Genomic DNA, 144179 nt, shown 5'->3' with positions numbered 1-144179 from the left:
ACGGTCTCAGGCAGAAGGTGTCTGTTGCGGTTCAAAATGCCAGTAATTGAGCTCAACCTTTTCAATAGATAATTTAATTGGTCATCCCAGTGCATGGTTGCCGTGAAATAAACACCGAGTATTTTATCCGAACTTACTACTTCTAATTTTGATGACCTGAACAAGACTTCACACTTAAGGAACACTTCTTTTCCTTTAGAATGATAGACAATTGCTTTGTTTTTTGTGGGATTGATATTTATTGATTTTTGGTTGTCGAAATGTCCAGTTTTAACAAAATATTATTAGCTCAAGACCCAATTTTATTACTAGAAAACGCTGAAACAAATATTGTGGTGTAATCTGTGTAGATACTAAATTTTTTCTCATTTGAGATCTGTAAAATATTATTATATAGAGAATAAACAACGGTGGTCTGAATACACTTCCCTGTGGAACCCCTGATATTAGTTTTTTCATGTCTGAATTAAAATATTCATTGAAACCAACTGGTATCTGTGAGACAAACACCTTTGCAACAATTCCAGAGGTATCCCACGAATACCAAAGTGATGAAGTTTTTTTGGAGTATTTATTGATTAATGTACCCAAAAGCCTGGGTAAAATCGACATAAATTCCCATTGTTACCTGCCTCTTTTCAATCTTCCGGAGTATATATTCTTTTTGGTCCAACAACGGCAATTCCGTCGACCTATGTTTTTGAAAACCGTAGTGGGAGGGAGCTACGATATTAGTATTCTTGCAGAAATCGGGTATTCTTTTTAAAATATTCTTTTCTAACCCTTTGGAGAATACAGGAAGGATGTGCCAAGATTAGGGAAGAGGCATGGCTACACGATACCATGTTTCAACTAGGAAAGGGATATGTGGTATAGCGGACCTTGCAGTGAGAATAAATTACAGCCAGTGGAACACTAGAGTAAACTGTGTAAATAAATATATTTAATATAGTACATTGTATATATAAATATAATAAAAATTTGTGTACCTATTATATAATATGGGTGGGAGTACATGGAAGTACACACCGTTAACCCAATAAAGAAATAAATGAACAAAACATGCAATGAAGTGACATCACTCGCGGAGGATAAGCCGCTAAGTCTTCTATTTCTGCGAAGCTTCCAGGAAAAAAATGTTTTAACAACCAACCACTTTTAGAAGCCAAAACGCTCTCACGCCACGTTAACGACAATAGCATGCGATAACTTCACGAGGGAGATTATTCTCCCACAGGGGCATATGTAGATTCTAGAAATGACATTCACAGACAACCGTACACTGAAACTGGGCACTTTATTGGGGCACAAAAATAATTATCGATTTAAGGCACTGACAACCACCAAAAAATGTAGACCCATTTGTATTAGGGACACTAAGCTGATGGCGTAATTACTACCCTCGCGCTGCATTGCAGCTGCCTCGGCAATCTCCCACATGTAGTGCTTGCTGTGCCGAAATACCACATTGCATTCGAGAAACAGCTGCGTGTACTCGACCTCGTGACAACGAATGACTAATTTTCCACGTAGGAACGAGGATATTTCCCCGTGTAATAGGTATAGGACTCCCCGCTTTGCCCCCGTGGGCGTTCACTCTGAACTAGGTTTATTTTGACAAAAAATAAAGAATACATTCGTGGTTGACTCGCACGTGCTTTTTTCCGGATCGACAGACGCACATCAATCTATTTCTGAGATAGCGGGAACAGCCGGCACAGTAAAATGAATGTAAGTGGATCTCATTTCAATGTCGAGTTGCAGGAGTTGCACAGCACACGTGGCGAGGCTGCAATTGAGGAAATATATTATTAATAGCATACAGGCGCACTAAATTAAAAAAAAAAAGTCCTCGAATACTTTTAGGTGCGTTCCGAGTGGCCATCAAACTCCCGCTTATGAAATGGCGCAGCCAGTGTTGCCATGGCTGGGCGTCAGACATCCGCTAAAAAACAATGAGAAATCCGCCAGATGCCGCTAGATTCTAAAACATATCCGCTAAATTTCCCGCTAGGGCCTATTTTATTTAAAAAAAACAGTACAATTTTGTATGACAAATACCTTTATTATTCTTAAAAGCTCCCCAAAACTACGAGAGCTGAAATAACATATAAAAGAGTCTCACCAAGGAGTCTAACTAAAACACTCGAGGCCTCAGTGCTGTGGTGGTCGTCATTTGTCAACCTCATCACAGATGAGGTTTAACGTTATAATTGTTCACGCTGATGAAAAAAAAAGAACTCACAGTTCAACGAAAAACACATCGAGTTCTTCATCACCGCTGTCATCGTCTCACACCCTCTCCATAGGCCCGCTGATACTTGTTGAGGAACCAGAAAGGTGACTTGGTTGCACATACGTTGCAGATATCCCGATTGCACTAACAACAGCCGCGGGAAGTTCGTAATGAAAACAACGTTTCTGGTGTTATTTAAGTCCCGCTCTTACGACGAGGATGGTGTTTGTTGTTTCAGGCTTCAGCTTGTTCCTCAGCTTGGATTTTACTATGTTAAGCTGACTATACGTCATCTCTACTTCGGCATTTGAATACGGCAGCACAAGCATCGACATGGCAAATCCGGCCAGCTCGGCGAACGGGCTTTCGCCGCAGGCGTCCTTATAGGAGTGAGCTTCACACCAGAACGACTGCGTGGACGATATTTGCTTGCAGTCCAGGAGGGTGATTTTGCTCCACTGGTTTTGAATTTTGTTCGATTGCCTCAGAGCCGTTTTTAAACCTCACGGATTTGTTTGTCTGAGATAGGCGGAGCAAGTGAACAGGAGCCCTCCTACCCTCTGAAGTTAAGCAATTTCTGCATTTTTAAAGGACACGCAAATGGTTTCTTGCACGGCGATTTTGAATCGGTGGACTGCGTGAGGTATCCGCCAGAAATCCGCTATGTATGAAAATGGCCCGTCAAAAAATCAACCCATTAACCGCTAGAGTAACTTCTCCCCCGTCAGAATAAAATGAAATTCGGCAGATTTAGCGGAAAATCCGCTAAATTGGCATCCCCGGGCGCAGCAACGTACAAATGTCTGCTGGAAAAACCCTGGAAAAACACTGGAAGGACATATGGGCTGTACGCGTTGCCATTGTTAAGCCAAAAATTTTTTAGTATGACCGATAGGGCTCTCTCAAATAAAAAACGTGCATTTCCACGTAGACTGGTTGGTCGAACGAAAATTTCTGATAACATACATGGGCACACGGCGCGTCCGTCATACTGGGCTTTCCTTCTGTCAAAGCGGTTACTTGAGATTGCGAAAAAACACTTCTAGATTAGACGATACACGCATCCACAATGATGAGAGAGTATAATAGAACAGCTTAATGTAATAAACCACTGTTACGAATCGGCCAGCGCTGCAGTACTTCCCCGCATCACTCCTCGGCTGTGCGGCGAAGCCACTACGTGCCCCTTTGAAAACAGGCGCCACCATGTCGGTGACAAGTTGCGACAAGCCGCGTCAGACGCTTCGCTTTCAGCGCATTTCAAAACTTCGGCGGCTGCCAGCGATGCTCGTCTCCACGCTCTTCAAGGACACAGAGGCCCAGCGAACTCAGCGGAGTCCTCCTCTCTCCCCTCTCTCGGACTCAACGTGCGCCGAGGCTACGAGCTCTGGAAAGAGCGTTGTGTGTGTCGGTGACGTTCGTGGCGTGTTCCAGCTTGTTGGCGTTTTGACCGTTACCGCTTTTGGGTATAAATAGACCCCCGCAAGCGTTGTAAACCATTCCTGTTTGAGCAGCGAATCGATGCTGTCGCTCTGCTCGAGTCCTGTATTGTAACCTCGCCCGTCGGGGCATTGTTCTTTGGCTTCGGCTCACCTCTCGCTATGAAGTAAACAGTTACGTTGGCCTCTCAGCTCTGGACCTCTTCCCGGCTGCAGTCGGCTTCCCGGTTGCAACAACTGGTTGGCAGCGTTGGGATGGCAACTTCGTAACACCTGGAGCCAGCGGTGCGAGATCCAACACCAAGGACGTCAAGGCGGCTTCGGACTTCGCAGAATTCACCGCGGTCAAGGATGAGTGCGGCACTTTTCTTCACTGAGTTTTACAAGGCTTCTGAGGATAGCTGGTAGGGCGTGTATTTTTGTCGCGTGGGTTATTCGCGCAAAACATTGTTGGAGCAGTGGGAAAGCAGTACTCTAGACCGGCCATGAATTTGATGGCGTTGAAAAAACGCAGTTGTTGGAGCTTGCAAAAGAGTTACGCTTGGATGTTACGGACGTGCTGAGAAAGCCAGAGCTGATACAGGCTATACTCGCTGTTGGGGCTGACGATGAGGAGCTGTCGGAATGCATTGAGCTGATCAATGGCAGCGGGACCGCGAAACGTCAGGCTGCTGAGGCAGAGGCTGAGCGCCAGCGTGAGGAACGCGAGAAAAGAAAGCGAGAACAAGAGCTCGAAAGGCAGAAACAAGAACAGAAACGCGAGGAAAGAAAGCGCAAAGAGGAACGCGAGGAAAGAAAGCGAGAAGAGGAACGCGAGGAAAGAAAATGACAGCACGAGGCAAAGATGCGATGGTACGACCTCGAACTCGAGCGCCTCGAACAGGAAAGAAAGAGGCTCGACTGAGAGAGACTCCAACGGGAGAACAAGAAGCGAGAGCACGAAATTCAACTCGAGCAGGAAGAAGTGAAGCCCAAGTTAGAATTGTTGCTCGAAAAAGACCTCGTTGTCGAGGAAAGCACCGTGCCAGCGGTTCCAGTAGCAGACGCTCGGGAGCGCGAGTCGGAGGCGACGGTTGCGGCCCAACAGCGCGGGAAGGTTGCTGAGAGAGATAACGACAGCGCATTAGCTCAGACTGTCTGCAGAGGCGGCAGAGGGCAGTGCGTGTCCACTGAGTGCGATAATGTGCCGGCGTTTGTTTTGGAGATCTCGGCGGAGTGTTTAGATGGTTCAAATTCGCGGGAGCCCTTGAAAGCGGCTACCGGTCAGAACATGAACATTTCGCGAGATAGCGACGTTTCGCTAGAGTGCGTAAACCATGAGGTAACCGAGAGGCCGCACGAGTCCGCTGAAACGGAGGTTCCTTCGGACGGTAGTGCAGAAAAGAGCGACGTGGTGGGTAAGCCTGCAGTCGAGGCAGGAAACGGTTTGCAGGGTTCATTTGGGAGTCGTGACGATCTCGGCACTGAGCAAGCCGATTCCGCCCTGCCACGAGCTCAGGTAGCAGACCTCGAGCAACGGCCAGTCGAGCTCGTAGAGATTCAGGTGTCTGGGGCGGCTGAGCCGTCTTTTGAGACAGGGCAGCCTGGATGTAGTGTAGTCTTGGCAGTGAGAAAAGAGAACGGGGACGCGCTTCGGTGTTCGCGTGCTGAGGCTGTCGCCGAAAGCGCGAGGGGCGATGAGGTGGTGACTGTTCGAAGCTACCAGGTGTCTAATGAGCACGTCGTGCCCTTGTCACTCCCAGCTGATGCTCCCGACGATGGGCCAACATCGGCTGAGCTGGTTGAGAATTCGGTGTCGCCTGTGGCTGAGCCAAAGTCGGGAACCGACCAGCCTAGAGAAGAGAACATGAACGCGTTTCGATGTTCGCTTGCCGAACGCATTCGCGAAAAGGCGAGCAACGAGGAGAGAGAAAAAAATTCCGCGCGTACTTGTGGCGCGTGTTTCAGTGCGGGCACGCGAAGGGGCAAAGTCGTGAGCTCGCATCGTGCCAAGGGAACGCCGCCTCCAAGAAGGAGTGCGCGCCTCTCGTTTGAACACTGGAAAATGTCGCTCGCTCATTCGCGCGCTCGACATTTGTCGAAAAGAACGGCCGGTGTCCTTTCACGCGGTCGCACCAGTCGCTTTAAGGAAGCAGGCGCACCTAAAGTGCGGTACAAATTGGGGAAAGCTCGGAGCAATGACGAGAGCTCAAATCGCAGCTCTCTGCGCGAGAAGTGGCCTGTAGACGCCTGACTTTCTCAATTTCATTATTTTTCCTGGCGCAGGTTTCGCCCTTTATGATTACATTTCTTTTTGTGTGGGTCATTTCCAATCACGCGAAATGTCAGCTTTCACGTTTTTCACTTGTTTAAGTACTGCTGGGCAAAAATATAACCAGAGTAGTTAGTTATTCGCGTACTTTTTCGCAACTAAAAGACTGGTAAAGCTTCAGTGTGGACTTGTCTTCGCACTTGCCGGCGATGCGGTTGTATCTTCCTGTGTTGTTCTGTTGCTTGCCTGACCAAGCCAGGGACGTTTTTGGGGCGCCACTACTCGTCCAGTGACCCGCCTGTTGAAGCTCCAGCAGGGTGTCATACAGCCCAGGCCTGGAGTCGAGCGTCTGCCGAGAACTTCACTTCGACAGCATCCCTCCGGACAACGGTTGAAGACCCTTATCCATCGGGATCTCGGACCCCCGGCGGAGAAGCTGTTACGATCGGACAGCGCCACAGTACTTCCCCGCATCACTCCTCGGCTGTGCGGCGAAGCCACTACGTGTGCCTTTGAAAACAGGCGCCATCATGTCGGTGACAAGTTGCGACAAGCCGCGTCAGACGCTTCGCTTTCAGCGCATTTGAAAACTTCGGCGGCTGCCGGCAATGCTCGTCTCCACGCTCTTCAAGGACACAGAGGTCCCGCGAACTCAGCGGAATCCTCCTCTCTCCCCTCTCTCGGACTCAACGTGCGCCGAGGCTACGAACTCTGGAAAGAGCGTTGTGTGTGTCGGTGACGTTCGTGGCGTGTTCCAGCTTGTTGGCGTTTTGACCGTTACCGCTTTTGGGTATAAATAGACCCCCACAAGCGTTGTAAACCATTCCTGTTTGAGCAGAGAATCGATGCTGTCGCTCTGCTCGAGTCCTGTATAGTAACCTCGCCCGTCGGGGCATTTGTTCTTTGGCTTCGGCTCACCTCTCGCTATGAAGTAAACAGTTGCGTCAGCCTACGGCTTCTGGACTTCTTCACGGCTGCAACAGCGGCTGGCCGCTCGCATAATACACGCTGCCACTCATATGTCGGGGGCCACGGAGCTCGGATCGGGTGCCCCCACTCGGTTGCAACACCACCTATGGGTATACAGTTCGTCCTTTTGTAGAAGCATTAGCGTAGCGAGCGAAAAATCGTAGTATGGATTCGGTTTTTGTTTGTGATTTGCGACTTCGAAAGTGGGACGGTAACTCGACGCAACTTCAGTGAAAGATGAACGGAATTTTAGCTTTCGCGCTTCTTTCAACTTTCTTTTCGAAGGGCTGGTAATGTATACCTTCTATCAAGCAAGGACATATTATTTTTAGCAAAGGCTGAGTTGTATTATTTCTGGCGCGCAATGAGCACGAATTGACCCTTTTTGCTGTAAATAAAGAGACTGGCACTGACTAGAGCAATCCGATGTTTTTATAGAAGTAAGCGAAATACTATAATATTATACATGAACAAGGCCAGACAGTACTGCACTACATCAAAAGACAAATTTGGGTGAATTTAAGCTATTCCATGGTGCAAATAAATACTATCGAACTTACAAATTTTTACGCGAAGGTTTTAAGCTTTGTGATAGAATTTTATTTTTGAATTCTTGAAGAAAATTAAGATCAGGAGCGCATTGGAAAGAAAACGTGCAATGTTCTTCAGTATTGTTACGAATCAGCCTGCCGTAGTGCTTTGTGCAGCAGTCCTCGGCTGTGTGGCAAAACCTCCATAACGTGCGCCTTGCGAGCAGGGCTCCCTGTCGAAGACTCACGCCTGCAGCCGACGGATCCAAACAAGACGTTACATGTGTGGGATCACTGGCTCCTGCTGGATCGCTAGCCGACGCAACACGCTGAGACTTGTCCGAAGAACGCGGAAGCCGTTGCGGAGACGTCCTCTCGCCCCTCTCCCGGACTCAGCGCGCGCCGTGACTACCGGCCACTCACGAATTCTGGAAAGAGTGTTGTGTATGTCTGTGCCGTTCGTGTGGTGTGCAAAATCTAGAGAACGCTTGTTTGACTGTTGGCACTTTGGGTGTAAATACCACCCCTCCAAGCGCGGTAGTTCATTCCTGTTTGAGCAGTGAATCAATGGTGTCACTCCGCTGGAGTCCTGTACTGTAAGCTCGCCCATCGGGGATTGTTCTTTGGCTTCGGCGCATATCTCGCCATGCAGTAAACAAGTTACGTTTGCCTTTGGCTTCTGGTCTTCTACAAAGCAGCAACATTGGCTGGCCGCTCGCTTCACCACGCTACCTCACGCATGTCGGAGGCGACGGAGCTCTGCTCGGGTACGCTCTGCCGTATGGAACAACTGGTTGGCAGTGATCGGATGGCAACTTCACAACACCTGAAGCCAGTGGGGCGAAAGCCAACACCACGGACATCAAGGCGGCTTCGTACTTCGCAGAATTCACGGTGGTTGGGCGTGGGTTATTCGCGCAAAACATTTTTGAGCATTGGGAAAGCAGCACTCTAGACCGGCCATGAATTTGAAGGAGTTGAAAAAACCGCAGTTGTTGGAGCCTGCTAAAGTTTTGCGCTTGGATGTTTCGGACGCGCTGAGAAAGCCAGAGCTAATGCAGGCCATACTCACTGTTGGGGCTGACGATGATGAGCTGTCAGAGTGCATTGAGCTGTTCAACGACAGGGTGACCGCTAAACGTCAGCGTGCAGTGACTGAGAGCCAGCGTGAGGAACGCTAGGACAGAAAACGAGAACAGGAACAAATGGAAAAGAGACGAGAGCATGAGAAACTTCTACTCAAGCAGGAGGAAAGAAAGCGACTGCATGAGCTGGAAATGAAGCGTCTAGAGGTGGAGGCGTGTCGACCTAGGCGTTAGAGTGACAGCAGCGCTGAGTTTGTGGCGACTGAGTGACTTACGTTGTGAATGAGTCACCTAATGCGACTCTACAAGGTAGGACTTTTTTGGTCAATTTTGAGAGTACGTGTGAGAGGGCCCAGTTCAGCCGAGACTTATGGCCGCGAAAGCTGCTTATGCTTTTGCCAGGTGAGGCATCTGACGTGATGGCGCGCTTGCAGAAGGAGGAGCTTGAGGACTACGAGAAAGTCAAGTCGAGACTCCTGCGTAAGTATAGGCTGTCGGCAGAGGCGTTTCGCCAGAAATTCCACGAAGCCGAGAAAGTTAAGGGTGAGTCGTATTCGGAGATCGCCTATAATCTGAGGGCTAACGTGAAAGAGGGGCTCACAGCTCAAAGAAGCAAAGGGTTTCGTAGAGCACGACAAGGTAGTTGAGTGCTTCGGTCTCGAACAGTTTTACCGCCGACTACCGGAGAACCTGTGGCTTTGGGAGCAAGAGAGGCCAGGGGTAAATACTGTGGATCATGCAGCTCAAGTAGCCGACGAGTTCGTCGCACGTCGAGGTGTGCAGGGGCCGAATGACGGCCAAAAAGAGTTCAGGCTGAAGCCTGATAAGTCAGGGCCAAAAGGCAAAATTCCCCAGGAAGACGGTGGAGCTAGCAAAGTTGTTTTCTCGGATAGTGAAACTGACCGAGAAAATGAAAAGAGCGCAGACGCAGAGGAGCAGCGCCGAAAGAAAGGTTTTGAAGCGCGCAAACAGGCTGCGTGTTACAACTGCGGCGAGACAGGGCATTTCTCTGCGAGTTGAAAGACGGGCAAATTTTTCTTTCACGTGCTAGTCCAGAGTGAGGACAGCAGGCAATTTTTGGAGCCGTACGTATGTGAGCCCGTGGTCAACGGTAAACTGTGCCGAGTTCTGCGCAACTCCGCGGCGACGGTAGACATGGCCCAGCCTTCCAATGTTGAACCAGATCAGCTGACGGGACAGAGTGTTTGGTTGAAGTAGGCCGTAGCAGCACGAAACGTGTGCCTGCCGATGACTAAAGTCAGCATCGCGAGTCCACTGGGTGAACTTGTCATGCAGGTAACGGTATACACACAACTTCTTCCAGATTACAGGTACCGTCAGGTCTCTTTAATATGGACGCCTCCGTTATCCCCAAAAATCATTCATAATGTGAATCGTTCATACTAACGAATTAAGGTCAAGAACACAAACATTAAGGAATAATCATTCAAGGAAATACCATGGTTTATTCAGCCAAAAAACGAGGAGATGTGGTTTTGCACTAATGCCTTCGATCCTACTGTAGTGTCTAGAAAGTGCACCACGTCCGCTTCTTAAAGTGCGCGTTCTGCGTGTCCCTCCTGTTCAATGTATGCAATACCGTCTCCAAGCCACGGCGACCTCCACGTCGAGTGGCGGTCAGTCTGTCTTCTTCATCCGCTGCGTATGTCGGCGAAAAGGTCTCGATCCGGCGACAAGCTCCTTTTTCAGTTGAGCGGAAAGCTCAGTTCGTTTACGTTTAACCCCAGCCATTGCCGCCGCCGAAACGACCACATGTGGTGTTGGTTGTGTGGTGGTAGCGTTGCGTCCGTGTCGGCATTCCCTTCGGTGTTTCCGAAAGAGGTCACCGACGGCAGAAAACAATCCGATGCGATGGGATACCCGCTTGATCCCGGAACCGAAGACGCGCGACAGCATCACGTGAGAGACTGCGAGCACACGAGGGGCGCAAAAGGTCCCTTCCGCATCGAAAAAGAACAGTAGTCGTACGTCGCTTAAAGGGGAACAAATGCATCGATGTTTGTCCACATCAGTCATTTTTCTATTTTGTTCTTTTTACACCCGCGTCCATAATAACTAGACAGAAAGGCCTGTAACTACCCGTTTCGTACCCAAAATAGCCGTCCTTATTCCGGACTGCGGGTTTCCATGTTAAAGTGCAGAATTGCGACGTGAGAGACCAGTCGCCGGAAATTTCGTCCATATTGCGGGGTATCCCTAGTAACGTGTCTATATTAACGAGACATGACGGTACCTATTCTCGAACAGGTGTGATCATCATTGTCGCGAACAGGGTCAGATTTTCGAAGCGGTTCCACGCAAACTATCAGCGGAGCTCGCTGCGAAAGGCTCAAGTAAGGGCAGTGTCGCCACCTGTGCGAGGAACGGCGAGACTCAGGCAGATAGCAAAGATGGGACATTACCGGGATCCCACGACAGAGGACAGCGTACGTCCACTGAGAGCGGAGATGTGTCAGCGTCGTGTTAGGAGTGATCTGCTTCACGGGTGGCCTTGAAAACAGCTTCCGACCCGAAAGCGCGCAGTTCGCAAGCTAACGACGTTCCACGGGAAAGCCTAAACCGTGACGTTAGCTAAAGGAGGCAACATGAGTACGTTGAAACGATCGGTGTTTCTCCGGACGCGAGTTCAGAACCAAGCAACGCTGTGGCAGAGCCGTCAGTCGAGACACTGAACGATTTTCTCGGTGCAGCTACACGTTAGGACCGTGCCACAACTGAACGAGCCGTTAGCGTTCCACTTTCAACTCAGACACTCGATGACGAGCAACGGCCACCCGAGCTAGTAGCGATTCCGATGTCGCCTGGTGTTGAGCTGTCTTCAGAGATCGGGCAGTTTGTACCTAGTGTAGCCTTGGCAGCCGGAAAAGAGAACAAAAACACCCTTCAGTGTTCACTTACCGACGGTGTCAGAAAAATGTGCCGCAAGCATTCTAGTGTGCGCCTGCCGTGTGCCAGCGCCGCAAGCCCGTTTTGCGCCGGGTCTCAGTGTTCCTCGGAGCATCCGAGAACTAAAGCGCACGCCTTGCTCGAGCGGTGGAAATTAGAGAAGTTCTTTCTGCGCGCTCGAGATAAGTCCCTAAAGAAGGCTGATGTCCTCTCGACCGGTCGCAGCAGCTTTCAGAGAACGGGCGCACCTAAAGTGCGATTCCAAAAAAGGAAAGCTCAGGGATATGATGAGAGCTCAAATCGCAGCTCTCAGCGCGAGAAATAGCTTGTAGACACCTCACTTCTTCAATTTCATTGTTTTTCCTGGAGCAGGTTTCGCACTTTACGACTACATGTTTTTGTGTGGGACATTCACCTTTCATGTTTGTGTGCTTGTCTAAAGTACTTCTGTGCTTAAACAATACTAGTGCAGGGACTTAGAGTATTTTATCGCAATAAAAGCCTGGATGAGCTTCAGTGTGGATTTGTCTTCGCACTTGCCGGTGATGCAGTTGTGTCTTTCTGTGTTGTTCTGTTGCTTGCCTGACCAATCCAGATACGTTCTTGGTTGGTCACTATTCATCCAGTGACCGGCCCGATGAAGCTCCAGCATGGCGTCGTACAGCCTAGGCCTGAAGTCGAGCCTCTGGTGAGCACTTTGGTTGGAAAGCATCCGTTCGGACAACGGTTGCAGACCCTTATTAATCGAGATCTCGGAGCCCCGGCGGAGAAGCTGTTACGAATCAGCCTACCGCCTTGCTTTGTGCAACACTCCTCAGCTGTGTGGCGAAGCCTCTACTACGTGCGCCTTTCGAGAAGGCCTCCCTGTCGGTGACACTACGCTTGCAGCTGACGGATCCAAACAAGGCAATACATTATGAGACCTTTGGAAAGCGCAACCCTGAAAAAATGCGAGACGAAGAAAGGAAATACAGGACGAGCGCTTACTCCCAACTAAATTTTAATCAGAAAAGACAGAACATAGACCCTCGCTGTCGTCACACCGCGCATGCGTCACCTATATTGAGATGGGAACAACCCAAAAACCACAAACAATCGTAAGACCAACAAAAAAAACAAACACCTACCTCATCAACTGCCACAGGGTGTACAACTCAATGACAACCAAGATACGCAATCTCTTTATATGTAGTCTAAAGCAACAGATGCCTGACTAACAGAATCATCCCCTCTCCGGGTTATCTGGAACGCTTCAGCTACTTCTCTCGTCAACTGCCGAATATGCCTGAACACTGTCTTGGTATCGCAGAAAAGTGGCCTGCAACCACCACGATGCCTTTTCTGATTAACTTTAGTTGTTAGTAAGTACTCGTCCTGTGTTCCCTTTCTTCGTCTCGCGTTTTTCCAGTGTTGCACTTTCCGAAGGTTTAATATTGCAATTTCACCAACCAGCCCAACTCGCTATTCTGCTGAAGACGTTACATGTCTGGAATCGCAGGTTCCTCGCTACCGGCGTGGTTCAAACTTCGGCGGCAGCCGACGCAACACGCTGAGACTAGTCCGAACGACGCGGAAGCCGTTGTGGAGACGCCCTCTCGCCCTTCTCCCGGACTCAGCGCGCGCCGTTACTACCGGCAGCTCACGAATTCTGGAAAGAAGGTTGTGTGTGTCTGTGCCGTTCGAGTGGTGTGCACAATCTAGAGAACGCTTCTTTGACCGTTGGCACTTTGGGTATAAATACGACCCCTCCAAGCGCTGTAGTTCATTCCTGTTTGAGCAGTGAATCAATGCTGTCACTCTGCTGGAGTCCTGTACTGTGAGCTCGCCCGTCGGGGCATTGTTCTTTGGCTTCGGCTCATCTCTAGTCATGCAGTGAACAAGTTACGTTTGCTTTCGGCTTCTGGTCTTCTTCAAGGCAGCAAAATTGGCTGGCCGCTCGCTTCACCACGCTTCCTCACGCATGTCGGAGGCTAATGAGCTCGGCTCGGGTACGCCTTGCCTTATGCACCAGTACCAAGAGCGCTCTTATGAAGAACTAACTTCATGCATCGTTGTTCTCAGCTGAGATTCATCTTTGAAGCGAACATTTTCATGTTCAGCTCACCACCTTTCTTCATCATCATTAATCATGCCCTTTCAGCCATGCTCCCCGGAAAAGGAAACAGCCTAAAATAGAGAGAACATAGGCACAAAGATGCGCACCCTCTGCGAAGGCTCACAGAAGCACAAATGTGTCTGAGCAATTAGCGCTGGCGCCTTTCTGATTGTCGGCTTTGTAAACCTAAGACGTGGCGTGTTTTTGATGTTCACGCATACCAAGTTGTTCACAATATTTTAGTTGTCAATGCAAAGCAATAAACAAAGTACGTCCTCCTCGCAGCGTCCGTAGGTTTGTTTGTATGACATGAAAATGGCTTGTGCTGCAAGAGTAGGTAAACTTGCGACGTTGACCCTTGTATTTATTAATTACTTTGAACAACGTTTGCTGCAATAATTTAAACGGGACGTCATCCCACCTACATTTCATAAACTGAGCGTTTGAACAATATATAAAGATCTTGTGGCACACGGCACATTATAGTTTATATCTTGGCTCTTGTCTTCCTAACTATAATAATTTATTTGCTAGCCTTTCACTTTTCGCCACCTGGATCTGACACTTCTTTTAATCCAACTCCCTCAAACTTCTTTTAATGAAACATCTTATATTAAAGCTTCGCTTGAGAAATTGGTTTAGCTTGCAGTGATGGCATAACGCTCGAGAAAAAGCAGAGCTTGCGGCCCCTCTTCCTCCATCGGAGTCCCGGCTGTTGCACATCACATAGATTCCCGAACGTGGCTGTCAAAGTTGTTTATGACTGCCAGTTTCAAGTATGTTGTTCGCAGAACTTACCGCTATCGCAGAATGAACCTTGTTTGCATGCGGTAGAACTCGCAGCCATCGCCTTCGCGAGCTCGGCGTTTCTTGCGCGAACTCTGAGGTTGCGTTCCCTACTTTAGGCGAGAGGTTAAGGTGCCACAAGGTTACACGACTAGTTGATTGCACCTCACTACGGCTGCATCGATTACGGTGTTTTCCAGCGGTTCTGTGGGCCCGGGGCTCACAACTCCGGTCTGTACTGGGCCATCTAAGATCATGCACCAACTCGGAACTTCGTTAAATGACCCAGCCTCGGAGGATATACATTTATAGCCTTTCGTATAATCCGCAAGCTAGGACGCTTCACTAGGCCTACCCAGGAGTAGGGCACTTACAGCATTGCCGAACTCGGTGCCGCTGCGGACGCTGCTGCTACCTCACAACAATCCCTTCGGGCCCCTGGCGGACCTTGAACAACCAGATGTGGAAGGCAAATGCAACTCCTTTGCTACATCTCCCGTGCGCGTGATACCGACTGCCAAGCAAGGCCAGAAGCGAGCGGTGGGGCCGCACCAACCTCACACAGCGTCGCCTTACGCCGGGCTAGGCCTAACTACGCAGGCATTCGCACCGAGGCACCGTAAGCCAAACAAAACAGCCGCAAGAGTGGCTTTGAGGGAAGGCGTCAGCGCCCAAGACATGGTCGAAAAGGTAGCGAAGATCTTCTCGCAGACGTGCACCACGAATGCCGACACTACTAACGACATAGGCAATGAACCTCCGGATGCTGAGGCTATTAATAGTCTATTCACGATGAATGAACTGTAGCGTGCGATTCAGCAGGCGGACGTGCGCAGTGCCGCAGGATCCGACGGCGTCAGTGTAGCGCATGTTGAAAATCTTCCCACCTCGTACAAAGCAGCGCTGCTCCAAGAGTTTGACCGACAGTGGATGCTTGAAACGCTGTCAGACAAATAGCTACATTCTATTGTGAGGCCTATTCCGAAGCCGGCAAAGGCTCCGAACATTCTTGCAAACCTTAGGCCGGTGTCTCTCACGTCATGCCTGTGAAGCTCAGGAAAAACATGGTGAATGCCCGCCTGATTTGGTGGCTAGAAAGCAACCAAAAATTGGCCCTCACTCATTATTGCTTCGAACTTGGTTTAACAACCCAGGACACCAAGCTTCGCTGAAAAAACGACGTTCTAAACCCCACGTCTCAATTTCCGCTCATTGTAGCAGGAGTCGATGTGAGGAAAGCAATTGTTGCCACACCTAACACCTCCATCATACAAGCGATGAAGGAATTGGGAATCAGAGGGCGCATGCATAACTTCGTTGCCGCCTTCCTACAAGATCGGAGCTTTCAGGTTCAAATCGAAACAGAGCTTAGCACCAACAAATAAATCCGGGTGGGAGTTACCCAAGGCTCCCTCATATCCGCAACTCTAATGTTCTGATGGCAGGCATCCCACAACAACTAGCATGCATACTCGGTACTGAACATGCAATCTGCTTGGACGACGTCACATTATGGACAAAAACTGGATCTCTCGGAGAACACGGAACAGCCCTTCAAGCCATTCTAGATGCCATTGATGCCTCAACAAAGTCGGCCTGTCAACAGCCGCCGAAAAGTAAGAATTTGTCGTTATACACGGAGGCAGGCATTCTCAATCGAAGACTGCGGGGGAAGAGGCTCTCAAGCTAGAACTTCGAGAGAGTTCAGCACATCGGAAAGCCGTAATCCGCATTCTCGGAATTTTTTTAGACGAGGCATGCACATCTAACACGTGGAATTAACGTGTAATGAGAACAATGAAACAGTACACGCACATTTTCTGCCGGATTAGAAATCTAACGCAGGGAGTAAAATAACGAGAACTGCGCCCCTTCATCCAAGCATTCATACACTCGCGCATGCAGTACGGGGCACCATATCGTTCCCTCACGAAAACGCTACTACTGACCCTAGAGCGCCTCATCAGCGAAACTCGAAGGATTGCAACCAGCCTTCCGGGATGCACTCTCATAAATGCTCTCAACAGCTACAGCGTGATAAATTCTGTTTCAGATCTCATCGAGGTACAAATGCCCATTCAAGTCGCACGCTTACAGTCTACAGCAGCGGGTAGGGACACACTGGCGAAACTTAAGCACAATGTCAGCGTACTTCGACGACTACCTCAACAGTCACCGCCATGGGAATGCCTTTCTCTAACAGATTTAAAGCCGTTACGAGGCAAAATGGCAAAGGATCAAGTAGCCAGAAGACGGGCACACACAAAACGTCACTGGAAGTGGCTTCATTGTCTAAAAGACCACTCCTCTGGAGGCGAAAAAAGTCACGTCTCCTGTACCAATGCTGCATGTATCATGCACGTTCCCAACTTCACTACAGCGTGGGTTAATAAGGACCGCACATCACAAGAACGCAAAATGTACACCACAAAAGAACGAGGACACAGGACCGGGGCAAAACTTCGCGCCATATGAGATTTAATCAAGCACCTGAGCTTTCAGCGCAGTTAGGAAGACCGTTGTCTGAAGCACATGTATCATGTCTTTACGGAGTCGCAAGAAGCGTACAGGGCCTGTGACTACGCTCGGCACAAGTCTACTGCAGTCAGCCGCCTTCGCCAGTACATCAGCGGGCGCAGCTCCTTGGGCCACTACATCACAGTTCACTGGATATCTGGCCACTCGGATATACAAGGTAACGAAAAGGCAAACCGACTAGCGTGCGCTCTACTCTAATCCGCGGAATCGGGTCGCCCTAGTTCGGAGGACGACATCGAGCACGAAACAGAGACGCGACACACAAGTTACGACCCAAGAGAAACCATCGTTCAAGCTACGAAGTACCGCCGGAAATACTTAACGAGCGTCTACAGCCCCTTGGGTGTCCCTCCTTTTCTGGCCATGTCTTCATTCGTCGGCAGCAAGTCGCTATCCAACAAGTCCCGTCTGGCACACTCTTAACCCCCTTTCTGCTGCAGCGTTTCCGTAGGCCCCAAAACACAGGTTGATCCCTTCACAGCTTAGGCTCGTGTGACCTGCGCCGAGTTCGAGTGAACCTGGAGCATTTGCTTTGGGCCTTTCCGCTCTACTCACTGCCCCGCACTCGAGCCCTGGCCACTCTGTGGTCCGAGGTACGCTCGACCTCCCTGCGAGCTTGGGCCTGCCCGGACTCATCTACCCCAACTGCGACCGCCATCGAGCTCTGGCGGGCGCTTAACGAGTTGCTTCTGGATCCAGCTGCTCCTCCCACTAGCGCCAGGCTCCATGCCCTCGGGCATATCGACTGAGGGACACACCGGAATACCTCCGCAATAGACAATGGCGCCGTGGGCCCCCGATCCGCAACTGCCCAGGACCTGGTTTCTTCCTTTTTGATCCACTTTAGGTTTTTTTTCATTTCACAGCAGCCCCCAGGGGCAATTCTAGTGAAGTAAAGACGTGAAACAACTACAGCAACCACTTTAGGCGCAAACGCTAGTGAACAAGCCAGTATAACAGCACGCGAAAGATCACGCGACCAACACAATCATATAGAAGCAGGTTTCATAACTCTAGTGCACACCAGGTTCTCATCGCTGGGCGCAGAAACGAGCTAGAAATCAATGAGAAATCCGCTAGATACCGCTAGATTCTAAAACAAATACGCTAAATTTCCAGCTAAGGCCCATTTTTTTACAAAGCATTGAAAATTTGAAGGCTGAAACCTATTATTATCGCTCTAAAAGCTCCCCAAAAGTATGAGAGTTGAAATAACATGAGTGTAGCTAGGATACTAGAGGCTTAAGTGCTGCGGTTGTCGTCATTGGTCAACCTTATCACAGATAAAGGTAAAAATTATAAATGTTTGGTCTGATGAAAACAAAAATCACACAGGTTACCGAAACACACATCCATGTCGCCGTCACCGCTGTCGTCGCCTGACACCACATAAACAGCGCCGCTGGTGATTGTTGAGAGGCACGAAATGTTACTTGGTTGCACATACGTTGTGGATGTCCAGATAGTAGAACAACTGCGACATTAAGTTCGTATTAAAAACAACTGTTCTTCCGCAACTTGAGCCCCGCTCTTACGAAGAGGATGGCGTTTGTTGTTTCAGGCTGCAGCTTGTTCCTCACCTTTGATTTGAATATGTTAAGCAGACAATTGTCCTCTATTAGGCATTTTAGTACGGCAGCACCATCATCGAGATGGCCAATCCGCCAAGTTGACGAATGGGTTTTTTTTTCACATGCGTCCTTTTAGTAGTGAAGTTCTCACCAGAATGACTGCGTAGACAGTATTTGCTCCGAAATGTCTTCAATTGTGTCAGGAGGCAATGTCATTGCTTCCAGAAGAGGAATCAATGGCTGCTTCATTAAGCACAAAGTGTTTTCTACCGAAAAAACGGATGTCTTCTGGAAAGCGGTGATGCTGTCCGGAAGTCGCTGTCTGATTTGACCTACTACCATGGTATTAAACTTTAAGGAGCTTTCACGCACCGCAGCTTTGTCTGCTAGAGAAAACCCATCAGTCTTCTCAAGAAGCCTTCATGTTGTCAACGTAAGTCTCAAACAGGACCCCCAGGTATTGCTCGGGGTTCAAGTGGTCCTCATGTCTAGAGGGAAGAGCGTCCATCTGTTTTGTTGGAATTACGACTTTTTGAACAAGCTTGAAGGCAGTCTTGAGATCTTGTAGCACGTCTGTTTTATTCTATCTTCTTCCTCGAATGCCTTGTTAACCTTCGTAACACCTGTCAGAATCGGTCTCAAAAAAAAGAAGTACCCCCGATTTATCTGGTTTTCGTACATACTATACAGCCACAACTGCCGCTAGCCCTTTTCATTTCGCCTCGCCATCTCGAAATCCGTCTTCAACTGGATCCACTGGTAAACCATCCCTGATACAGTTCATTCAAGGGATAGCCACCGCGTCCTGCTTGCTTCCACAATCTTCAGTGGTTTTTTGCCGTCAATCATCAGGCTGTAGAGCTTCTTGTGGGCAATTTACCGGATAGGCGATATTGCGAACCAGTTATACGTTTCACTTATAAGGTATTCCCACTTCTTTGGCAATGCTTCCGCTGTAGCAGCCGACGTGGTTAGCTGCTAGGAGTGGCAGTCGCAGAGGATCAGTGCGAGGTGGGGAGCCTGAGCTTCCAACTTTCGATGGGCGCCAGTATTGATCCATGTAATAATTCTCCTGTTGTCTGTCCCGATACCTCTCATCCTTGCCAGTTAAAGACAGTATTCCACGAGAGTGGATTTCATGGCCGTGATCATTCCATCCGCCGTACGCACTACGAAGGTGCACAAGTAAAGGAATGTGGTTACAATAGTTGACTTGGTGACATTGTCATCGATGATAGAAATAGCAAGAAAATTGTGGGTCACTGACCTTGGGGGACTCATCAATAAGGAAGCTGTAACAGCGCCCCCTAATTTCGTGCTCTCTGTCGGCCTTGTAGTGTGGGCCACAAACGTTCTTAATCGTGAAGGCGCACTTGGAGCGGTGCATTTCGTAAGGTTTTGCAGATTAGCGGTCAGAAAACGCTTTGTTATACAGTAGGAACAACTGATTGACCATCCTAATTGAACAATTTTCGGCGATAAACAGAGCAGGTAATCTTTCAGCGGCATTTACTGGTTCGACTTGCCATTTTGTAGTGAAGCCCAGTTGTTTCTGCATAGAAGAACTGCCAGCCGGTTCCACATGCTTCCTTGTGTTCGCATGACCTTCAGATCCGAATTTGTGCTGCGAAGTTGACTGCCGTAGTTCTTGTTCACCGCAGCTTGTTTACGGACACCAGTCGCTTTAAATTGCACCTATTTGCTGAGCAAGGCATCCTTCAACGACTCCGTCGTGAACGTCTGCGAATATACCACTTGCGGCATAACTCAAGAGGAAAGAGAGTCAGTCTACACGGAGAATAAACAGAACCGTTTATTGACACAAAACAGTCCTGGTCCTTCCTTTCTTCTGTGCAACTTAGAACGCAAAAAATCAAAACTAAAACAGGACGGCTGCTTCGCCAATCGCCTCGTTTGTCGGCGGGACTCGAGGCGCCCTGGCCACTAACGGTGCAAACAACGAGCCCACTCCTGGCCCTGCAGCGGGCTGACTGTTTGCAAAGCAAGCCGCAGAGGCGCGGCGAGTTCGCGGCTTGGCTGCATCGCCGCTCGTTTGTTTTGTCTTTCCAAGAAGGCAATCGTGGCTTTAAAGCCTCAGGGTTGCTTTTGTCTCAGACTAGCGTAGCAAATAACCAGGAGCCCTCTTACCAATGCTGAAACAATCAATTTCTGCATTTTTAAATGACACGGAAATTTTTTTTTTGCGGGACGATTTAAATCGGTGCACTGCGTGACAGAGTTACTGGATATACACAGTTGCGAAACTCCCCAAAGGCCCTATGTATCAAAATCCGGTCTTCGGTTGCCCCCCTGCGCCGGGGCAAGCACGGGGAACTTGCAAGTTGACTAGCCCGTCGTCTGTAGACAGGACGTTGAAGTAGTACTCAAGTGCATGTGGCTGCTTCCGCAAGTCATAAAAAGAAATGCCGCGAAAACACAACTAAATTTCACGGAATTAATGTATTTTGGTTTAAAAACCAACCTTTATTTTACAAAAAAATTTGAATAATACTAGTTTAGAAAAAGTTCAGTTTTCATCTCCTAGGTGCCGCGCGCGTCGACTTGCGCCTCAGCTTCCACGAAGCAGGGACGCTAGCGCCGCCTGGATTCTGGAGCGGAGTTTCTCAACTGTATACACTGAATAACTCTGCGGCGTGAGTCATCCGCCAGGAATCAACCATGTACGAAAATGACCCGTAAAACATTCGCTCGCCGCCAGACTGATTTTTCCTCTTATAAAAAACAAAATCCGGCCAGATCTATCAGAAAATCCGCTAAATTGGTGTTGTATCGGCAAGCCACAGTGCCAGCGGCAGCAGCGTGGCGCAGGCCCACGGGCGCGCTCACCCGCCAGAGGGCTCGCCCGCCACTGGCGTCGAGCGCTTTCACCGCCAACTTAAGGCCGCGCTCACAGTACACGACTGCCCAACACACTGGGTCCAGCGCTTGCCCCTCACACTTCTGAGCATACGCCCCGCCTTAAAAACTGACCTGACGTGTTCTTCGGCTGAACTCGTTTTTCGAACCAAGCTTCAACTACCAGCCGACCTGTTCGAGGCACCGTCTCAAGCGTCTTCTGCCGCGGACTACGTGAGATCGCTGAGATCGATCCTCGCTGACCTTCGACCGCAGCCCACACGGGAACGAAAACCCAGAGGGCCTGATGTGCTTCCGGACCTTGAACAGGCAACACATGTGTTTGTGCGGTACGGACCCGTGCGCCGCCAATTGCAACCACAGTAGGTTGGCCGTTTCCCTGAGGTAGAACGACACTCGTCAACATATGTCATCGACATCAAAGGCTCTCACGACAACATAGCCCTAGAGCGCCTGAAGCCGGCATACGCCACCGCCGCCGACATCAACCCTACGAGTCTTCCCACTGTGGCTGCACACCACCGGGACCATCATGTACGTTGGGTTCATCCGAGCGTCACACCAGCTCCTCTCTTAGGGGGGGAGCCCTGTAGCGGCAAGCCACAGTACCAGGGGCAGCAGCGTGACGCAGGCCCACGGGCGCGGAGGCCATACCGGCCGTGGTACACGTGCTGAACCACCTGTAGTGAGCAGCCATAACTTCGAGCCTGAAGCTATCGCCTCACCTGCAGCACCCGTGCACTGAGTAACCGGCGGGCCTCGACAGGCGGCAGCCATTTGAGCAGGCAGTAAACGAGCAGTCCCAGGTAATTCACGGTCAGGTGCCAGGAAAGAGCCCCCGTTGATTGTGATAGGCCGTGTTCCCCGGCTAGAACTGCAGCCTCCCGGGTGTACCAAAAATGCCTGCATGGTGGTGTAAAAGAACTCTAGGCCACTGCTCTCGAGGAAAGCTGCAGCTGCTCCCAGAGCCTCCTGGAGACACGCTTTAACTGTGTGGCAGTCTGCGCTGGGGCCGTGTGTCCACAGCACCACGTCTTCGATGTACAAAGCAACATACACTGGGTGTCGCAAACCAGATGGGATGCAGTCAGGGAGAGGAGCCAGCACCAACTTGAATAGAAAAGGGCCCAGCACACTCCCCTGGGGCACCCCAGAGTGGATGTCTCTAGGACTGCTGGTCGCCTGGCCGACATTCGCATCCAGGGTCAGGTCACGGAGGACGCTCGGATGTAGCCTCCGAGGCGCCCCACAAGGCGCCCATGCCATCCAGGGCCTCCAGGATGGCACGTGGGCGGGTGTGTCGAAGGCCGACAAAATGTCCAGGAGGAGCAGGAAAGTGATTTTCCTGCTCCTCCTGGACATTTGGTCCTTGTCATGGCGGGCGTGTTCTAGCACGTAAATGATGACCCTCAGGGAGTCAGCCGCGCAGCGGGCCCACCTGAAGCGGCTTTGGTGCTCCTGGAGGACGCTGCTCTGGTCCGTGATCCACTCAACACCGGTCAGGGTGGCAGTGTCTACTATCTGCCCAGTAGCCGACGTCAGGGACACCGCCCGGTAGGGCTCAGGCTCGGTCAGAGGCTTGCCGATTTTGAAAATTGGCGAGATGAGCCCCAGAAGACAGGGTGGCAGGAGACACCAGTTTGCCAGACCCGAATAAACAGACGCAAAAGTGGCTCAGGCTGGGCCACGTCCAGGTTCCACAGCATTAAGTACGTTACCCCGTCGATGCCAGGAGCGCTCCACCGCTTGGGCAGTGATTTAAGGGGCGTGCAGCGCAGAGAGCGTGATGTCCGTGGAGCATCGGGTCACCCCTCTCTGGTCGTGTGGGCCGGCTAGCACCACATCTGGTGAGGCCGCAAGAAATGGAGGCGGGGTTTGAGCAGCCCTAGAAAAGTTGTCGGCAAACGGCTCCACCAGGGCTCGTTCAATAATGCTCAGGGATATGCCAACCATGAGCAGTATTTCCGCTTGTAGTGGTAGGTTCAAGCGTGGCCTTAAAATACGCTAGGCTCTACCCGGGTCCCTTAGAGAGTCCATTGACGAGTAGTTGGGACTATAAGCCCTGCCTGCGACCCTGTGGTTCCCACCGCCGGCATTGGGCGTCTGCCCAACGGTACTCGGCTAGGCCTCTGGGCGCTTGCTTCTCATGGCCTTCCTCTGTAAATGTTTACGCGGGCTTGAAGCCGAAGCAGCTCCATTTCCAGCAGAGGCGTGCAGAGAGGTACGTTTCCCCGTATGATTGCCTTGTGGGGGCTGTACACGACTGTTGCCAGGAAGTCGACTTCTTGATCTCCAGTGCATTTGGTCATTTCCTTGTAAAATTCTGCCCGCCTAGTGACTGCCTAAACCCTGGTGTCGATTTGCTTGCGCTAGTTTCCGGGGGTGACCGTACTGGGTAGTCGTCAGAACCCCAAGTGCTCCGTCTGTCTCCCAGAAGTAGGTGCAGCGATGCGTCAACAGGGTAGGTCCATGCATGACTTCTGAACCATGCTATGACGACGAGAAGGGCGGACAAAAGTGGAGTTGCCAGTGTTGGCCACGTCTGGTACGCATGAGGTGGCGTCGTCCAACAGCTCTCGTCATCTGTGGGTGGCTCGGTTTATCCCCCAGTCCGGCTAATGTGCGTTCAAGTCGCCCCACACTGAAGCGTCCGAGCCAAGATCTGCGCTCAGATGGCACAGGGCCACGGCGTCCAAGGGTTCCTACTGCCGGATGTACACGCTGGCCACTGTGGTGTCCGTTGGGCTCATGCGTACCGACATAAGGGCAGACTCCATGGGGCCGTCAGCAACTGGGGCCAGGTCAACAAGAGCGCGGTTGAGGGTGGCCTCTACTTAGACGGCTGCCCGCGACTTTCCTGGGGGTTGGGCATCGTCGCGGAATGGTCTTCAGCTGCAATACTTCAGGCGGCTGCTGGTGGCGCTCAGATCGCAGACGTAGCCCTGCAGGCGTGGGGTTTTTCCGTAGACTTAACCCCCTGCAGCGCCAGCACGTCGAAGGCGTCCCGGCGTAGGTTCTCAATGATATACAGTCTGAGGCGGCCCAGGTTTTTGCAGTTTCAATGCAGGATGGGTGGCCCTGGGCCATTCTGACAAGGTCTTCTTGTCATGGCGGAGGTGGGCTGGGAGGATCTCAGGAGGGCCAGGGCGTCGTGGCCGCTATCCCTGCATGGTTATCGGTGGGCAGTCCGCCCACCAAGCTGTTTGCCAGGGGCTGGTTCTGGAAACGGAACAACTGGGGTTGCGAGCGGGGCGGGCTGCTCAGCAATGAGGCGGCTGGCTGGTTCCCGCCGGGCAATAGACCGGGGCTGCTGTCGTCCCTAGGGGCAGGCTGCTGCGTCTGTGGGCTGAGCCGTGATTTCTTCTGGGTGCTTGCCGCTTGACCGTCTCGGCGTAGCTGGGCTGCACTGGTCGAACTGATGCCTCGACCTCATCACGCGGAACTGCTTGCAGCTACTGGGCCATGGCCGTGGCACTGTTGAGAGTTGTCTCCGGCCCCAATGCGCACACACCTCCCGGTGATCTTGCAGCCTGCCGTCACATGGTCGAGTATCCCACATCGACCGCCCTGGGCAGGACTTGCGCGGCAGGCTTTTACGAGAAGTAGCAGTTTGTAGACAGCCTCGAAGGGGGATGGGACCGGTCCGACAAAGTGTACCACCACTACACCACCGCGCTTTCGGGACACTTCCCTTATAGGCACAGCTGAGGTATGGTGCGGAACAAGGTGATCGGTATCAACGAGTACACGTTGTAGGGACCAGGGTTCTTACGGCGGCCTAGCTCGATCCTCGAGATTCGGCCGCAAGGCTACCTCCGCTGAACACCGCCGCGGATCGCTAACTTGGCGTAGCGGCAGCGAACAGCAAGGAACACTGCAAACAGAATTCGCCCACTCCGACGTTTATTGCAATGCAAAAAAGCGGACGTCGGGAGCGTCGCTCTACACCGCCAAGACCACCTTAGACAGGACGGGAGAGACAGGCGCGAGGGTGGACAAAGAAAGGCCAAACAGGAGGGAGTCGTACTTACGGCCACTCCCGACAATGGTTCGCATCCAAAGAGGGCCTCCCTCTGTCGTCCGCCTCGAACCAGGCCGCCGGAACTTCCGAGCAAACCTGTCACGTGAGGGGTTCGGCTGCGCCCCCTCGCTCTCACGGGCATCCTCCCGGAGGGGGAAGCGCACCGCCGTGAAGAGAGAGGTACCACCCCTCTCGCTTCCGTCACGGGCCGAGAGAGATAGGAAAGATGGCGGAACTCCGCAATTCCCACATCCCTTCGCCCTTTGACCAAAGCCACTCGACCTCGAGGGCTCTGGCGAACGATGACCTCACCGTTCGTTTCGCTGCCTGGCACACCTACTTGAGCAAGTCCAAGAAAGTCCAATCCCGAACATGCGGAACTGCGCCAACGTCCGCGTTGCACCGCACTGCCACCACATAGTTCGCCACAATCACCCCATAGTTCGCCACAGTCCGCCGGTGGACCTGATTTCGTTAGCCGGCCCAAGGTCCGCAGGCCCCACCGAAGAAATAGGCTGGGCCGGTTGAGCACACGGCTTGGGCAGCAGGCTGCTCCCAGGCGGTCACTTCCCGCAGTGGTTCGCCCCGCGCCGACTGTGCGCTTGTCTGCCGCACCGCCGGCGGCTTCCGCTGCTTACGGGTTCAGCAGTGACGACCTCTGATGCCCGGACCCGGGCTGGAGGCCGCGTTCGTAGTGCTGCCTCCCAGGTGGCTAGTCAGACAAGCGCCGACGATGGCCCTCGCTCGGCGCACCTCGGACGAGCGCCTTCGCCAACGTGGAGGAGGGGGCGCGATCACCTGACCACGGGAGCCGCCCGCCGCGCAGCTCACTCGCTGTACGGGCGGCGGGGGGCTGTTTTGGCATACAGCTGGCTCTCGTTCTCCCCGGGGTGGCGGCTTGCCCTGGTGGCTCGCAGCAGGTCTGGCGGGGCGTGGTGGCGTCGAGGTTGGAGGGTCGCTCGAACCCTGGGCGTGCAGGCTTGAACCCTCCGAAGACGGTGGCCCACCTGGTCAGCGACCTCGCCGATCGCGGGTGTTGGGGCGGTGCGTCAGGAACCTTCCCTCCGCACCTCCTCCCTTGAGCTCGCGAACTCGCGAGCCCGAAGTGGGAGAGTCAGCAGTGGGGTACCCTCGGCAGTGTCTTTCTGCGGGCTGGCGCCCTCTGGAGTCACCCCGCGCAACCCATTGCTGGACATCGTGGCGTAGGCTGCGCGTTTCATTGGTGCGCCTCGAGGAGCTTCCTCTGGCAACCCCTCCTATGCGCAACTTTGCGCGCTGGAGTACGGTGACCCGGTCAGCTATCTCGCTGGTGGCGGGTGTTGTAGCGGTGCGTCGGGAACCTTCCTTCCGCACCTCCCTCTAGCTCGCGACCTCGCGAGTCCGAAGTGTGAGCGTTGACAGTTTCTCCCCTTGGAAAGTACTGCTTCAGCTCGCCCACGTGAATAGGGCCGCTTATTCGACCCGACCTCGGGTCTTTCCGCTTGTAATTCAGCCGCGAGATCTTCTCGGCGACTACGAACGGTCCTACCCACTTGGGTGCGAGACCGGCCGCGAACCCTGCGCTGGCATCGCTGAGCGCGTGGTTACGTTTTAAGACAGTGTCGCCCACTTGGTACGCCACGTCCCGATGAGCTCGGTCATAGGCCGCCTTTTGGTCGACCCTGGCCTTACCGCGGCTGCGGTTCGCCTCGTTGATGGCTTCTGCCAAACGCTCGCGCAAGCGACGCGTGTAAGCGGCATCTGCTGCTTTCGCGAGGACTGCGGTCGACCTCCTGGCCAGAACCGTGTCCGTTGGTGTGCTCAGCTGCCTGCCGAACATCAGGAATGCAGGGGTGAAGCCCGTGCACCGATTCACGCTTGTGCGCAGAGCGAAGGAGATCGATCTCAAGTGCTCATCCCAGTCTTGTTGCCGCTGGGCATTTGCCCCAAGCAGTGGCTTTACGTCTCGATTTCGGCGCTCCGTCACGTTAGTCTGGGGGTGATAGAACACTGTTGTTTGCTGCCGGACACCCATTGCCGCACACGCTTCACGAAACAACTTTGATGTGAAATACGTGGCGTTGTCGGTAATCAGCCGCTCTGGAAATCCATAGCGACAGAACACCTCGGACAGCTTTTGCAGGTCCTCCTGTGCTGTCGCTTTGCGCAGCGGATAGGCTTCAGCGATCCCACTGAAGTGGCATGTCACCAGGAGTACAAAATTGTACCCTCTCTTGCTGCGCGGCAGCGGGCCCATCAGATCGCACGCCAGGACCTCCCATGGCTTCGTGCTCACGATAGGCTGAAGCAAGCCAGGCGCCTTACCGCCTCGCGGGTTGCGCTCTTCGCAGACGTGGCATGTGCGTACGTACCTACATACTTGCGCCTTCATGCCGGGCCAGGTAGCATACCGACGTAGCTTCCGCCATGTTTTTAGCGCGCTACCGTTGCCGTCTGCGTGGTGGTAGTGCTGCAATGCAGCACACCTGAGCTTGCTCGGTATAACGGCTTCAAAACACTCACTTGAGTCTTTATTGCCTGGCACGTATTTCAGCAGAGCTCCATCGGCGTCAAGCAGGTAACTTTCCAGCTCGCTCGCAGCAATACCAGCCGCATTAGAGCCCGCGCCAGCCGCAATACTAGCAGCTTCCCGGCGCCCGTCATTCTCCGGTGTTCGATTTTCCTGAGGGTCCGTCTCTTCACTAAGACTGGCGATTACCTCCCGACAAAACAAGTCCTCCTGCTGAGCCTCGACAAGCTCTTCCCGACTTAACGCAACCTCGAGCGGTAGTCCTCCCTCGACGAGATGCACAAGCGCTGAGCGTACGAAACTTGGGTCCTCCCGCGTTCCGTACTCTCCCCGCGCCGAGAAGATCCGCTGAACTTAAGCGGCCTCCTCGGCCTCTCCGGCCGGTTGGGTGTCGTCCACCGGCGCCCGTGACAGCGCGTACGCGACCACATTCATGGCACCTTTGTGGTAGCGAACTTCGAATTCGAAGCGTTGCAATGTCAGGACCCATCGCGCAAGCCTCCCGTTGGGCTCGCGGAGGCGAAAAAGCCATGTGAGGGCCATGTGATCAGTCTCGATCGTGAATTTGACCCCCTCTACGTACATCTCGAACTTTCGAAGTGCGTAGATTATGGCCAGACACTCGTTCTTGGTGACCGAGTAGTTTCGCTCTGCCGAAGCCACGGGTCGCAGTGGTTCTCCATCCACCTGGAGGAGCACTGCCCCTACGCCGAGGTCACTCGCGTCTGTTTGGATCACGAATGGCCTGTTACGATCTGGCAGTTTCAGCGATGCAGTGTCTGCAACAGCTTTCCCCAGTTGGCGCAGGCTGCTCTCCTGCTCCTCTCCCCACTCCCAAGGGGCGGATTTCCTCAACAACTTTGTCAAGGGTGCTTGCAGGCGCAGGCAAGCGGGGATAAACTGGCGGTAGTAGCCGATCATCCCTAGGAAGCGCCGAACTCCGTCGACATCCTTCGGCGTCGGAAACTCCAAGATCGCCCGGAGTTTCTCGGGATCGGGGGACACCTGTCCGTGTTCGATCCGATAGCCGAGCAGGCTCACCTGAGCGCTGCATATTTGCGCCTTGGCAGGATTGATGGTTATGCCAGCCGCCCTGAGTCTTCCCAGGACGTCTCTCAGGTGGCAGAGGTGCTCCTCGAAGGTGCGGGAGTAGACGACAATGTCGTCCAAGTAGGCGAGGGCATGCTGCCACTTTGCCTCACCGAGCAGCCGGTCGATCAGGCGTTGGAATGTGCTCGCACTTCCACACAAACCGAAAGGCATACCTATCGTACAGCCCCCGATGGCAAGTGAACGCTGTCTTGCCTTCATGGCCGGGACGCCTCTCGACCTGAAGGTATCCCTTCCTGGCGTCCAAAATGGAGAAGTATTTTGCGCAACCGTGATTTGCGACGATTTCATCAACGCTCGGGAAGGGGTACGCATCCTTTTTCGTGACCGCATTCAGCTGCCGATAGTCGACGCATAAACGCCAGCTACCGTCTTTCTTTCGAACGAGCACCACTGGAAACCCCCAAGGGCTCGTCGAGCGGCGGATAATGCCTGCTTTCAGCAGTTCCTCCAACGCCTCATCAGTTGCCTGCAACTTGGCAGGGCTGACAGGCCGGGGATTGCATTTCCATGGTTGAGCATCGCCGGTGTCTATGCAGGGCTGCACCAACCTTGTGCAACCTGCTTGCTCAGTGAATATCTCGCCCAAGTCACCTAACAACGACAAGACGCGGTCACGCTGCACTGCTGTCAGCTCGCTAGCACTTGCTGGGAGCGCGCCCAATTCCTCGCACTGACCTCGTGGTGGAAGGCGCGGAGAGCAGAAGAAATCAGCCGCGGCAGCAGCAACGACCAAGCCGGGAGGTTGTTGCGCGCGCCAGCTATCGGCAGCGCCTGAAGCTTCTGCTTCTCGCGGCACCGGAGACATTTCGGCGGCGCGCCCATGCAGCGACTTCGCTGTGGCCGGCGGATCAGAAAACCGTTTTATCGGCATTAACAAGCCCTCCCGATAGTCTCTGCTGCCGACGTCCATGACGCGGTTACGCTGCGCCGCTGTCAGCTCTCTAGCACCTGCTAGGAGCGCGCCTAACTCCTCGCTCTAATTTTGGGCTCGAGGCACTGGAGGGCTGGCGGCGCAGAAGAAATCCACCGCGCCGGCAGCAGCAACAACCGACCTCGGTGGGTGCTGCGCGCGCCAGCTATCGGCTGCGCCGGAAGCTTTTGCTTCCCTCGGCGCGTGGGACGTTTCGGCGGCGCGCTGACGCAGCGACCTCGCTGCAGGCGGCTGTTCGGCGAGCAGCTTTAGGGGTGTAAACGGGCCCTGCCGATAGCCTTCGTTGCCGATGTCCACAACCAGTCCAACCTTGGGCATAAATTCTCTCCCCAGAATGATTGGGACCGTCAGTCCGCGCAAGTGGACGAAACGCATTCGCCGTACACGCTGACTCCAACGCACGACGAGGCGTACGTCACCGCCTGACGTAACATCACCACACGCAAGCTGGAGCGGCAACTTCCGCGCACGCAGCCGAACAGCTTTGCGCTCGAGATGGGAAATGACCTCGTCCCCTACCAGTGAAGTGCTTGCCCTGGTGTCCAGCAGTGCCCTAAAACTCCGCCCCGCAATTGCGAAGTCGAGAAAGGGCGCAGGCGCGCTTGTCGGAACTCCGAATCTTAATGCAGCGGGCGCGGTGATGTTTTCCTCTCGGGCGCGTTGATCAGCCGCCGGCGACTTCACCGGCGGCCCGCCGCGTTTCCCTGCCCACCTGGGGATATTCGCATTATGCGACCAACTTGGCCGCACTTGAAACAGCGAACAGAATTCCGTTCTGCTTGGTGCGCCGTTCGAGGCTGCTCGTGCTCGTATGCTCCACGGCCAGCTGACCACATCCGGTTCTCCGGGGGCGAGTTGTGAGCGGGAGCAGGCAACTGCGGCAGCGCCGATCCCGGGTAGGGAAGCCCACTTGGGCGTGCGTTCGCCGGCCGATCACCTGACCGGTTTGTTGTGTGCACTGCGCGCGGGGCTGGCAGGACCTCCGGCTGTATCGCGTCCGCGTTGCGCAACCCATACGAGTAGGGGTTTAGGGACCGAGCGTTTCTCGCTGGCTGGGTATCAACGTAGAGCCGTCCTCGACTCGTCCGCTGGCCGTAACGCCGCGCCAAGCACAGCTTGGTTTCAGTGTTTCCACCGGAGGCGGCGGTGGCCGATACGCGCGTGCAGCCGCAATTGCTGCTTGCACGCGGCGAGCTTCGGCCGCCAGCTCGTTTAGATCCCTGCACCTGCAGTTCCTCAAGTACAAGGCAAAGGTGGGGTGGCATTGCCTGATGACCCGATCGACCCGCTCCGAGTTCGGGGCATGTGGGTCGGCGTACTCGTAAAGCTCCTGCATCGCACGGACATACTCGATCATCGATTCGTCCGGAGCTTGGGTGCGCATTTCCAACTCTCTACGCATCCGCGGGAGGTAGTCGACGGGCAGGAATTCTTCCCTGAACATCGTTCGGAAGTCGTCCATCGTGCGCGCCGTATGGCCTATCACTCGATACCACCGGGCGGCATGGTCGACTAGGGCTGCGGGCAGAACTCAGTGCAGCACCTCGCTCTCGCTGATGCCGGTCGCCTGCTCGTAACGGCTCAGAGCCAGCACGAAAGCGTTCGCGCTCACTTGATCGCTGTAACCGCTATACGTCGGCATCGGTAGCTGCACCCTGGAAGCGGGTGAGCGCGCCGCCCGCAACACTTGCTGCATGGCGCTTTTCGAGAGCGTTCGCGATGGAAGCTGCACCCACAGTCATTCCTTCGTTTACGGGCGCCTGCGTGCTCACTTGCACGAGAGGCGCGCCGCATGGGGCTTCAGCATCCGCGTAGGCCCGGCACATGGGGGTTGAAAGCGCGGCGTCACCTGACGTAGAGCGCTCGCGGAATTCGGAACTTTCCGAAATTCTCGTCGGTGGCCAAGCCGCACCCGCGGTTGCGCAGGCGCCGTGGAGAAGGGGGACCCGAGCCGCTCCTGCTGTTGCGGTGGGCGCTGTTGATGCAGAGCATCGCGGGACCTCCGGGGCATGATCACAAAGGTCGGCCAACAGCATGAAATCTGCCAACTCGTAATGCTGTGCCATGTTCCTCGGAGCTAGCGCACCTCGAATTCACTTGAAAACGCGTCCCATGTTCGGGCGCGAAAAATGTGGGGACCAGGGTTTTTACGGCGGCCTAGCTCGATCGTCGAGATTCAGCCGCAAGGCTAGCTCCGCTGAATACCACCACGGATTTCCACCTTGGCGTAGCGGCAGCGAACAGCAAGGAACACAGGACCCATAATTCTCCCACTACGACGTTTATTGCAATGCAATAAAGGGGACGTCGGGCGCGTCGCTCTACACCGCCAAGACCACCTTAGCCAGGACGGGAGAGACAGGTGCGAGGGTGGACAAAGAAAGGCCAAACAGGAGCGAGTCGTACTTACGGCCGCTCCCGACGATGTCTCGCATCCAAAGAGGGCCTCCCTCCGTAGCGCGCGTCGGACCAGGCCGCCGGAACTTCCGGGCAAACCTGTCACGTAAGGGGTTCGGCCGCGCACCCTCGCTCTCACGGGCATCCTCCCGGAGGGGGAAGCGCGCCGCCGCGAAGAGAGAGGTACCACCTTTCTCGCCTCCGCCGCGGGCCGAGAGAGGTAGGAAAGATGGGGGAGATCCGCAATCCCCACAACGTCTTGGTGTTGCGTGCGGCGAGGCAGCTGGAGATTTCAGCAGGCCGCTGGCGAAGCCGGGGAGAAGGAGCAGCCGTAGGGAAACCATGGAGCCCGATCTTCCGGTAGGGGCACCGTCTGTAGACGTGGCCAGGTCTGCCGCCGTGATAGCACTGGGGCTGACAGTCCAGTGGGCGCCACACATCTGTCTTGCCAACCTGGGTAGGTGATAAAGTTGCCGGCGAAACCGGCCATGACTGCATGAGGGAGGTAGGCGGGGTTGGGTAACGGGGTGGGACAGTCGGCCGGTTTTTGGGATTTGCTGCTGCGCATTGCTGCAGCGTAGTTTGCAGGGCTCTCTTGCACGAGATTTTCGGGAGGCGCAAGTGCTTGGTGCAGCTCCTCCCGCACAATCTTTGTCAGAAAGGGTACCGACTGTGCAGTAATTTCAAGCTTGCCAAGCTCTTCGCGCTAAACCGACTTGATAAGTTCTGACAAAGCTGCCGTCGCTCGTCAGGTTGGCAGCGTAGCCATGAGCAATGGTGGACGTTCGAAAATACTTCCGACGTCACTCTTGTATAACCCGCAAGACAGGCGTGGCCTCTTTGACAAATTCTTCCACAGTGCGTCGTGGGTTTTCGACAAGACCGGCAAAGACTGGTCATTGACACCGCGTGCATCAGGTAGCGAAGTTTCTTTGCGTCAGACAAGCCAGGATCAGCGCCGTGAAAAATGCTTCCCATGTCCCCGGCCAGCATGGGGACACCGTGGTTAGGTTTCTGGATTACTGGCTTCAGCAAACGAGCGCGTGGTCACGACTGTCCACGCTGGAAAACGTTTTCTGCAGTGCTGGGGGAAGTTTGCCCAGATCGTAAATGTGGCCTCATCGTTCTCCTACCAAGTACGAGCGCCGTCTTCCAATGTGAAGTAAACGTTCCGCAGTTAGAGCGCATCATCACACTGAATAAAAGTGGCAGCACGCTGGAAGTGTACAACCCAGTCAACAACATCTTGGAAGACATCGCCGCAGAATGTATTCGGGTTCCGAGGCTGGGATGTGCCATTTGCATCCCAGTTAGGGCCACTCGTTATGGTCACCTGGAATGTTGCCATAACGGGAGCTTGGGGGCCCGACTGCTTGGGACGTTGGAAATGCCGGGTCATTCCAGAGAGAGACCATGCCTGCCGACTGCTTCGATGGACCGGTATGTTGGTGAGACTCGACCTTTCTGAGCTGGCACCGGCAAGATATCCAAGTATCAAAAAACCCCGGTCGCTCGCCAGTGTTGCGTCTTAGTAGAACGAGGTGTAGACCACGAAATGGGGATGCATCTGTTTATTAGTTGTAGCGCTGCACCGAAGAGTACGGGTGCCCCAAAAAGTAAACGGAGCACGGGTTAGACATTTTGGGGGGATTTGTAAATGTGCCTAGCCAGAAACCTCTAAGCCGCTTTTCAATATTGTCTTTCTAGAAGAAAGTCGGACCGCACATGCTCTTTTTATGATGACACTCACATGAAAAAAGTTTTCTATTTTCACGAAGCCGTGCTCCATTTTATTTTTGGGGCACCTACAGGCTACTAAGGTATTCTGACAGTGCGATACAGCGAATATGGCAAAAATCAATCTGGAACGCCATCACCGGACCCGCACATTTACGCCGTCGTCTTCAGCCAACTTGCATGTCCGCGAAGCACGGTCCGTATCCTTTACTGGAAATTCTAGGCTGCCCCGCTATCCCACACAGCGGAACCAGTGGAACGTGGCTCTCTCAATATCCACGTGAATAGAGCATGGACCCGCAATACCGCACACGCGCGGTAACTACTCTTTGTGTGTAGGACAGGACCATTACACAAACTGGGTAGGGCTGTTCCCGGTACGTAACAACCATACGCCGAATGTATGCAAGTGTTTATTAGAAGCGTTAGAGCAACTTGGTTCCTCCGCATAACTCCTAACTGATAACTCTGCGTATTTCTCTGGCAATTTATTAGAGGACACTTGTCTACTCGTAGCCATGAGGAACAAGCGTACCACCATATACCACCCTCAGACAAGCATTATTAAAATTGCTCATTGAAATCTCAAGTTAATGGTAATTGCTCATAAAGAGAAACGCAAGGAATAAGTTGCAAAGCTGTGATATATTGCTTTTGCACTCATACCACAGTGAAGCATCCCTTCGGGTTGACGCTGCCTCACTTGAGTTGCGGTCGGAAGATGCAGTTTCACCTTAACAAGCTATTTATTCCATGAGCTTATGTGGGACATGGTCTGCCTCCGCATGCTGCGGGCGTTTGCCAGCGCCTTCACGAGGCGATACAGGCTGTCCGGGAGCATCTGCAGTTACTCGTCCCCAGCAGGCGGACACTTCAAACGTAGCTATTAAGATCTTCAGTTTGCGGTGGGGCACCTAGCCATCCAACGCACCCGTCAGCTAAGCGATGCTTCACGCTAGCTTGCCGGGTCTTTAGCACCTCAATGTTATGACCAATTAACTGTAACACAGAAGGCGTTTTCTCGAACGTCCATTTTCACTAACATTATTACAAGCGAACAAGTTTGCCCGGTGAGAATCTCTGGTTTCACACATCATCACATAGACTGAGTAGTATTTTCCCCGGTCTAGAAGCAGTGTTCTTCCTCAATGGCATTCATTCACAGGGCCCTTAATCTCGCCGGGTGTTTTTATCTGTAATTCTTTTTGCTGCATTCTTTTTTGTATTTTTCACTTTGCAGTATGTCCCGGCATGAGTCCAGTGCGCTGTACTATTTTTTTCTTGTTGCATCCTTGTGACGTTCTCTGCGGTTTCCGGAGCATTAAGTGTATTTTTCGTTGTTTTAGTTCAGCAGCCATGTTTGCGCGCCTGTTACTGCGCCCTGTCCAGCCCCGACGGCACCAACACTGGACGCTCGGTCGGTCATGGTACTCGCATTTCACTTTCAGCACCTACCTAAATTGGTGCATAGTGCTCCTTTTCCACCAATATGTGCCTGATTTGGCATGGCCATTCCGTCTTACGCCTACCTGGATCAAGGCATCATGGTAATGAGCCTTCCTCTATCCAGCCCTCCTTAAGATTGTCTTCACCGTGAGCGGACTGCTGAGTGATTCGGAAACCTTGTGAAGTTGCTATATTTTCAGAACCAATCCGCAATTTTTGTACAGTCATTCCTGGTCTCATACATAATCTGGGGCTGCAGGCAATGTTCTACTCATGCCTTCTAGCGGAGGGCTGCTTGTAGGAAGTAACCGTCTGGGCCGTTATTGTTGCTGCAGCAAGCCCGGTATCTCTTCATCAAGTTCGCTCTGTTTACTAAAACGCTACGCCGGGCCCCTAGTTTTTCTGGAGCAGAGAGAGGAGAAGGAGGAAAAAACTTTATTCAAACGCAACATTAAGCGTCGAGAATGTCCCGGGCCAGGTTCACCAACGCCAACTGGTCCGAGAGCTGGTCCGAGGCTAGCCAAGTCCGCCACGTTGAAGGAGATGGGTGGGGAAAATGTGGGGATTGAATTGCAATGGGGCAGGCGAAAATGCAGTGTTCTAAATTAGCGTATGGTTCGGGACAATTGGGACATGCTGGTGAGTGTCGGATACGGTAGAGGAAGGAACGAGCAGGTGTAAGGATGGTATTTAACTGTACGCGTCGAAGAATGCGTAGTTGCGGGGTTGTTAGAGATTTGTGTGGAACAGGAAGTGTACGAAGAGTTTCTCTGATGTTCTTGAAGTGAAGCTTTATTTCTTGTTTGTAGTGGAGAGTAGTGTCCCACGTCGGTGGATAAGGCCAGGGAATCCCAAGCGCCCGGTGCAGAAGTTCGCGGGCGAGGTTATGCACAACCTCATTGCCTGGGATTCCAGCGTGACCAGGAATCCACCTCAGTGTGACAGTGTGGGTACGTAGCTTTGTTAAGGCTTTGCGTAGATCATACGGCAGTTCTTCAGGAATCCTAACCATGTGAATGGCGCGAATAGCTTGCATTGAATCAGTGTATACGGTATATCCTGAGGGGTTACAGGGCCGTAATGAGAGGTCCTGGATACTGGTGATTATTGGGAGAGTATCTAGAGTCGCTGTAGGTGGGGGATTAGTGAAAGGACCAAGGGTGTGTGTCACTACTTCATTGCCACCTGCGATGGAATATGCGGCTGTGTTAAGAGTGACGGGTGCGGTTGCCCTATGCAACATCGACGACGTACGCCGAGGCCAATTCCCGCACCATGCAGCGGGCAAAGACAATCATAAAGAGGACACAATGCGCGAGACAAGCACAACACGTGACAAAGATTGGGACAGTGGCATGGGATACTCAGTCTGGTAGCCGGGATTCCGGAGCCGAAAGCTAAGAAACCTCGTTGCTTAGGCGGCTGGTTGTCTGTCCTGGTAAACACGATGAGCTGTGAGAATCCTGTAACTACAACGTTAATGCAAAATTCACCGAGTATTTAGTTTGTCTGTTTTATATTGGGCACCTCCATAGTAGTTATTCTGGAAACGCATGCTGTCAGCCTCAATAAACCAACTTTCTGTTATTTACCATTCGGGGTGAAATTAAAAGCTGGACATAATTGGCAGCACGTGTTTCTAAAGAAGAACAGCTGAAAATAGAATCATAGCAATGTGAAGAAATGGAAGGTGTGTTGCCCAGGTGAAACATCTGCAAAGTTTGAAATAGGTTTGAAAAATTTCCGAGAAAAAATTTCCTTACATTACGAACGCGTAAGTATTTCTCCCATTTCTTCACATAATTCTAGCTCTGGCCAAACCACTTGCCTTGATTTGGTTGAAATAGCCCGCCGCAAGGCATTTTCCGCCAGTCTTCGGCGCATTGTAAGATCAACGCATTGCATTTTAAGTTAATTATTGGTTATATCTGCCAATGGCTTTGAGTGCCTTCTCCTCTAATTGTGTTAACGAGTGTCGACTTTGTTGGAAACCTTCTCTTTTAATTCCGCTTTGTGCCTACTCGGCCTGCACTCAATTCACATCTTTAGAGGCTCTTGCGCCGGGCAACTAGCGCATAAGCCGACGTGAATCCGCCCCTGCAGCCGCTTTCGCTCCAATCGGCCGGATGCTGCGCGAAGGTACTTTCTCGCTAACAGACAAGGCTGGCGTCATCTCTATTTAAAGGTGTACCAAAAATGTTTGTTCTCTCGCTCATCGTTCACGGATCTACAGCGCAAATGTTTGCCGCCCTGGCCCCCCTGTTTCTGAAGACATAGTGCGCAGCAAAGGAAAATAGAAATACATACCCATTTATCTGCAACTACATCGCAGTACCATGAAATAAAGAAATTATTTCTTTACAGTAATGGTTCCTTTGGGTACATTTGTTACATGGCATTCATTTTTTATTGGCTCGACTCTCCCATTTGGCGCTGAATTGCACCACTTTCTTTATCCATGTCACGTATTGCCAGACCAGAGTGTGAGCACGGAGTCCATTTGCTTTTGTGCAGAATGTGTACGATGACACTCCCATTTGGACAGCTTTTTGTTTTTTGGACATAATTATCGGTCCTCCGGAAGTCGCCTGAAGCAAACAAGAAAAAGGAAGAATAATCATTGGAATGCATGGCCATAACTTTCACAAAAACATTATGAATCATATGCTTCAGTATCAATACCGGATTCAAGGCTTCGAAAAAACAGGCAGTTGCTAGACATGTAAAAGGCGGTAAATGCATAGTTTTTTCTTAGTATTTTTTTCAGAAAGTAGGGCACACGCACGCAAGAACTGATATTCTTTTTGGTAGAGCCTTAATCTTCTTTCTCAGCTCAGATATCATGAAATCGCTAGATGCTCACCTATCAGCATGAGGTTTATCATTTTCTGAGCTCGAAAAGGCCGAGAACACGGCCAGAATATCATATCTGTGGCAAAAAAATCGCTGCCGCATGGTAATAAAACAACATTTACCTTTTCATAAGATACCTTCTCTTAGAGAAAGGCAGAGAAATAGCCGACATAAAATGATGAAGGACAGAAAGACGGATAGACAACGCTGATTTTCTACGACACAAAAACTTCATTAGGTTTTTTTACATTGTTACCAACATATAGTGACGGGCGGCGAGCAGATGAGGCGATTCATGGTTGATGCAATCGATATGTTTACAGTGTGCGCGCGGTGGCTTTGAGAAAGCTACCGCGCACTGCGCACACGCACAGCTTCTTCATAGGCAGAGGCTGTAGCCAAAGTGCCTTGTTGTGCTGCTAACTTCTTCGGCTTTGTAATGTCATTACTGTGACGGTAGCAAAGCAGTGATCTTATACACTTATTGCAGCTTCAGCATATGACGTGGGTGGACACATTTCTAAGGTTAAAATCAGTTGTCGAAGAGGGGATCATAAAATATTGAGGAATGATATAAAAATAATTGCAAACACAATCAAGGTTCAACACACAGGTCTTTTGAAGTGATTGTACGCTTATGTCCTCGAAAATTTAAATTTCTACAGGTAATAAGCATAATGCGAGTTACAACAGGGCTTTCTAAAAAACTGTTTCCGACAGAGTAAAAGCTTTTTAATTCGAACTCGAATAAAGAGTGAAGTTTTTCGAATTAGGCGGAGTTATATTTAGCGGGCATGCGCTAGAATTAATGGACATCGCGCACAACTACGTCGGCAAAACCCAAAGAAGCCCCCTCTGGATCCGTTATCGCGAATGAGGCGCTACTACATGTTTGTTGCGGACGCCACGTGGTCGCAGGCCCACGTCAGCGACCGCGGCACAAAGACCTGCAACGGCATGCGCCGGAGCACTGACGCCACCATCACCGGCGGCGCGGGAACCGCTGCGGAAGCCGAATAAACTGTCGCAGCAGCGTAGCGCGCGCTGCTGTTGTTTTTGTGTTTTCTCGTTTTGAGTAAATGTGGTTTGGTTTGGATTCGAAACACATTGTAATCACTCTGGGACGTCTTGTTCGACAAGGAGCGGTGGGTACAAGACGATCCCAGTTTGAATTAACCGTTCTGTATACCGACGCATTCTAATTATCGGGAGTTTTCAGGCCATCGAAATATACCGGGCTATGCCGGGACCAGGGCGTGAGTTCAAATTACATGTAAGTTCGAATTAACGAGCATTCACGGAACCAGAATGTACGCCCCAAAACAAAGTAAAGTATAATAACAGCACAGCTGTTTAAGTTCAGTTTTTCCGCCCGTGGCACCGAAAAACCTCGAAGCCTCAAGAAAGGAAAAGTGGTTGAGGAGGTTCCTGGGATCGAACCCTTCACCTTAATGCCCTGAAACCAGCACCCCAATCACTAAACCACCCTGAAGGATCAGAAGTGCGGGGTTAGCACCGGCCGGGGCCACGAACATCTGCAGCAAATTAAAAAAAAGAACGTTCCCCGAGGTCGCAAAGGAACGACGGTCTCTCGCGCTCTAAAGCCCTTGTCTATTCGATTGAACTATCACCGCAATCTGTACGCAAAGCAACTCCTTTGGGTACGTAGGCGGGGGGGGGGGGGGGGGGCGTTGTCTTTGGACTTAGCAGGCGGTTCTAGAGCATGCTAACGCGGTCCACTTTCGGAGAGATTTAAACATCTGCAAAGAAGACGATCCGAGTCAGCCAGTCTAGGAGAGGTTTCAGAGGTACGTTTACAAATAAATACGAGGTCCAACAGCCTGGCCACCGACCAAGTAAGAGGGGCTGCCAGGCCTGCTGTTTATCCAGCTTGCGCCACTAATAAAAGCTGCGAAAATATTTTAAATGCGGAGCATTTCTTAGGCTCGCCTGGTCCTCCTTTGTTAATGGCGGCGCCGTCCACACGCTCACTGTGCATGCGCAACTCTCCTCCTTAGACCCACAGTTCTGCGATACTACACTATAAAAAAAAGAACTAATTTGCGGCGACCGGGTTCGATCCCACGACTCTCTGGCCGCAACGGGAGGTACGCGGTGTTCTTCCGACTTCGCTACAAATCTGGGACAGGAGCAAGTGCTACGAACGCGCCTTATGTCCTTGACTCATTCAAACTACGTCAAGAAGCTACTGATACAACGAAGTCATGCGAAGCTGAACGTCAACGGAAACGACGAACTGAAAACTTTAGAGGAGGATGCTGAATTTCCCGTGGGAAAGCTGTGGCGGGAAGCGCCACGTGCCTTGCAGCTCAACCAGCCCCGTCCGCAGCGCCTCTGATGCTGATTGCGGCAGGATGCCCCTAGGAATTGGCCAAACAAAGAATCCATCACGAGATAGGTTCGCGTTAAACCACCGTCGTCTTCTTCCCGTAGGGGAACCGCCTAAGAAGAAGAACGAGAAGACAAAGCTGCGAAGAGGAGGGCGTGTACATTGCTCTCAGCCGGTGCACCAATGTCAACCTTTACCTCACCAAAGCTGACGGAGACTACCGATTCTACCACAAAGATAACATCTACAAGAACATGATGGACGAGTTTCGGCGCCTCGAGAACCACCGCCTACTCACCGTAACACAACAGCACTTGCGTGCCTTTGTCACCGGTGCGGACCCGGACGCGGAATTCCCTGTGGCGCTACTAAAAACCAGATGACTCAACATAACGGCAACACAATGGAACCACACAGAACCGCCACGATGCTTCGCATCCTCATCAGGGTTCCCCACGGGAAGATGGTGTAATGTTTTTATTAAAATTGTGTGCAACCTGCCACGGGACTAAGCTTCTCTAGATTATTTGTGGCACGGATATCGCTATGGGCTAACACAATACACAATTTGTAAACACAGTTCCGGCCAAGGCAAAATAAATAATTACATCATAGTATGCACGCTTTTTCTCATGTAACTTTGTCTTCGAAATAATCATATAACGTATTTGTACCGTCCTAATTATTCTTTATTTATTTATTCTTTATTGAAAACGCAGGAGATGAGCGTTCAACGTTCTGAAAACTACTAGAACATGCAAATAAAGCTTAGAGGAGCAACAATACCAACGTCACGAAAAGGTTCCTTAAAAGGTTCCTTAAAAGAAAAGGTTCCTTAAAAATGGAGTTTTTGTACCGGTTTTCGACCTTCTACGAACATGACCACAAAAGTTGGGCACGGTAGGCTGGTAAACAATACCAAAATAAGCAAACCGTTGCACTAACCTACACATTTCAAAAAAGCTCAAAAAAGGAGTGTTCGCGAAGCCGGGTTCTATCTTGACACGCCTAATGCTTGATGTCAGTCTACACTCATATAATTCACAATAACCGTAAATAAGTAACCGGATAGGTTCAGCGCCAGTACTCGAAAGGGCGTTTGCCTTTGTACGGTTTGGGTAAATATTTCGACCGAACATTTTATTACACTTTGCCACCTCATCTTCCAAAGCACAGGTATTCGAAAAACTCTTAGTCTGTTTTACAGTGAAGAGGAAATTTATGTGAAACAGTTTTTGCGTGTTTTAGACGGATGGAGACTGTTTTCTCTGCACTGATATCTAAGTACTGCTTCCACCGTCTGTCCTCTTTGGACCAACGGGTTCCGACCTCTAATGGAAAAACCACAAGGCGATACCTTCCATCTTTGCTGAGCGCTTTGGAGGGACGGTAGAGTAGGCATAAAGTTTGTGGCTGCTCATGTGTAAACCTAGAATCTCGAATGATGAATTAGAGGAGGCCTAATTTTTAAAAAGCGGTTAATTGTCTTCGTGTTAGTTTGGCCACGTTCGGTTAAGGATATGCCCCTACGGTGCTTATTGTTCTCTTGTGAACCGACTGTGGGGATCCGAGAGCTTCGTCTCGTCCTCTTTGTGGCCTCTGTCGGGGAGTATTGGTAAGCATCCATCCACTCCTATGGCTCGACTCAGTGTAGCAATGGTAGGCTTCCAAGCCTAAAACCTTCTAGTGGGGAAACTGCGGGCCATTACCGCAAATTCGTCAGCCTCCACTCTATTTTCGTCGGTCCTATTGGATAAGTATTTCAAAACCGGTAATACCAATTGAGGTGCGCTGTGAGAATGCAAGCCTTTATTAGTTTTCTCAGGAAGAATCACCACCTTGATGTTGCCCAATAAGGAACGGGCCAGTTCGCAAGGATTTGCATGGTGTTGTTTAGATGGTTAATTACCGAAATGTCGCAGCTGAAGCTATTGTGAGCATTCTGAAAGCATACGAGCGGCAACACTCGAAACTCAGTGCGGGAAGAAATCCTTGCCTCCAGTGATGCGCCACGGTTGTTAGAGGCAATATTAGTACTAAATCAGATTCCACTGATTATGAAAGGGAAAAGCCCCGACATAAGAAATTAATGTTATATCTTTCAAACTTTTTCTTGCCCTTATTCGTTCAAGCGAGACATTATGAGAGAAGAATAGGATTACGCAAATGGTTGTTTCTTGAAGTTGAGCACTTAAAATTTCATTATTTCCCGAACGTTCTGAACAAATGTAATTTTGCAAGAGCACCATTAAGCGGCTGCGGCTATCTGTCTAAATAAAGGTTTTATCGTCAGTAGCCTAAAATCATGTGCTTCACAGGTTCCTTAGGCCAGCTTTCGAAGCCCGTTATTGAAAGGCGCCCCAAAAACGCGTCCTATGCTCGTAGCCCCAAAGAATGCAAACCAGCGTATTTCTTCCTTTGTCAAGATGAAGCCGTAGACGGAATGCATACGTGAAGCTATCCTCTTCCGCTATGAAGTTCACAACACCTTTATCTATCGCTCTCCGACGGTTTGACGCAGTAAACACGGCATTGTGCCGGTAAGCGTAACAACGCATATTCGATTCATGCACAGGAGGACCCTTTCGAATAAGCGCAAAAGAAAACCACCACCGCGTGTCCGGTTAAGGGCGAGGGCAAGAGATAAAGCAAAATAAATATCCGGCCCAGATATCACTATATCAGGTCACCCTGTCATGTTCTAGCGCGTAATAATATACATTGGTCTTTGCGCGGTGCTGCTACACTGAAACAGCTGAGCGGGCTTTCTTGTTCCTGGAACGGCTTATTTTATCTTTAATCACTTTGCGAGCAATTTTTTCTCCACCATTGTGTTTTGTGAACCAAGCAACATGCATGAAATTTGCGAATACGCCCACACGCAGGCACGCGCACACAACAATGAGCCCGACAGACGCACACGGGGAGGCCTCTTTAAAAGCTGCCTCCAACCAAACAAGCGCTGAAAAGTAACTACAAAAAAAAAACATTGTGGGTCACTTGCTAGACCAACTCAGGGGCCTGAGATAGTGGCGACAATGCCGGTGGGCTTGCGAAGTTAGGAGACGTCATGTGGCCTCCTAACGTTTTCTTCCTCCAGGCTCAGACCTTTGAACCCTCTTGCGCAGGGTACATTGTCGATACTTTGCACTACCAGAAGTTTCATTTGTTATATACTCGAATTACAGAAAAAAACTGTTCCCGAAATATTCCAGCGCAGTTGCGCAGACGCCATCATTGTGATGACGAATATTTTCTCTATTCTTTTTGTTCCTGAGGAGCCCATTATTATGAGCTTGCCCTACGTGCTAAGCAAAAAACGTCAGTCTATATACACTTCGTGTATTTGTCCTCAGAAAAAACGCTGTACAATCCGCATGTCTAGCCACCCATTGAGCTAAACAGGATACTGCGTGAAAAATATTACCTATTTTAGCACATTATCTGTTAACAGTGCACGAACATCTCTGCTATACACGGTGACCCCCATTTTAACTCTATGTAAACATAATTCCCCTTGTACATATCAAGGCACAAAAACGTTATGTGCGCTTTTAAGGACACAGACCCCAACAATTCCATTTTCTTGCTGTTGTGTGCAGAACAGGATGTCTCTCCACTTGTGGCTCTGCTCCTTAGCTATGCCGAGCTTCTTTTCACAGTTGTTGTAAGGCCGAACTTGTCCAGTGCTTGTGTATAAAAACTTTGGCCCGTTGTTACCTGTAACAAACAAAAAAATATGCTATTTTAGTAGAGTGAAAGCTTGTTAACTTGATATTGAATATTTCGAATTTATTGATAATTTGTGTAGGAGATGATCCGGTGGAGTGTCCATAGAAGTCTAGACATAAAAAAGCCCGTTAACACAAACCCGAGTAAGACCTTCCATGGGTAATTTGAACTACGCACCACCACACCGGTAGCTCGGCTCTTGACTATTCCCTCGTCACACGGCCAGATAATTCAATCTAATCTGTGCCTACACGTGAGGATGAATGCAATGGAGGAAGAAAAATAGGGTCATCTAATGTCAATTAAACATCCCGGACGTCACAAAAGACGCATTTTTTGCGAATTCGGTCGCTGAGAGCGGAGTACTGTGCTGTGTGTGGTGCACAGAGAGATGAGGTTACCATCACAAGTCATAAGCGCAGAGCATGACGCTGGCAATGACGAGAAGCACGGATCATGTTACGGCTGTCAGTCACAGCCAGATCATATGCTGCGCGTTTTTTCTTCAGTTTTCAAGAAGGTGGTGATTTGAATTTCCCGCTACATTCATTTGTTAGAACACAATGTGCTGGCGGACACTTTTAGAAACAAGAAGGCAGGGTGCAATCACTGCCTTTTTTCAAGCATTAAATTGTTGACACGCCCAACGGCTTCCCACTTGCAGTGTACTGTTTTTATGGTTTACGTCCACTGGTCCAAACTTTATTTTTGCCGCAAAGTCGTCGCCTTGCGGTTGGAATTGCGAGCTTTTATTGTAATTTAGATTTGGTGTAGTTTACAAAAATGTTGTGGCTTGTGTAATTAGGTATATAAAAAATGTGATACAATGCCTTGTTTTCTAACAAGCAAGCAAGAAAAGATATATGCGTTTTCTCGTAGTTATACAATTTATGAAAACCTAACAGTTTGTATTTGCACATAGCGTTCCTGAAAATTCAAGCCGTCGGAGTTAAATTGCCTCACAAAAGGCCATTTTCCACCGATTTTTTTAACTTCTGTACTTTACGGGTATTTTTTAGCAAAATTTGGGCGTAGTATGCATGAATGAATGATTTTATTTTCTCGTAAAGCTTACAAAAACTGTATGACGGACGATTTGGGAAAACGTTGCTCGCAGGCAACTTGACCAGCCCAAAAGCATGGTAGACACACAGGGCAGCAAGACAGTGGGATGAGAAAAAAAGAAAGGAAAAAAATCAGAAAAGAAAAAGAAAAGAGAAGTAAAAATAAAAATTCAAACAAGGAATCACCAGTAAAATGTAATCAAAACAAATTGGCATCTTTGTCACCACAGAAATAAAATACAAATAAGAATAACCAGTATATTGTGGTTAAAAAAATTACACCTTAGTCACCACATAGCAACAGAAAAAACGGTGGAGAAATAGGATTTCAAAAAAATACCTAGGAAAAAATACAATCAGAGGCAAAGTATACGTACTGCTGAATGTTAAATGCCAGTAGGTTTGATTAGGATCCAGGATTTACGTTTTGATCAATAAGATAATTTAATAAGGTTGGTAATGTGTGGCCTAGCATTTGTACTCCATAGTTAGTTCTTGATTGGGGTATTTGCCAGAAATCAGGAGATCGTGTGTTGTAGCAAACATTATGACGCCCCAGAGAAGCTATATTACAACTATAGTTTAGATTATTATTTTGTTCCCTATTGTACAGTAATGTCAAAGCATAAAAAAATAGGTGTAAAAGTTTTAATAACCTGAGCTCACTGAAAAGCTGTTCCATAGGAAGGTCGTACGGCTTATTGCAAATTATTCGAATTGCTTTTTTCTGAAGTAGGAAGAGACAATTTAATTTCATTACTGATGTTCTGCCCCATACAAGGTTACAGAAACTTAGTGAACTAAAAAATAAGGCATTGTAAATGAGTAATTTGATTTTGCGAGGGAGGTACCTAAGGCGAAAAAGTGTACCTGCGATTTGGGAAAGTCTGCCAGCAAGACAGTGTACGTGATGACTCCAGGTCATATGTTCATCAAACCAAACGCCTGACGTTTTCTTTGAACTCACGATTGCAAATTTTGAGAAGGCCAAAGTTACATATACTTCAATTGTGATGTTTTGTTTATTGCATGGAATAGTAGTGGTTTAGTTTTGCCTGTGTTTATGTTAAGGCCATTTTCTACACACCATTCATGGATGCTTTTTAACACAGATGATGCATTGATGCATTAACACCGATGCATTAACACCGATGCACTAACACCGATGCATTAACACCAATGCATTAACATTGATGCATTGATGATGTCTTGCTTTTCATAGCGCAGCGCTTAGCGCCTGCTCTGTGATTCCCGTCGGCACTCGCCGTTGCAGTAGAAAGAACGAAGAGAACATCGAAGATAGCGCGAGCAAAGAAATGCAGGAGGAGAGTATGGCAGTGGTGTGGGGGAAAGGGCCATATGCCGATGGTGCTTTGGTAGATGGGTTACCGGCGGTCACGCACTACGAGATAGAGAGTTTAAGCTGACCGTGTTTAGACGATCTGCTTCATTCTGATAGCAAGCGGGACTACCAATGCGCATGCGAGGCGCCCTCCGGCGGAGGGGGTGTTACGGGAGCGGGGCCCCACACCGCTCGCCGGGTTGGCTGAGCGGACCGTCAGGGTAGTTGGCGCTTCCGCGCGGGATTTGAACATGTCTGCTCCCCAGCGACGTGAGCGTTCTACTGCCAACTCTGATTCTGCAGTTGAGACATGTGCGACATAACCGCGAAACCACTTCCGAGTACGAAAAGGTGTCACGCACCTCCACAAGGTTTAGAAAAGACGCGAGAAACCTCCACCGAAGCGCGGGCCTACTTCTGTTGAGCGCCCAAAAAGACAGCCTAGTCTTTTCTTTTTGACAGTTGAAAGGCATCTTTTCAATCACTGAGGACCATGTCAGCGACTAAATTATATAAAAAAAGCTTTTATATTTTCTTTAGGAAGAAGTTTTTGTTTACAGACTTACAGGGCACAAACGGTGACACTAATGATTCCCTGTCCAGGGAGATACGGCTATCGGCTTGCTAAAATCCTTCGCGCTGCTTAGGCTGACGTTGAGCTGAGCAGACCGTGAGAAGCGGAGCGGATCGTCAAAAATGGTGAGCAAAAAATCTTATAACAATTACCACGCGCCGTCATTGGTTCGCTGATGACACGATCATTTCCTGAAAGACAGCAGCTCTCCACCGTCGCCGCGAATACTGCCCCTAACGCTGCGCTCATATTGTTTGTTGTGGAGTCTGGTAATGGTCCGTGAATTCGTGTAATGCGTTATCGTGTACAGCCGATCGGAGGCAGCGCGTGGTAGATTCCGGAATGGTGCTACCATTGAACAACAATAAGTCGTTCAGCAATATTAGTACTTTCTCATGCAATATTTGAACGCCTTATTTCTTCGATAAATGCCAACATACGGTACATCACCCAATACTGAAAGGTGATCACGCGAGCAATTGGCCTTCGGTTCAGTGCGCAAAAGCAAACGGGGCATGTTTGAGGCATGCTCAAATTCATATGAGCAGGACAAGCAACCCCGAGGAGAAGCAACCTCGAAAATTTCGACATGCATCGAAGCATGCACCGTTCCCTTTTGCGCACTGAACTGAAGGTCACTCGCTTGCGTGACCACCATTATTTTTGGGCGAATGTACATCTGTGCACGCAGCTACTCCTACTGTCTGGACAACCGGCTTTAAGCAGCGAATTACAAGTCACCAACATTCAACACAGCAGTAAAGGAACATATCTTTTGATATCTTTTCATGGGAGGTCTCCCGGACAGTTCTTTGGAACTTCGGGACCTCCTCCTGTATTGCGTTTGCGTTTGAACAATAAACAATAATCTCGGGGCTCTATTTTAAACTAGTTTTTTCTATAACCCTTAACTCCTTCCCAAAAGTTTAATCTTAATACCAAACCTACAAAACGCATGGAAGTACATAACCATAAAACCTTTGACACAAAAGGTCTCCAGGGATAAACGAGTTATCATCCAGCAAGGAGGAGACGATATCCTAGCGTTTTTCTAACGCAGGAGCGTCACCAGCGAACTCTTGAAATGTGCACTGCTTGTCCTCAAAGCTGGCATAATGGCCCTATATCTCCCTATTCGAGACCCAGGAGTCACTATTTGGGATTACACTTCAATTAACATTGATAAAAAGTGGCGCTTTTGAATAAACTAGAAAAGAACACATATTCTGCGACAAACAACTGTTCAAAACTATGACCTCGAATTGGACACTTACAAAACGGCCCAAGAATAGCAGCTCAGTTGCGTCTCGTACGTCAGACCAAGACCTGGTCTGAAACTTCAAGAGGAGCAAAGGTTTACGGCACGAACCCGCAAAATCTGATCCCATATGGAACGTCGGGCTAACCACCTACTTCTCCAGTGAAAAAAGGATACAGGTGTTATATGTATTATCTATGAATTCGGCGAAGCTTCGCCAATCTCCAAAGTGCCGCGTCACTCTAAACCCAGAAAATGTAAAAGCTCTTCGTAGTGTCGATGAGCCCAGCGCAACCCACGATAAAACTTACCGATGGCTCTAACAACACATGAATTAACAAGTCCAGTCGGACCCAATCACAGAAATAGTCACCCAGTATTCAGAAAATGTGGCATTATTCCCACCTTTGCTATAGCAAGAAGCACTGCTTTAACGGTAGATCATTGACGGCATTCCTGATTATCTTATTCAGTTAGTTACAAAGACAACAAATAGAATTCCTACATTTCTTGGCAATAATAGGGGATCAGAAAGCAAAGAAATGCAAAATTTTCATCTCCCTTATTTCGAGATATTTCATAATTTTAGTGACGTCTTCTTGAAACACATCTTCTTGTGTCGCTGCTCCAATTTTGTTTCTCCCAATGATTTAAAGTGAGCGGCGTCGACTTTTTATAGCGTGTTTTGCTAGGCGCCCTTAATTGTCGGTTGCACGAGTGGTCTAGAAAAGGTGGTACGCACAGTTTTGCAGAAGACACTTATTCACAGAAAATGAGACATTTTGAGAGGGATTTGTAACTTAATTGCCTCATGGTTTGAAAATGTCTCATTTTGTGGTTTTACGGACCCACAATATACTTCACTAAGTGCGGGCACCCCGTTGTGAGGCTACAAAATACTTTCCACCAATTCGATAATTTTACCCTGTATCGATGTGTTAAGAAACGAAAGCTTTAGTTTGTTGCCTCTGCCACAAAAAGGGCAGCGGAGGACCCAACTTATCTGGCGTCCTTGTGGTCACCTGCACAACACCGTGTCGGCAGAGCAACCACCGCAAGAACAAACGTTTAAAATGATTTTTTACACACTGAACAAAATATGTCTCGGTGAAAATAAAATACTGGCAGTAAACTCCTGGAACTGGGCGATATAAATCTCCATTCAAGTGTTAAAACACTTCAAAAATTCAAACACACAACTGCCACTGTGTCCTCTATTTTTTAGAGCTGAGCATTTTAAACAATTTAGGGAACTAAAGGAGCGTGCAAACAGGGCTTACTTTCATTAAAACTGTAGCATACTTACTCTTTTTGCGTCCCCACTTAGGCTCTACGACTTTCATTCTTGAAATATCCATGCGTTTGTTCTCTAGGCACACCGGCCTTACGTATCGGTCAAAGCGCAGTGGTTCTTCTAGCTGGGATATATTGCAACACAAAAGATGCAAGAAGAAAATTCTTTGAACGCATTAAAGCAATAACATTGTTTGGATAAAAATTACGAAAGGACAAAAAACTTAAAATGTTCGAGAAAAATACCATACTCTAGGAGCATTTAAAGGCCTTCATAAGAGCCTCGGAGTTTTGATCCTGTCACCCGTCACATGGTCTTTCACTTTGTCTTTGCCTATTGGTTCCGTGTAGCATCTTTTTACTGGTTTTATTATCAAAAAATATTGACCAACAGGCATTGACCTGCATTAGTTAGACTATTCTTCTGCGTGGGTGTACACTCAAAGCACGATATAACAAAACCCAATTGAACCAAAGTTCCGATTTAACAAAAATATCCTGATCTTACGTCAGACGCCTAGAAAGTACAAAGCTCCGACTGACTACAAGTAACAAGACCATTATTATGATTCATCCTTGTTCATCGAACCTTTGCGAAACAAAGCCACTCAAGAAGTTTTGACTTTTGGCCGCTCGAAATTGTATTATGGCGCGCCAGAGGCAACATCGGGGAGCACATTTGTCCAGTTGTTAAGAAACTGCGCGGCGTAAGACAGGAGTAGTAGTTTTAAGTTGAATTCACCACGTGGCGCAAAGCGGTAAAAAAGTTTTGCTCCCAGGTCATAGATCGCATTGGCGGTTTTTACAACTTTAAATGAACTAAAAAAAACGCCGGGTGAAAGAATACATGCCTTTGATCTGATGCGGATGTCTGCCGGAACACGCGAGGGTACGGAATCCGCAATGAACGCACTACAAAATTACACTAAATTGCGGCGACCATTGCTTAGAGAGCTCACTCTGGCAAACGTCACACACTTCTCTGGTACAAAATAAATTTATAGCCCTCCGGGTGCCGTCGTTGTTCAGGTAGCAATTTTCGTGGACACTTTTCATACGGGCGGGCCGCACTTTTATTTTTCCGGCATTTACGATTCGCAAATACGACGCCGCACAATGTTCTTGGATGCCGCTGCAGTATATATTAAATGCACCCACCTAAGTGAATATGATAGGCCTTAGTAGATTAACAAAGTTCTCAACTTGAGAAAATATTTCTCAAGTTGCCTCAATTTTGTTGCCTCAGCTTGCCTCAGCTTTGCTGCAGTATTTTCCAACAGAACTGCTTTAGGATATTTGTTTTAGCATAATACACTTAGAATAATGTGGGGTATTTATTCGTGGAAAACGTAGTACCAATAAATGCGCTCGGTGTTGCTACGTTATCAGATTTTCAGTAATAAATACAGTGTCGCTCACGATTGCATTTATTAAAAATTCTCAAATTATCTTATTCAAGCTGTACTAAAGCAATGGCTTCCATTTGCGCTACAACAAATAATAATACCAGGCTTGCAAAATTTAACAGGTGAAACTGCCAACAAAATAAAAAACACACTCTACTTACTTTTAAAATTGCTACGTCATGAGCACCATTGTTTTTGTAACCAGGGTGATAAAACACGCTGGTCGCTGACACATAGGGGCCCGTTTTAGCACTCGAGGAGTTGTAAAACACTTTTACAAGCTTAGGAGTACATTTTCTGCAAATATTCAAACGAGGTAAACAGAGAAATCCCATCAATATCCTGCTATCTAGATGTTGCCTTCATATTCTAGCATAAACAGCAGGAAAGATATTTTCTTTCTGGTGTAAAACATTTCTTGGTACGGATATTAGAGGAGAGTATTCGACACTACATGAATGTGTTTGGACATCGTTTCCAAATATTTCTTGAAACGAGAACTATTGCGCTTTAAAATAAGGTGCTCAAAGTATATCTTTGGCGACTCTTTCCACTGTGAGGCTAATGTCTTAAAAAAGCATTTTACTAAACCACGGCACAATGCCCTTCTCGCATTTGTATATTCTCCTTTGTGTTTCAAGATTTTCGTGTAATTGTTAAGACACGGAGGACATATTTCGGGAAGCACAGCTGATCAGCGTTTTTTTACGTTATCACAATTGTGTACCAAAGACCTAACATTTATACTAACAGAGCTGATAACTGGCTAAATGCAACCTCCATTACCTTATTAGTAAAACTGCATAAATTTTGTATTCCCCCCCCCCTAAAAAAACACCCTATCATACTGTTCCAAGAATGCTTGGAAAAGCTCTTTAGCAGGAGCAGAACGCCACTGATCGCCCGAGTGGAATATCGCAATTTGACAGCAAGCGTAATAGGTCGCATCCTTCACGGCGCCTCTTTATGGATCCAGTATTGATCGGACAAAATAGCATGCATTTTTTTGTTTCCTCAATTAGGCTCGTACAGAAAAGGTAGGCACGATCGCCTAGAAAGCGCGACTGAAATCGCAAAGATATATTTTGGGGGAATAGTTCTACGCAGTGTATTTCTCGCATAACAAAGTAGGCAGCCGGGGTAAAGTCTTGCTGATTACTGCCAGAATCAGAGCCTCTGATATATAGTAATGCGCACATAATTATTCTACATGGTAAGGGACATAATGGGCATTCTCTTGACTTAATACGTCAAGTGCTCGGGATATAACCCACTTCTGTCAATTTATGCTCAAGTGCAGTGGGACGTCTTTTCGCAACACTGCCAAAGCGTTAAACGAGTTGTACCGTGAGGCATACACCCTCGAAAGAACTGAATAAGAAGTGTATGCACATCTGGACGCCTGTAATTTATGTCATTAGCGCAGAAGCGATACGTGGGAAGGAGCTGCGTTCGAGGAATTTAGAAGTAGAAAAGGCCTTTATTCGGCCGAAGTTACAGGTCGAGCATGTCGACCGACTGAGCGACCAGTCTGCGCTGTTCTTCATCCCATTCAGAGCCAAGCCATTCAGTCTAGGTGGACTTGGAAAGGTATGGGAAGGGATACGAGTCGGATAGCTCAGCCACCGGGCAGTAGAATAGAAAATTCGGTAAAGCAGCGTAGGCAGAGGGGCAGTTGGGACAGGAAGGGTCAGATCTATAGCGATATAGGAATAGGCGGGATAGAGATGTGCCGAAGGAGTCGAGTCTCCGTTCCGGTGAGAGATGGGTGAAGAGGCGGGTAGAGGCGTTTTTCTGAACGGAGCTGAAAGTAAGCCTCCCTGATGGTACGCTGCAGGGAGAGCCTCCCACCGTCTTCCGAGGGCCCGGGCAGGGATTCAGCAGCGCCGGGTAAAGAGTGTCATGGGTGAGTTGATGCTCCAACTCATTGCCGTCAATCTCGGAATATCCAGGGACCCAACGAAGCAAAAAGATGGATGGCTGTAGAACGGAGATCATTCGTTAGACCTCCTGTTGAAGGGTAGAGGGTTGTGAGCAATTTTGTAGGTGTGTAATACGTGGGTGAGAGTCAGAAAAAACTGTGTATTCGGGGACGGGGCGAAGAGAAGTAAAGGACTGAAGGGCATGTGCACTGGCGAGAACCTCAAGAGACATTGCTTCCGGAGGGTGAAGGTACGGGCCGCTAGTGTGGGTTTCTGCTTCAGCAAGGTGAGGGTGGTACAGACCATAACCGCACGAGCCTCGAGGGGCCACAAAGGAGGCATCTGTGTAAGCAATTCTCTGGGTCGCGAAAAGAGGAGAATGATGCTGCGCGACCGCATGACAGCGACCTGCATAAATGACAGGGGACATGTTTGACGGCCCAGGGAGGATACGAAGGTTGGGTGCCAGAATTGCGTCGGGAGGGGTAATGAGGGAGATGTGAATCGGAGATAAGCCCGCCTGAACCAGTAACCATTGACTCTGACGGGTAAGGGAGAGCCGAGAAAACTGGGAATCACGATGGAAATTGAGGAGAGAGTGAAGAGAGTGAAAGAAACCTGTGGCAAAAAGCCTATCTGTAGAAGTGGTGATAGGGAGGTTCAGTGCTACTTTGTAGAGTCCCACCAGGGCGGTCTCAAGGGTATTGAGTTGAGTGTTGGTGTGAAGGAGATGTAAGGACTAAAGTGCAAGAATTTCTTAAGAGCGAGTGCATGGGCAACCCTGCCGGCATTAGCTTGATGAATACCAGCTCGTCGAGGGACCGCACGACGAAGAAGGTGGGTTCCCGAGTGGCAGGTCCCGACAGCGCTGTGTAGGGCTTGTATGTTCTTGGCTGCGTGCAAAGGAATGCCAACAACCTTGCGTTTGGTGACGACAGGAATGGTAGAACCAGAAATATGGAGAGAGATGAGGGAATTGTGGGTACATTGGTAAAAGAAATGGTTGAGAAGGAGAAGCTCGGACTTTTCCGGACCAGGAGAATATGAAGAATGGGCATAAGGTGCAGTGACGGTAATCAAATCTTTTATTTGAATAAAACTCTATTCAGTGGAGAAAAAACGTATGGTCAGTGGTTCCGACGTTAAGAAATATCTTTTTAGTACGAAGTTGTAATCTCCAAACCAAACAACACCTATATAAAAGGTGTATTTGAACACTTAGGGTTGTTTGTTTATTATGAAACTTTTCTCACTGAAGTACTTATTTTTATCGCTAATTTCAATTGACATTGCGATAAAAAGCAAATTACCAATGTTTTAAGACCATTCAAACTGCCCATTATATCATCTTGGCGTGAACGACGCCTTCTGCTTTGTTTATTTTTGTGTTGTCTTTGGCCCCTGGAAACACCGAGCTGTCTTATCTAAGTTAGAAGTGAAGCACGCGCTTCAATGGGGTTTTTGTATGCCGGGCTGGCTGTGTTATTTGATAGGAACAGTGGATCACCTGTCGTACTACGAACAGACTGTTTTCCTTTGGTTCGGGGGTGCCTGTTTCTTTTCAAAGAAGGTATGACGGCTACTCCTGATTTTGTTTTTACATCCGCTTTGTTGGTGCTAAGAGGTTGCATTCTTTCTTGGATTTCTTGAAATGCGTTAGGAAGACAGAAGTTGAGGACCTATTCATCGTCATTATTACCAACCTCCCATTTAGGACGACTGCCAAGTGAAGGCCTCTCCTACAGACCTTCACCAGCTGCTGTCTTGCGCTGCCCGAGTCCATCCGTTGCTCTGAATACTGTTATTTCATCCCCCCATTGAGTAAATGGGCGCCCACTTCTCCTAGACCCATGTACGCATGTTCAGTCTGGTAGTCCTGTGGCCCAGCCATTGTTATTCATCTCATGGTCAAAACTGAGAGGTTGAGAACTATCTTATACCCTTTTCTAATGATGGTATTGGATCAGACGCTGAGAGGAGCATCTCTTGCCGGCGCCCCTGTCCTGCGTCCGTCGTCGTTGTCGTCCGTGCACCCCTCTCCTCTCTCCTATAGCGAACACTCTCGCCCAACATCTACGGGCGAGTGGCGCAGCGCACTCTCACTCCGCCGGTGGACGGCGCTGCGCGTGGCGCTGCGCGCTGTGCGCATGTGCAGTACTCTCTCTCTCCGCGGTCTCCTCTCCTTCGAGTGTGTGCCGCGCTTCGGCCGGTCTCTCAGTCGGCGGTCGCCCGCGCTTGCGCTTGCGCTTGCTCTCTCGCTGTACCGACGATTGCTTGATGCGACGGTTCCTTTATTAAAGCCTCCATCTAAACGACAAGAACAACAGCGTCTCTGATTATGCTTGAAATTACGCCCCATCCCCTCGCGTAAAACCCAACGATGTGATTGAAACGCAATTCACGTTCACTACGCGTTTCACGCAATTCGACTAATGGACCCAACGGAAACACCCAACGGAGCCCCCTTCAGCGTCGCATCACACCAGGGTTCCCGCGAGGGGAGGTGGGCATAATGTTTTCTTTCGCTTACTTCAGTGCGGGTGAATTTGTGGTATGGCAGGCTCTGCAATATTCTGGTCACGATCAGTGGCTGCAGAAGTTTCAGGGTTTTTTTCTCTTTTTGTTTCTCTTCCTCGACTGGACGTTTTGCTTTCTCTTTTTGATGATTGTGAGAACTTGATGATTGATGATTTTTTATGATTGTGAGAACTTGTCTAGAACCACTCCGAGCATTCTTACATGGCTTTTCTCTGGGAGGATGAGCGTACATATTTTAGGGTGAATTTAACTTGCCGGCGTGGCACCAATTTGTGGGTTATAAAACCGAGCTTTCATTGGAGACATAACCATGGTATATTTAAAAGTATTTTGAAAACGTATGTGATGAGTGCATATAGTGGACTTTATTTTAGCTATTTCCAGTTTAAAATCTATGCCTTCCTTGCATTACGAGATACCGGCGTTAATCCTTTGTACCCTGTTTTAGTTAGGTTGCCTACTCTTGGTGCCAGCATAAGTTGTCCCGGTGGAAAACACAGTGCGGTGGCTAAGCGGGTGAGGCTTTGCTCTTCTGATACCAAGGCCGGTGCTTGAATTCTCAGCCGTGGCGGTCGTTTTTCTAATAGAATCAGACAACTAAAACGCCAGTGTGTTAATATTTTGGCGCATTTTAAAGATCCTAAAGTGATCCCAATCCTTCAGGAGGCTGCACTACGACGAGCTTCGTAGCTTCGGGGCATGAATTACCAGAAATTAATATATTTTCCTTCTGGTGGAAATCCCGCTGTGGTGTGATGACGTAAATTGCGGGTACGGCTAGAGACCGTGTCTGCCGAGCATGCTACCACCGACTGGGCATAGAAAAAACTTCACCGCGCAGGCGCGGCACCTGGCGAAACCGTGTGTCCTTTCTTTCGTATCCGACGTTGTATCATTTTCCTGCTTTCCAAACTTCTGTTGCCGTAGCGCCATATTACAGGTTAAGCGGAGCCCTCAAATCTTGATGCCTCAGTCGTAGCTTCCGGGTAGCAGCGGTGATGTATTTCCGTGGCCGCCTGATGAGCACGGCTGATAGCGGACAGCTAGGAGTCACGGGGTAATCACAAAATGAGCCTAATAACGCTATCGCGTTAAAAATAACTGCTTCTTTCCAATTCACTTAGTGTACACGTGTGGAGAACCATAACCAGGCGTATACTCACACATTTGACTCACCCGTTTGTCAGGCAATGTGCTGCAGTGAGTACGAATCTTGAGGAAATTATACTGCCTGCACAGCTCAGTGAGCTCAGACCATGTTCAGTCAGGTCATACTTGACATCGATGCTTACCTGACGACAAAAATGTATCAATTTGAAGTTCAATGAGCAATCGGACCTTCCAAAAATAAAAAAATACCAGTGCATGGGAACCTAATGTCAGCCGGATTAACAGTCTACAAAAGATGCTTTTATGTAATGTAGTGTAGCACAGCTTCAACCCTCAATCGGCGTGTGTCGCGCGCAGTGTTTCCGACAGTGTAGCAAACTTGAACTCTGTCAATTCCGCAAAAAGCAAACTTTTGCCCCAACGCGAACAGTAACTTTTTACGAATAAAGGACACAGGTGCATCACTTTGGTACCCTGTTGTACTATTTAGTGGGCAATATGGCGCTGCATTTCGGTATGCTGTTCAGAAGGACACTGCTAAGTGATAATTCAGAGAACCCGTCCAGCACTCTGAGCGCAGTGCAAAAATTGTCTTCTATTTAAACGTAATTCCCCATATTCCCTCCGCATTTTTCTATTAAAAAGAAAAATATACTTCTAGGAGGTATTTTATGGTCTTCAGAGGATAGGGAAGAAACCTGACGGAAACAGAGCTAGCACCAGCTATGCCTCGTCTCCAGCACGTTCAATGCACTCGCCAGGTCATGCACGTGCATGTGTGCTTGGGGTTATATATTGCACCTCCAGTTGGAATATCCTCCTTCAAGTTGAAAGCAATGCTTTCTCGATCGCACAAACAGTGAACCTCAACTTTGCACCTTTAGAAATGCTCAGACAGTGCCCTCCATAACATTATTTGTTCCGAAATTTTGCAGCGCGGCGACAAAGCACGTTGGATACCAGGAAGGGGGCGCTATACTAAATTGATGCTGCCACACTCAGTAAGGCTCCCTTGAACACAACCAACTCAAAAAGAATGCGTTTCTGAGTAAAAAAAAAACGTTTGAACTTAAGGAGTGACACAATCTTTGTATAATAGTCATGAGTGTTAGCGGAGGGTTTAAGAACTTCAGCTTTCATACCAATAATACGGCGACCCATGAGCGTAGAAGTTACACACCATCGAGTGACCGGAACAAGTTGCCTAAAGTGATTGCCAACCTATTTTACATCGAGCCCTACTCCCCACGGGCTACGTTGAATTACGAATATGCGAAGTGCCCCTTCCACCTCCCGTTAGAGCTACTCGATATACCCCAGGCAGCCTTAAGTTCTTTTGCTTGTGCCTGCAGTTCAGTAAAGTGAAACGTGACAGTGCAGGTAACACCAAACATTCGTGTACAATACTTCCACGATCCAAGGATGAAGGGGCCGCTCCACTGTCTTCCCGTTTGCGACATTTTGGCGTTCGCTCAAACCACAGCCTTGAAGAAAAAAAGGGTTGAAGTGTGTAAGGTCATTTTTTACACTCATGATAGATTTAAAACACCTGAATCATTAAACTTTGTTCTAGTTCTTCGGCCACGCCGAAGTTTTGTGGCAAGCTTTTTGCTAGCCCGGAAAGTTGAGGCAGGACGCGCTTAGGTATATTCTAGATGCCACCTGTTTGAAAATATCTTTTCTGTGTGTGTGTGTGTGTGTGTGTGTGTGTGTGTGTGTCGATCCTTAAGCGGCTTGTGCAATAAAACGTCAACATACTCACTGGATGCACACTAAATAGTAATGCCGAAATAACAAACCAGTACAATATGCAAGTGATGATGTACGCGTTTTCTGTGCCTCTTATGCCTTGCCTCTAATTTAACATTATAACAAGAAAAACCGTGTGCTCATTCAGTAGTCTTCCTGACAGGTAGTTAAAATTCTGTTTCTTTGTGTAATTGATATCTTGAGTTGCACAGCAATGGGTTCATTGTAAATTTCTAACATGTATAATAAACCCTATTCAAATGTACTAAATAAATAAAATTTTCGGAGTAGTTTTCAGTTCCTCCTCCAATTGCCCAAGCTCCTATTCTTAGGGCACTACTCGTTATTTGGTAATGCATCTCGCCTAATATATCTGAATCGGTTTTAAACGTCCATGACCGTGGCCATTATTATGACTTGCACAGAAACATATATTCTGAGCAGAACAGAGATCGCAGATTTGAGCTTATGGCAGCTTTTTCCGTGCATCTCACTACGGTTGTGCACTGTCAGCGCCACAATGGCCTTCCTTATTCACTGAATTATGGCTCTCCTGGGAGCAACAAAATATTGCTATGAGTTCAGCACAATGAATTTGTAAGTTGTATCTGGCAAGCGCAAGTGTTTCTTTCTTCTACAAAGACACACATTTGTTTTCCCCAGAGGTCAGTTATTACCGCGTTGCCTGTGGCTCAGCAATAGAGTATGAGAAATTGTATTTTTAGTTATATTTTATTTTTTGTTTGTTTGCAATAAACCCTGGAAGAATGTTTTTGAGACTACAGAAGGTGCGCATACACAAGCAAACACGTAAACTAATGGTAAGAATAAGGAAGTGGACGATATCACCTCGCTGGCAACGATGAGGCAATACAAGGGCACGTGGTCAATTTCTCATAGATAAATATTATCGCATGCATGCCTACTGGTAAAAATGACTTGAGGTTTTTTACACTGCTCGGTGTTCACTACCGAGAGGAAATTGAAATATGCGCCAATATTTAATTTCAACAACAATACGACACGGCAGAACCAGGAATTTCCCACATGTGCAAATACAGCATTTTTATGTCTTTGTAACAGAGATCGAAGATGCGCGCAGAGCGAGTGGTACTTAACAAAATGGATACCAAAAATACTGTGTTCAGAAAGCAGAAATAAAGTCAAACGTAGCTGCAAATGCATATAATGCAACTCGCTCTAAAAGAACACTGAATAAATAAAGTGCTGTACATGGTTCAGCCTACGGCAGCGTATTGTTCAATGGTCACTCGCTGAAAAACGTTTCAGTCGTGTGTTTTTTTTTCGGCTCGCGGGTAATATTTGCGATTCCTGATTGGAACTGCGATAATAAACGGACCGACGGGCTTAAGCGAATTTGCTCTAGGAGACCGAGTGAAAAAAATGATTGGTCTATGGCATTGTTGTGAGAAGAATTTCACAGTTACGTTTTGGCCTTTTTGCCATCTTTTGGATTGGTGGACTTAGTTGTATGGGTCAATTTTATATAGATTGTGAAAAAGTGTAAACTACCATTTTAGACGTTCTTGTTGATATCGAAGTTCTTGTTATGAAGGCCACCGTCCGATAACTTATTTTGTGGGTAAGTCGGTATTGCAGATGAATTATGCGTCCTCCTTCTGAACCCATTAAAATTTACGGTGTTTGTAGCACTGTACGCCAGTAACACTGCGTTGGCTAGTTGTAGTACTCGCTTGTAAGTACAGAATTCAGTTGATTCACATTGAAGCCATAAGCATCTTCTAATTCAAAACATGTTGACCAAGGCAGCAGTTTTAATGTTGGGGGTGCCCGATTCCCATTTGAGATCAGATGTACAATCACCAGTAAGTGCTTGTATTCATTTCTGTAGCCATAAATGCGCCAATAATGTTCTAATGTTGTATTGGGGAACTGTAAGAAAAATCCGTTGGCTCTTTTCGACTTCTTAATGTCATACAATCTTTTTATTCAGGTTATTTTTATCGGCCAAATTATACACCGGTTCGTAAGGTAATTTAAAGATTGGGGTGCGCGAGATTGTCCCCAGGGTAGTTTATTTCGTGGTAACTAATCCTATCGTTGTGAAAAGTTTGATGTTACGCGAAATATCTGCGTGGTGTCATAATAAATGCAAGTCAGACTATTGCGCCAAGAACGGAACCTTGAACGAGAGGCTTGATCACCAAGGGCACGTGCTCAAAGATGAGAAACTGCCAATGGCCAAAAAGAAAGTCCTGAATCTAACTTGTCAGCTTTCCTATACCAATTACTTGTCGTAATTTGCTATGGCCTACACTACTGAACGCGTTCGAAAAACCTTGCAGTATTTGGTCTGCTTGCCTAAGGTTGTTGATAGAAAAAGCGAGGTTATATAAAACTTCTGTAAGCACCGTGTGGCTATAGATCACTTATAAAAGTGTGTTGGTTAGTTAATAGGGTACATTTCGCCACAAGGAATAATGTTACATGGTCACATGTTCTGACATTTCGTATGTTGCGCTAGTTAGAGAGTAGGACCTTGAGTTAGTAGGGTCTGCGATATCAAGAGAGTTATTTATATATGCTATGTTTGCAATTTTTCGGTAAAAAGAACTCTTTGACAAAAAGGTGTCTTTACCGTAAACCAATCTTAGATACTTGCTGCACGATTATGCGTAACACCTGAGAAAATTGTTTTCAATGACATCAGGCGAATAAGAATTCCTCAACAGTGATAATTCTTAGCAAATTTTAACTGTCAACAAAAAAAATGTCAAAAACGTTTCAATTACCCATTGTGAAAATTGAAGGAAGAAAGGTTAGTAGTGATTAGCTTTAGCTCTTGTAGCTTCTGGCGGAGACTTGGGGTGTGTGTCTTGAGGGCGGGCGTAAAGGTTTCTAGATCTACCTGGATGATACTTATGAAACAAGCGATCAACTAGAAAAGCCACATCTTGTTTTTTCTTTAAATTTCGGTTTAGGTTTTCAATTCCACGTTCCAATTGAAATAAGTTAGAAGGGCTTCGTCCCTCTTGATTAAACATTTGCGTACTTTTTGCGGTATCTTTTGGAGTGTAGGACTTCTCGTGTATTCCAGTGATTGTTTTGGCGTCGTCAAGTTAGTCTCAAAGAAATAAATCTAAAAATGCAGGGCGACACTATTTGTGAATTGAAGCCAGAGCGTGTGTACATTTGCGACGGACCGGTAAGCCAAATCTGAATTGCGGGAATTCATGAGCTATATAAGTCATATACAACCATCACCCGCGTATAGTATAGGCTACTGCGCTTTTAGAACACTGCATACCAAGTTATTACTAGGGTAATTTGAGAGACGGGCGTTTTCATGTATGAAATTCTTTCTGCAACGTCATCCTGGTCTTATTGTAAATATGGCTGAGGAGAATTAGATAAAGGACACTTGATGTGGTTCCTTTCACACGAGCGGGCTTTTACATCTTTTAAAAGAGGCTGAGATTTAGCATTTATTCTCTAAATGCAATATATCCAGGCCATATGCATCACATGTAACGCTATATTATATGCGAAAGGTTAAAGCCACCCTTAAAATTGTTCTTTTCAGAGCCTTAGCCCTATATACATTTTTCTGAGAGAAAACAGTGCTTACAAACACTAGATTTAAAGTAATTCTTTTTGAGGAAATGCTCGTGTGAAACTATTTATCATTTATTAAGAAATGCCATTAATAAAGTTTGTATTGTCGGACAATGCGCGATCACGTTTCGTCTCCACACGAACTCCTTTTACGTTCGTTATTTTCTACTTTCATTTGCAGGCAATACCAGGTTCTGAGCACCTTCCTAAGGTTATCTTATTTATGCTATAATTTCTGCTACATATAATACGCCGTTCGCACTAAGTGCACCTACAATAATCCATAGCCGCAATGTCCGTTGCTAAACCTTTTAGGTTGCTGGATTGTGCCCCAACCAAGACAACTTGAGCAGTTTTCACTGTATCAGATTTCTACCCTAGCTGCAATGATACTCTTCCATATAGGTGGGTGCATATCACCCATGTCGTATTTACAAGCGCACGTAGTGTGCACAAAACGCCAGGAAGGCTTTTTTATTTGTTGTGACATGTCACTTGTGAAGGTGCCTATTTTTACACTGTAAATCTTAAAATATGACTTTTCCATCGTCAATCTGAGACGTACAACCATTCGGTAAAAAGAACTCTGTGAAACAGACGCTCTTTAACGTTTTTCGTGATGGTACTTCTTACCTTTACTGTTGATAACATCTGCGCCAACCTGCACAAAACGATCGGAAGCAAGAACAGTGTTGTTATATAAATGCGAGCCTATTTTGCCATATTGTCAAGGTAAATAAACAAAACGATATCTTCACCACTCTATGCTCAACCACACTGACTTTGGCGAGAAGAGAGAGCGAAAACGTATGACACGAAATGGTTTTATGGCAAATGGCTGCCAAGAAATCCCCATACTTGTAAACAACTACTCTGTCAACAGTGCTTAAAGATTTGCCTATATATGTTGACAAGATGTGTTTAGGTTTTACGAAATAATTTGAATTCTGCACATAAAAATGTCAATCCGATATGGCAGGCGCAACCGATTGGCAATATACGGGTAAATTGTGGCAATGTAGGCTCAATAAACATGCACGTTTTTTTTCAGCACCAGCGTAAATACTTGCACAAAGGTTTGTGTTAAACGGACATTGAAATTTTTTTGAGCCTTGAGCCTTCAAATAAAAGAAATTCGGAACACCCTGCCTTAAACATTTTTGAAAACCGAAAGAAAACAGCTGTATGACGAGTGTTACTATTTTGCTGAAATTAAGATATCCACTCCATCTGTTCCGGTGTCTGAACCATGAAGCGTAGTTTGATTGACGTGATAAACTTTTTGAATAGCAATTTTTGGTGTAACATTAACGCCTCAACTACCTTTATGTCGAAAGAACCACGTAGCGGGAGTGAAACGCTGTGTTTTAGTGCAGCGGCCACTTTCTCGTTGACTGCAGGTCTCCTCTATCATCGCCATGAGCCGCTGTGCCATGGTCATCAGTGCATGGCCTCGACACACGGGCAGAGCCCCGCGCCACAAAGGTAGAGCACCTAGGCTTCCGCGCTACTTGGCTACGATCTACCGGCGCTTCCCGACTCGCGGGGTTCTGCTGCCAACAAATCTCCTTTGTGAATAAATGTAGGGTCAGCCGCATGATCACATGGGCGCGTACAGTAGGAATGGTTTATGGCACTACCAGTGGTACATCTAGTGCTTTATTGCTACGGGCTTCTATAGCTTTTCCTGAAGTTGAACTCGTCGGCATACACGGGTGGGTTCATTTTCTCTGTACTTTTTTCCCCAAGAGCAACCGGTCTACAACTACAAACTGCTGCGTCCGGTCCTGGATGCCGCACAATAAAGAAAAAGAAGCGCCGCAATGCTGCAATCAAGTAGACTTCTGCTTCGTATTGCGAGGGTGGCACGTTTGATCGCGACCGTGTGAAGCGTTTTAATGTTTCTTCAGTTCAGCCCCGATTATCATCATCACCAGAGAAACTAGGTTTTCTGCAGGCGTTTTTGGTGGACTACAAGCGAAATCATTGAGAGGCTAAAAGCTTCGCTATAAAAATTTAGTGTGTCACTCCCACAAGCTGTTCTCAGCCCGTTTTACAAGAATAAAAACAGCAATATTGGGGTATATAGGCGGAAATCTAAAATACTAGGTCCACAATTCAGATGTAGTTTTGTGAAGTAATCCTTGCAGTAATTGTTTATCTCAAAAACACACTTCACTTTATCCAAGTGTTTTGCTCGCCATTATTTCAGGTAAGAGCCAACGAGAAGTGTAAGGGCAAAAACTTTGGAAGGTGATTATGGAACAGGAGAAGAAAAGTAGATAACGAGACTTGCGCTGTCGAAACTGAATTGGGTGGACTTGCTGAAAGGCAACGTGAAACCTGAACCTTAAAACCACCACTTCATGTCTCAATGCTCTAAGGAAGACAAACTGATATATGACGTGCAATACAAGAGCACACAAACCAAACACCGTGAACAAGTGGCATGAGTAAAGAGAGCTGATGTTCCAGGATAAACGTAGCACGAGCACCCAGGGCACATATCAATTCTTCATAACGTGCCATAAATAAGAAGAGCGCCGTGCGAAAACTTGCGATGACAAACGCACTCATTCTTTGGATAACGAAGAGCCCAAGACAAGAAAAAAACTAAAAGCTAGAGCAATAGGGACAAATATTATTTGAAAAAAAAATTGTTCTTTTGTTTCATACGAAGGCCTCCCATGGCGATGGGAGGTCTTTGTGTCGCAAGTGTCCCTGGGTGGTCACTGCTTGGAGGGCCATTTCTACTCCCCGAATCAGATCTCCAGGCTGGTCTCTTTCCCACTACTTTGCCTGTAACGAAGGGTGGATCAAGGAACGGGAGAAAAGGAAAGGGCGTGCGACCCGTCTCACGGCGCGTGATAGAGTGTACAGTGTAGGAGAACAGTTTCCAGGTGGTGGAATGGGCGGAGGCAATGCCGTCGAAAAATGGGCTGTGAGCGTATGTTTTCATCATTATTCGTCGGAACGTAGTAATAATAATCAATCAATCAATCAATCATGTTTATTTACGTGCCCAGGAACAGCCAGAGGCCTGAGTGCTGGCGCACGGATAGTTACATGAAAAGAAAATACAAGAAACATATTGGAAGAGACAAACAAGCGACAAGACACACACAAATTGAAGTAGCGAAAATTACAGAAATAAAGCACAGGCGGAGCCTGGGTACAGGTAAAAAAGAAAAAGAAGATGCCTTTGTGGCTCAGCTTATTGTAATGAATACACAACAAGCAGAGAACAAAGTTTAACAGTAAGACGACAAAAACAATGACAAGAGTATAGAGACAAATGATAAGACAAGCATGATAAGTAAAAAGTTTCAAAAACAGGCTACTATATTGGTTAAACAGAACCACAGAGAAACCAAATTTCAGCAATAAAAAAAAGAAAAACGAATGACAGAGATATCATAGATGTTTAACATACTGTGTTCAACAACGCAGTACGGTAAATTGTAAAGCAGCTTTGAAAGATGTCAAGGCGTTCAGAGAAGCGGTTATAGCAATTCTGTATTCTGCGTACAGGAGAATGATTGGAGTTGCGCGCAGCGGTCAAGAAAGGGCGATGCGACCTGGTGGGCCTCTGTGGAACACCAAACTCTAAACAGTTAAGCAGGTCTGCGCAAGAAAGGTCACCATGAACAATTTTGTGAAGAAATGTAAGGTCTGCACGCATACGTCTGCACGTCAACGAAGGAATAGAATAAAATAGGGGTAAGTCAGAATCAGGACCTGGACGGTGATTGTGATGACGGTGCTTAAATATGGATAAAAACTTCTTCTGCACACGTTCTATTAATTCACTACTAGATTTGGAGATGCCGTTCCAGGCAACAGAAGCATATTCTAACTGGGGGATACATATTGCATTGTATAGCATTAGAAATGAATCTGGAGAAGAGAATTCCTTTGTAATCCGACACACATTTCCAACACTTCGGAGCGCTCGCCGGGTGATGAGCCTAATATGAGAAGAAAAAGAGAGGGTACTGTCGAAAAGAACCCCGAGGTCCCTAATCTCCTCAACCCTTTGCAAAGGAGCTCCCGCTATACTGTAGGAAAACAGTAGACGATGGGTTTTCCGGCTGTACGTGACAACCTTTGTTTTAGCTGGATTTAAAATTATACAGTTTTTGCTGCACCAGACCGATAATTCCGACACATCCCTCTGCAAGGCACAGCAGTCCTGAAAACTGCTAATGTGCCTAAATAGTTTGACATCATCAGCATAGAGAAGAAATGAAGATTTTGTTAACACTGTTGACACATCATTGATAAAGATAGAAAACAATAGTGGACCCAGCACAGAACCCTGAGGTACACCACTCGTTGCAGTGTAAACACTAGACCTTTTGAAGTTTACATCTACGTAAAAGGACCGGTCAAGGAGATAGTTGGACAACAAGGCAACAAGACTTGCATCAACACCGGACATAGTAAGCTTGTTAATTAATAATTTATGGTTCACTACATCAAACGCCTTACTGAGGTCAAAATAAATAACATCCAACTGGCCGTTTTCACAAACTGCAGCCGAAGCCTGAGTCATGAAGCTTGCAAGATTTGTAACCGTCGATCGACCCGAGAAAAAGCCTTGCTGATTTGGTATCACAACGTTCTTGACGCAGGCCGCAAGAACGTTGTGCAGAGCTGACTCAAAGAGTTTTGAGGCGACACAAAGGAGTGAGATTGGGCGATAGTTGGTAACGGCTGACTTATCACCAGACTTAAATATTGGAAAAATTCGAGCAATCTTTCATGCACGAGGAAATTTGCCGAAAAGCAAACAGTTATTATAAATGGAAGTTAAGACAGGCACAAAAATGTTGCCGTAAGCCTTCATGAGAGCTGCTGGAATTCCGTCTGCACCACAGGAAAATGACGGTTTCATCCGTTTAAGGCTATCATTGACAAGTTTTTCATTGAACATAAGTGTACTAAAATTAGACATATTATTAAACGATAGGCGTTCGTCGTGACCATCTGGCAGTTGAAAGACAGACTGAAAGTACTGAGCAACGCTCGTGGCGACATCCTCAACCTGTTCCCCATCGGAATTAAGCAGGCTAATGTGTTCTTTAGACGCCTTAGAACGGCCGCGTCATTACCTCCAGAAGTCAGCCGGTTTCTGAGACGCAGAAGCCTCTAACGACTCTATATAGAGCTGGTGGTCCCGCCGGTAGAGGCTTTTACAAAGTGAGCGATACCGACTAAACTCCGCTTTCCACTCGTCAAGCCCAGAACGCTTGGCCTTTTTGTGGGCGCTGTCCTTAAGTTTAAGCGAACTTCGAAGTTCTTTGGAGAACCAATAGGGAAATTTGGAATGAACAGGCTTATAACAAGGGATGTACTTTTCCATGCCACTCCTGACAATTTCGGTAAAACGTCGAACCTGTTCGTCAACATCATTGACATCAAAAACACTAGACCATTCCGCAGATGAATAAAAGTGATAGAGCCCAACATAATCTCCACGCTTGAAATCATATCGCGGTACTGCACAATCGTCAACACCACCATAGCAATGCTGGGCAGCGACAGAGGCAGATACAATAAGAGGGGGGTGAAACTTGTCGGGGTGTACAAGAGATAATTCGGAGGCACACACTTGTACGTTTTTCAAGTTCGAGAAGCACTCATCTAGGACATTACCAAAGAAGTTTTCTATGTGGCAGAACTGCTGCAAGGAGGTGAATGATTTAAAATCTAATAACATGGTGCATTTCTGCGCTGCATAATGGTTTTTATGCTGAAATGAAAGACTGTTCCAGTGAATACCTGGGGTGTTGAAGTCCCCAAGTATAATTAGCTGATGGTTGGAGTGTGAATTAGAAACATTTTCAATAGATGTGAGCTTTAGATTATATTCAGCAGGTAAAGTATCCGGGGTTATATAGAATGCACCGATGAGCAGCTTCTCGCCCCTCTTGAGGCTTACCTCAAGCCAGACTGATAATAATAATAATAATAATAATAATAATAATATTTATTACAGGAAAAGTACACATTATACATTCCAGCCCACAAAAGCAGCGATGCTTGTGAGCGGGCTGGGCAGCCCAACTTCGTGCACGGGGCACATGTCTATGCCCTTTACAAAATATAGAAAGGTAAATAAGACGAGGTAATTTCCTCTGTCCGGACAACAATTACTGTTCGACAACATAGACTAAACAAAAGAAATTTCAACTAACACAATGTGACGGAAGAACATATACAATGCAAACTTAAATACACAACTTATTATGAAACCTACACAATACGAGCATGAGCATGCCAAGTGTGCGGGTGTATAGCTAAGAAATCAAGAAGTTTCGGTTAGCCATAAGCGCAGGAACAATTTGATTTTTTTTAAACTATGAAGGGCAGCATCTACTTCAAGTTTATTAAAAAGAGAAGGTACATAGTAGGGTCGTGTTCTTTTCCCGTAATTGGTATAAACGCGAGGAATTACATATGTTTCAATACGGCGCAAAGGTCATTGTTTTTTGTTGTCTACTTTAAAGGTATCTGAAAAATAATGTTTGCAAAGTGCATCAAAGGCAAACTGTTTATCAACAGACAGCATTTCTAGTTGATGCATTGTTAAATCTTTGTCCTCTCCTTGAAGGAGTGTTCCATATGAAATGCTGCGAGATATTCGTTTTATTATACGGTTTAATATGTTTAGCCGGTATTGTGAGGCATGACCATAGATAGTTAGCCCGTAACGTACTATTGACTCTCCCAATGATTTGTACACCATTTTTCTGATTAAAATATCTGATGTAAATTGTAAGAAATAAAGGTAACTGCACACTACCCGCAAGCGCTTCACCACTTCTTGAATGTGCGTGTCCCAAGCTAGTGTCTCATCGAATGTTAAACCTAAGTACTTAACAGTACTTGATCGTGGCACAGTTGGGCAGAAGCACTGATGGCAGCCGCTATCATGTAGATAAATAGGCCTAGATATTGTGAGCCGCTTATGTGGGCTATGAAAGCAAAGTAGGGTCGTTTTTGATTTATTAATGAAAATACGAATAGAAAGAAACCAATCGAGCAAATGGCATATGTCAGTCTGAAAAATTCTTGCAGCTTCATCAGTGGGTTTTGTTTGGTGAGCTCTCGAAAAAAAAAAACTTATTTTCCAGTTTTCACCTGCACACACGGCATTCTTGTTTAGCAGTACTAGGTACGGACAGTTTTTTTATTTATTAAAACGCCCAGTTATACAGCCTATAATTGCATTACATTATAACCAAATGATGGTTATTTGATTACGTAAATAACATGGTTGCTAATTCACCCTTTTACTTAAATGTTTATAAAAGTTCAGAAAACAATGGAAACTACGTTTTGAAGAAGTGATTTTTGTTTGTAGAAAAAAGACAGTCACACAGTATAGACCACGCGAGAAAACATTAGGTTAGTTAAAGAAGAACGCGCCAAATGCCTGTAACCAGGCATTGTGGTGTTCCTAAGAATATTTGAAAAAAGTGTTTTCGAAAGGGAGATTCGAACGGAAAATGAAAGTAGGTTGGAATTTTTTCTTAGCCAACATGTTTAGCGACTTCACAAACTTGCGCTTTTAGGCATAATTAGCACATTGTTTATTGCAAGTGCTCTGAAGGCTTGCTTTTGTTTTAATTTAGGCGTCGTTTTGTGCGCTACAAGAATCCTTGTCAAGAAGCTGTTGCAGTAAATTCAGTGGTTCCCGTACAGTGCATTGCCGTGTTTTTTTCGTAGCTGACCGTATTCATCATACCTAAATAGTATTTGTGCAATAAAATAAATCAACATTACATGTTGCAAAGCGCGTTTTCTGAAATCGCGCGACATGTTTCCACCACTTTCTTTTCGTGGACGTGTTTTCTTTCTTTTTCTTTCTTTTATTTTTTTTCGTGAACACCTGCTTCAAACAGCTTTTTAGGTAGTCCTTCTTTACCGTATGTGAATTCTCATTATAAACCACATAAAATTTCAACGAAAAGACAATAAAATTACAGACTCTTTATTTTTACTCAAACCAAGAACTCTGTCATCGAACAAAAATACAAAATATCATTGTGGTTTGGCCTCTCTTAGCTGAAAAACAAATTCAGTAAACTTTGGTGGACGTTTCAGGAAAGTAAAGTTTAGTAAGGAAAGCCAAGCGCTGTCCTTTTGGTACCGACTCTAAAATGCCTCAGCTGGAATACCGTAAACTCACATCTTAAACTCACTCTTAGGAGTTAGCCCTCGTGCTTATAATAAACGTAACTTGTACAATCATTCGGTAGAATCTGGGGATCTGGGGAAGTCAATTGTAGCTGAAATATTTGCTAATAGTCTGTTTTCTAGTGATTACGTGACTTGGAAAATGCTTCAAACGTTTTACCAGGCCTGTTTTATTTTGTGCTTGTACTGGACGGTCTGGCACGGCACACACCAGCTTGCCACCAAGCAGACAGTTATATATTTCACTATAAGATGGGGTTATATCAATACACCTATTCGCATGGCACTCGGTAATGAGTTATTACTCCCATGCTTGGCGGGGAATTTCACTTAACATTGGCGGGAGTTTACTACCTGTCACGAAGACTTCTTTCAGCCTAAGCCGCCGGAGAACTACAGATGTTAATCTTCATGAAACTTTGGGAGTCGGGGTTCTTTCACATTTTTTTTTTCAGAAAAATATAAAAATCGAAGAAAGACGACTTCAGACAGATCTAAAAAATGGCCTATTTATCAAGGTAACGTCCTCAGATGTCTCATGAAACGAGAATAGGCCACATAGACTACAGAAATAGAACTGTAGTGACGGCCGCTGTAAATTAAAACAAATTACCCAATGTTTGCTCGGGTTTGAAGGGATTTGAACCGGTGACGCCAAAGCAAGATCCAAGAGCGGTGACTACAGCCCTATCGGGGTAACCAGCCAGTATAGAACGAGGAATACACAGAAACTTGCCGCGTGAAAGCTAAACGTGATGGCGTCGCAAACACTATGCAGCAGTAAAGAAGTCTTTCGTAATCACTGGCTTTCGCTTTTAGATAGAAAACGGCAACTAAGTATCCAAAAAAACTTACGTTGGTGTGGAAAGAAATATAATATTTACATCGTGCACCACAAAACTGCCAGAGGAGCTTGCGCTCTCAAAATGTGCGCACGGTTTTACATGAAAACATTGATTTCAGAAAGCGCTTTTTTCCATGAAGATTAGTCGTATCAGGACAAAAAATCATAGAAAAGCTCTGTTGTTTTCAGTTTCACCTGGTTTAAGAACAAAACAAGAAGGGTTTTTTTCCAAATGGGTTTATGTTTTTCTTCAACCGCTCACATCTTCACCGAGAACTACTTGATTTGTTGAGCATCAGTTAAAAATACATGCGCCCTATCGAAATCCATATCAAACAAAATCTATAAAAATCGCGGTGTGCAGAACATCAATATGCTAGCTTTAGGGAACCAGCTGGCCGAAGAACAATTTTTTCCGTTTCACCGAAACGTGAAGCGGAATTCAGAACAAAGAACACGCATGTGTATGCTCTAAACGTCCTATCACGGGATCGCTGTGGACTTGCAGCTTTTCTAACGTGTGAGAAGCTGTAATATGCAAGGCATGGTTTTTAAAAGAAATTTGTAGGAAATAAAAATACAGTTACTTAGTGACTGTATTTTTTTCTTAAAACTGCCTAATTTAGAAAAGCAAATCTTGCTGAGGTAATGGGAGGAATGGGGACTGCAGGGTTTGAAAACATCCGCAACCACTTCAAGAATGTGCGGTTTCATCATTGCCTCTGCATTGCACCCTGCTCGACCAAGCGGCGGCGACCACAAGGCGGAGATCCGAGCCGAACCACGCTGAACCTGGCATCAAATGAAGTGTTTTCGCTCTGCGAGGAATTCGTGCGAGCGGCCGTGGACATACGATATCCCAACGGCTCACAAGCGATAACACCAAATTTCACCTAACAAATTACACCTTTCCTTGTCGTCTTAGCCCGTAATCACGCCCATCAATTCGAAGGTATAGCAGCACAAGAAAAGTTCACACATAGAATATAAAAAAGACCATTCCCTAGAAACACAGACAATGTCAAACAGATGAAAGTGGTAGATAAAAATTTGCAAGTTTTCATACTAAGCAAACAATCTTAATTAGGCTATTACACAGTAAATTGGCCGCGAGGCCCACCACTGGAGAAGCCGGCGCTGCGATCGTTTTGACGTCACTTGTAGGATCACCGTTCCTATCTTGCGGCGTAGTTGGCTTGCAGCGCGTGACACTTCACTTAGGAAGCGCGTTCTAAAAGTATTTACGTGTTAATTTCCTTCGTTTGAAGTTAATTCTCAGTGCGTCAAGCACAATTCGACCTAATGGTCACTGTATAACCGTGTCAACTGTGGTAGATTATCCGCAAACACCATGAGCCTGGTGGTGTATTACGCATGCGACCGAAGCATAAGCAGCGGCTTGTTTCCCCGATCAACAATGTGGACTACGACGACCGCCGAGTGAAGTTTTTAGATTTCCCTTGTTTGCACGAAATGTATAAAGCAGGAAATCGTGAAGCGTTAACTGCTCGCAGAAGCACACGCAGCCGCCGGGCCTGCCCGCACAGCCGACGGTGCGGCTAGAACCGACGCAAGTCGCGGCAGCAACAACTTGTCGCCGCTTTTTAAAATCACACAAGTCGTGGAAAAGAAGTTCCAGATTGGTGAAAGTCGATTATAGTGTGATGAAAAATTCTGATAGTTAGTGTCATCAGCTGTGGTTTCCAAAGCGATGCTCAAATATCTGCCGCGATTTACGCCGACCGGCCGCGGAGGTCGGTCTTGGCAGCGCCGGCCCGTTCACGCACGGTGCGGCGAGCGGCCGAAGGATGGCTATGCTTGCGCGCAAGAGTCGGCCGAGGCCGTGCAGGTATCTTGATCGTCGATCGCTTCAACGGAAATCACCGCGCTTGCAGAGTTCCCAGCTCGGTGAAACGTTCTGTTAGGGACTGTCACTCGCAACTCTAACGGCGATAAAATATCTGCTGCGACGCCAAGCCTAAAATTCCCAACATCCGATTACGTGCATCCGAAGCCGGCTGCGAGCTGTTGGCGAAGGACCTCCCGTCGCGCACGCGCGTGTTGCGTTTGGGTTCCTCTAACTTCTTGGGGGCCCCCAACGCTAGGTTCTCCTATTCTAAATACCCCCAGTACCCGAAATCATTAACGACGTGTTTCTCCTCGTACGCAGCCTCGTCTTCTGAGAGCAGTCGTGAGTTTCGAAATTGATGCTTGAGAAATGCCGGCTTACTGTAAACATACAAAACACGCTGCAATTATAAATTACCCCGCCGAGCACCTAATGAAAACTAAATATAGGCTTGTCCGAACCCGCTCGAAGGCGTTAAAAAATCGCGTTCATACCATTCATACATTGCGGACAAGTCGCGAAAAGTAAACATCAGCCGTGCAGACTACAGGCTACGGCAGTAATAGTTAATCAAATCCGGGCATGACTATAAAAACATCGTAGGGGAAATAGGCACTGATCAAGCCAAACTGCAGACCATAACAATACTTTTAAGCATGTGCGGCGAAGCAATCTGATCAGCATTCTCGCGTCACTCATTTACCAGGCAATACGAGAAGTTCGCGCGGTGAGATCATAAGTGAGCGACGCTTTTGCGTCGCTGTTACAAGGTGTTTGCTTGCCCACACATGTCCCGTCACAAGTATTTCATAATGAATTTACAGCGTACTTTTCTCGGCATCAGTTGCATCGTCCTTGGCGTTAGCTGGCTGCGTACGTAAGAGCTGTGGGTCGCGATGGTAGCAACTACCTAAACGCGGCGGTGTCGCCGGGAACTGATTGCTTGCCCAAATTATTTGTTTTACAGACAACTTTTTTGGTAATTTGCGTCAAATCCACAAGGAGCGGGCGAGACGGTGGCCACAAGAAAAAAACACGCCTCCGCATACGCACGGGAAATCTGCTGTAGCAGACGACAACACGAATCGGCGTCCTACAAGTGACGTCACTCGTAGGTGGCGCCACGGTATGTCCTCGAGGCCAATACCTTAATTTAAAAATCGTCCTTATATCATCCAAACAATATACCACAAAAACATCACGAATGGCATTATTGCCGTTCGTCATAGCATATTTTTCAATACGACAACAGACCCTATCTTCTGGCGTCCCGAATGAAGACCTTTTTTTTTGTTCAATCCTAGCCTTTCATAATGTGGGGCTAGGTAGGGGAGCATGACGCCGTGCTGCCAACTCTCAGGCGGTATTCGCGCCAGTGTTCCAAAAAATGCTGATTCCTCCTATATACAACCGCTTGCAACCTTTCGAAGGATCTCTTTGAAATGATGCCCGCTGCTTAGAAGCACTCCAACAAATAATACTGGACAGCTGCCGCCCTGTGCCACAGCTTTTATAATGACTAAAATATAGGATTATGATTAGATTGACAAAAATGGCGGCTAAAATTCCTTTAGATTTCAGCAGCCTTTCTCAGCTAGTCTTTTCAAAAAACAACACGTATAATTTTTGGGCAGCTATTCATAATATTGCTTTACGAGGCTTCGAGCAACTTCTAAAACAAATGTTTCTGTGTTTCACCGGTGGCTTATGTCACATCAAAAACTCACTGCAGGAAAGCCAACCTTGTGTAACAATGACTAAGATCGTGAGTTAAGTAAAATAAAAATAAAAAATTCTTGCCAGGGCTGGAATCGGACCAAGGTCCATTGCGTTTAGAAAGCGACGTCGATCTGACTCCGCCATTCGGACACGAGCGCATCAGCTAAAATCTGAAGATGGCGAAAATTGAAGTGCAATGCAAAGCAGAAAATGTATGCACCCCCTCGTTGATGACGACGGTGGTTGAACACGATTCTTGCTCTCTTCAAAATCAAATGGCTAAAGGTGAAAGTAACAGCCGCAGCGACCAAAGGCCGAAACTACGTGTGAGCTAAAGTCAAAGCTCAACGAGTCAAAGTGCCAACCACCTCCAAGGCAATGCCCAAAATGTGACGACAGCCAAGGAATCCCTTAGGAGAATGCGTCGCGTTCGAACTTTGTTGTCGTTACACGTAGGTGTACAAGGTTTTTATTTCTGGCAAGTTTTACCCATATACAAAACTTTTCGTCAACTCTAAGTTTCAGACGATAGGTTTACAGCACGGGTACGTTCGATGGCACATCCTTTTTAACCTGAACCACAGTTTCACACTACGCCAATTGAACATACGACGCCTGTAATCCACGCATCCAGCCGCCGTTTTACCAAACCGCAAGTATGACGCAAGAAAACGTTCGGCTCGCATAATACTGTTCCTAATTTTACTAAACTATGGCCGCAACAAATGCTTTTACCGGATTCAGCGGGGAAACTCAAGGGCATGGCAAGTGAAAAATTGCTTGCATATTCAAAGCTGCGGGAGAAACAAGGTGTTGAACCTGCCCGAGTACCCACTTTTTTAATTTATTAGTTGGCCACCGGTATGTAACAGCTGCATCTCATAGGTTTATGAGTACTTTCCTATTCCAACACACCTATGCGTACTGTGCAGTCTCTATTTCATTGATGTGACTTCTCTCTGTCACCACGTCCCGGTATTTATGCTTTTTGAACCACAAGTCTGCTAAAGGCAAAGACATAAGGCGGCAACAGATACTGATGCCATTCTGGGTTGAGGATATTTTCGCTGACTTTTAACAAAAAGTAGACGTTCTTTGGATGCTCGTTTATTCTGTTTTGAAACGAGAATTGTAGGCGCCATTTTCTCTTGGTGTGAGTGCTATATTTAACGGCAAAAGTTCCTGGGTGCTACCTGAAAACCATCATCATTAATTTGGAGAACAAAATACAGCTTGCTCTACTCACCCTGCTACGACAAATGCAAAACAGCGGAGAGGTGCACAGGCTAAACCAAATGACGTGGCCGATACAAATGGTCCTGTACATTGTACTCCGAAAAATCACAAATTTACCCAAATAAATTCCTTGAGTACATGAATTTTTCGTACAGAAACGGCTGCTCAGTGCGCCCGAAATTCTACAGAGATGTTGTTCCAACTTGCTGGAGAAGCTGTGACTGTAGAAGGAAGAAGAACGCTTGTAAATCACTGTGACCACGCGCACAATAAAGAGACGCACCTTTTGAAGCGTAGCCCCGCGAGCTTGATAGAGCCGCTTATTGAATGCAAACGTTAAATTATGCATGTCACAGTGTCACTAATTTAACGTAGATTTTTTTATGTGTACCATTTATAGCAGGCTCTTACCACATCTGCAGCGTTCACAAATACAGATGAGCAACGCGCATCACAAAAAGTGTATGTCGGATGAAATATTGCCGCCATCTGCTTTCAAAGAGACGTCTGTGTAAGGTACGCACCTGTGCACGAGTGTGCCCGTATATCTTAGAAACCTATTTCTATTCTAAGGTCTTACTGCATGGGAGACCCCGCTATGAATGAAGGTTTTGCCTTTAGAAAATTGCGGTAAAAATTACAACGAACGGTCTCTCTTGCTTACAAAGTGCAAGGAAAATTATCATTGCAAAACATCTATCTGGGAATGCGCGTAATTGCATAATAACCGATTGCAGAGAAGGTAAATGGCTATTCATAGAACAATAACGCAAAATCGACTTTTGTGTGAAATGAAGTTACGTTAGGTATTCTGGAAGCCACAGTATATATAAAAAGCTTTCTCTCGATGCGTTCTAATTCAAGACACGTACAGTCGTGAACGCTTCATGCGTAAAGATTATTTCCCAATCAAAAAAGCATATAAAGGTTGCATTTAACATAGAGACATAAAAAAGATTGGGCACCCAACTGTATCTAGTTTTTTCCCATTGCGGCTTCCAACCAAAATATGGAAGTTATTGCAATGTGTTTTATGGTTATAGTGATTGTACTTACATTGTAATGGGGATGCGGACGGTAGGCCTACGATTTGGTTATGCTTACAGCAAATCTCACAGGAAAAGCACAAGCTTGAAAGCATGAGGCAGAGCTTACATTCGCGGGGCAGAAACGTTCCGATTTTTTTAAGTTTCTTCACACTGCTTGAGATGAGTACTCTATCTATTGAGGGTGACCCAGCTATCATGCACCACGATGTTATAAAAGACCAATGGCGTTACTCGAAGAAAACTAAGTGCATAATGTTCCGAATACAGTGAAGTAGTGACGAGTAATTTTTGTGTTATCAAGATTTATTCACATAATTGTAAATATTTATCTAACGCGAGGAGTATTGGTGTAATCTTTACAATACCAATGACGCACTTGTAGGTGCCAACGAGAGGCACCTAACTCGGGTATTTCCAGAAACGAGCTCATCGCGTACTCATCTATTTGGACTGATAAAGAATCCCGCAAAATAGGAAAAATACAACGTGTCCGCCTTCCCACCCGCGTCATAAAGCAGTGCCCTTAAATAGGCTGATTGAATAAACCTGCTTTGTCTGTCACACACCCGTAGAGCCAGCGCACCACCTTCATAATAGCATTGCAGAAGCAGCAACAGCAAGTTTCGCGAACGTGTGAGGCAGATAAGGCACAAACTTGGTCGCGGTGTCTTCTTTCTTTCTTTCTTTCTTTCTTTCTTTCTTTCTTTCTTTCTTTATTTATTTATTTATATATTTCTTATTGTTTTCATTGCTTTTTTTATTCTGGCTAACCCGGAGGCAGCCTGTTCGAGGGACCTCCTTTATGTCGCGGGTTGGAGTGCAGTCACGTGGTATTTTTATACTTCGCCGAATTTTTTAACCCTCACAATTCATGAGCAACCAATTTGAACGCGGCTGAAAATGTCGCAGCTAGATGTCCCTTTTTGGTACGTACACGCGCTTCATTGACACTTTAAGTATTGAGAATATCTTCTGGAGTTCGATAAATAATTAAAAACACCTAATTAAATTGCATTCGAAAAAAATTACTGGCCGGTGCTTCACTCTTTCTGAAAGGTCATGCACTAGGTTTTCTGCCAATGAAGCTTATGTCTTCATTACAATTTTGGTGCATTACACCCCGTATATATAGACCCGATAAAAGTCGCCCTACAAACTCTTGAGTGAATATTTAAATATAACAACACCAGCTATTTTACGTAGGCAAGTGAAATCCCGAAGAATTATCCTCGTTGCCTGTCTCAAATATGCCGAATTCGCTTTGTATAAAGTATATCTTTCACGCTTGAACAACACAGGAGAAAAAAGCTGACCCTTGCGTTGCATTCTACAAAGCACAAATTACATTGGCTGATAGGAAAACAAAGAAAAAAGTCAGAAATAAAAATTAAAACTCAGTATAAAAACACATGGGTAATTTTCAATAGGCTTTTAAATACATATATTAGCTCGACAGTGTCCAGTCTGGTTTACCAGAAAACACGGAATAGCCGGCTACAACGTTTCGCAGGCCTTTATATGGGTTGCCATAGTTACATACAAGCAGTATAGGTTTCAAGTATTTATTTAGGCTGCCATAGAAAATGATTTTTTATGCGTATTCTAAATCACAATGTATGTTCGGTTAGCTTTTAGAAAAGCAAATTACAAAATTGAAACAAAATTGTGTATCCTACCCGGACAACAACAAACGCAGAAAGAGCGAGCTGCTTTCTTTTCTGCTCACTCGACCAGAACAAAAAATAAAAATTTGAGGGTGTGTGTTGTACCAAGAGATGACTAGCGAGTAGTGTGAAGTCGGGTAAAATAATTGCATTAAACACACCTCCAATGAATTTGTATTGATCGGAACTCAAGGTAGGAAAGAAGCGCTAGGCGTACGAGCGGAAGACGGACGTGAAGTTACGAGGCCTCCCTGACATTGACTACCCACTTTCGACGACATTTGCAGCAATGCACGTAGGTACGAGGTAACTTTCAGTCGCAGGATTTAAATGTGACCCGTCTATCAGTTATGTGTTTTGCGTGGGTGTAGTTTCCAGGAGTGACCAGCAGTTCTTGGAGAATCGGTCAAGGAACACTTCCGTGTTTCTTCGTACCGATGTTTGCTACCTCGACATACTGAAATTGATGTGCATTCTTTATAGTACAAACTCAAAAGAACGGTGAAGCAAACATTCTTATGACATTTTAATGTATATGACGCCATTTCACGAAAGTAAACTATTATGTATGGTTATCTGTTATCCATGATAATATTATCTCACCATGCAGCCAATATATACAGCCTTAGTTTGTCATTTCTCGTCGTCTAAACAGAATTAACGATGGTTGTTATCTCTCCATGAACGATGTTGTATCTCACCCTGCAGCCAAAATGTACAGCCTTAATTATTCTTTTCTCGGAGTCCAAAGAGAATAAATGATAGTTCCCTAGGGACAGCCACATCAACATTTTATTGGAGCCACAGTAAAATGGCGTAGTAATATGCGAGAAAAAATTCAATGGCTCAGAAACCTTGTTTTGTCGAAGCCCACAAGGGAACTTCGCCAGGAACTGCTACTGCGTTCGCTTACGTTTCTTGAACTACGGGTGAAATATTGCTTGGATGGCACCCCATTGAAAGCCTTGTGGCGGTGATGCGGACCAATTTCAGTCTGTATTCAACCATATCTGGACAATCGGCTTGCTAACGGACTATAGTTTAGATGACTATCGGTGCTTTCTCTGGTTGATGTACAAATACAATGCTTTCTAATGAAGCATTGAGACTTCAAGATGCTTTTTTTTCCGTGACGCAAGCACTAGTTAGTGGTCTCAGTGCTCTCCCGCGTTCTTTTTCAAAAGTGCAGCTTTTTTTGTTTGCATCTTTTGAAATCTCTTCTTTACTCTTTCCTGTATATATTGCTTATTCTTGAATAAACGTTCACGTGGCATCCGCCGTCACATGTTGTCATTTTTTGTCATGTTGTCATGTTGGCGTTAGCGCTGATTCAATTTTTGGCATTAAAAATGATGCCTAAATCACTGGTCTAAAACTCCACGAATACAAACGGCAAGACTTTGTTATTGAGCAGGCGATTTTGCACCGGAAACAATGATTTTAGTTTAATTTCAAACTTCAAACAAGTAACTGAGCAACAAAAAAAAACATGAAGCAATTGTCGCTCCTCCGCCACTTTCAGCAAATTTTGCATTTGCCGAAGGCAAATGTAAAGGCATAGCGGTCGCGGAATTTTTATTTTTGACGATATCCAAGAACATTGTCAGAAACGTGAACTGTAGCAGAATAGAGCGACGCTGGGATAACATTTAAAAATAAGCTTTAATGATTATATATTGACGTGAGGCCTGATGATAATATAGCCTGTTTAGGAGCCTTATCTGGTGCACAGACAAATAACCTGATGATTAATTTTCCTCCCAGAGATCAAGAACAAAATGAAGCTTTTCCTTCTTTTAAATAAAAACGCCGATTGTTTCTTTACTTTTTTCAGGAGTTACAAAAAACGCCAGATATTTATAACATAATAGCCCCTGGAACCAGTAATATGTGATTTGGCATATACATCCCCGACCTCGACAAGTGATTGCAAAGCTTGACACAATATATCGCCTTTTACCAAATGATTGTTCGGTTGGGTATACCCTGTGGTTTTAATATATATTAAAACGTACTGGCCAAGAATAAAATACGGTCTGCTACTTTTTGATTGTATAAAAATCTTAAAAGTTTATAGTTGGAAAGCAGGCAAACAATACCATTGGGCCGATCGACGCACTATGTTTACGAAAATTACCTTAAAGCACCTTGTCACCTTCATTCCAGCTATCAGTACTATTGTTCAGTTGAATTAGCGAAGAAAAGTTTTTATAGAACGGTTTCTCAATGATATCACATATAATGTTATTTTACGTCAACAAGAATTTGTCTCTGAAAGCACAAATAATGTGAAAAAAATTTATTTTATGTACGGTTGCACTTTTTTATCGTTAAGACATACCTGCAAAAAATCATAAGGGCAACAAAATAAAAATTATCTTTGTAAACGAGGAAGTCGAGGTAATTTGAAGACCTCTGTGAGGTGTAGGTTTACGTTGTGTGTACTTAATAGTGTACAGTCTTTTACTACAAGAGAACCCACATAAGTTCCGTGCTTCTGTTTTATTACGTGCAACAGCTGCGACGCCTTCGCTCATAGAGCGCATCTTTCCAATAACGTCTATTCTAATTCAACGTCTTCCACAAGTCGGCAGTTGGGTTCTCTTTTCTCGGACTAGCCTCGGAGACCTGTCAAGAAGTAGCTTCATCTAACGGCAATAACGATATATCGTCTGGCTGTTTTATATTCGTTTTACGGGCCCTCATCACGCTAAGTTCTCGGGAAAAATTGAACGTGCCCTACTCCCGAAACGGCACAACTACTCGAAAATGTGGGCGGGCTTCCTCTTTCGGATTTGATTTTGAGATGCGAACATATATGGCGGAGCACTCTAGAACAAAAGAGGCGACTTCTCACGCGGAAGAACTCAACTTAAATATTTGACCGCCGAAAATTCAACGGTACGAATCCTTTGCGTACGCGTGAAAGTACAATGCGGAAGAGTGGAACACTTCTTGCCTTGGTCTATGCCCTTTGCGAGGTGAGCCTCCGTTCAAACTATGGGTGTTCAGAGTGCAAAATTATGCCTTCTTCCTTTTGGAATTGCATTTTTTATATCAATCATAACATGAAAAGGGCACCCACTCTGCAGGTTTTTCCAAACCTTCATAGTGGGCTGCGTATTTGTGTAATTGGATGCTTGACTTTCGGCAGCTGGTGCTTTTATGTTTAGTACTGAATCAAACACAGAGCAGATAAGAAAGCGATGTATTCAGCTGGCGACCGAAAATAAATTAAGTGCATCGTAGCGTAACAATCATTAGTTTTTTTTTAAATAAAGCTAGGCTTCGGGTCATCTGTTAGCCTAGGCCACTCGCATCAGTTATTGTTTCATAAAAAATGCAAGCCCGTTATCAGAAATGGTTCGCATTTCGTGCAATTTAGGCGATACAACGAACGCAGTTTCACGACGTGTATACCAAACTACATTCTTTTCCGTTCGTCATAACATAACTATTTTTCGGCGGCCAGCGCTCGGCATTACCTATTCTATTTATGCAAGTGAACGCAAACTTGTTCAAAAATAGTGGAGTTGCTTTTGAAGTACCTTTGGAGTTTCACGTTGCAGGGGAAGCTGGGGTTTCTTGTGTTCCCCCTGTCTACGCAGAAGTCGAAGCTGAAGCACGCTGCCTGCGAAATGACGGCTGTTTGCTTTATTTTTCAAACCTTCTTTAAACTCTGTATACTGCGCCATCACAAACGACTAGGACACACGAACTTAGGTAGTCGAGGTTCAATATGATCTGGATTGCCACCTTCGCTGCTATAACTTGTACGAACGTGAGATGCTCTGAAGTAGTACATTGTATTCTCTCAAATAGTTTCAACTCCCTAAAGCCTGGGCTATTGACTCTGCCCTTTACTCGAAATATATGAATAACCCATTCATCCTCCCACCGGGCTTTTTGCTTATTAATTCTTGTCCCCCCAAGCATTGGTCCCAACTGTTAAATCTCCAGCTGGTTACCCGCCATTCATCATCCGCATCGTGCAGGTTACCGGGAGATTAAATCTGTGATCGCCGTTTTGGCCAGCCATGGCTCCCGTCTCACGTTTGTCGTTCGTCCGGTACATTTTCGTGCCTTGAGACCCGGAATTGTGACCGCACATAATGAAAGTGACCCCGACGTCCCCTCCAGCATGAGATACGAAGAAGCCCGATGTTTTGACCGATATTTTGCCTGCTAAGCCGGCCCTCAGCCGGAGGGCAGCGTGGCTGACCTTCACTACCTAGCGACGACCGACCGAATGCGTACAATGGTTAAACTGTGCAAACAACTATCCTTCGTGGCGCAGTGTCAAGACCGCTCAAGGCAACGACGAATCTTCTGGATGCCCCCTCAGCGTCCCCGCACGAACTGCAAGAGGCCATTGACCAGCTGGAGAGCAAACACCCCAATTCATGAGGGAGATCAGAAAATCATCGATCTTCCTGAGAGTGATAAAATTGGATATGACTAATTATCAACCTTGACGTATTAAGGAAAGATGTCGTGCCATAAACCGCCTTCGGCGCTCTGCACTGAACTCTCGGAATGCGCCACACCTGAGAATAACTACCAACGACGCATCAGGCAATGCCAATATTCCCTCGTTCATTGACTTTTAAGTGCTACGGCGTTCGCCTGGCTACACAGCGAGGCGAACCCTTTGACGTCCGCTCACGTACATCGGCCTCAAAAGTTGCTCTACCAACGTTGCAGGTTCGCAGAATAAAGGGCGAGCCACCTGAGGGTCAGGAACGATTTCGAGGGGACTACGCGCGAACACAGGGATTTGTCCAGTATGAAGCAGGCAGATACGTGGTTATTCAAACCTATCACGTCGAGAAAACAAAAAGAGAGCGCACACCGCGTTGTGCGCATGGCGACATGTGGGACATCGACTGGGGATAGCATGAGGCCAGCAGGTCCGTTAGAGTACAACTGCTCCAGGATGGTAATGCAGGAACTAGTTTTGTTTAACGCGACGCGCGACGCTGTGAAGTGCTTCTACAGACAAGCACAAGACGATGGAAGCCAATTTGGCCACAAACGTCTCCTTATTTCCCGCAAAGAAAGAAATTGTCGCTTCAACATGCAAGGCCGCAAAGAAAGCAATTGTCAGGCTTCAACATGCAAGGCCGAAAACATGGCTGAACGAAAGCACCTGCAAGTGGGAGCCTGCTACGAGGGAGCATTGAACATCCCAACAGAAGAAGGGGGTGCAGACCCCGAGGCTACGCCTGGCCCACACAAAGACGACTGAGAGGCTGCCTCCAAACAGACAACGAAAACCTTGGAGATTTCCAGGACGAGAAAGAGAAGGCAGAACCACGACCGTGCAAGATGGAGTGTATCTTTCTTTCAGACAAAGCTAAGAGCAAACGGTTACTGGAAGTAACGAAAAGCCGACGAACTCCAACCAACGAGGATTGATACACGTTGTACCCAGGCAAGAATTTGAGGCGTTCCATCTCAGCGAAGTTGGGAAAACCGAGAGAGAGAGAGACAGAGAAACAACATCTTTATTGTCCGGCAAAAAGACGCCGCCTGAACATCACGCTGGACGGCCACCCGGCGCTCGGTACCTACTCGCACCCAGCCTCCGAGGAGACAGTTCTGTCGGTCACTGGCGCTCGAGGGACTCCAGCGCTTGCTGGACGGCCTTGCGCTATGCGTCGTAGTCCACACTCGCCACCGCACTCGCTAGGCGCTGCGGCAACACGTCTGTAACACCATCCTGCACCTTGCAGTTCCACAGCGTGTGCGCCATGGTTGCTGGGTCCTCGCCACACACCGCACACATGTCACTCGCGTACACCTCCGGGCACACATGTTTCGCCACCACCGGTGTCCGCACCGCTCGCGTCTGTAGCTGCCGCAGCTTCACCGCATCCTGTCTCGTGAGCTTACGCTGGGGTAGCGGGTACATCCGCCTGCCCTCCAGGTACCAGTCCTACACGTCCTTGTACGAGGCGATCGGCACCACCTTGTCGTCATCCTCCGCAGGTCGGGGGCTGGGGCTCGCGCCGCTGCTGGTGAGCTCGCGCACCACTCGGTCAGCCTCCCCGTTGCGGTTCTCGCCCGTGCTCACCGGGCCCATGTGTGCCGGAAACCACTTCACCGTCACCGGCACCGCTCTGTTCACGATCGCAATCCGCGAGTCGCTTATCACCGTCGTACACCTCGGGTTCGTCAGCGGCAGCGTGCGGGCGCGGAGCCCAGGGCGCCTCCGCATGCCCTGGGCTCCGCGCCCGCACGCTGCCCGCCGTGCACAGCTCCCCGGAGGTCGCCGCGACCACTGCCGCCGCGTACGTGCCCGGGCGGTCCGAGTACCTCGTCACGTCGACGTAGAAGGCTCCGTTGTCCGACGCGTGCATGGCCGTGAGAGCTTTCCCCTCGCCAGTCGACGCTCTCGGTCCACCTCGGTATGCATATGTCTCAGGATCCGCGGCACCTGTAACGAGCGGAGCAGCCCGGACGGCAACGGCGACCGGCCCACACTCCCTTGCAGCCCTCTGCGGTATCCCACTCTCTCCAGTATCGAATGCCCCGTCCTAGTTCGCGCTAACCTAGCCAGCTGCGCCGTTCGCTGCGCCTTGGCTATCTCATCCAGCGTGTTATACACCCCCAGCTCCAGGAGTCACTCTGTGCTCGTGTGCGTGTACAGCCCCAGTGCCGCCTTGTATGCTTTGCGTATAATCGCGTCCACCTTCTGGCGCTCCGCCGCCTTCCAGTCGTAAAAAGCCGCGACGTAGGCCACGTGGCTGACCGCAAACGACTGCACCAGCTTCAAGAGGCTGGCTTCTTTCATTCCCGCGTGCCGCGCCGACACCTTCCTGATGAGCCGAATGGCCGTAGACACCTTCGCGTCCAGCTTCGCAATTGTCAGACCGTTGTGCCTCAGCGCATCGAGAAACTCTGGCGCGTCACGTCTGCCCTATGCGTGGAGGGAGCACAACCTGTTGGAGAACCATCCGAAACGTACATTGAGCTTACAAGATGGAGGAACACGACCTCGTCAGGAGAAGAAAAACAAACGGAAGGCAAGCAGAAAGATGACTTGAGAAGACCACTAGACTCCATCCGCATTAGCTACCATTTCACCAAAATATTAGGAATTGCAAGACATCGACTTCGCCACAAAAACTGCGCTGTAAAGAACTGAGACCTTCTGAAGCAGCCGGACCCACAGTCTGGTTGTCGTCCGCATTACATTGGTGGCTCTTGGCTGTCGTGAGATCTACAAGACGGCTCAAGCACCGGTGGAAAGGAAAGAGTAGATAGCATTCCCCGACCGCATCGCAAAGATTGACCTCATGGACAGAAAAAAACAAAATATTATGATTGGGGATGTATCGTGCAGCTATCGATTATCACAGTCGCGGGATAATGGTAAATGTCCAGCTAGGTGTAGCATTTCATCATCATCATCATGTAGGTTAGCCTGAGAAAAAAATCTGTGATCTCCGTTTTGGACAGCCATCGCTCCTGTCTCGTGTTCGTCGTTCGTCCGTTACAGCAACTGTTCACCCTACCCCTGAGGGGTCGTGAGAGTGGATTGAAATCGCATACTTCTACTACGCACGACTTACAGTAATCTCTCGTTATAACAAGATCGCTTCACTCGAAATATCGCTATATTCAAAATTTCTTCTGGTCCCAACCCAAACACATTCATTTTAGGCCGCATTATTTAGGCGCACGAAGAGCTTGACCCGCTTAGAGTGGAATGGCGAGCGGAGGCGTCAGCGAGAAGCGGCATCCGAGCGGTGAGTCAGGGTGTCATCATGGCGGTTCGACGCAAGGTGGTGTTTCCCCGACGATTTTCTCGAGTCTGTCGTGCTCGATTCGCCCCATTCAACTTTAGACAAACGATCCAAATGCGTGGTAGGGTCATTACATTTTGTTACTAGACATCGGTTAATGGTGTGGGCGAGATGGTGGGCTAACACCGACACTCGTTCCATAAAATTAGCAGTGTAGTCAACAACAGGGCACCAAAAATTCTTGTGTCACAAACTTAGCGGCTGCACAGCTCTGGAAAAAATGCCGACTGATCATGCAGAGCCCCTAGTGCAAATGCGGTGGGAATTCATGATTGCGCTGCGTATCGACAATGAGCGGTTAATGGTTTATTACCTCCACAAACAGAACCTCAAACTCGAGCCACTGCTTTTGCACCGCTTTCCAGCACGAAACTCCCGTAACGTTCCCTGACGCCCGCACGTCCCCCATACAAATGACCAGTGCCACTGCAACTTTTATGTGCGGCGACCACAGCGTCATGCAGAGCTTCGCAAAATTGGAGCAGGGGTGGCTTGCGCCGAGCAAGAACTTGAAACGGCCAAAGCTACCCGCCTTTTTTGCACCAGAAAAAGTTTTGCTTCACGGAACACATTGTGCTCTGATTCCCCGTAGCTCTGGCAAAAAAAGCTCAAATGCTTGAGGTTTGCTCGAGTATTCGCGTATATCAGAACATTGCTTATAACAAGATTTTCGGCTGTCCTGCAGACTTCGTTTTAACGAGGGATTACTGTATTTTTCTCCTACAGCCTATTTGATCCAAGTGAATTGAATCCTCATTGACAGAGCAGCATTTGCAAAGCCTCCCCTATTTTCCGTCATAAAACTAGCCTCCGCAAGTTTAACAGCACAACAGCGGGAATTGAGACAGCGGATATGCTGACCACAGAACGCTACCGTATGCTCCGCTACGACTTTTAACGATGTTAACCACAACCGCAGATCGACATCCCATTTTAGTGACCATGGTAATGACCATACTTCGCATATAATAACCTCGAACAACAACGCTTGGCTAACCTTACTTTTGACACTAGTTTCAGTTATGAATCCGTATACTGCGGCATATTTTTTGTGATGATTGAAGCTGTAGCTATACTGTTGAAGTCATAAATTGTCACAGCAAAACTTCAAGTTGAAGCACGAGCGCCTAGGCGGAAGTTGGTCCTGTTATGCTGGCAGACTAATAGATGTCAGGTTGAATATTCCCATCGCGTTTTATAATGCAACGCCTGATAAGCAGCGTAGCTAGGAAGCGTTAAGGGGAAAGCTCAATGGTTCAATAATTACTTGAGGGGCGAGTGCTAGAATGGGAGACATCCAGAAATGTGTGTCCGAATTGTGACGCATCTGGGCGTAGCTCGATAACTGCCAACGTGTGATATACCCAGAGAGCAACAGATAACAACAGCTCATATTCGAAGACACACATAAAAAATAAGGTTTGCTGCTTTCGCAAAATATTTGGTTATAATATTCATGTTGTCTGTCAACGTTTCTTTGCTGGTTTTTTAACTCTGACGAATCCTGTAATAACAAAAACTACCGTATCTATGCACAAACCAAAAACAGACACAAAAAAGTAACACCTTGAAGCCATCATTGCAAAAGATATGGGGACAATTTTCACACAAAACCTTGCCTTATTGTCATAATTTCGTTATGCTTGCTTCTGTTTCTTGTTTTGGTTAAAATGACTCTCTACATACCCGTGTCTGCATCGCCAAAAAACTGAGGGCATTAGTCAAAGACGTAATTTACTATGCTCTTTATTGCTTCTTCTATAATTGCACGCTCAAAGGGTCATAAACGACTTCGTGAATGCTTCAAAGTGACACTCTTAGCTAAAATGAAAAAAAAAAACAAGTGCCGCATTTAGGCCTTGGAAAGAGCCCACGCTCCCTAAAAGACAAAACGCGCCACGAAGAGGTTCGTGTGCAATATTGAGGGACCAATCCTTGGACCCTGCGCGTGAATGCCCCCATGGAAAGGCTAACAACACCCCTTGATCCCACAATGTTGGTGGTTGCTCACTCTTGCGGCGGGCCTCCGACTTGGGTTTATGTCCGAACTGGGTTTATGTTCGTATGCCAAGTGAAGGCGGACTTTCATTTACATCACTTATATATTTTATGCTTGGTTAAATAGATGATTTGCCATGTTATTTGTGTTTTTCACAGGTGCCAGCGTTTCCCAGCTTTGAAGGGGTCATGCGCATACGGATAAATGGCCTCAAAGTGAAATCAGTATCGTAGATAAGGAAAGGTATATTAGGGTAGGAAACATGCAACTGACTTGGCTGCTGTCAGTGGCGTAACACTCCAATAGTTCATAAACTTTAGAACAAAATATGACATTCTGTTTGTATGAAAGCGTACGCTACTGTCTGTGTATGAGCCTATCTACTTTATAGACTGTTCTACTTAATTAGGTGGATGCATTCTTGGCAGATTGTAGAGTTGCTACACCTAATTGCTCTAAAATCCGTCTTTCATTCCACTGTAGAGCGCTTCCATGCATAAAATGGGGCGAGTGAAGTCCGCAGTGTAGGCGGACTACGCCTGCCGGGTTGAACCATGGCATGTCCTTCTTTGGTTAATTGTCAACTGAGTTAGTTCAGCAGGCGCATTAAAATGTTCATTGTTTCATTGATTGGTTGCATGTAAAATAATTAACTAATTACTCTAGCACCTTGATTACAAGTGCTCGTTGGCAAACAATTTTCGAATGATTGCTCTCTGTAACATTGAGGGGGTTTATATGTGGGTTTGTTGAAGTTTCATGACAGTTGTCGTCAAATGTGCTTTATCAGCTTGATTGGTCTCAGGGTGAATATTTTGGGCGAACAGTTAGGTTGCTTCTTCCCACTTGTAGAAATTCCGACGAGGGTGTAGAACCGGACTCTTTGAATGTGGCTTGAGTCTATACAGACCGATTCCAGGATTGCGGTTTCTTCTGACCGGTAAGCCCAGCAGATGTTGGGTGTAGCCTCTCATGATGTCGATAATAACTTCTAGGACACACAATTTGAAGCGGGTATGCAGCCATGTGCATACAACTTTATTATAATAAGTGTCTACTACGAATCGTATAAAGTGCTACGTACGCACAATGCATACCCCCGTGACGTTTTTGGCAATCGTCTGTGCGCATGCACATATGCTGCTTTCAAAGACATCGCGTGGTTGTTAAAAAAACCATCGCTGATCTTTTTCTTCAATCTTCTACAAATATAGTCCATTTCTATTGTTCAGGTTGTCTGCGACAGCATTAATCATCCAGGTAAGTGTGTTTTGCATTTATTACACCATGCCCTACCCACTGGCTATGACAAAACATAATATGAGACATGTGAAATATAACGCCTGCTTAAAACGGACGCAATGGGAATCCGGGCTCCACAATATATAAGGTGAAAATTGGCTTAGTAAATGCTCCAAGTCCAACGTGAGGATGTTTGGCAATTATTTACCAGTTCCTTCTCCTTACTACATGTGCACATCCTCCGTACCCAGCCACTGCTGGTCACACGTCCCATCCCGGCAACGATGCTGTCAGCAGGATACTACATCGCTGGCCACAAAAATGACTTCAGTCTTATCCGCGATCATGGTAGCGTCCCCTGAAACGGAGCAATGAGTTCAGCCAATGCTATCCCAGGGTGACTCAATGACGTATTGAATTTAACATGGAAAGATGCAAACGGCAATGTAGGGGTTTAAAAGACAAGTCGCCGTTCCACGAACGCACATGACTCAGCTGCTCTCCATACGCACCTGTCGCGATGGCGTCTATACAGACTTGCAGTTGTCTCATCCTTCGTTTAGCCCTCGGCGAGTAAGGTCAAGCACATATAAAATGACGGCTACCGCAATGAACGCTCGTGCGATGCGTACCGACAATAAATGTGCACTTGGAAATATTGTTCGCTCTCACCACAAAGAAAGAAAACAAGTCGAAGGGGTGGCAATTACAATAGAACGGTGTCTTAAGCGTGAGCAGGAAATTTTAAGGAGATTTTGAACCTAATAAATCGCGAATATCGGGCGCCGGAACTGTGCATAGTGACAAGCACGTGGGGAATGAATACTAATTTTACATGTGAGTGGTTATTCTACTAGGTTTGAGCCATTAAGAAGTGTATGGGGTAAATAGCCATTGCCAAGTTTAGACGGTAACTGAAGGAGGAATTAAAAAAGTTCTGCTACTATACATTCCGAAAATATCTAATACAATCAATCTCCTTTTGAAATACTGTTCCAAACCGATAGTTCCTGCATCAAGACCTAGTACGGTAGGTGTGGCTACAATCTACTCGTGTTAGTACTAAACCACTAGAATTAACCAAAACTCCTCTTAGGAAAAGAGTTCAAGAACTTATTTCCTACTCGTCCACAACTCCCCTCGCTTCTAAATTTCGTTCACAATATCGTCTTTCGTCGCCAACTCTAGCTTACGATAGTGGTAGGACACAAAATGCCAAACGGCACAATGGAATAACATTTGCATTCAATAATTTAATAAACTGCGTAAATTTCGTCTTGACTGGGAACTGAGTTTACTACCTCAGCAGTGGATGTAGAACAGGCATCCGCAACGCCACGACGACGTCATTGATCTGACTTTCAAAAAGCTGCTAATATTTTTAAACTGTGACCTTCAAAGTAGCAGGGAAACATGAAAAATGGCCCAATACACAAAGAAATAAAGATCACAAGCGCAACAGATATATTACACTTAATATTTTTTATTCAGCCTCCTACTCTGTTTTTTTCGTTTATAAATAACCAGATTCAAAAAACTTTCATCGCTGAAAGATACATGAGCAACTATGCCATTCACGTTCACAAATAAAGATTATACTATTATAAAGATACGCCAAGGGAACGCGGATATGTGCCGACCTGACATTTTCGGCTCCAGAATTCGGTGTTCAAGACACCAATAACGTTTCTAGGCTTAAAACTAACCTTTTGCATTACCGGGCACGTTTGCTGGATGTTCGCTACCCGCACCAAGAAACAGCTTGCTTGTATTTATTTATGCTCCAACCAACACATAGACAACAACCCGACGTTTCCAAGTCCGCTAGGCTTGTTCTTCAGAGGTGACTGGGGCCACGCCGCAGCTGCGTCTTATAGTCTTTCACTTTTGCTGGCCTCGCACAAAGCCCCTCGCTACGGCACGTAATCCGTGTGTGTACACCTAAGCGAGAGTGCCAAGCGAGCGATTAACGTTCCTAGGGGTGCGTTGGGTATGCCACGATTCAAGGAAAAGCCGCTTCCGCCAGTTGGTTTTCCTTTCGAGGATGCCCGTTCCGGAGAAGTCTATTTTGTGGTCGGCCACTTCGCAGTGTTCCGCGACTGCGCTGCGTTTTCTATTCTCTTTCCGTACGTTTTGGTACCAGCGGCAGGCCCCAAAACTCGTCTTGTCTAGTAGAGAACCCCGTGAGCGCATGCTTACAAGGCTTGTTCTCCATTCTTTACCTTCGACACTCAAACAAATCCTCTTTGGCCTGCGTGGCCATCAGCTTCAATGATGAGGGGGGAGATTCAGACATGGTAGTGGCCACAAATGTTCATTGCTAACTAGAGACTGTTGCTAGTATCAGTAGTACAGGGACCATTACTACATTGCAGATGTTCGAGAGCCATTGCAAAAATATTACATTTTTTAATTGCCTTTGTTGAGTTACCTGCACTATTATCGGAAGAGAAGTGCAGCGACATTGTGTTTAAGTGCATTCGATTGTCTTCTGTGTCGAGCATGTCTTTGTGCTAGGAGACTAATTGCCTTCTTAGTTACTTTAAACCTTCATCTCTCTTCTCTAGATTGTGGGCAACCCAGTGCGATCGGCCGAATCGTAGATGGCCGGGCAATTTCAAACACGCTATTGCCTTGGATGGTAAGTTCGTCTAAAGTTTGTTTAAAAAGTAAATTTCTTGTGCTTTAAAATGGGCGCTAGTTACATCGATGAGTAGGTCTTTGAAGCGTCATAGTAAAGAGACTTCAAACGAGGCTTGGAGTACCAGCGCCCAATTTTTATGGATATGCGATGAGCAACTATGAAAACCTCAGACAACTTTGAATGAGGTAGTACGATTCGAGACGTTCGAATTGTCAGAACTCCAGCAAAACATATAGCCAGGACGCGATGCCAATCGCGCCGGTGGCAGTTTCTCCATGAAGAAGGTGAGAAGAAAAATTAAAGCGGTTCCACTGAACCTAAACTTTGTCAATTGCGGAGAACTGATTCGCTAGAGGAGCCGAGGTGCCCTCTCTACGCTATTTTAGGTGCAAAGCTGTTCAGGCGCTCGCCTTGTCGCCTTAGCTCGCTCGCTCGACTCAAGTAAGTAGAGCACCAAGGCGACCTCCTGTGGTGATTTTTTTTTCTTTATTACCAGTCTTCAACACACACGTACAACACAAAAATAACCCCACGTTGCATGTGGTACAACACACATCGACATAAACATACCAGCCATACCTCCGCGTAAGCTTTGTAATTTAATAATCACTTTAGAGTAATTCACGGCTCTAGAAAGATTTTCTAGATAATCTCTTGTTCGTGGCGTACCCAGAGGCTTGGAAAGCCAAGTGGTTTATATTGTCATAAGGGTTCAAAATTAGTGAACCGCTTGCCATATATATTGTGTTTGTTTAGGGCAAAAAAAACTATAGGTACATTTGAGGGAAAATATCGCACTTAACCGACAGCGCCCAAGTTCCTTTAGAGTAAGGGGCCCGTTGGGTTGGGTTTTACGATAGTAAACGTCAAATATGGCCGTGCAGCGCCGGCACGTGCCCGGAGAAAAGCACGAAGAGAACTGAACTCCCGCTGGCGCAGTTTCAGGCAGGAGGCGCGCGAGCACTGCGAAAGCGTGAAATTTGAATTGCATGGGTTGGTAGCAGTAAGCGGATAACGGCGGTACAGTACATTCTCTGGCGAATCCCTGCTCTGCACGTCGGGCAGCTTTAACGGTGAGGGGAACGGCTTTTTTTGGTACCAGCGGGGTGTGGATACTGGAAGTAGTCACGATACGGTGCCTCAGACCTTTCAAAAGCATAAAAAAGAACAGAAAATTGAGTTTAATAAATGTTGGGTAATTAATGCCCGAAGTCATAAGTTTTCTGGGTGTTAAAATATTGTCTAGTTATTTTTGGCCTCGCCACGGTATCCTCCGTGGAAACGGCACAGCGCAAAGATCACCTCCAACAATCTGCATTTACAAAACGCGTGTCTCTGTGGCACAATGGGATAGACATCGTCTTCGCAAGGCGAAAACCCCAGGTTGGATTCCGACAAAGGGAAGCGGTTATCTTTTGTAAGCCTCTGTTCGGGTGCGTGAAACCGTGGTACGCGTTACCGTAACGGTGGCTAGACACCGCAAGCCCGGACGAGCTACGATGACAAGCTGCGCTCCTAAAGCGTTCCACACCAAGAATGTGCCTGCGTTGGCATTTGCTCCTTCGTATAGAGTGCTATAAGCCTCTAAATATTTTATTTTCTTAAACTCAAGTCACCTTAGATGCAAGTTTGAGCTTCAGCTCAGCAACCCCGGCCCGAAAAGTTTTAGCAAAGGTTGCTTGTACCGTGCTCACAATGTGAGAATTGGCCAACAGGGATATCCTCCAACATTGTACACGGGAAAAAGGAGCACTACGGACGAGGACAGTAAATGTTGTGCGCGCTGGAGTTCACCTAAATACTTCACTTTTTCTGGATTTTTTTCCTTTGTGTTTGTACCATGTTCAAAATTCGTCTACAGCTAAGCCGAATTCCTTGCTTAATTGACAAGCTCCTCTTAACTTTTCAGTGGGGTACACACGTTTCTTATTACGGGTCTCCAAAATTTCGGCAAAACTATGTACACAGATCATAACCGCATCACTATCTCAATTACGTTTTTGTTCCTCCGTACAACCGTGTTTAACTAAAAATATGGAATATTGAAATACCAAGAAAAGGTCCTCACAAAATAATTGTTTTTTCACTTCCGCGCTTCATGCTTCCAGAAATCATGTAAGAATTAAGAATCAGCATGTGTTATAGGGGGTTGCTTGGGGGGTCAAAATCATCCAAAGTGAGCATTCGTCACAGCAACACCGCCTGTATACACATTGCCTAACGCGTTGCCCGCTTTTCAAGGGGAGCGATAGGGACACTTAGTTCAGGCACTCATCCGCTATGTGGCACGCGCCGGCGGACGTGTCGCCTTATGTCACTGCTCGCGAGTGGCGAACGCTTCGGGGGCGCAAGTGGGATATCGTCAACGTGTAGCTCGCTTCATACCCGCTGCATTTTTCGAAAGATGACTGATGGAGGCGGAAGTAAAATAGTGTAAGAAATTTTAATTCTCGGGTAGACAAATAGCAAACAAGAACTATACTTTCGGAAGGTACCGCCAATATTTTACTGATATGTTTCTCTCTGGAAGATTTAGTGAAGCGAAATTGCCGGCAGATGTCTTGTTCAAGCGCTCACTTTTGCAAGAATTTTGGAAAAAAATGACGTGCTTGTAAATTTAAGGAGATTATAGAAAACAAAAGGATAAGTAGATAACGGTCCAGCGACGCTGGCTGCTTGCTTCTACAGTATAGTTCTCAATTTTAAAACTGCGTACCGGTGCGGAGTGCGAACAGCATGGACAAAACAAGGGCGAAATGGGGAGGGGACCGAGGGGGATACCCAACTCGGAAAATTTTGCTGCAGGTGATCTAAGTAGGTAAGCGCGCAAAGTCGGCATCTGCCTGCGGCAGCACCAATTGTTTTGTGTCCGAAGTGTAAAAGGTGGTTTTATCAGCGACAGACCAAGAGAGACAGGCATGGTGTGAACCAGAAGGCGTAAGAACGCCGCCTGGAGAAGGCTAGACAAACTGTCAACTCTCTTGCATAGTTTCCGAGAAGCGTCGCTGGCTGGCGGACATGGAAGCACGTAGGAAGGATACGGAGCGGGATAGGGTAAGAGAGAGCCACATGAGAGTGGCTATTTCACCCTTTTTCGCTCACGCGTTAGGCAATGATTATTCAGGCAGCGTTGGGCCACAGTATGTACAGCAAACCAACAGTCTGGCGGAAGTCGCAACTGAGTCGGTCCTAGCAATCGGAAGCCCACATAGAGCGAGTGTTCAGCGTTTTGAAGCAGTGTGCGGTGAAGATATGCTTTGCTCTTTATGCGTGTGTTTTTTTCTGAACAAGGAAACTTGGTAGGTTACAAACCAAATTTGTACTAAACGCCGTGAGGCCTTGAGCGCATGTGCAGCCGAGAAGTACTTGTGCCATGCATTGGTTCTTTGCAGGAGAATATTCACAGGCATAGCTTTTACTCCGGCTATTCTGCAACATTCGACCACCTTTATTGATGGGCAAAACCCGAGTTTCGGTGCTTCATCAGCGTGTTTGCACCAGTTCTAGGTGCGAGCAAGGCAGAGGCAGAGGATCTGATGGGCCTGTCGATGAAGCCATTTAGGCCGGTTCTCCGCCAGCTTGGGAGGTGGAAGGGCGAGGCTAGTGCTGATGTAGTGACGAGAAAAGGCAAAAAAGCACCGCAATAACGAATGCACTCTTTCTTCACTTGTACACCTAGTTTTTTGTCACCGGAATACGTCGCAAACGGGGCAGGCCTAGAACAAACGCGGAGGACAAATGTCTGAAAGAACGTGCTCAAAGCTCTAGGGAGGAGCCGCCGGGAGAGACCTTTGTTAGACATCGCTGCAGTAAAAACGGAAGCTCGAGTCTGAGTGGGCCAAATCCACACCTTAAAGCCCCTAGACATCGGCCGAAAGGAAAGGCTGGTGTGGCTAATGGTCGTAGCTACCGAAGGCAACGGTCTCAGGAGGCAGCGCCTTCTTTAAAGATTGTTTGAAGCAACGGTTCACTAACCCCACCCCCACATGCCATGGTCGCTCATGTGTTTCCGTGTTGCAAGCCTCTTGCCCGTGCAACGCCCGCGCCCGGTCCTCTCCTTTACCTCAGGGGAGGTTTCTAGTACACGGCCGCTTAGCTTCTCAAATGGCGTTATTTTCTTCAACGTCATTTTTCTGGCTTTCTAGGGGCACACATGAAATACATATTTTCACGGGGCAACTATCAAGCCACCGAACGCTTTTCGGCATCATATTACTGAATCATTCTGGTTAGGCCGGAGTAAATAACGAACTTATAAAACAGAGGAAAGGCAAGGTATTGAGATGTGGTAGACGCGGTTAGAAGTAGTTGTGTTTGCGCTATGTATAAAGGGGAAAATCAGACACAGCAGATGACCGTTTTAGCCCCTGCCGGGCTCCACAACGATCGTCGTCCTTCTCGTCCTTCATGATTGGCCTCGTGCTGTGCAGGGGGAGTTCTCTTCATAGCAGTGACTTCACCACTTCGCCAAGGAAGGCTGCACCGTAACATTACCCCGGCGGCAGAAGCACTATCCCGGTGGGCTCCATGGTGTAGAATGACGTCATGTAAAAGGAAGTCAGCAGCTTCGTTAGCACAAGAGGTTGTAAGGGCCTTGGTAATGGCAAAGCAACTAGTATAGTCAATGACAACGGCAACCCACTTTTTTTCCCACAGTGGAAGTAGGAAAAGGTCCGAGCAAATCTAGGCCGACACCGTAAAAGGGTTCAATGGGGACGTCGATGGGGTGCAAAAGGCCGGCGAAGGCCACAGTAGGGGTATTCAATAATTGGCAGGGATCACAAGAGGTTACATAGAGATTCACCGATTGGTACATGTTCTGTCAGAAGAACCGGCGGCGAATGCGGTCGCAGGACCGCGCAATGTCTAGATGGTCTACAGTTAGTTCGTCATGAAGTTTCTGAAGGACGGGCAATCGGATGTGTTCAGGAACAACGAGCAAAAGCTCGGCACCATCTGTACGAAGATTTTGGCGGTATATAGTCCCATCATTGAGGAGATTGAGACGAAGGGAAGCATTCTCCTGGGGAGCGTGTAGGTGTTCGATGGTGTGCCGCCAGCATTCAGCTGCGTCGTTGTTCGACCAAGATGTTGAGCAGGCCTGAGATAGAACAGACGTGGTCTTCAATCTCATTTCCATCAGGGCTGTCGACGGGATGGCGCGACAACGAGTCGGCGCCCTGGTGCAACCGTCCCGACGTATGGACAGCAGTAAAGGAGTGTAAGGTCCAATTATGAGGCTAGTGGTGGGACCCGCAGGCTGTGCATGAGAACCCGCCACTCTGTCTGGTGGCATAACACTGTGGCCTCTACGCGGCAGCCGTCACCAATTCGTCACGGCACGTATGGGCGCCGGATAGTCCAGCCAACGGGATTCCGCTGCGATGATCCCCAATTCTGGACGCAGTCGGTGTCGACGGAATTGTAAGACCCACTGATGAGGTCAGTGGCCAGGCGCCCGGGCTGCGCGTGAGAACTCGCCACTCTGTCTGGCGGTGTAGCACTGCCAACACTGCAGAGCAGTCGACTACAATTTGTCACGGCACGCACGGGAGACGGATTGTCTAGCCGACGGAACACCGTGGGGATAATCCCCCATTGAGAACGCAGATGGTGCAGCCGGGCTCCGAGAATCGTCGACGTGGCGCACGGGGGAGTAGGAATTACCGGCGTCGGAGCGCGCGCCACGCGAGACACCATTGTTAACGCGCTTCGGTCGGCATAGTGCACTGTCGCTGCCTTTCGTCCTCACCCCGCGGGGTCGCGAGCGCTTGCTCGTCCGAAAGCGGGCTGTTGACCCAAAGATTGTGACGCCTCATTGAATATTCCGTAGCGCGCTGAGTGACAGCAGTCTACGTGAATTTGGGCACTCCCTTACGCGTGTACGAACGCTACAGAGGCGTTCCCGAAGGAGTGTGACGTCGAGGTGTTATATGGCCGAATATGGCCGTTAGAAATCGTTCTTGTCTGAGCGCTGAACTGGGCAGTTCCCGGCGGTACAGGAGTCTTGACCGTTAAAGCTAGGTTGGGATTTATAAGCCCCCTAGGCTAGAGGTTAGGATGGCGTCGGAAGTTTAAGGGTACAGCGCCGTACCGGGCAACTACACGGATCATCCGGCGAGACAGGGTCTCGGCAGTCGTTTCTCGAGCGGCTTGTATACGCCCCGAGAATAGGAGAGTTCAACGAAATTTGAGAAGCTCCAATGATTTGTACGCACTTAGAGCTAGCGGATAACAGCAGTTTGAAGTTTTTCCCTTTATTACTCATGTAACCAGTTTTCCTACTGTAAATAGCTGAATATTACCCCTCCTTCGTTTCATTTAATCAACCCCAACGCCTCGAGTTCGCCAATTCGCCCGCCGTCTCCAAGAACTTCTACACAATCGCCCTACCAGCCCCCTGCCAAATCAACCGGAGCCCGGGCGATTGGGTTCCTGATCGACACCGGACTTCGGGGAAACGAACCACAACTATCTTTACTAGGAGTATTCTTGAAGCCGAATGGCCCAGCGGCCGAGCCGTCCGGTGGGGTCCTTGAATGATGAGAGCCGGCAAAGCGCATGGTGGTCTGTGGCCACAGGGAAGGGTCATTCAGAAAGATACGGTCGAAACTGGGTGACAGCCCATACCAGTGCCAAGTACTCACGTTCAGTAATTGAGAAGTTGGGTTCGTCTGGAGACAAGAGACGGCTTGCAGAAGCGATCACGCGATCTTGGCTGTGTTTGCGCGGCGCCATAACCGCTCCGATATCATGGCCACTCGCATCCATGCGAAGGTCTGTAGGGGTGGAAATATCGAAATGGCCAAGGATGGGAGCTGTTGTCAATCGAGTCAAGGTGGACAAAGCAGGTTCTTGATCAGGCCCCCAGGAAAAAGGCACATTCTTCTTAACAAGCTGTGTTAAAGTGCGTGTGATGTAGGCAAAACCTTGAATAAGCATAACGCTAGAAGGCTGTGTACGTCTTTGAAAGAATTAGACAGGAAAGCTTTAAACTGCATTGAGCTTTTCTGGGTCAGGTTGTACATCCCGCGCGGACACGATGGCCGAGGATGGTAGTTTCCTTGAGTACGAAGTGGCACTTCGAGGAATTGAGCGGGAGACCGGCTCTTCGGAAAACGGCAAGAATGGCCCATAGACGAGAACGATGAGTCGCAAAAGTAGGGGAGAAAATGATCGCATTGTCAAGGTAACGAAGGCATGTGGACTACTTGAAGCTGTGAAGGATTGAGTCCGTTATGCGCTCTAATGCCGCTTCCGCATTGAAAATGCCGCACGGCATGAGTTTAAATTCGCAAAGGCCGACCGGTGTAATGAAACAAGTTTTATCTCTGTCCATGCCGTCGACGGCGATTTGCCAGTAGCCTCAGCAAAGGTCGAAAGAGGAGAAGTACTTGGCACAGTGGAGATAGTCGAGAGCATTGTCTATTTGGGGTAATGGGTAAACGCCTTTCTAAAAAAAGTTGTTGAGATGATGATAGTCGACACAGAATCTCCAGGTGTTGCCTTTCTTGTTGACCAGGACCACCGGCGATGACCAAGGGCTGTCGAAGGTTCGATGATGTCTTTTTGAAGCATCTTATCTATCTTCTTTCGAATGCCCTGACGTACAGCGGCAGAAACACGATATGGCCGCCGATGAAGAGGGCTCGTGTCAGCAGTGTTGATTCGGTGTTTCACCATGGTAGTTTGGCCTAAAGGGTGGTCGTAGAAGTCAAATATGTCTCGAAATGAGCTCAAAAGGTTGAAAGGTCGTCCATTTGCGCTGAAGTTAAGTCAGGGACAATAATGTTAACAAATTTATCACAGTTGGCCTCGTGGTGCGGCGTATCGTTCCAAAAATCGGAATGCCCATCAGTCCTTAAGTTCAGAATGTGGCAGTGGTCAAGGGAAACCAAGTTCGTCAAGGATATTCCTTCGGGACAATTGTGGGGAAGAACCAAAATTTAAAAGCTGAAGGGTGGCGTGATTGTTGGTGACTGTGATGAACGAATACGGAAGAGTCACCTGACGTAACAGCCGAACGTCAGTGGTCGGGGCAAGGGCGTACCAACCATCGGTTACGGCAGGAGTAGAAACAGAATTAACGTACGTGACAGTTTTGGTGGCAAACAGGTGAACATCTCCGACGGAAGGGGACATTCCACTTCATCAGTGATATGGGGAGAAATTGGCAGTCCAAGTCGAACTTCACCCGTGGAGCAGACGATGAGCGCAGACGTTTCTTTAAAGAAGTCGAGTCCAAGGATGATGTCATCAGGGCAGTGCGGTAGGACATGAAATTATACAGAGATTTGGTGATTTGTGATGGCGACACGAGAAGTGCACGTGCCAAGAATGGGTGGCGTTCCCCCATCGGCGACTCGCACTACACAGGAAGGGGAAGCAGTGCAAACTTTTTTGAGCCGTCGGCAAAGGTCGGAACTAATTAAAGAAGTTTGCGCACCAGTGTCCACTAACGCCTGAACGTATACACCATCGACGGTTATCTATTGAATGTTAGGACGGTGCGAAACAATTAAAAGAGGATGTTCGGGCCGGGTCGTCAATGCAGCGTCCCCTATAGGCGCTGCATCGTCTAGTTTTTCTTTGCGGGGCGACAAGATAGGGGGGAGAGGAGAAACTGCGAGGCTGGGGCGATGGGGATAGGCAACGGCGAGTGTACGCTGAGCGACTGTGGCGGTTAATAGGTTGTTCGATAGACGGCGGCAGTCCGCGGCGTCCTGTGTTCGGCGAGGGACAAAAGTGGGGGTCGTTATTGGCTTTGGAAATTATAAACGCCAGAACGGGGTCGTGGTGGCCAGCGGCTTGGACAGCAGCGAGAAATATGGCTGACATAGTGACAGGTGAAGCGAAATTGGTTTATTGTCAGTGTACGCCATTCATCTGGGTTGCCATATCGAAGAGGCATGTACTTGGCACGGAGAGCACTGGTGGGCAGAAGATCGTGAGTGCAAGGCCGACTAATGGAGCTCAGCGAACCGAGGCCGCCATTATCTATCTTCTGGCGTACTACGATTGGGATCAGAGACAGCGTGGGTGTGACGTGGTCTGCTGGGGAAATGAAGGTTGACGAAGCCATTGCTTTAAGCTACCGGCGTACAATGCGTACCACATTTTCGGGTGAAACAGTGTCGCGCGCAGGAGGTCGTGAGCTTTCCCATAAGGATGTGGCCGCTGTGTTGGTGAGTCTGGTGAAATTTTGTACAATGTGGTGGCATTTATTCGAATCGTCGGCACTCAGCAAGGACTCTATGCACGGTCGAGCAGTTCTTGATAGCAAGCAAGTTAAAGGCGTCATCGGCAACGCCTTTTAGGATATGGCCAATCTTGTCGGACTCGGACATTGTGGGAACGACCTTGGCCCAAAGGGAAAGGACATCTTGAATATATGACAAATACGGCTCCTTGGCCGTCTGAGCACGTGTGGAAAGCTCTTGCTTTGCAGCGAGCTCACGTTGGAGTGACTTCCGAAACACCGCCTTCAGCCTCTCTTTGCAGATATCCCAGTTAGTAAGCTCAGGTTGATAGGTATCATACCTTGTGAGGGCCGTCCCTTTGAGATATAATACGATGTTTGCCAACGTTATCGTGGGACCCCAGTTGTTATGGCGACTTACACGCTCATACATAGTCGTCCACGTCGACGTCACTGCTCCCGTAGAAAAATCCAGTATCTCGGGTGGGGTTCAACAGAATCAACGGTGGATTCGCCAGTTGATGGTGCTGCCCCAAATCAGTATGCATGGTGTCCTGAGAGAGCTGTGTCCGCTCCGAAGCTCTGTCGCCTTAAGGGATGGCTGTAGCACGCCCACAAGGATGAGACGTGGCAGACGCGGTTAGAAATAGCTGTATTTCCGCTATTTACAAAAGGGGAAAATCAGAGACACAGCCGATGACTGTTTTAGCTCCTCTGGTTGGTTGGTTGGTTGGTTCCTTATGTCATGGCGCGTACCCACGCGGGGGATTGGCCAAGCAGCTGCCTGTAATAATTAGGCTGTGACCCGGTTTATTTTAGACAAAAAAAAAAGATGTACGAGAAAAAAACATTGAGAGCAGAAAAAGAAATCTTTGGATAGAACGGGATTGTCAGGAAAAAAAACAAAAAAACTTGCGAATGAAGGCATAGCTATCTAGCAGGGCATCCGGCCTGTTCCCGCAACAAAGGAATGAAAGGCGATCACGACATCTCTGTGGCAATATCCTATGACGGAAGCACCCAGGGAAAGAATAACGGTTAAAGATAAAGGGAGATTCAGCCGATTAAACGTGTATTCAAGGTGCGTGCGTCAGATCGAGGAAAAGCTGCGGCAATTTAAAAGAAAGTGTTCTATTGTTTCAGGGGCCTTGCAGAAAGGGCATTGAGGAGATAACGCCTGACCAGCTTTGTGTAGATAGAAATTTAAAGGGGGGATTCTGCAACGAAATTTTGTGATTGCGACCTCCCATTTACGAGATTCGCAGAATTTAGGCTTCCATAAGTGAGAGAGGTGAATATAGTCGGAGCATGCACGAAGGGCATCTTGCCGATTAATTTGTAAAACTTGAAGGCGCCTGAACCTCGCCCCCAAAAGAAAACTGTCAATTGGGCAATTCACGACGGCAGGACCCCCAAGAGCCAAATTGGCTAATTGGTCTGCCAGTTAATTGAAGATTATCCCTCCGTGACCAGGAACCCACACTAACCGGATCTCGCGAAGCTGGTAAGGAATTAATCAACGGAATGACCTGAGAATGGAAGAATCTTTATCATTTGTTAGAGCAGTGCACACGGAGAGAGAATCTGAAAGGATAACCACCCCCGCAAATCTGTGCTGTAGTTTATTAAGGGCTAAGATTATCGCCAATAATTCTGCCTGAAAGATCGGCGTATAGTCTGGCAGCCTGATTGAGAAGGACCAATCTAGAGACTGAGAATATATTCCTACCCCAGCCTTCTCATCACTTTGCGAGGCATCTGTGGCAATGACGACATCAGTATGAAGAGTAGCCAAGTGATCTTCAAGTAAATGATTGAGTAATCGGGCCGGCAATAATTTCGCATGCGAAGGAAAAATGTTGTCCAAGCTTATGTCGACAGGCGACCAATTATCAGAATAGGGCTGGAGTAGAAAAATATCTGCACGAAGAGGCTGCAGCCATGCCTGAACGCAATCCAATTGAGGACGCTGAAATCGGGGCCACGTAAATCCTCGAAAAAGGTCAGGCCTCAAGAGGAAAATGGGTTGAGCCTCGTATAATGGAGATTCAAACAGTTTTAGAAATGTTACAACAGTTAACAATTTAAATCGATCCAGAAGTGAAGGCAACCGTGCCTCAAGGTACAATACAGAGTTAGCTACATAGTTTGGCAACCCTAAACATAAACGCAACGCCAATCTCTCAATAAGAAATAGGGGATGGAGTTTGTACGTCGCGCAGCCAGAAAATAACACGCAACCAAATTCCAATACTGGGCGAACATAGCAACGATAAATCATTAGCAGGGCGTCTCTACGCATACCGAATTTATGATTGCATAGCCTCGCAGCACTCCCGCAGCTTTTTCGCCTTTCGCAGCAATGTGCGAAATATGAGGACGCCATGTGAGGTGGTCGTCATAAATTATACCCAAATATTTAATTTCCATGACCTGAGGGATGTATTGCAACCGGTATGTTAGACGTAATGATATAGGGTTATTGCTGGGAAATACTATAACGGCACATTTACATACTGACATTTAGCGAGAGGTTTAACGTGCTAAGCCAATTATCCAGGACAACCACATAGTCCTGCAGTCGCTGATATAACGCTTGGATGTCCCTATCAGCCGAGAAAAAAGCAATATCATCGGCATACACATAGGTAGATATGCCGTTCTGTATTGGGATAGAACTTAGGAGTAAGTTAAAAATAACTGGAGAAAGAACTGATCCCTGAGGAACTCCTCGAAATTGGTAGTACTGGGATGTCGATAAACCGCCCTTGGAACAAAAGAATTTCCTTCCCTTTAAAAACTCACCAATCCAGGAGCGGATGTACCCTGGAATCTCGCTAGATGCAAGGCGTGACATCAACGTGCTGTACTCTACGCTGTCGTAAGCCTTTGGTATATCTAGGGTTACCAGCGGGTGCCACCCCTATCGTCGTCCTTCTCGTCCTCCACGATTCACCTCATGCCGTGCAGGGGGATTTCTCTTCATAGCAGTGGCTTCACCACTTCGCTAAGGAAGGCTGCACCGTAACAATATTTTACACTCGTTCAATAAAACGTTCATTAAACCAGTAATTTTTCTTCATGGTTGCCACTTCGCAAAATATTATATATGTATCAACAACATGTAATACATTTTCTGCAGTGGCTGAGTACTTTGTAAGAGTAATACTTACGCTCCACGCATTATTGCTGCAATAGGGCGATGAAAGGAACGTACAGTGACGGATAAGCAGCACTTATACCATTTGTGGATATTGGCCTGTACATAGAGTACGAGACATTTGTGCTGTGAAGTATCGCTCTGAATAGGGGCATAATTTATTTATTTACCTATTTATTTATTTATTTATTTATTTTTAATTATTTATTTATTTTTGTTAAATAAAGAACTCCATAGAAAAGGGGTACTACATGAGGGGTGGGGAAGGCACATATGAAAAAGAAACAGTCGTAGATTGAATAAAATAAAAAAATACAACGCGTGAGCTTCAAAGCTATACAAAAATTGTAGAATTTAGAAATATCATAGCACCAAGGTCAATATAGCACAGTTTTGTGTAAACTACAATGAAGTCATGGCAAGCGGTGTTCATTTGAATAGTTCAGGGTCACTTGTTTGTACAACATAGTCAGGCAGATTATTGCAAAGTTTTGCACAGGTTATAAAAAATGAGTTTGCGAGTGTGGTGGTTCGGGGGCGAAGATATGATAGCGGTACTGAGTTATTACTCCGGCAAGAAGATTCGCCTTCAAGCGACACATGCACTAACAGATCTGTAAGTAGAATACATGTAAAAAATTTCACGCGGTGTCTATTATCTGCGGTTTTGGGAGCCAGTCTAAGCATTCGCATATGTGTCAGGTAATGTCAGTGTGCCTTTCCATCATACGCATGCTTGGGGGCGTGAAACAACTTGAAACACTTTGGATTGTTCAAGGGCAGAGATGAAATTACCACAATAGGCAGTGAAACTTGTTAAACGTGATGCGCTGATCTTGTGACTCAGCTCCGACACAAGCCCTTGGATCCTAAGACTTATCACTCTAAATGCATGCTGATTACCCAGCACTAGTGTATAAAAGCAAGCCACCAGATCGCCGGCGCCTACATAGATGACATAGCGACACGCGCCTTTCAAGAATAATACTATTGTTCTAAGGGACGTTGTCCCAGCAAGCTCAATAAAATGCTACCGCTGTTTGGGAAAGTTCGAAAAAACTGAATCAGAACATCTTCCAATGAATTCTGTTTTGTTGGGCGAAACTGCGATAAAAACGAGGAAAATTCTCCAACCGAGGGAATAGAGCACTTTTTCCTATGTTGCGTAGCATTCTCGGCTTCGCTACGATTGGGAACGAGGTATGAAAAAGGCAAGCAATTTTCTGGAGAATATTTTGTTTCATAAATCACCAGGTCATTACGTAGTCACGATTCCAGAGACATTGTAACAATACTCCAAAGAAATTGTAAACCGTTTGAATACAACGTTTGGGTCCAGTATTTACCGTTTGTCGAAAAGGAAAAACTACGCTACAGTACGGTGAAGGTAGAGTCGCACAGTGAATTTAATAAATGGTACCCTAGGATGGATACATCCTCCCGGCTTTCTAAGGGCAAATGGCTGGTATTGCCCGGAATTTAAATTGACGACCAACTAGCCCCGGACACTCTCCCTTCCCTTCTTAATCACTCCCCCTGTGAACCTCTGTGTGACATTATGGCCTTACCTTTTAGAACACGTTACTTTCTGGTTTGGTACATAGGTAGAACAAGTTAAGTTATCCTTGGACACATATGCAGTTTTTTCACCGCACGTCAGTACCATATCTTGATTTCCCATCAGTTGATGGGAATTGATAAAAATATCCCCGATTCAGACGTTAGTTGTGTGTAGTAAAAAGGTTGTCTCGCTCTGAGATCAATTTATCGGGCACCAAGGCACCTGTCTATTTTAACAGAAGAGCAGCCTAAGAAGGAGCGTTGTCTAAAAGTGTTCACAAGAATTTGGCGCAGCTTACAGTAGTAATGCAAAGCTGGAGAAACAGCAGGGCTGGTGACCCCTCTCCCTTTGTCGGAGACCCGGTTTTTGCGCCTCCCATAAATTTCTGACGTTGGCACTGAATGTTTAAATAACTGACAGTTCCGAATCGTTTTTACTGCAGGCTTCCATGCCTCTCCCAAAGTAGAACGCGTTAAGGCCTGAATACATGAAGCGAACTTTCAAGACGAAGTTCGCCCGGCGGAAAATCCGCCCTGGCGCAGCGCCGAGTGTTCGTCGAGCTGCGTTACACGGGGCGAAGACACGGCGTCCGCCGCTGCCTCGCCGCTGGGTCACTGTAAGTGTGGCTAGATGAGGTAAACGCAGCGAAATGAGGCACATCACAAGCAAAACGGTATCGATACCACTACAACTATGTGAAATAATTATGGAACACTCCAAAAAAGCGTAAAATTATGGTTTAAAAATAGTTTCTAATCTTGTTGTTGTGTTGCCGGTTGGCATGTGCCGCCGCAGTTGAAAGAAAGCGGCGATCTAAATGTGGTCTGGCTACACTTGGCAAAAATTGTCTGCACTTTATCGTCTGCTTCAGCTACGCGGGAAGCTTTTGTCACTTACCTCCGCTGAATGGTTACGGTCATTACGGGGGCATCCGGGCGGTGGGTGTTTGGGTGGCTGTCAAGTAGCCGAAAGCGGCTTATGTACAATCGCTTATTCCCAGCTGCACAGATCGCCGCCGCTTCATTGTGTGCACATCGAGTGTGTGCACCGGCGTGAACGGTGAACACCACGCCCAGCAGACGACGCAGACAAGCGGAGCAGGCGGAAACGGGGGCGAGCGGCGAGACCTCCTGATTGGCTAGTTTTGGTAGGCTGTTTCTTTGCCGCTTGCGGTACCGTCGACGCCGGGCGAACTTATCTGTCCTCGGCAGATCGGTGGCACACGACGTTTTAAATGCAGAGCATTTCAGTAACTCACGATGTCACCCGCGTTGGCGTCCGTGGTCCGCATCGCTCCCCCTACACTATATAAAGAAATAATACTTACCAGCGCCAGGTTTCGATCCCACGACTCTGCGGGCGGAACGCAAGGTGCACGTCGCTCTAACCACTGCGCCACAAAGCCGACACAGAGTAGAAGGTTACGAACGCGCCTTATATCCTTGACTCATTCAACAGTCGGCCACAGGTGCGCCCTCTCCCCCGCGTCCTCCTCGCCTTCTCTGCGCTCGCAACACCCTCTCTCGCCGCGTTCGGTTCGCGCGCAAGAACCGGTGGGGGCGCTCGCATCGCGCTCTCTCGCCGCGGTCGGTTCGCGCTTAAACCACATACGTCGTTCGTGCGCTCTCCGGTCGCTAACATCTGTGGCGTGATCGTGACGTCAACATCACGCGTTCGTGTGGTGGCGCGATTTCGGCGCTATAACACTCTCTCGCGAGGGGCATTGGATTGGATGTCTATGTCTACGCTGGAAGACAATGTCTACGCTGGAAGACAACAATTACAACAACAACAACAACCAATACGTAATCCATACGACTTGCAGGCGCGCACCCCGCGGTAATGCTCTGCATTTAATCGTGCCCCTCGCGAGGGGGATGTTTGCATAATGCGTCGACGCGGGCGACGACTGGATGGGAAACTTTTTGCGATGCCGGACTAGATCAGTCTAGTCGCTAGGACAGAGCCGCGCTTTGCGAACGTGTTTTTGCTGGGCTGCATTTGTGTGCTTTTTGTCTTCGGCGGGTCCAGAAATGCGTTTTCTGCGGAACTATATGTCGAGCGTGATGGAGTTGTTTTAGAAAGTGCCACTCTCTTTGTATTGGCCCTATATAACAGACTTACCCGTAAGTCTTCTTTTACAGGACAACTGTTGCCCTGTCGTTGGCGGGCGTTTTTTTCCGCCGCCGCGTGTCTGGCGGACGCCGCCGGGCGTTGTTCGTCGACTTTTCGTCGCATATTCGCTCCATGTATTCAGGCCTTTAGTAGGCGCTTGAACCCGCGGCAACCGGCATTGCGAACTCTGCGTCTGTAGCGCGAACTCAAAATCTGAACTCCCCACTTAAGGGGCTAGCGCACGTGAACTGAAGAACAGAACAAGACTCAACATATCACTCCACAAACGATGAGCAGAGAGCTCTCGAAGATTGACGTGGGCCACCACGGGTGCGCCCCAATTTTTTCTTTGTATTTATTTTTAGCTCCGCACTTGACGCAAACCTACGCGCACGTCTGGAGGACGCCAGGCGCTCCTCGCGAAGCCCATGCACACGTGCGCTCGGCTGTTCTGACTTTTCAGGCACGGCTCCCTGCTAATAAAAAATACCAAGGAGAAACCACTCCGCCACAGGGCGTCCGGTACTACCTTCACTCGGCCGCGTAGGTGGATCTAAGCCAAGCCCAGCTATAACGTCACCGTGCGCACCGGCTCTGCTGAATGTCTGAAAAGACTTCCCCTTGTTTGTGGCGTGATCTCTAGTGCTCTTATCATCGACAGTTCGTGTAGGTTCGCCAGTTCACTGGTGGCTTTACGAAGCCGGTTGTCACCGTTTCTAGCGCGTGCACACACGGTCCACTTTGGGACAGACGTGTAACCTTGGAGAAAATAGACAAGGAATGTCAGTCCTAAATTAAATTCAGAAGCATTTGGCTGATTGATGTGAGGTGCAACAAACAGGCCTTCGACGAAGGGAGAGGGGCTACCAGCTGTGCTGTTTCTCCATCCTAGCACCAGTAGTACCAGCTGCGGCAATTTCTTTTCCCACTTTTCTCAACAAATATTTAAGCCTTACCAACATATTGCATGCGTCCTCTTCAAATAAATTGTATTAACACAATGCTAACTGATCCCTTTCACCCCGTGAATATGAGCAAATTCTGCCTTTTTCTTTTCAAAAACGGAGGTTAGTAAAAACTATTTCAGAATAAAATACCCTGTACAATTTTGCCGAGTTACCTTTCAGCGGCAGTTGTTGGACGCAATTTCGTATGGTTTTAACTGGTGCATTTTTACAATTTAGTTGTTAGTTCTGTTAGGTGGTGTATGTATGGGTCAATTGTCTTATTCGGTCCGTGCAGACCTAAACATGCACCCGAAAAGGAGGCTTTGCTGTGTTGAAGAAAGATGAACAAATTTTTGAATTATCCCGTTCTTTCAGATTCATCAGCATGTTCTGTGGTGCCCAACATTCGTTAAAATTTTGTTAAACGCGATTTGTTTAAAGTACAATTTAAGTAACACGAGTTTACAATACTGATGTGAGGTTTGAAACCATTATGTTGTGACGAATTTCTTTCCATTAAGTTTGGAAAATGCGGCTAACCTTTTACATACCGTCTAATCTTCATGAACCTTTATTATACCGTAAAACTTGCATAATTGGGTCAAAGGGAAAAAAGTTATGGCAAGAACATTGAGATTGTAAAATGAATTATTCACCGGTATTAAACGAAATCATCTGTGGACAGTGCGAATATATTCACATGACAATGCAGATTACATTTCTTTTGCAGCCGCCTCATCCCCATCTTAAAAGGGTATCTTGCGCTCGGCGTCGGGGGTACGTTCTCTTACCTGGGTGATCGAATCAGCACTCTGGTGAAAGTTACTTTAGAGAGCCCCGGCGCGCTGTCGTTCGCTCAACGCCACGTCGGTGTCGCGGGAGCATCGGTGCATTCTAACCACTACTCGTGGCAGTTTTGCTCTAACCAACGCGCCATTCGCTGTGAGAGGGTTCTCCTTCGTTTATGGCTTCGCAATACCGTCACGAACACGTGCCCATTGACTGTTTTCCATCGTGAGACCTTGAACTTTTTTGTGGCTTTAATGGTATGGCGCACCTCGCAGTTGATTTCTATGCTGATGCGTACGCTATGCATGCTTCAAAGTGTTTTCATCTCGCTTGAAAGTACAGTCATAGACAAACGAAAAGCAATCACGAAAATAATAACCAGAACACGCAGAATTCAGCATTTAATTAGTGCGACATATTTCTAAAGACAGATTTTGAGACTTTATTAGTGTAATAACACCACGCGACAATTGATCTTGCGCAGAATGAAATCACGCGATTGGTGTGGTCTGCTTCGCATTTCTGGGTTAGCGTTTCACTTTTCCATGACTCTAGTTGTTTTGCCTAGTCACAGGCAGATTCGATGTAAACATACGAATAACACGCAATTGATGGGATACTTTTATTTAAAAAGCCTTCTTTTTCTGCAGGTACACATCATGATTGTGAACAGGGTTTGCAAAACAACGTTTGTAGAAAAGTTGTGCGGCGGCAGCATCATTTCTTCAAAATTTGTGCTCACAGCTGCGCACTGTTTTCCTTCTCGGTAAAGTATCCTCCAACTGCTTGGTTATCAAACTACCCGAGCAAACGTAACGCTAGTCGAATTACCTAACCATTTATTTCTGTAAACTAGAAGTGGTGGTAACTCTACCAGTTTTATTACTTTGTTCGCGTTGATTTTTGCATGTTTAATTGCGCGTGAGGCTGTTCAATAAAAACTTGGAGGCAAGGAACAAACAATATCGTTGGTAGAAATGTCGCCGCATATTTATTATCACACGTTGTTAAATTATTCTGTATAGAATCTACTAATACGCTCCTCGACACCTACGTGTAACTTCCGTGTACTAAGCCATAATTTCTTTTTACATTTTATTCGGCGAAGCCCAGGATTAAAAATATAACCTTTTTTTGAAATATGGTAGTTGGTTTGTTTCAAGTCTCTATAGCCCCCCCTTTCACTTCAATACTAAGGCATTTCAAAAAGATTTGAAGCAACCTGTACCTCAAAATATCAAAATACCAGCTTGCCCTAAAATGTCTTATGGAAGCCATCTTTTAGTTATTGTTCTTTGGGCTAGAGACTTCAGCGCCACACTGTATATAAGCGCTGTTGGTGAATGGTACAGGTACAGCTCCAAAAGTAGACAGCACTAAAACCTTCGGAATTTCCATTACAATTTGTGTGCGGAATCATTTTGGTAAGTTTATTCAATTAGTTGGTAAAGAATATTGCGTACGTTACATTTCAGGCGTTTTTTAAATGAGCCAGATCCACGTAACGTGATTTTCAGAAACTAGAGGAAGTTTGTTACTGGAACTAAATGCAGCGCCGTCAAAACTATTATATATCTTTTACATGTCAGGCAGAGGATGTTTATCGCCACTAACAGAGAGAGAGAGAACACTACCCCCTTGAAACTGCGGAAGTTTCTCTGTCACAACCTCTTCAGGCGAGGCGTGGATCGACGCGGCCTTACGTAGTCACAGCGGCGAGGCTAGCACCCGGCGGGCGTCGGCTTCCGGGGACTGACCTTTTCAGCGCTCGGCCCATCCGGTCGCTGCCTCTCGACGGCCGTCAGGATCTGCTGGACGGCCTTGTGTTGCTCTTCGTAGTCATTGGATATCTTAAACGCCTCGAACGGTGGCGGGAGAGCATCACCCCTGGTTGTATCTTTTTCGTTCACGCAGTCTCTTAAGACGTGAGCCAGTGCGGCCCGTTCACTCCCGCACAGTGTGCACACGTCAGTCCCGTACACCTCCAGCCACAAGTGGTTCGCGAGCACTGGGGTAATCACTGAATTGGTTAGCAACTGCCTAAACACGGCCGCCTCGGCCCGGGTCAGCCCTGGGTGAGGCGGACGTGTTTCGTTCTCCTGCCTAATTTGTACCACGAGATCAACTCGCCGTAGTTCGTCATTGTGTCCTTGTCGGGGCAGTTCACGTCGGCGGCGGCCCTTCCCGCGGTGCGGCCGGCATTTGCCACCTCGTTGTAGTTCGCGATCACCAGGGGGCTCGCTACCCCTGCTCCCTCGTGTGCGTGAAGCCACACAATCACGATACTGTCATTGTCTTCGTCGGCTTCAGCCATGCGCAGGATACGCGCGGCCGCACAGCACCCCCTGTTTCTCGTGAAGTTTCGCACTGCCGTCCTAGATTCGCACAGCACCGTCTTGCATGTTGGGTCCGTGATGGCTACGGCCACCGCCGCTTCCTCGGTTTGACACGGCGTCTTGTACTCTCAAGCTGGCGGTCGATCTGGTTGTGCCAGTCCGGGCCTCGATTACGCGGATGCTGTAGGCACCGTCGCTGTTGCGGTAACTCGCCGCATCCACCAACACGGCTCCCTCATCGTTGGCGTGGGTTGCGATTAGCGCCTTCGCTCTCGCTTCCCTACTGCCCCGGTTGTAGTTCGAATTCACGTTCCGTGGCATCGCGCAAACGACGATGCGTCTGCTCACTCCCTGTGGTACTCGCTCCTCCGTCTCGATCTCCTTTCTTGCGCTGACCCCCAGGCGTCGCAGTATCGCTCGATCGGCCCTTGTCTCCGAGAGCCCCTCGCACTGCGCCGTCTGCTGTGTTTCCGCAATCTTCTCCAGTTTGTTGTGGACTCCCAAGGCTTCAAAATTATCCGTGCTCGTGCTGCCTAAGAGTCCCAGCGCCGTCTTGTAAGCCTTGCGGAGCATCACGTCGCTCTTTCTTCGTTCGCACTGCCTCCAGTTGTGGAAGTCCGCGACGTAGGTAACGTGGCTGACGACGAATGACTGGACCAGTCATGTGAGCCTCTCCTTCTACATTCTGCCCCTTCTGTTGGACACCCTTGTCATGTGTCTCAATTCCGCGCCGGTCTTGGCCGCGAGCTTGGCCACCTTTGCTCTGTTCACCCGGTTTCGCCTGATGAGCATCCCCAGTATCCGGATCTTGTCCCCCTGGGGGATGACTCGTCCCCCTTGCATTCGCATCTTGGGTAGCATTTCGGCTGGCGTACCCGCAAATTTTCCCGCCAATTTTTCGCGGGGCTACCATGGTTGCGAGACAAGGACTGCCCTTTGTTGATTAGCTCGCATCATACATTCGCGGGTACTACTAACGTATTGGGGCCCGTAAAGGCCGCGCATCTCTCAGCCCGCTCTGGTTACAATCCCCTGCGCGCTCGCGCCGTGGGCTCGGGCTCGAGCCCGGGTTCGTTATTTTTCGCTTCGTCCCCCCTCGGGGGGTGCCGCGGATCTGTCAGCCCGCTCTGGTTACAAACCCCTGTGCTTCGCGCCGCTGCTCGGGCTCGGACCCGGGTTCGTTCTTTTTTTCGCTTCGTCCCCAGGGTAGGTACTACAAACGTATGGGGCCCGTAAAGGCAGTCCGTAAAGGGGAGGGCAGTCCTGGTCTGGCAACCCGGGTTCGAGCCCGAGCCCGTGGCGCGAGCGCGCAGGGGATTGTAACCAGAGCGGGCTGAGAGATGCGCGGCCTTTACGGGCCCCAATACGTTAGTAGTACCCGCGAATGTATGATGCGAGCTAATCAACAAAGGGCAGTCCTCGTCTCGCAACCATGGTAGCCCCACAAAAAAATGGCGGGAAAATTTGCGGGTACGCCAGCCGAAATGCTACCCCGATTTTGACGGGGAGTATACCACGCCCGAGCCCTTTAGGTGATCTTGTTTTGCCTCCACTGCTTCTTGCAGCTTGCTTTCAATGTGGCCGTCGCTGCCGCTCGTGATCAACAGCGTGACGTCGTCGGCGTAGATTGTGTGTCGCACGCCTTCGATTTGCTGCAGCTGGTTGGCAACGCCGATCATCACCAGGTTGAAGAGGAGCGGCGATTTGACCACTCCTTCCGGCGTCCCCTCGCTGCCTAGCTTCTTCTCCGGCAACTGCAGGTACTCCGCACATATTCTGGAAGTCTGGTTTTTCAAAAAGTCCCTAGTATACTTGTACAATCTTCTTCCTAGGTTCAGGTGTGACGCTTGGTCCGGGATCACAAAGTGCCCTACTTTGTCGAAGGCACTCTGCAGGTCCAGGCCCAGCACCACTATGTTGTCCTTGATATTCGTCTCGTCGTCCACGATCTAGCGTTTTACCTGGATCATGGCGTCCTGGGTTCCCAGTTTGCCCCGAAACCCGAGGAGCGAGTCCGGGTACAGCCGTGGTTTATCTAGGTATCGCTGTCAACTGTTCATGAGCACGTGCTCCAGGAGCTTGCCCACGCACGACGTCAGGCAAATTGGTCTGAGGTTCTCGATTCGGGTCGGGTTGCCGGGCTTCGGGATAAGGATGGTCTTTGCTTTTTGGAACTGCCGCGGGAGACGTCCGCCCTCCAGCACTTTTTTAAGTAGTCCGTGAGGGCCGTCGACGCCACGTCGTTCAGGTTCCTTAACCCCTTGTTGCTGACGTGGTCCGGGCGCACGGCAGATCTTCTGTTTAGGTCTTGCATGGCGTTCTTGACCTCCCACTCTTCGATGTCTCGGTCCAGCTCCACGTTCTCCGACCCCTGGTTGTCTGGGTGTTCTTCCGTCGGGGAGACGGGCAGGTACTTTGCTTCGAGTCTTGCCTTCCCCTAATCCTCCCAGTGCTCCGTCGTTACTCTGGGAATGGTCTTACCCAGTCTGTGTTGTTGCTCACTCTTGGTCTGGGTGTGTTCCAGGAGGCGTCTCAGCAGCCGGCACGCTTTGCCGATGTGTAGCTGCCCGTCCGCCTCCCGGAACGCTTGCTCCCATTGCTGCTTGCGGAGTTCTCTGGAGTGGTCGTCGATGTTCCTGTTGATTTTGGCGATCTTGTTTCTGAGTCTTCTGTTCGTGAGTTGATGGCTCCATCTGTATTTCAGGGCTTTCTTGGCCTTGTTGACGTGGGCCAGTCGGCTGTCCATCTTGTGCATGTTCTCGTTGGTCTCGATCTCCGTCGTCGCCCCATCGGTAACCCTCGGGATCGCCTCGGACCACGATTAAATGTCTTCTTGTGCAGCCTGTTGGGTCTGTAGTTTCCTTCGAAACTCCTCCCAGTCCGTGTATTTGTGCTAACTCTTATCTCTGTCCGCGCTGTGGCCGAGCGGGATCCGCACGTCCACGATCATGTGGTCGCTTCCTAGGTCGGTCCCGGTGTTCTGGCACGTTGCGTCCCTTTCTTCGCTGATCTTTACGAACGCGAGGTCCGGGGTGGTGTCCCTGGCCACCGACGTCCCCGTTCTCGTGGGGAACGCCGTGTCTGTGATCAGGGTCAGCCTCGCGTTCATGGCGTCTTGCAGCAGTTCCCTGCCCTTCTCGGACGTCTTGCAACAGCTCCATTCGTAGCTCGGGCCGTTAAACTGCCCTTACAGCACTGTTGTCCCGTCTCCGCGACAGTCACTGCTTTCTGTATGCACGTGCGGCACCTTTGCTTTCTGTGCGTCGGGCTGCTGTACACGTTTACTACGAGCGTGCTCTCCCTCGCCTTCTTGCCGGTGATCACGTCCACCGTGCAGTTGTCAGTTCACCCACCGGTGGCCAACTCATGCTCGATAAAGGCAACCCCCTTGCGGACGAAGGTGCACACCCCGCCGACCAGTCTACGGCCGCCCTTGTGGCGCTCACTTCTACCGCTCGGGATGTTTCCTGCCTTGACCTGCGTTCGGTAGCTGGGGAGCTTTGGCGGTTTTGCACTTAGAGTGTCTTGTAGCATGAAGACGTCTGGTTTCCTCGTGTTTTAGGTGCTGGTTTATCGTTTTCTTCCCCGCGTAGCCGTAGCATTTCCAGTGCCAGATCAGGAGATTCTTCTCCTGCTTCTGGCGCTTCACTGCTGCAGGGGTTGGCAAGTTGCTTGGTGTGGAGTCCACAGTTGTAACTTCGCGATGATGTGGACTTCCATGTTCCACATAACCGAGTGTATCTGGGCCTGAAGCTGCACCATCCCGAATTGTATTTCTTGTATCGACTATTCCACCGAGTTCAGTCTTTCAACTAACATGTTGAATTTTTCGTTCATTGTGCGCACAAGCTGCTCCCGCTCCTCGTCCATGCGGTCGAGTCTCGCCTGCAGCCTTCTTTCCCAGGTGTTCTCGACGACTCTCTTCCTATGGCTCGGCGCCGTCGGGCGGCCGTCCTCCCTGTCGGTGCTGCTCCTGGCAACCTCATCCTGAAAGACGACCTCCCACATCTGTTCTCTTGGTTTGTTCTGGGCGTCGTTACCCTTCTCCGTTCTTGGGCCTCTTGCGGCTTGCTTGGCACTAGTGCTTCTAGTAATATTGCGAGGTTTTCGTTTATTCTCTTGATCATCTCGTCGTGCTCCTTCAGTTTGGCATGAATCTTTTTGTTGTTGGCCTTCATGATTTCAATGGCTTCGCTCTTCGTCACGGGCTTTTTGTTAGCCCGTCGTTGCCTGGCGCTCGGCGTCTTCACGCTACTCGCGCCCTTGGCTGATTCTGCCCACATAATCTTTTCCCCGCGCTGCGACGGGGTTCTGCATCGGCTGGCGTTCCGTCGGCGACTGGCGGTTCGTTGCCTGCTCTCTCTTCTCCGTCTCGACTCCCTTCTCGCGTGCCACGGCGAGAAGTTCGACGCATTCGGTAGCCTTTCCTTCTGGTGCTGCTGTGGCTTTTGTTCTGCATTGCACTCCCACTGCCTCTTCGTGACGACGAAAGGTACCTTGAACTTGTTCTTGCACGCGCGGTCGCCCGTCGGGTGTGCCCCGCCACACAGCTTGAAGCGAGGTTTGCATGTGCCTTCGTGCTCCTTGTAACGGTAGCTGCCCCGAAGGCAAAGCACGCCGTACCCTCCGGGTTCGGGCACACGTTGATTCTATGTCCTACTTTACCACAGCACTTGCCCACTTCTTGATGTTTTTTGTACAGTCCAAACTGCAGTTACGCTGCTCTGTACTTGACGTACCTCAGCACTTTCGGTTCCTCGAAGAGGACGTTGACCGTCATGGTGTTGCCGATCCTGTGTGCCTCGAGCGCCAACTGGTTCTACTTCCTCACGATCGCGTCGTTGATGTCTTCTGGGGTTTCCTCTACTGCAATGCCTCTAATTACTCCCTTAACCGTCCCTCGGGCACGTTGCGGTACGCGTAAACTTCGTACGCCATGCCCCCGAGAGTTACAGACTTGACTCTGGCGTACACCTCTGCCCTCTGCTCGCTCGGCGTGCTGACAACTAGAATGTTCCGCGCCGCGTTGACGCATACCATGTCCTCTCTCTCGTATTCCCTTGCCGTTCCTGTGGCCGCCATGACGTCGTCCGTGACGAACGAGGCCTCGATTCTAGCCACGTTTAGGCCTCCCCTAGGCCTCATCACGATCTTGAAGTTTTCTCTAAGCACCTCGGCCGGCATGCCGCCTTCTCTCTTGATATTTGAGGTGAACCTTTTGACGAAGTTGGGTCTAGATGAATTTGTGTCTAGATTGCCTATCCGAGGCGAGAGGCAGCAACACCTGCTGCCTTTCTGTTTTTTTATCGTGGATAGATCGTGGCGGGCAGGCAGTTTTCTGCTCGCCACGATCTATCCGCACGACTCGCGGCCTCCTCGCGGCCGCACAATCGCGACCTCCTACTTGAACCAACGCGTTCCCTTCGATGTTGCCCAAGGTCGTCGTCGGTTTCGTGCTGGGTTCCTCGGCATCGTACACCTCTATCGCCGGTGGTGGCTTTATTTTGTTCGTACTCGTCGGTTAGTCCCAATGCCGAGGCCAGGTGCCCCGGTAGCCGTACTCGGGGCTAAGCATAAGGCCTAGCAAAACGAGTTCGCCGTTAAATTTCAAAGCTCGAAAAAAGTCGACAATTCTCGTACCACTTGGTCAATACCGCTATGGGTCGATGACCCGTACCGTTGCACACACTTTGGTACCAATTAGACGTCGGTAACTCTTGATTACGCTGCATTAATTGCCAGCAATGCAAGAGCCGTTATGAGGCACGTCCGCTCCTTCGGTGACCGCAGCGCCCTCCTGGCCTCAAGCAATTAAAAATTATGCCGGAAAATTGAGCATTACTGGGGTGATAAGTTTCAATTTGGCTCTTATCAAATTGAAACACTGAAGTTGACGCTGAACCCTATAAAAACTTCATTTACACTGACTTTCAAGCATTGTGTGAATGCTTTTTGTTAGAAAAGCAATAAAAATGTGGAACAGCGCTTCAAGAACATTACAGCCATACCTGGAGAACGGGGGAGTTCTCTTGGCACCATTAGCTGGTCTTGTCTAATTCTTCCCTATTACAATTATCTTGGGCACGCCTCAAAGCACTAACGAAGTAAGCAAGCTCTTCATTGTATGGCTATAAATTTCCAAAATGCTTGACAACAAGGCTGGTTATACCTTCTTCTTCACCTTGATAAAGGGGATCGTACTCTCCGAGAGGTGGGGACTTGTCAGGACTTGTAAGCGGCGGATACTTAGTCAAATTGTCAAATGGTAAATATGGGAGTAAAAAATATATATAACCTGATTTATTTCTCAGGAACGAGGTAGACAAAATTAAATCAACGTTTCGGAGCTCTTTGTTTATTTCGTTCATTTCTTCCGTTCCCTTCGTCGTGGACATTTGGGGACAAATCTATTGTTCATTCCTTAATGTCCGTCTAAATTCATGGAAAGCCTTCTCCGAAACGCACAATACCCTTCCCAATACACCCACAAAACGGCTGAACACTCACGCCAAAAGCAAACTCTCATTGGGCAAATGCATTTCGCTCATTTTGATCCATAAAAACCCCAGGATCCGGCTGATTTTAGCTACGGACCACGACATGTTTTTATGTTCTCAGGGCGTTATCTTAACAGTTTTCTAGCCACCTCTTTTTTATGGGAAAGTTGCCGATTTTTCTTGTCACTGCAGCTTCATTCGGCTCTGTTTCGGTTTCCAGATCTGGCTCATTCCGAAAAAAAAAACGCACCATTTGTTCACGTGTCGTAAGACTAACTGCTCAGTGTTCTACCGTTGCGTTGTATAACATAGCTTTAGGGGAGGAACAAGATTAACAATAGTTACAAAAGATTGGTCTGTTTAATGTCTGGGGGAAGGGATAATTTGTTCGCATTCGAAGAACGTAACGAGACCTAACCTCATCGAGAGTTGTTTTTTTCTGTGTACCGATTTCATTTCTTGAGCCTGCGGAGATTCGCTGCGTGTCGCGCATTTGCATTGAGGTTTCAGGATAACTCTGAACCGATCATATGCAGCCACTAGTTATTCCGCCAACAAAGGCTTGCTAAAAAAAGAGTTCGGTCGCAGTACACACTGCACTAACCCCGGGCGAGTCGCCATACTTTCATCCAACTGGCTTCTGAATAGAGACAATACTCAGCTCGTCTGGTATCTGCAGCTTGGCCAGCAAAATACCATGTCGTGTATAATCACACCCTTTAGGAATGGCGTTCAATATTTTCCATCATTCAGGAAAATCTACGGGTGCTTATCGACTGAAAAGAGAGGTTAGACTAGAGCCCAAGCCCAAATAGCTAATGTTTGGCACTTCTCCTTATCAGCGAAGGAACGTCTCCTCTCTTGGTTTGGCGAAGACAATGAAAACGCTGTTTTATTAAAGATTTCCATTGCTTGGGAAAGGGAAGCCCCGTACAGCTATAGATTATCTTAAAATTACATTCAGCCTGTCGACTTCAATGATTCGCATTCACTACACGCCCAACCGGAAAGTCATACATGGCAAGAATGGTTGACCAATCACAGTCTAAGCAGACGTAAGCCCTTGCGTATTCTCTGTTACCGCAGCGGCTAGGCTGCGAGCAAGCGCAGCTGCTTCGTCTTTCCGCCATACTTCGCGTTGTGTCACACCACACTTTCAACTCCTGCCCACCCGCGGGTCAAGTTTATTGCACCGTGATGATTTTGCTTGCGCCACATGACGCAGTAGATATTTTGCACCCAACAGACACGGACGGCAGAAGGAGGAGAAAAACCTTTTTGTTCTTTTTCTTTCCATGTCACGTTTGTTGGTTGCGCTACGGTTTGCAACAGATGAATACCTCGCCCCAATTCTTTGTTGAAACTTAACAACACGAGGAAACAGTGTGGACTTCGCTGCAGATACAGATAGAGGGGATTGGTGACCTCACAGGTTTTTCAGCGTGAGCGCAAACGAGCAGGTTTCTAGCGATGACACACGGCAAAAAGTTTGCAGACTTGGATGAGATCATCCCAAATCAGTGTGATTCAGGGCGCGTTTGAATGCGCACTGCTATCCAGTGTGTTATTACCAAATATGCTTACTCTTTCTCTATGTCCAGGGTATTACACTTGAGAGGCAGGCTGGGTGAAATTTTAAGACTATTCAATGCCTTATCTGTCGAGCCAGACCATGTCCGGCATTTGACATGATTTTCCTCTCTGCTTTAAGTCTTCTTTCTTAAATACCTCACATTTCGTAGAGTAAACTAAAGCCAGCCACGTCATTCTTCGCTAAGGGCTGTTGGCGTCGCGTTATTGGAGTTTTATAGCACCTTAAGCAGCATTCTAGTCGCAGCCTTTTTGTTACTTTCACGTGCCATTCACTGCATCACAATGTTGCCTGGTCTTCTTAATTTTTGCGCCTTTCATCAGGCAGCTATTCCTGTGTTGCCTGAGGGATGTGTTAGGAGTTCTCGTGTTAATCGCTTTACACTAAATGTTTATTTATCACAGCGTTCACCTACTCTTACACAAATTGGTTTTAATTTTGACAATTCTTCTTTTATTGTTTTACGCAGGGATGAGAAGCCTCATGCAACAAGGGTGTTTTACAATACCTCCCATCTAAAGCAAGGTCCTAGCGTCTTTGTTGAAAGTATCATAATGCACCCGGAATACTCAGATGCGACGCTAGCCAACGACATTGCGCTGCTTATAGTGAGTATGGCACATATTTTGTTGCAACATTGTTACATCTTTGTTCGAGCACTTCCCGAAACGCAATGTCACAAGCACAACCCCAGCGTTTAGCCAGTGGCTTTGATATTTTCCCCAAAGGGACGATTGATGGAAATGGAAATCCCAACAGTGCAACCAATGTTGGGACTGGGCATCCCACCTTATAACCGATGTTGGGAATCAGCCATTCCGACGCTGTTACCACTGTTGAGACTGGACAACCGAGCGCCGTCACAGGTGTATCGGCGTTCTCTATCTCCGCCTGTTATTGACGCGGCGCACAGGAGAGCGATGAAGTTCTCGAGCCGACGAAAAGTTGAAGCAACATTTATATACAGTATGTACAAGAGTAACCAAGGGTTACGTGGCTCGCACAAAGGCCAGAGCACCTCTCCACAGGTTGCCTCCGAAAAGTGCCGCGGAAGAATGCCGACGATAAGTTCCTCAGGGCGGGTTTTGTACCCCAGAAGTCCGTAGTGGCGCCGAGAAGTTTGATTCACGCCAATTAGGACTCTTTCCGGCCGAAGTTTGAAATCCGACGAATGGAGGTGAAGCGCTTGCGTCCCCGTCGCCGTCTCCGCGAAGCCACCTCCAGGCAAGCGGCGGCCTGTCGATTGCCGGAGGTTCACCCGATGCATGATTCGGTCGAGCCGCCGAGACGCCGAAGGGAGATGGCATTCTGTGGCGGAACAAGTTTGGGGCTGTCGGCCGTGGGTGGTTTGGTCTGGTTTGGACGAGGAGGGAGTCGGCCCCGCTATGGGCGCGTCACCCCGTGCAACGAATTTGTGCCGGGCGCTCTGGAACGACCGCACCCCCGCCGCAGGCAATGCGCCAGAAAGACGAGCTGCCTCCACGTGGCTCGGATGCCGGGCGCGCTCTTTCGCCAGGCTCATCCACGTTCACCTCCAGTGCTCCAGGAAAAGGGCGGCTCCACTACGGTCATTTTCTCGAACAGGTACCACCTGCCAGGCCCGGATCACAGATACATTGCCATGCTGCCAGGGTATCTCGCCCAGCTTCGCCCGGCTCTTTCCGTCTCGTTACTGAGCACCGGTCGCTCATCATTCTGCAGCTTGCAAAGAACCGACTGACAACAGGCAACACACAGCGCAAGCAAGCACCCTCTGTCCTTCGTCAGAACACCAGACTCCAAAACGTATTACACTCTCCTAACTGTCTCTCCATAATTTGTACCCTCTCCACCAAGAAACCCAAGGGGGACGCAAGACTTTTAAATGAGAACTAACACTATGTGTTAGTTTTCTAACACTTTTCTATGTGTCATTGTTAACACACCACATGAAGGTATCATTACTAAGATTGAATACTTGAAATAACGCAGTGCGGAAATAATCAACTGATGCAGCAAATGAGGAAAACAGTTTTGCTCCCAACTACCTTCTAAGATAAAAACTGCTCACGAAGAGACCGAACAGGAGTCACCGGGAGGACGAATGCACCATTGCTTAGAACGCACGGCGTAGTGCGTCTCCGTTAGCGTTCAACTTTCCCCTCTAGTAGCGAACGACAAGATGGTGCTGCTGGAGTATCATACTCAACCTTAGCAAACGACCGCTTTTATTCGACATGTTGTTTAGTCAGGTTAGCGGGCAATGATCACTTTCCCAAACTAACTGTGAACCTACTACATAGTACGCCAACTTCTGCACTGCCCAAACTACACAGCCACATTTCCTTTCGGATGTACGGTACGCCTCTTTCTGCGAGTTAGCTTGTGGTTTAAGCACAAAACTGGTCGTTCCCGGCCGTTCGCATCCTCTTGGCTTAGGGCTCCTACGCTGCCCAGGAGGCGTTGCGAAACCGACTTCGGGGCAGTACTTCTGGGTAGTAGAAAGCTTGCAGGGTCCCATAAGATCCCGTGTTGTCAGAAGCAAATTGAGCTAGATACTCTACCCGCCGTGGTGGCTCAGTGGCTAAGGCGTTGCGCTGCTGAGCACGAGGTCGCGGGTTCGATTCCCGGCCGCGGCGGCCGCTTTTCTGATGGGCGAAAAGCAAAAACGCCCGTGTGTATGACATTTCGGCGCACGATAAAGATCCACAGGTGGTCAAAATTAATCCGGAGCCCTCCACTACGGCGCGCCTCATCGCCTGCGTTGCGTCGGCGCGATAAACCCCACAATCAATCAATCAGCTAGATACCCTGATTGTTTTGCGACGTGGTCTCTAACCCATCCTCGACGCGTCCGATCTCTTCCGGCGATCAACGTGGCTTTACGAAATAGCTTCGGAGCGTTAAGCACGTTAACAGCGTCGACAAGAGTACTGGGACGATGACGGCGCTCTGCCACTTGCAGGTTCACCGATGCATGGTCGCATGAAGTGAAATTTTCATTGAAAGCTTCTTATTTACGAAAGGTGAAGCGGTTGTAGAATTAAAATAAAAGTTGACTAGCAGCAAGTACACTTTGAATAGTTCATGTGTACGAAATATTTTCGCAATACATGCAATAGAAGTGGCGCAATGAGCAAACAAAAGTGGCCCGATGCCCCGCCCCCATCTCGCCGTGCGATGCCGGAAGACCGAAGAGCGCGGGTGAAAACCGGCTGAAAAACGTCATACCTGGACTTCCGGCCGGATCAGCCGCCTCAGCCATGCTCTTTTCGCCGTGTTTCCTTGTGGTTGATAGCACTCATTTGTACAATTTTCGTGTTCAAAAAGTATGCACGAAGCCAAACGAGGCATACGTTATCATGCCGTATTCCTAAGCAGAATAATGCCACACCGGGATGCTTGATAACATACGGAAGCGACAGCCGAGGTGGCTGTGCTTGATGACAGAGAATATACAACACTACGTTAAATACTTTGAAAACCGCTCCAATGCGATTTTTTTTATGCGACGGACGTGAATGTTCACATTAGATCCTAGATTTAGGAAGGATGGGGAATACTGCTGTACTTTCGCCGGGCATGTTTCGTTCCATTCCAGAAACCAAGTCACATTTGTTCAGGAAATACCTGTTTCGTTAAACACGTCGGTTTTCTTTCCCTATGGGCTCAGGACAGTGTTCAAAAAAACAATTTTTTGGCGAAACTAGAAAAGGGGCCAATCCTGATAGAAGTTCTCTCCCGGCTAAGAGGTAAACAGTATTCCTACAAAGTAAAACAACCAAGAAAACACCAGATTACTTATTTTGCAAGAATACATGTCTCGGTAAGGCGATGTTTGTCTGGAAATAAAAAAAAAAACTCCACTCCGAACCACCACCGTGCCATAATTTGTGTTGACTGCGGGGGCCTAATATTTTGCCCAAGATTCTGTGTGGCTGCATATTATAACCTGGCAAGCACTTGTTGTCACTGAACGTAAAGTGTGCTCCTGATAGTCGCTATATATAATGATGATACCAGAAAAATTAGGAGCGAAGAGTAAATATACGGTCTCTGTCGGACTAGCGCGGTAAATGCTTAAATCTAAAAATGCTGAAACAGGCCAACGATTCATTATCACAAACGTTTGGTGATTGTTACCTAAAGTAACGTAACATCAACGTAACTGCCTTGTCCAACTGGTCTCTTAATTATAACGAGGTGGCCGTAATATTGTAGCAGAATGCGCAACGCACAAGCGAAAATCAAGCTCTACTACAGCCAATAATGCTGAGCAGGCACTAGTATGCTGCAGTGTTTTCAGAATAAATGCATGTGAAGCAGTAAGACGCCACTCATCGAAGTGCAGCTAGCAATCGCGGAGGCGCCGTAGAGCCGCTGCCGAAATTGCGCGCGCGTGTGGGTCTGTGTACGGGGATGAGTAACGGAGCTGGGGTGGGCAACAACGAACAAAGGAAATGCGGAAGCAGAGTCTGCTTGTTGGTTTATGCGTGTACCGGCAAGATGTGTCTCGCATATACGTTTGCAGCGCAGGAACGCTATTTTTTCGCGCAGTGCACGTACGTGCTTTTCGCTGGTAGATTGTTTATAATACGCCCATTAATCTTCGACATAAATGGTTTTGTGTATATTAAGAAACAGTTAAGGCAGTACCTAATATTACATAAGGTATAAAATCCCCCTATGCTGGTTGCCTAATTCAAAAATATTTTGATGGAACCCACTAGTCGACGTCTTAGTCACTGCTTTGGGCTTCTCTGTCGAGTAAAGCAAATTTAAGCTCCAAGATAATTGAACCAACAGCACGGGAAATTATAAAACAAACTTCCAGTAATGTGCGCAAATTAAACTGCAAGCTAAATTGCCGCAAAGGCAACCGTGCGATCGTTTGCAATGCTTCCGACAACCCGCGCAGCCGAAGGGTGTCCTCCTTTTACGTGATGACGGGCGCAACCAATCAGGGGCGTCAAAAGACGAAAAGCGCGCGTCTTTCAAACGGGGCCGCGCTTTTTGCAAGATAAATGCCAGTTGGACTCATGTACGACAAATTTTAATGTGATATTCGGAATCAGCGCGCAAGAAACTATATAACTGTTAATCTAACTCAAATTTCTTGTAAAGCGCTTCAGCTTCCCTTTAAGCTAATATGCTTGGTTACAAAGACGTTTCAACAGCAGGTGATCGAAAAAAAGAAGCAACGCAATCGGCGATTATCGCGCTTAAAGTTTGCGAGCACAGCGGACTGCAGACCCTTCTTTAGCGGTGTCCCGCGCTTTTGCGTACGTGCATGCGCACTATGCGCGTGCTTTCATTAAACACTGCTGATTTGCGCAGCCGTTATAGACTACATGGTGCAGCGCTAGCTTGCCGTTTCATTGAGTTGCTCACTGACAAAATGCAGTGAGCGTCAGAAGCGTGAAATCTGTATTGTGATTCCCAAAGTAGTAGCCGTAAAACGAAGTGGTCGGGAGAACTGAGTGGCCGACCCCTTTTTTTGTCTGCTCTAACTTTATTTAATTACGATTTTGCATGATGTATCCCCAGTTAGCACTAACAGACTAGAATTAGTGTCGTCAACGTATTCAAGTGTAGTGGTGAGTTGTATGAAATCGACACGGTGGAGGGCTGGATGGCAAATCAGGAGGCAGGGAGAGGGGTTTTGAAGGCAAACAGAAAAAGTTCACCGGATTACCAATAACATTCGACAATGATCTGACAAAGTGTGAATATGGGAAACAAGGCATCTGGAAGCCATCAATGTTCTGTGCTTGTCTCCCCGTCCAACCCTATTTAAGGTCAAAACTGGCGTGTCGGCGTTCAGGTTGTTTGGGACAGTGGGATGAGGGGGGGTTGACGACGTGCTGGGGGCCGCATAATAAAGCCCCGCGGGCCACATTTGGCCCGCGGGCTGTAGGTTGCGACTCCTTCAGCACATACAACCAACCAATGCAAATATTTGGGCCGCCCGCCGTGTATGTGGCTGTGTTATGTTATGTAAATATAGAATTGCAGATCTCTGCAATAGCGGACATGTGATTTCGTGCTTGTTTTGCGTCCTTCATTCCGCTTAATTTGATTATTTTGTTTTGTTAGTTTGTTAGATGTATACACCCACTCGTTGTATACATATACCCTGCCGTTCGCAAATCCTTTGGCGCAAAATGTTCGCCAAGAATTATTTAGGTTGCGAAAGTACAAAATAAAATTTCCAGTCGTTTTCAAGGCGGTGCCACACCAGCAGTGTGAGCTTCTCGCGTCGTCTTGCATATTGTCACGAAGCCAAGGACGACGCAGTTGTCTTGAAGGAGAAACAAATTTATTGGACCGAACTTGTGCTCCCATAACAACTCAAAAGAATACAGAGGCGGCGAAGCAGCGGTCAACAAAGTGACTTGCGTCGGCGAGCGTCGCAGAATCGAATGCCGAGGCGTCTGCTCTGCAGGCGTTTTATCTTTCGGCGCGAGTGTTTCTGGAACCGTCGATTCACATCCAGAACATTGTAGATCACAGATGATTATTCTGAGCTAGCGACGTTAGGGCGAAACAGTTTGCTTATCTGAATGTGATAGCCCGTGCGGCATAAAGAATGGAAGACGCGCTGTGCTTGGAACGCAGATAACACAGCCTGGCGTGGCCCGGCAGTAAAAACAAACAATAAATAAGCAAGCCCATACATGGTTTGCGGCAATATGCTCCCGCTGACGCAACCATTTACAGTAGCAGCAATCTAGGTGTTAATTTATATTCTTGCGAACTGTTTCTTCGTCAGCGGCACGACTTGGGGATACTGTCCCACGTTTTTTGAGTGACAGCTTGCTCAAAAGAGAGCCGATAAATCAGCTTGTTGTAGCGGATTTCATTTTGTTCAGCCTCTGATACTAGTTTAATGGCATTTTAATCAATATACCGTCACTCAAACGCGCCATGATGTGATTAAATTAAGTACGAGCAATTTTCGCTCTGGCTTTTATTATAAAACACATGGATGGCGGTGAAGGTCGTCTCGCTTTTGTACTACCTAGAGGCGTCGGCCACTAGGGGCGCTGCATGTCGCCAAAACTCCAGCACAGGAGCCCTATAGTACAGCTCCCATGCCACTATCGCTCGCATCGCACTGAATCAAGAAACCCTTTGAAAAGTCGGGGGCCATTAGAACTGGCTCCTCTCTCCGGGCTCATTTCAGCATTCGACACACGTCCTCACCCTTTGCGTCTCATTCCACCTTAACCGGCTCAGTCTTTGTGAGAGGGTCTCTCGAAGGACTAACCAGTGTGGAGTAATCTCTCACATAGTGCTGGTAACATCCAGCCAAACCCAAAAAGCCGTTATCACGGACTTAGTGGTTGGTCTGCAATAGTTCAAGACTGCGCCTGCTTTGACTTCTTACGGTCTGCGTCGGCCGCGCTACCACCACCACCTGCCTTAGTTATGCACTTCCGCGTAACCTGTGTGACACTCGACTGTTTGACTGTTAGGCCTGCTTCTTTGAGCCTGCTCAACACGACTATAAGTGCTCTACATGCTGCTACGCATGTGCTAGAAAAGCTGGTGACACCATCGAGGTTAAGCAGCGCGTACTCCGACCGGCCACAAAACACCCGATCCATTAGTTTCGAGAGGCAATATAGCGCGCGTTTGAGACCTAAGCTCCACATGACGTGGCAGATCGGCCCTAACGGCGAAACGAACGCAGCGTTAGAACTATCTCTTCGCCCTCCGGCTCGTCTAAAAACGCGTTCTCGTTCCCCGTTGATATAGGCCTTCGCAAAGCTGACGCCCGTAATCTCGTGCGGAGCTGACTTCAAGGCCAACATAGCGGCAGGCACGAATGTGTCCCAATCGCGGTTTCGCTCAAAGCATAGAGCTCTCAACTGTCGCTTTCGCACTGAGTGGCTTCGCTCCACCGGGTGAGAATGCGGGCGAAGGTTAGAACTGTGCACTACCTTGATGGCAAGCAAGCGACGGGCACGCAAAGCTAACCTTCGCGTCTTCATGATTACTTGCACGTTGTTACGGTTGACGTGCATTTCGGGGACGGTGGAAGCGTCCCGCAGCAAAGTAGAAACCATGTGAGACACATTCACGTTTTCCGCAGGGCAGAGGGCCCTGCTGGTCACCCGACTGTTCACACGCCACAGTTGTATACAGCGGAGATCAAAATGCAACCGTTAACTTTGCCCTCTCTTCCGCCAGTTGCTTTCTCGCGCCTGAGGAAGGCCAGTGCTATCTTGTGACACTGCCACAAATGCTTCTAAGCCGCGTTTCTGGCTCAGCGGCTATGATATTTGATGGCCTATGTTGTGTTCTTCCATAAAGCAGCAATACCAAAACTTTCAAAGAAATCAGACGGATATGTAAACACACGTTCGATATAAAGACATTTGTTCACTGGGGACGTATTTTTGAAATAAAATAATTCCTCCAAGACCAGCCGCTTACACTGCTAGCCCCATAAAGAACGAGATCATTAGGACTTCCTGTGCGTGAGTAGTATCCAAGCGATACCACTATATTCGCGCGCTATGTGTATGAGCCACTCCATTGAGGCGTTGTAACGGGTAGTGTGATTGCGTCCTAATGGTTCGATGCGCTAGCACCGCTAGTTGTTATGGTTTGAAGAAGCCCTAACTTGGTGTTCTACCAATATCGAGTTATTAGGTTTCCTTGCCGTAGTGTCAGAACTTAAGTAGATGTTGAATCGTGGTCCAGATGCCTAAAAAGGTCAAATAACAGAGAGATAGGTAAGACAGTAAGGTTACACACCAAGCTAAATAAAGTACCACGAGGCTGCGTTCTAGAGCACCCATAAAAATAATTTGAACCTACTAAACCCAGCCCTGTCCCACAGGACCTGGTAGTTCGACGTGTCACATCGCTTTAGTGCTGTCCAGTTCGGTCATTGAGTTCGGTAAGTCTACTGTACTGATAATACTGCAATAATGCAGAAACAAATCCGCAGCACCATGTATATGCAATCCTACCTACGTCAAGGACGCTGTAGATAACTTGGCTTGCCTTTTTTGTGGTTGTACCGCGAATTCTCTTTTCGGTCAAAACACCCAACTTCTCCGTTAATGTTGTTGAGTGGATATGGTGGGGTGACTACTCTGGCTATTGAAGCTATAAAACCAAAATAAGTTTTTATATCTTTGACAATTAAACCTCTAGCCAGCAAGCGTGACCGATAAATTCAACTCTGTGCCATGGGCACCAGAGAAATGTCAGAATATCCAAGATATCAGCCCTCAGAGGAAACGAACACTCAGGCAACTTCTGCGATGTGAAAGCTGGAAGGTTTCAAAGTAGCTCTAGCGATTATGTTTGGTGTTGCTGTATACTTCCACAATTACATCAATTGCTTATAACAAAGCATGTACTGCAGCGCAGTCTGGAAGTAACAACAAAACAGGGGAAACTAAGACACCGGCAGTAACTGTGTGCACCTTCAGAAGGCCATCCACATGGCTGGAACATTGTTTTTATACCGACAATAAATATACTGGATTCTTGAGCGGCCATACTTAAAAAATTACGGAGACATGAAGAATGTCGACATCCCTTTTAAACGTGAGGTTCCACGCCACCGCAAAAGAATAAAGTAGTTTGGGATGTTTATACTTAAGTAAACATGTATCTTTTTACTGCGCGGGTCTCAGCACTCCTTTTGTGCTAGCGTGTTCATAGTGGTTCTTTTATTATGTAGTGGAATTTTTTCTACGAACTATTTCACGACTCCCTTCACAGCTCGGGAACAATACTTCCGCCTAATTAGAACCTGCATAAAATGTCGCCAAAACGCATCCTTCGATTCAACCCTCCTAATTGCCATTTGTACCAGAAAGGACTTCAAAAGTTGCTAGCAGTCTTTTGAGCCCCGCTGAAGTGAATATTTTAGTATTTCCTTGGGATTGTAGCGCAACCTAATAACAACGAAAAGGACTGAAAAGGTCGTGATGCAACCTGCTTTTTCTACCCATTCACTTTGCGCAATTAAATATCTTCATGTTTCAAAATCATTCATAAAAATCTGCTCCCGAAATTGCAAAGCGAGATTCTTTCAGGAATAAAAAATCTAGGACAATACGTATCGAATAGGTAAGTGTATTATGACTAAAACTGATAATTAAAAAGCTATATATGTTAGGACCGTGCACCCTTTTCATATACTTAGTCTTTCTTGTTGCTTATCCTTGTCATATACTTAGTCTTTTTTGTTGTTTATACAATGTTATGCTTTAAAATATACAATACAGAAGCGTCGAAGGGACGATAACACCATGAAATGGACGATAACACCATATCATTAGATATGTAATCTATCCCGTTATTTCAAAACGCTAGGTGCTGCATGTAGTTTCTAAAAATTGAAATATGTCACGTAGTTTAATCTCATCGGATTTTTGTTCCAGCTGGATTCAAGGCTTGAGCTCGACGGAAACGTCCAGACAGTTTGCCTACCACTGGAGGAGATGAATTTAGTCGAGAAGTCTGCTGTCGTTTCTGGATGGGGATCAATGTCAGAAAGTATGTGCATTGCATCCATTTATTACCGGTAAAGTATGAAAGGCCACAAGAAAATAACGGAAGTCTATTTTGTTTAAGAGGACTGATGTGTGTGGCAGAAACATCGCCTAAAGGCGACGGCGACGTCTGTTGGGTTTCCTCAATTTTATATAATTTAACGCAGATAATACCTGAAACTTTTCAGCCAACAAGGCAGTGGCCTTTTATTCGTCCGGTTAAAGATTGCAACCCACTATCACAAATAATATTTTTTTCAGCGTGGTGGAGCAACAGAAGCAACGGTGTCAATTAGTAGTGCGGTAATATATTTGAGGAGACACTAACGTCTTTACACAAGAAGTGCTAGCAGGAGTAATCAGGGCGCGGGGTACTCCCAACTCATGAACTCCAACAGAAGATACCGTTGCCTGTGGCTATTTACCCTTATGTTTCACGCCTGACGTTGTGCTTTTGCCTGTGGTGCGGAAGAGGATTCTCAATTATTTATTTGTACGGCTTCGCCACTGGTATAATATAGCTGCGTTTTCTGTCCTTGTATCAAAACGGAAGGCATACATACGGAAGGCATACCTGGTGTGATATATTGTCGCGTGCATATCGGTCCATCCTTGGTCCCCTGCTCGCGGCGTGTGCGGTCGCCGTGCTCGTTGCGATCCCATGTGAGCGATACCTGCCATGATTCTAAGCCAGCCGTGCTTAGAACGGCAACGGCGAAATGTGTGTGCTCTGCACTCGCGCGCCAGAATGAGTCAGCGATCTTCGCTCGAGGCACGTCGTTCGAAGATCCTTGTTGCCTTCGGTGAAGCGCCACACCCAATAATTAGGTGCATCGTAGTCCTGCTCTCGACACCGTCGTATGCTAAGACTCAACGCTTCTGTAGGAGCCGCGTTTTTTGATGCCTGGACCTCTCTCCGGCAACAGATAGGAAAGGCCATGTCTCATAGATATCCCGGTCTATTGGACCAGTCGGCGCCGGATCGGTTTCTCTGCCGCAATCACCACCGTTCCTTCCCACGTCCCAGCCCAACGGGACCCTAAAGTTCCTAATATTGCCACATCCCAAATGACGACTCACCAGCTTCGCAAAAAATAAGTTTTAGAAGAATGTCTTCGAGGACGTGAAATGCCGTGTTGTGAACTGCGAGCGCGTTGCCACTTTAAATCAAGGGGCCCATGCGCTAACGCTGCGGAAAGTATATTTTGCCTTGAATGACGGCGCTCGTACCGGTGACGAGAACCATAAGGACAGATTCATGACCTGGACCGACTTCCGCCAGCACACGCAGCACACGTTATCTAGCACGGATTACCTTTACCAAGCGCTGCGCATGCTGGAGTTCTGGATTAAACAATTCAGAAAACTAACTCGAGTATCACCGTGTTTGCCGAGGACATGGCACGCCTCCTACGCAGCGCTCGTCCTGTATTGTCAGACGCAACGAAACTTCGCTAGCAACTGCTCGATATAAATTAGTAGCTTTTTGCCCGGCTTGTAGAAAATCCACAATGAACTGTGAAAGTCATCAGGCAGCCCACGGCTATTGAGCGGGATGTGGAGAAGCGTAGTCGTCAGTATTCTTGGACATCCAACAACGCTCCCGGCAACGCTGCCAGCCTGACAAGTGATGACGGTTCTTTGCGAGAATTGATCAAGTCGAGTTTGCGGAAAGTGCTTGGCTTGCTTCCAACTGCGACTCCACAGCTGGTATCCTCTCGTGCCAGGGTTGTGCTAGAGGAGCTGCGCCAAGCATGTTCTAGTACAGACCCATCTATGCAAGAAAGCCCGGCAAGCTACGCAACAGAAATGCGTCAGCAGCCGTCGATCCAGCCGACTGTCCCACCTCATCAGCTCCTGCCCCCCCCCCCCCCCGGCCTGTACACTCGTGGCCCATACCGAAGGCGACATTACCCCCTACCCGGGTGCACAAAACGACTTTTTGGCGCACATCTGACAGGAATTCCCTGTGCTAGTACTGCGCCGAACCTAACCACGGCTACAGATGATGCCCCTATAGCGACATCAGGCAAAGTGGCTTTTCTTCGGTTCATCCCCACGTTGGTTTGGCCAGAGGTCTACCAGGTTCGCCGAATACCTCGCCGCACACACAACCAGGTCGTTTCCTTATCAATCTCGATCACTTTCTCTGGTACCGCACCTTTCTCCGGCCCTTGCGCCTCTCGAGACGGCTCAGAATTTCGGTTTTCCAGCCCCCCGATGAGAAAACTGGACGAAGCGACCTCGGAGGCAAGGTGGCTAATTGCAGAAGCTGCGAAGACCCCCAACCGCCACCGACGTCAACCAACGGAATCGCCACTACCGCTCGGCGAGAACAAGGCACCGATGGAGTATTGCCGCAGTACAAACACACAACGACGACGATTCTTATTGCGGACAAAGTCACTATTCTAGAGCTCAGGATTAGCATCGACTAGCATCAGGTAACCACTTGGCTGGAGACCGGGCAGATTATTCTATCGTGAGCCACCAATTTGCCAAGCGCTTGCTCAACGTAACGTCTGTGAGGAACGGGCCGTTGTTTCGGCCTACCGGAGGCCCCCTCCTGATACCAGTCGGAAAATGCACGGGTAGGATTTGCTTAGGAGGCACTTTGCTGAAATTGTCATCGTTATACCTCCATGACGCAAAGACGTAATCTTGGGCATCGATTTCTTGCCACAAATGCGACGCCGTAATAGGAATCGGCGAGGGCATGGTAAGCCTATCGATGAACCTTCCTCCAGAACAGCTTACGGAGCGGCAATGTTTGCCGCGGACGATCGCCGATGACGAGTAATCCTCCGCGTTTATTGCCGTAACGTTCCATGATCCTTGCACCGCCGAAGGCGTTGCTGAGCTGCATATTTGGCTCTTCCTCGACTACGAGTTGGTCATCGCGAGAGGTCTGGTGCATCTCACCAGTGGCTGCGGTAATATCCTGCTGACGAATTTCTCCAATGAATACCAGCACATCCCTAAAGGACGAGAATAGGCTCGTTCACAGGTATCGACGACAAAATGGCTTTTTTGTGCTCCAAACTAACACCGCCGCCACAGTGAGAGCTTAACTCTCAATAAGACACAGCTCAAACCTGTCATCGGGAAAACATCGAGCACTTCTTTACCTACTGAAAAAAATATGAGGACTGGTTTTTTGTCCATTCCCGGTGTCCGTCTGACGCACCTATCAAAACACCGTATAATTACCAAAGATACAAGGAGGCCCACTCGTAAGAACCCTTACCGTGTGGCCCCCAAGAAGCGCGATGCATGCGGTGGCAAGTACAAAAATGCTGGCAAACGACGTCATCACATCTTGAAATAGTTCCGGGTGTCTCCGGTTGTTTTAGTCAAAACGACTAACCGAAACTCGGCCGGGTGACCAAAAAAGATGTTTACCCGTTGTCTCGAATTGATTGCTACCTCGACGGAATACGACACGCCCACTACTTTTTCTTTATGGGTTAGAAAACTAGGTATTGGCAGATCGTGTTCGATAAGCGAGACCACAAGAAAACAGCTTTTGCGACGCCTGATACCATCTAGAAACTTAAGGTGTTGCCATTCCGGGTGGATTCTGCGCCAGCCACAATTCAATCACTGATGCACACCATGCTGTTCGGCATAAAGCAGCTAATTTTCTTGTTGTATCTTGACGACGTTATTGTGTTTTACAAATACGGCGAAGAACACCTCGAATGTCTTACGTCCGTGTTCCAGGCAATGCGATTCTTCGGACTTAAACTAAAGCCTGAGAAATGTCATTTTGTGTACGTAGACTCTTTTTCCTCGGCCATGCAGTCAGCAGCGCGTGACTTCGACCAGATCACGTAGAAATAAAGGGTCTCAAACTTCCGTGTGCCAGCGAACAAGAATGCCCTTAAGCGCTATGTCTGGCTATGCTGGTATCACCGACGATTTAGGTAGAGCATCGCCCGCATCGCTGCTACGCTGACCAGTCTTACGCGGGGGGATTTCGCGTTCCTTTGGAATGATAAGAAGCAGGAGGCGTTCGAGGAACTGCGACAACGGCTGCAAGCACCACCGATTTTGGTCTATTTTTACAAAAGCGCCACCACCAGACTTCATGAGAACGCCAGTAACGTTGAACTCGGAGCGGTTCCTCTGCAATGGGAAGAAGGTACCGAAACGGTGACAGGGTACGCCAGGCGCACATGTTAACCTCTGGAAGTCAACTACACGGCCACAAAAAAGGAGTGCCCCACCGTCGTTTGGGCAGTACTTAGGTTCAAACATACGTGTATGGTTGCACATTTACAGTGGCCCGTGACCATCAATCATTCTGCAGGTTGATTAGCCTAAAAGACGCGTCTCGACGACTAGCACGGTTGGGACTTCGGCGACAAGAATGCGACGTCTAAGTCGTTTACAAGTCCGGCCTAGAGCAAGCAAACGCCAATTACCTCTCCCGAGTACCCCCTTTCCAACATGGGCGAATGATCACGCCGATGACTTTTTCCTTCGTGGGTTGCACACATCCTCCATGCCGGAGCAGCAACTGGCTGACTTGAGCTACGGCCACTGATTTATTTCTTGGAGGGACATTCTTTTAGTGTGCCGCAGACCTTTTCCGTAAGCGCTGTTATGCTTCCCTCTCGGCAAAGGTATCCTCTTAATAGCGCACTTACCCGCACACGGCCGCCGCTACCTCCTTGTTGTTCCCGGCGCACTTCGTAACAAAGTTCAACAGGCTCGCCACGATCAGAAGAGGGCAGGAGAACTTGACAACACCCGCACTCTTAGTAGGATCCAGCAGTCGTACTATTGCCTGAACCTTACTACGGCCATGCGACATGCGTGAGCACGTGCCATGAATGCAAAGGTGGAAAGCACCACAACTCCGGCTAGAAGGCATCCTCAACTCTGCTAAAATACCCAAGAAACTATTTGGACAGGTCAGGGTTGGCTCCTTGGGACAATTTCCGAGGTCGTCAGCTGGAAGCAAGTGGATTATAGTCACCACCGACTAACTCAAGCCCGTTCTACATGATGCGCTTTGCCCTGTGAATTCGCAGATGGCGCGCCACTCGTGCGGCAAAACGACAGTTTTTCGTTGTTGTGGCAGAGGACCAAATGTTTGGAATGCTCGTGCAAACCCCGCGAACACCACTTGTGTGGCACTGAGGCGCCGGCCCTCCGGCCTGTAGGCCGAGCTAGAGGAACATCACATGTCCACTTGCAAGCTTAGAAACCAGGTGACTTTGGTTGTATAAGCGCGGCATAAGCACCGGTGCACCAAAACAACCACACGTGCGTTCACAACACAATGTCGCGCGCAGTATTCAACGATTGCTTAATCGGTGTTGCCGTAAGAGGCGGACGCGAGAGCAGTGATGCAGTACAGAAGCCCAGAAGAACCGCCCAGGGTACAGCAAAATGTACTATCGGAACGCACAACAAGCGAACCCAGGGTTGCTTGCTGTGTTTTTGACTTCACTGCTATGTTTGCGTATATTGGAAAATAATTGGCAATTGTTATACGAAACCGCAAATAAACACATGTTTACTGCAAAACCGTCTGAGACAACTTTTGCAGAAGGTACAATAAAAGATTTTCTTTTTTCAATCACAAAAAGCTTTGCTTCCGGCCGAGTTAATTCAGTATGCAAACAATGTGCCCCTGAAATGCGAAAATCATGGCGTGTGAGGCCATGCAAGCGACATTTCGAGGTACTGCGAACTTCGCAACGTGCGAATGTCCGTTCAACCGAATTTGCAGACGAAAAACGCACCATGTAGAACGGGATTCACTCGTTACGCGGCAACAAAAGCTCTCCAAACAAGATTCGTATTCGAGGTTGCCGAGATTTTTATTGCCAACATTGTTCTCCACATCGTGCAACTGGCATCGTTCTTGCGGACAGAGGAACTGTGTTTACTGCCGGGGTTGTCGACACAGTGATGCAACTCGGCACTAAAAACTGCTCAGCAGAGTAGCATGCGCAGACGAACCGGTTGACTGAACGTCTAAACAAGGCTATTGCGGATATGTTGAGCATCTACACCGAGGCCAAGCACAACACCTAGGACGCCGTATTATCATACTTTACATTCGCCCACAATGCAGCTCTACAAGACGCGACCTGGTTGACGCTGTTCGCCTTTATTGTGAAACTGTGACCATTATGTTGGACGCAATGCTGCCTTATGACACCAGCACCGACGCCATGCAACTAAGTGAATTTACAGAATAAGAGGAAGAGGCACGTGAAATGGTGCGCTAGCAAAATAGGCAGCAACAGCGCTCATGAGCTCGCCGTCACAACCTCCTGCACGGGAATGCCGTTTCCAAACGCGGCGAACGAGTCTGGGTATGGGCACCTGTCCAACGTCGAGGAATCTTTGTAAAGCTTCTCTAAAGTTAGTTTCGTCCTTATAGGGTTGTGCGCCAGGTTAGCCACGTCACCTACGAGGTTTTAGATGATAGAGGCGTTTTTCAACGCAGTCGTAGCCACCGTCCTGACGTCGTTCGTGTCGTAGGTATGAAGCTTTACTTCACGCTTTCACGGGCAATGCCTCTCCGGCTTTTTCTTTGTTGCACAGTTTGCACGCATCGGGACGATACTCTTTCTTCGGGGGGGAAAATGTTGCAAGGATATCGCTCAAGCGGGGGCCCCCTGCTCAAGGCGTGTGTGATTGCCGTGCTGTGTTCAACCTCCGCGAACGATACGTGCTGTGATGCTGGGTCACCCAGGTAGTTTGAAGCCGACGGTGCAAATGCGTGTACCCTGCGCTCGCGGTCCACATTGGTTCGAATATCCCTGCTGCTTGTACTCCTCGCTGAAGCGATACACCTATAAAATAGGCGCATCGCCCTCGTGTTCTTATACTTGCGTCTATTAGGACGCAGCAATATGAATTTTAATAACGTCTCGAGAAATTAGGGTGATTCTCGAAGCAGGAAGAAACAATCATTCTATAGGCCGGCTTTAGGATTTTTTGGAACGCTGGTTGTTTGAAGACTAGTAGGATCACACGTATCGGCTACAGTATGAGAGACCTCAGCATGTTTGTACCGAAAAAGCTTTTTAAGCACAGCTTTTAGTTCCGGCTACAAAGGTTTCCTGTCGCGGTCAGCCTCGCTGTAGACGAGTGTACGAAGATAACACGGATGGGAGAGAGAGCAGCAGAGTTATGGAGAAAGCATGACGAAATTGTGAGTGGCAGGGGGTATTCCATGTCCCCGTGAGATATGCTCCGCTGTGGTAGCACTGGGAGGGAAGGACATAGTAGCGCACCCTTCAGTACACTGGCTCATGACGTAACCACGTTGGCTGGTGGCGTGATGAGTAATTCATGTGGCTGTAGTTCGCGCTGTGCTCAAATTTCCTATTTGGGAGTATTGTAATCTGTAGCCAACCTTTTTTTCGCATACATTCTTGCGTGCTTCCACAAGCTCGAAATATTGTCGAAATCGACGCGAATGTTCAGGGTCGCCGAAAGGCCATGTACTAAAGGTTGCGCTGTCAGAAAACAGAACAGCAGCGACATCCTAGAAGGGACCACTTTAATGGCGATTTGCCATCTGTGTTTCATTACTTTATTGTGGTACACTGTGTCATCGTACTGCAGTAGATATCTCGTAAGGCTTGTGTAGGGTTCACTTTCAATTTGTCGTTAAGAGATGCCTGCGCACACACTGCGCAAGTAAAGACCGTAAGGGTTTGGAGAAGAGGACTCGGCAGCGGGCGGGTGTTGCAGCGTACAGCCCAATGAGTTTTTTATGGGGATTTGTCATTACACCTGCTCGCTTCGAATGGTGCCTTCAAAGATTGTTTTTCAAACTTGATCGGACCTAACCAGCAGGTCAACACCTAGGTCTTTACATTTCGGGGGAATTAGTTCGTTAGTGACGAAATCGGTGGCCTAACATTCGCAGCAATTTTGCGAAAGCACAGCTCATGTAGGTATGCACAATGCTTGGCGAATGGGGGTTACTGTATTTACGTGTAAAACAAGCTCTGCATCGTCAAACAGACTACCATGTGATACTTCAACGGCTTTTCTGCCGACTTCACAAGTGGCTAATGAAGCAAACGTATTGACAGCGCTAATTTTTGTCGCACTAATATTATTAAAATTTGAAGCAAGATCTTTCTATAAAAATGTTTGCTGGCGAACGCCATCAAAATTGCCTTGCATGTAGAGAGCCTGGTTGGGACCAACAATGGAAGAACAAGATGTCTGAAGCGGAACTCCTCATCCAGAAGGCAGGGCGTGAGCGCGGTAAACTTTCGACTTTATGATCTGTCTCTTGTCTTATTTTTCCTTGTATCTCAGCCTGGGCCCCACGGAACAGTCGCGTGCATTTTTCGCATATCAGCGGCGTTATCGTACGTGGGCTATGCTTTGGACGACATTCCTTCTTCGCACTTCGTAACACCGCATATCTTTAACCAGACGCTTCTAGTTTTGGGAGATGCTCAAAAAGCTTGGCAAGTCTCAAAAGTTTGCATTGTCAATTCCACAAAAAGCATTGAGTAAGTAGGTTTCGGTATTGTACCTTGAAAAGCGTGTAAAACGGATGTCAATGGGACGCAAGGGTCACTTGAATGTATTGAAGTTTCTACAGAAGCGCATCGTTCTCTTGCCTCGTGCTTTATCTGCGTGATCCGTAACGGTAGCTCGATTTTTATCATCAAATGGGGAAATTGCCATGCCGAGCACTTGCTGCTGCATCCGGATGCGTAGGTGAAAAGCCACGACAATCTCTTCCGGCAACGCCACCTCAACAACCCGAATAGCATCGCCCATGTGCTACTCGTTGGGACACCGAGCGCGTTCATTAGGCGGCTGTTCAGCTGGACCTAGTCAAAAGGGCAGCGCAGCGCTCTTGCCCGATGGATACGACACGCACTTCCCTAAACGGACCGTTTTAAACTGCCGCTGTATTATCTGGACTTTGTCTACGAACACGTTATTGACCATCTGGATGGCACTGTCATAGCATGGCTCTGTCAACGGTAATGAGACTTCTCCTCGCTGGTGATCGTCTGGTTTTTACGCCCAGCACCGAAGAATGGCCGCCAGAACGACGTCCATTGAAACATGTCCCCATACCAATGTATCGTGGCAAGGGTTGGGAGACGAAATCCGAAGATCTGGGCTGCAGCTTTCGTCAGGGCAAGTGGCGTGTTCATCACTGTACAGGGGGCAGCCTTCACCATACTGTGCCGCTCAGGTCCTCTAGGCGGAACATGAAGGCGAGTCATCTTTTCAAGCAACTGGTCTTTGTCCGTGGCAGGCTTGTACTTCCCATCTATATTATATACAGAAATCGCCTCTAAGTCCTACCGTCAATCTCACGAAGATCGTCGCGGCTTGCTGTGAGCTGGTCTATCACTTTAACCCCGCTCTGGGCACCTTGCGTAATCTTGGTGACGGTATAGGCGACACCGCGGACGCTCAGTACCCAAACATAAGTTGTAATGTACCGTGACGATGTGCTTATAGGTGGAGGGTAAGAAACCACAAATGGTGGTCGTCGGAGCCATGGTCAAAGTACAGTGTTTGGGCTTCCTGTCTTTTCACCAGGCAGGGAGCTCTGTGACCTCTTCTGCAATCGGGGTACGGCTGCTGCAGAAACTTCCCCGTCTCTTGCTTTATACTATAACGAATGGTAGATTCAAAATCCCTCTCCAAACATGATCGATCACTCAGAAGGGGCCGCACCGAAGTTCCATTTCCACCTCTTCCAAACATCACTCTTCCAAAACCTGAGAATTATGCCCGTTTTTTGACATAGAATCAGTTGCTATGGGGAAATATTCCTTCTCAGTCGGTATTCTTCGTCTCCAAGTTCGTTCGAGAAATCCTTCGAAAATATTTAGCGGCAAAGAAAACTAATAATACACGAAGCGTTACTTGAAGTCAAGACGCAGGAGTAACCCGAAATTTCCTAACCCAAACGCGCATGGCAGATCTGGACATCAGTGTCACACCCCACCGCGGCCTCAAGAGTTCGCAGGGTGTGATAAATGAGCCAGATTCGCTAAGAGAAACCGAGTCCGACCTTCTGGAAGGCCCGATGAATCAAGGCATTAGAGCAGGACGGAGGATCACTATCTGCCCGGATAATGTAGAAATACCAACAAAGCACATATTCTCGATATTCAATAGATCCGAACTTCCTGATTATACCAATGCAGGCTTTCTTCGATGTACCGTCTGTCCCTGCATACCGAACCCATGGCCGTGTTTCGAGTTGCAGCGGTTCGGCCAACAAAATCTTGCCACGGCAAAACGACCTGTCCGAAATGCCCCGCAATGGATCACCTGACCGACAACTGCAAGTCCAGCTCACTCACTGGTCTTAACTGCCGGTGACCGCATGCCACATACTCCCGCACCTGCAAAAAATTCCAACAGGAAAAGAAAATCATTATCGTCAAGGTAACCGAGAAGATATCCGTTCCAGACGCACGAAAAAGGTTTGCCTCTTTCCCTTTGGGAAGGTATGCGGACGCTGCTCGGCCCGGACGGAGCTACGTCTGGTTTCAGCAGGGAGACAGTACGGCGGGTAGGACCTGGTCCCGCCCCTCCTGCGGGCTGCCTCTTCAGGGCCATGCCACCCCAACACCGCTTGTTGAGCCAGCAGCGGCTGTGGTGGCAACCACGTCTGTTGGGGATGGTGCTGCATCCACTGTTTCCTCTCACCGGCACAAAAGCACAAGGTAGGGCACGGATCAGGTGGAGACGAAAAAAACCGCGGCAGTTCCTGCCCGCGCCGCACAGCCTGTGTCCGCCGGGGTGCTCCTGAAGCCTTGTCGGTCGCAGCTGGAACGAAGGGCTCCAGAAAGGGTGCAAAGCCGTAGGGGTCCTGTCCTCGGGGCAACCCCCTGATATCTGATAAGAAAATGTGGCCCCCTTCCTAGCAGCTTCATAGAGGAAGGACTGGGTTCCTTTATTGCACCATCCAGAGAAGGTAAAACTCTTCGAACAGTCCAAGCCCCGGAAGACCTTTCACAAATAGTCATAGTTCAGTAGCTCTGAAAACCTAATAATGAGTACAGAAAATATTTTTCAAATGAACTGCAGAGGCCTTAATAATATTTCGATGTGTACCAGATCCTGCAAGCTAACAGGCTAAGTGTAATGTGCATACCAGAAATTTATTTCAATTCTAATCACACCAATTTCTTGGATAGTTATATGGTATTCAGAAGTGACAGGAATGACTGCACACACTCTTCGGCCGGTGTGGCAATAAGTGCCCGGAAATCCTTAGCATGCCACCCCATCAATTCAAACACCTTCCATGAGGCTGTAGCAATCCGCACAGTAATATTTATTAGGCTGCTGACAGTATGCCGATTTACATTCTTTCTGATTTCGGAGTGTCGTGCTATGACTGAGGCGCTGGCTGACCTTTTGGCTGAGCAATATACCCTCATTGGCGACCTCAATGCGCACTATTCTCTTTGGCGCTCTTCTTCCACGGGTGCCTGAGGTCACCTGATAGCGAAGTTTCTAACATCCACTGCAGCATGCCTTTTTAACTAGAAACAGCCTAAATCCCAAAGCGTAGGACACAAGATATACTCATATCTTGACTTGGCTATTGGTTCGCAGTTGCCCAAGAGGGGAATAAAATATTTCAGATATCCTGGAGCTGTGCCCCTATGTCTATGTATGTACACGTGTGTTTTAGATGTCGCACCAATCAAAATGAGGCTGCCGTGGCCGGAAATCAAACACGCATGCCAGAGAAACACCATCGCTTAACGACCACTGGAGGTGAAGTATTTCAATACGCGTACATACTCGTTGATTCAAATGCAGATCAAAAAATTTCAGCAACACGAACTTGTGGCCTAGACAACCACGTGATGTTGCCAAGAGTCTGGAAATCAAAGGTGATGATGTCTCTCGTGAAAGAATACGAGCTATTATTACGGCGATGTGGCGTGAACTGCAGACGGTGAAAGCTAAACTGCGTGCACTTTTAAACCCTTATTTGTTGCGTTTCAGTTCATGACGTGCTTGTACAGACTAGATGATGCGTCTGATCGCCCGGAATATAATAAACAAACTTTATTCAGCGTCAAAGACCGCTCCTGGTCACGCACGTGCGGGTAATCCCTAAGCCAAAAAATAAATTACCGGGCCGGGCCGGGAGTGGGCTTAAGATGGCGGGCCCGGGCGGGTTCGGCCAAGGCTCACTTATGAATGCCCCGGCCCGGACCGGGCTCGGGCTAGGGGTTACCGGCCCGGATTGGGCTCGGGCCTTAAATTCAGGCCCGTGCAGTGCTCTACCCCACGTCGGTTAACATCCTTTTGTTCAAACGGGCAGATGTGATGGGAAAACGTGCGCATCGTGAGGCAAAACGAGACAGTTGGTGTTCCTTCTTGACATGCATAAACTCATACACGTATGCACGCAAGGTCTGGACACCTATGCGAAACCTCAAAAGACATCAGACACACATCAGGACATCAGACATCAGACAAAAAGCCTGCCCCTGGTTAGTACAACAGCTGACACACTCAAAGACCCGGCAAACACACTCGCACAACACATCCAATACGTGTATAGTTCAGCAGACTACACAAACACTTTCATAAAACAAACAATCAGCTGAAAACAAGTCCTAATTTTAAAACGACAAGTCAGCTTCCTCGCATAACTCCGAGTTTTCACTTCATGAGCTGAGGGCTGCACTGAGCACTTGTAAACGCACAGCTGCAGGCCCAGACAACATCATATCTACAATGATGCAGCGCCTACACAAACACAGTCTTCTAACACTCATCCACCTATATAACAAGTTGTGGCTTTCGGGGCATACTCTGGACTCTTGGAGAGAGGCTATAGTTGTATCTTTCCTGAAAGAGGGGAAGGACCATTCCTCTCCCGCTAGCTATTGGCCCACTGCCATGACCAGCTGCCTGTGCAAGCTTTTGCAGAAGATGATAAACCGGAGACTCGTGTATTTTCTGGAATACAATGGTCTTCTGGAGAGCTCGCAGG

The 144179-nt window shown here is 48.0% G+C and overlaps 1 protein-coding gene across 1 annotated transcript; it reads right to left on the bottom strand.

The window, feature by feature from the left end:
- Nucleotides 1–23986: 23986 nt before the first annotated feature.
- LOC144143354 (trypsin-7-like) lies at nucleotides 23987–84547 on the bottom strand. The gene is made up of 5 exons (XM_077675123.1): nucleotides 84470–84547; nucleotides 56947–57062; nucleotides 51472–51607; nucleotides 49918–50029; nucleotides 23987–24075 (listed from the first exon to the last, which is right to left on the bottom strand). Exons 1-5 carry the CDS (start codon nucleotides 84545–84547, stop codon nucleotides 23987–23989), a joined length of 531 nt encoding a protein of 176 aa, XP_077531249.1.
- Between the last annotated feature and the right edge of the window lie 59632 nt (nucleotides 84548–144179).

This window comes from Haemaphysalis longicornis, unplaced genomic scaffold, assembly GCF_048455015.1.
Source record: "Haemaphysalis longicornis isolate Haplotype H1 unplaced genomic scaffold, Haemaphysalis longicornis Haplotype H1 scaffold_6, whole genome shotgun sequence".
NCBI classification, from domain to species: Eukaryota; Metazoa; Arthropoda; class Arachnida; order Ixodida; family Ixodidae; genus Haemaphysalis; species Haemaphysalis longicornis.
This window is presented reverse-complemented; position numbering and strand designations above follow the sequence as displayed.

Excerpts from the sequence above, each read along its gene's own strand:
- LOC144143354 (XM_077675123.1), bottom strand. The coding sequence starts at position 84,547 with ATGGCGCACACGCTGTGGAACTGCAAGGTGCAGGATGGTGTTACAGAC. Across the intron at positions 51,608-56,946 it reads GCACATTGCCTGACAAACGG|AAAATGTACTCCTAAGCTTG; the intron begins GTGAGTCAAATG and ends GAATATTTGCAG. Across the intron at positions 24,076-49,917 it reads TAAGTGGGGACGCAAAAAGA|TTGCTGACGGCCCCATGGAG; the intron begins GTAAGTATGCTA and ends ACCTGGCCCCAG.